General features: G+C 44.4%; 4 protein-coding genes across 4 annotated transcripts in view; 2 read left to right on the top strand and 2 right to left on the bottom strand.

The window, feature by feature from the left end:
* Positions 1–2,997, top strand: part of LOC142463879 (hatching enzyme 1.2-like) — a 6,923-nt gene extending 3,926 nt beyond the window's left edge. The window contains exons 4-7 of the mRNA XM_075566696.1: positions 1,441–1,575; positions 1,659–1,776; positions 2,232–2,410; positions 2,987–2,997. Of these exons, the coding sequence (XP_075422811.1) occupies positions 1,441–1,575; positions 1,659–1,776; positions 2,232–2,410; positions 2,987–2,997 (443 nt within the window). The remainder of the gene's footprint in view (positions 1–1,440; positions 1,576–1,658; positions 1,777–2,231; positions 2,411–2,986) is intronic.
* Positions 2,998–21,478: 18,481 nt separating this feature from the next.
* Positions 21,479–23,874, bottom strand: LOC142463878 (astacin-like metalloendopeptidase). The gene is made up of 6 exons (XM_075566695.1): positions 23,775–23,874; positions 23,185–23,363; positions 22,828–22,909; positions 22,599–22,726; positions 21,990–22,102; positions 21,479–21,490 (listed from the first exon to the last, which is right to left on the bottom strand). Exons 1-6 carry the CDS (start codon positions 23,858–23,860, stop codon positions 21,479–21,481), a joined length of 600 nt encoding a protein of 199 aa, XP_075422810.1. The 5' UTR covers positions 23,861–23,874.
* Positions 23,875–40,107: 16,233 nt separating this feature from the next.
* LOC142463877 (astacin-like metalloendopeptidase) lies at positions 40,108–51,169 on the bottom strand. The gene is made up of 12 exons (XM_075566694.1): positions 51,009–51,169; positions 49,683–49,750; positions 47,918–47,977; positions 46,709–46,768; positions 45,249–45,383; positions 45,048–45,165; positions 44,482–44,660; positions 44,124–44,202; positions 43,895–44,022; positions 43,299–43,411; positions 42,105–42,338; positions 40,108–40,628 (listed from the first exon to the last, which is right to left on the bottom strand). Exons 1-12 carry the CDS (start codon positions 51,167–51,169, stop codon positions 40,626–40,628), a joined length of 1,338 nt encoding a protein of 445 aa, XP_075422809.1. The 3' UTR covers positions 40,108–40,625.
* Positions 51,170–64,441: 13,272 nt separating this feature from the next.
* On the top strand, positions 64,442–98,962 carry LOC142463876 (astacin-like metalloendopeptidase). Its single transcript, XM_075566693.1, has 13 exons — positions 64,442–64,513; positions 65,787–65,814; positions 66,255–66,320; positions 73,924–74,064; positions 74,743–74,860; positions 75,429–75,607; positions 76,312–76,399; positions 78,450–78,577; positions 81,600–81,715; positions 87,220–87,430; positions 90,225–90,343; positions 90,865–91,087; positions 98,839–98,962. Exons 1-13 carry the CDS (start codon positions 64,442–64,444, stop codon positions 98,901–98,903), a joined length of 1,554 nt encoding a protein of 517 aa, XP_075422808.1. The 3' UTR covers positions 98,904–98,962.
* The last annotated feature ends 45,217 nt before the right edge of the window (positions 98,963–144,179 follow it).

Here is a 144,179-nt window from a genome sequence, read left to right as displayed (position 1 = left end):
GTAAGTTCTCAGTGTAATTGGCTTGTTTAGAAAGATTCAACCAGCCTTAAACGTTAAAACCTGTTTTACATGTATCGTTCGCTGGGAACAGGATTATCCACTACATATGTTGATCTGTTTGACTGATCGCACCATAATTACGTTACAAACAATTTGCTTGTGGTTTTGATAACTGACAAACAGTCTTATCACTCAAAGGCATCCCATAAAAACAGTAAAAATAAAACAACCAAACGGCTTATTGAAAAATGATCAGTATATTTAAACTGAGTAGAAAGTACTATGTGGAATTTCATTTTTAACCTGATTGCCTCCGATGTAAAACCCTTGAAACCCTTGTGTAGTTGTCACAGGACTTTATGGTGATGCTCTGGCGCACTGACTCAATGGGTACCCGGAAAATTCCCCATGGCCCAGGAATCAGACTGGCCAGGCTTCTCAAAATACAGTAACTGTGACCCCCGAAAATGTGTGTAACTCAGGAGACTGGCCAAGCCCTTAGCAGTGTGTGTGTGTGTGTGTGTGTGTGTGTGTGTGTGTGTGTGTGTGTGTGTGTGTGTGTGTGTGTCTGCAGGTGAGTCATTCTTATCTGTGTCTATCAGTGTATATACAGTGTGTGCATATGTAGGTATGAACAAATGACTGCATGTATACATGTATAAGTTTATTTTGTATGTATACATGAGTGAATGCATGTATGAGTGTATGTACATATTCATGAGTAAGAGTGTATGGGTGTATGAATACATGAGTGACTGCATATATCAGCATAGGAATATGTGGGTGTATGAATACATGAGTGAGGGTGTATGGGTGTATAAATATATGAGTGAGAGTGTATGGGTGTATGAATACATGAGTGAGAGTGTATGGGTGTATGAATACATGAGTGAGAGTGTATGGGTGTATGAATACATGAGTGAGAGTGTATGGGTGTATGAATACATGAGTGAGAGTGTATGGGTGTATGGGTGTATGAATACATGAGTGAGGGTGTATGGGTGTATGAATATATGAGTGAGAGTGTATGGGTGTATGAATACATGAGTGAGAGTGTATGGGTGTATGGGTGTATGAATACATGAGTGAGAGTGTATGGGTATATGGGTGTATGAATACATGAGTGAGAGTGTATGGGTGTATGAATACATGAGTGAGAGTGTATGGGTGTATGAATACATGAGTGAGAGTGTATGGGTTTATGAATACATGAGTGAGAGTGTATGGGTGTATGAAGACGAGTGCATGACCTATTGTATTTCTGCAAATTATGATGTTACCGTCGGTCTCTACAATCTATTGATGCCCCATTTTGACACTGATGCTCATTCCTCTGACTGCACGTCACTTTACCCCCAAGAAATTACACCGTGCTGAAAATGGGTAAAGCAAAAAAGTAGTTGTACTGTGTGTGATGTGACTGATTGTCCTTCTTCCCAGGTATCCCCAAGCTTCTGCTGGAAGGTGACATTGCTCTGCAGATTTCCCGTAATGCCCAGAAGTGTGGCGGATGCATATGGCCCAAATCCAGAAGTGGAATAGTTAATGTTCCCTATGTTATCTCCTCTCAGTTCAGTAAGTTCCTCTCATTACTTACCTGTCCCTGTAGATGTTTAATGTAGATACCTGGCACTCAGCTTTGTTCCTTCTGTCCCCAGCTAATAATCAGAGAGCTGTGTTTGCTGCAGCCATGCAGGAGTTTGCAACCATGACCTGTGTGCGCTTTGTGAGCCGCACAAAAGAGAAAGACTACCTCAGCATAGAGCCTAAAGATGGGTAAGTCCTGATTCCTCAGCGGCACATCCAGGGTGACTTGCAGCTTCCAGTGTAACTCTACACTATTGCTCATGGATTCTTTACTTCAACCTGGCAAAGAATTGCAGACCCATCTTACAGTGAATGGTTAACCAACCTTCTTTAGCATAATATTAGGGACATGGGACAAATGAGAATGAAATGAGTCTGGAGGTAAAACATTCCCACCGACTTGTCCTAGCTGTGATCTTACGCTGTCCTACTCCCTACTCCATACGTGTCCGTACGCTGTCCTACTCCCTACTCCATACGTGTCTGTACGCTGTCCTACTCCCTACTCCATACGTGTCCGTACGCTGCACCTGCCCATAGTGAAGAATCTGAATATCACACTGGTGTAAACTCATTTATTTTTACAAAGATTCTATGTTTTATTTGCAGCTGTTTAATACAGTGCTTTGTGTTTCCCCATTTAGGTGCTGGTCTCATGTTGGAAGAACTGGGGGCAAGCAGACTGTGAGTCTATCCAAAGCCGGCTGTATTCACTATGGGGTAGCTCAACATGAATTGACTCACTCTCTGGGCTTCTACCACGAGCACACCAGGAGAGACAGGGATGACTACATTGACATCATGTGGCAGAACATCTCTCCAGGTGAGCAGCATGAACCACTACACACAGATCAAAAACCCAGGTGAGAAGCCTGCTCATCAGAAGCTGAGGCTGCATTGAATTCATGGGACAGTGTAATACACAGTGGGGACATACGGTGCACATACCGCGTCTCCCCACTGTGAATTACACTGCTATCATTCAACTAAGTTGGATGCACGCCCTGGAGCCAAGAACAACAAAATCAGTGAGTAATACTCAATTTTGGGGTGATGTTTTCACGTTACTTGTTGCGATCCTATACTTTTATTGTACTCTAATATCTCCAATAAGTGTGGTGGTGAACAGGTTAAATTGGCTTCACTGGCTATGTTTCTCCTTATTAACCATAAATCCCACTTGGAGTTAAGTGACCTGTGTGGCATCTACTACAATGTGGAGTGGTCATATAATGAATTATGGATTCAAGATGTTATGCAAACTTACAAACTGATTTGAACTCCAATCAACATGTTACATTTTGTGGCTCAATTTTGGGGGACTTCAGATATATATCTATACCCTGTTAAAATACCCTGTCGCACTGATCATAGGACTGTTTCAATCCAATATCTCTAGAATACGTGTGACATTGTAAGCTACCCAAAATCGCATATCGGGGCCATTACTGGATGTTTGTGGTGCATACTTGCTGGTAACAAGAGGGCTGAGTCGTCCGCGGTGACTTTGGGACACAGGATCAGGCTTCTTGGGTCCATACCCCACATAATACTTAGCAGTGCAGCGCCTCCATCTGCCGTAGGCTCCAGGGATATGGAGGCGATCTCCCACGGTAGAACTGTAACTCTCCCCCAGTTAGATCACACACCAGGCAGGAGGTATATTGTAAAACAGGAACGGGTTTATTACTACACTTGTTGCAGTAATACAGGTAACTCAGCAGTCACCTGCCGGATCACAGACTCTTCTTTCAGGTATCACCGGAGATAGTCCCTGAACAGTCACTACGGGCCTAGGGCCCCCGCAGCCATCCTAGCTCTTCCCCACCTCCCTAGTGGAGGAAGAGGTATAGTCACTCTAATCCTCCACGGAGGGAAGAGTACATGGGAAGGCCCCAAACTCAGGCTCCCAGTCATGACTTGCCTTCCTCAGAGGGAAGGACCAACAACTAACTTTAGGGGGGTCCTGCCCTTAAGTACAGCCAGAGGGCGAGCATCCCGTTGGCCCAGCCACAACAGGATGTGCCATCCCCTGCCGTCACTCAAGTGCAGTACCAAAGGATGAAGGGGGAAAATCCCATGATAACTACTGGCAGACCTGTGAATACCAGGGTTTACTGCCAGCCCATTGGGTAGATTTAGTAGCCAGGGGGTACCCTGCTACATATGGGACAGTCTGCAGTGGAGATGATTGATGGACAAAGCCTGAGATCATGGCTACATTGGCCATGCATATCATCAATGATCTGTAAAAGTGGTATAAGAGGAACTCTGCTTGTTGTCAACAAGCTCCATGTGGAGCGAACGTTTAACCGGTAGATGAATTAATGCCATTATTTTGTAAATAAAAAAGTGCACTGTCTCCTTACAGGCGACAAAAGCCGTTTTAACACAGTTGATGGAAATACCATGCACCTTCCGTATGATTACATCTCAGTGATGCATTATGGCAAGTAAGTGGAGGTCTGGTCCATTACAGGAGCATGGACAGTTCTGTCTGCGAGAAGAAATCTTGAAATTGTTTAAATACAACTAACAATGTCTCTTCCTGCAGGTTTGCTTATAGCAATACATCCAGCAGACCTTCAATAGTGCCCAAACCTGACCCCGATATGCCTCTTGGACAGAGATATGGACTCAGTTCTTTGGATGTGAAGAAGATTAATACCTTATATGACTGCAGTAAGAGCTTTCCTGACACTTGTATAGAATGTTCGTCACCCTGCGAAGCCTCTGGCGACCAGGACAATCTGCATAATCTGCCCTGCACTGCTGTGGTTAAAGTGTCTGAATCTTTCCTATTTCACTTGCACTCAAGCAGAATTTGCATCATTTATTATAGCAAATAAAAATACCCCTTGTGAGCACATTCACATGTCTCAGACATGCCTGCAACCCTGCCCTTCCCAATTATCTCCTAGCATATAATGCTTCCACTGCAGCAAGGGATTCTGGAATATGGCATGCAAATGAGCACACAGTGGCACCTTTTGCTAACATTTATTCTGCAACTGACTCTGAATTGAAATGCTGTCTCTGGTTTGTATTTCATTTTATGACAACCTGACGTTTTGCTTTTCTTCCCACTAAACCCTTTACATTACAGTAGGTTGATAAATTTGTTTCACTCAAAAGCCAAGCTCTGCTTACTAACTCTATAGACTTCCATTCCTTCAGATCTGTGTAGAGTGAAACTCCCTGATGCAGCTGGGTCCTTCTCCTCTAATGGGGCTTCCCTGGGCCAGGATGGAGGCAGCTGCCTTTGGTTGATCCAAGTCCCATCGGCTAAGGTGAATAGAAAGCACACACCGGCTCTATAAGGACAGTTGGCTTCACCGCCAGTAACACAATTCTAGAAAGAAAGGATGTGTAAATCCATCCAGGGGAAGGTAACAGTCAAACATTGGATTGTTAGCAGTTATTGATACAGCCTAAATGGGCAGAAACTTGTACTGTACTTTATTTTAAAACTTATAATTCAGATGTGCTACACTGTAACTTGTGTAGGTCATGGCAACCCTAACAATCATAACCTGGCTTGAAACTTGCCTATTCGAATGTATCCCTTGCATTTCTAATCTCATACAGTACCTAGTATAGCACAAACAGGCAAAAAACATATACAGGTGTATTGAGTGAATTTTCCCCAAGATGTTTAATGAAAACCAAAAAAAATGGGCATTTAATCACACTGTGCATTTCCATATCTAGTTAAATGAAAACTGTCTTTTTAAAATCTGGTTCTCGTCAGATCTTTTCATCCAGGCACCAAATTGAGGAATTTATTATCAGATTCAATAAAGGACAAATAAAACCAGATTTAAAAGCTCTGACGAATGGGGTATCACCATGGCCCAGTTACACAGCTACCAGTTACCCATACATGTGGAATTATATATAGATATATAGTCGGATGTGTCCCTGGGGATCACATTAACTTGGTACAACAGCACTTCTCACCTTGTGCTCTTCCACCACCAGGTCAAACTGCAGCTCAGTGCTTTCAATGTTCCCTCTTCTTCTGATGACTGTGATGACAGCTACATTAAAGTATATGATGGAGCCAGTAAAGCAGAAAATGTCCTTCTTGGTAAGACCTGTGGGAATAGAGCGATCCCACCTCTGATTTCATCTGGAAAGACGATGCTGGTGGAGTTTGTGAGCAGTCAGTCAGCTCCTCGGAGCAGTTTTCATGCCTCCTATGTCACGGGTAAGTCTCCCTTCCTCAAACTGGAAATGCACTATGCCATCAATAAACGAGAAGCTACTGTTCTAATAAAACATCAATACAGTACATCAACCTATTGTGCAATAGTGCAGAATACATGAGTACTTCAGTATTAGGTGATACCTTTTTTATTTGGACTAACAATTTATGTCATATGACAACCTTTCAAGAGTTCTCCTCTCTTCAGTGTCAGTACATATGCGGTGGTATCTTATAGCCTGGCTGTGTAAGATACCTTGTTTTGTATGAGTGGGATGGAAGCTGGAGTTGTGGAGGTAACTGCATCTGTCTGTTGGTTTCTTGTTTACAGATGTGTGTAGTTTGCCATTTTTCAGTGTTACTGTTATATATAGAAAGTTTACTAGGTTTGCTGAATAATCCATTTTAAGTTTAATTGGTGGATGGAATGAGTTCAGGGACTCGTGGAATTGTTTTAGGTTTACTACACCCTCCGTCAATGCATCTGTAGTATTTGTAGGGTTAGTGGGGGCATGTAGTTAGGAAATCTTGTAGTTCCAGATTTGCCATGAAAAGATTGGCATATTGCGGTGCCATCTTGGTGCCCATTGCAGTCCTCATTAGTTGTTGGTACATTTCCTTGTTGAAGCTGAAGTATTAGTGTGTGAGGATGACTTCTATCAGTTTGGTAATTACTTCAGCGCTGTATTTCTGATCCAGAGGAGATGTTTAGAATTTGAGAAGAAAAGAAACCCAATTTATAGCACTCAATCTCCCAATCTGAATGATAATTTATATAATTAAAATAACTTTATTAATCAGAAGCAATAAAATATACTGTTCTTGAGTATACTAGCACCCTGCTGTATACAGTGTACTCGGGTTCACCACCGCTCCCAGTTTCTGATGGCTATTGTTATTTGAATCTATATGCATACAGTTAGGTCCGGAAATAATTGGACACTGACACAATTTTCATAATTTTGGCTCTGTACGCCACCACAGTGGATTTGAAATGAAACAACCGAGAAGCAATAGAAGTGCAGACTTTCAGCTTGAACAGAATAACCTCACACGTTTGTGAGTATATATATTGAGAGCAGTGTCATCTGTATTTGAGTTTATCCATTTTCACCTTAACAATATTGCACTATCACCATTGTATTTTATTCTTTTTTACATATATTGCGCTTCCCGGACATTTCATCGCTACTATTCTACATGAGGATTGACTGAGCAAACCTCAACTGGGTCACAGCTGCATCATATATTTGTATAAGTATCACTGTACTATTCATATTATTATTGGTTACATCTGATTATTTAGAGCGCCACATTTTGATAAGTTTCCTTTTGTATGAACAAAAATATCGTATGAAACATTTAGGAATTGCAACCATTTTCATACACAGTCCCCTTATTTCAGGGGCTCAAATGTAATTGGACAAATTAACACAATCATAAATAAAATGTTAATTTTTAATACTTTGTCGAGAATCCTTTGCATGCAATGACTGCTTGAAGTCTGGAACGCATGAACATCACCAAACGCTGGGGTTCCTCCTTTGTGATGCTTTGCCAGGCCTTTACTGCAGCTGTCTGCAGTTGTTGTTTGTTCGTGGGTCTTTCTGTCTTAAGTTTTGTCTTCAGCAAGTGAAATGCATGCTCGATCGGGTTGAGATCAGGTGATTGACTCGGCCATTGCAGAATATTATATTCTTTGCCTTAAAAAAACTCATGGGTTGCTTTCATAGTATGTTTTGGGTCATTGCCCAATCAATTTAGCTGAATTTGGCAGAATCTGAGCAGACAATATATCCCTATACACTTCAGAATTCATCTGGCTGCTTCTGTCTTCTGTCATATCATCAATAAACACTAGTGACCCAGTGCCATTGGAAGCCATGCATGCCCATGCCATCACACTGCCTCCACCGTGTTTTACAGATGATATGGTATGCTTCGGATCATGAGCCGTTCCAAGCCTTCTCCATACTATTTTCTTCCCATCATTCTGGTACAGGTTGATCTTAGTTTCATCTGTCCAAAGAATGCTGTTCCAGAACAGCTGGCTTTTTTTAGATATTGTTTGGCAAAGTCTAATCTGGCCTTTCTATTCTTGAGGCTTATGAATGGTTTGCAACTTTTGGTGAACCCTCTGTATTTTCTCTCGTGAAGTCTTTTCTTTATGGTAGACTTGGATAATGATATGCCTACCTCATGGAGAGTGTTCTTCACTTGGCTGGATGTTGTGAAGGGGTTTTTCTTTACCATGGAAAGGATCCTATGATCATCCACCACTGTTGTCTTCCGTGGACGTCCAGGCCTTTTTGTGTTGCAGAGCTCACCAGTGCGTTCTTTTTTTCTCAGAATGTAGCAAACGGTTGATTTGGCCGCTCCTAATATTCCTGCTACTGTATCTCTCTGATGGATTTTCTTTTTTTTGCAGCCTAAGGATGCCCTGTTTCACTTGCATTGAGAGCTCTTTTGACCGCATGTTGTGGGTTCACAGCAACAGCTTCCAAATGTGAATGCCACAACTGGAATCAACTCCAGACCTTTCATCTGCTTAATTGATGATGAAATAACGAAGGAATAGCTCACACCTGTCCATGAAACAGCTGTTGAGTCAATTGTCCAATTACATTTGATCCCTTGAAAAAGAGAGGGCTACATATTAAAGAGATGTAATTCCTAAACCCTTCCCTCAATTTGGATGTGAATACCCTCAAATTAAAGCACTTACGCCTATATTCATTATTTAACTGTAACTTGAATTTATTTTGGTAAACAGCTGAAATAACAAAACTTGTATCAGTGTCCAATTATTTCCGGACCTATCTGTATATTATGTACTGTCTACTTTTAGTGCCTGCTAATTACCACTGAGTTTGTAGCATCTACCTTACACCATTTAGACACAGTGTGTCTTTCTACAGCTAGAGTGTTTACATTTTTTTTATCACACAGTTGTGGTCTTTTCCCCTGGATAATATATCCCTGATTAATTAGTTACATCATCAGTCTGTAAATCAAATTGAACCAGACTGAGTTCAGTGTACTCACCTCTGACTTGAATTACAATTAATCACAGTGACTAATACCTGGAGATCCACCTCTGGTAAAATGGTTACATATTAACTAGGTGGTCACCACCATATTACCCTCTACACGCACCGTTTTCAGTATATGGAGCCCTTATATTGAGGGATCCATTTTAGGGACTATTGCAATATACTATTACTGCTATCCCTATCAATAGAGGGTCCGGGATGTTTACTTTGAAACTCATCATTGGATCATTTGTGCGTCTACATGTCATTTTAAGGCCCTCTAATTTATTGCTTGTGGTTCATAAAGTTATTTTCATTATATAAATTATCATTCTGATTGGGAGATTGAGTGCAATAAATTGGGTTACTTTTCTGCTCAAGTTCTAACCATTACCCCTACCCATGAGCACCGCTCCCTACCTACTGTCAAGCTGATGCGGGGGGTACCCTATTTAGTCTCCAGGGTAGATGTTGTAAGGACTATCGTAACGTAGCTGGACATGTACAAGTGCATGGGAGATGTCAAGCTCAGAAACTGAACGTGTTGCATTGGGATGTATTAGCAGCCGTAGTAACAAATAACCTTTTTATTCCCAGTGAACTATGGTGGCACTTTCACCACAGATAATGGGATTGTGACCTCTCCGAGGTACCCTAATAGGTATCTCAATGACATGGACACTGTCTGGACCATCATAGCTCCACAAAGATATAAGGTGAGACATCTCACAAAGTACAAAATCCATCAGATCCCATGATGCTTCAAAATGTCGCTGCTCTGCTGTCTGATCCTCTCTCTTTGGTTCCAGAGAGGACTGCAAGGTGGGCAACACCAATGTTTTGCTGGTAGGGGGTTTGACTGGGTCTTAGTTGTCACTGGTATTTAGTGTCATGAGATGACTTATAAAGGCAGCAAAAAATAAAGGGATGGAACAAAAGGTGCTGATCACATGAGAATCCACAATATAAGAAACCAGACACAAACTGACTATTACATATAATATAAACTATGAATCAGTTCACAGAATGTTAATGCACCAAAGCTTTACTTATGCCTTTGTGTGCTTCAATAAAATAGCAGAATTAGGCCTATAAATATTGAGCCCTAACTCAGATATGTCTTTCCCTTCTAGATATCTCTGATTTTTGCCTCGTTTGACTTGGATTATTCCCCAACATGTTCCAAAGATTTCCTTATTGTAACTGATGGGAGCAGTAAAAGTGCCCCCGTCCTGGGCAAATACTGCAGTGATGAGACTATTCCTACATTGCTGTCTTCTGGGAATGTGATGCTGCTCCAGTTTCATAGCGACCACTTTGTGACAAACCCGGGCTTCAAGGCATCCTATCACTTTGGTAAGTGGCTGCATAGAACTGTCCCAGCAGCATCTGGATTCAGCCAGTAACATTGTTCTAAGTCACATAACCAGCGTAGCGAGCACATGATCTGGGCTCTTAGAGCAGTTACAGCCAAGAAAGTCTTCTTCTGTTTATGGCTTTATACGCATTGTGAGACCCAGGAAGCGTGCGTTGTTACTCTGCCCCTGCAATGTGTTCATCCCTTGCTACCTGCATCGCAGGTGCCACTGGCAACAATTGGATTAATATTAAGTCCCATATCCAGTCTTGAATGTCTCTTTCTTATTCTTGCCCACCCGCTTTATCAGTGATTCCATATACTGAAGAGATTAATATGCTTGTTTAATAAATGCTTCTCATTGAATTTTTGCAGTGACCTCTCGCTGATCTGGAAGATGAAGAAAGAGGATTAACGAGAGAACTGTTTGTAAATATTCTTTCGGAGGAAGCGTCACTTTTCTTTATAATAACGTGTTTCGTGTTATAACGAATGGGCCATGACCTGGAAATAATTCGATGTGATGTTCCCTGCAAAATGGGGCCAAGATAGCATGTGTCCGTCTCTGGATTATTGCTAATCTGGATGACTGTTATATTTTGGGCCCATGTTGCAGTGAAGTACCGTTTTTAAAGCTGTAAATATGGAGTGACTTTAATGACCCCGTGACGGGGGGTCAGTGTAAGGAAGGTCACGCGCGCAGCTTCCTTACGCTGCATTGATTGCACACCCTGGGAGGATGTTACCGTGCGGGAGATGCGTTGTGGGATAGTTTGTGGCCTGGGACTCTGTATAAATTGCCCCCAAATCTCAAACTGATGCGTGCTGTCACTCTGAGTTGTGACTTCGGGATTTGTTGTCCTTGACAAGTCTTAAAGTGACACAAACTTGCCATGTTAATGAGGTGCACAATATGTAACAAGACAATGCGATTTCTTTGTACGATTGGGAATGTTTTAACTTGGTGCTAAGTGCCAGTGATGGCTAATTGTAATAATGTAAGCTTTACTATGTTCTGTTGTAATACTAAAACCATGTACAGAGGGATTTATTGGTGCAATAAAACCAGACTTTTACATCAGACACTTGTCCTTCCTCCTTCTGCTGATATTCACTGACTAAACCTGCTCACAATAAAGCCAAATCAAGATTAGTTAGTGTGCAGTATGGCAACCAAAGGGTTAAAATCTGCTTGTTAAATGCCTTTTCAGTTCTGCTTTGCATGAGGGTCTGTGCCCTCAAATTACACTTTTCTAGCTTAATTGATAATCAAACAATTGACAATTAAGGAGGAACGATGTCTTCTCACGACATCAGTTTTACAGCCAACGTTCTCTGGTTTATACAATTCCCTGTAGGGTGGAGCATCGTATTGCAGGTTACGGAGACTAAGGCTCTGTGAGCTTCCAAGGGCACATATATTCCTTAAAACCATAACCCTAAGGCTGCGGTTAGTGCGCTCGACAGCGATGCGACGGATGATGTGACCCATCGCCGTTGCCACCCGCGAAAGTTGTATTTTGCTTTGCAGCGACGTCACAAGCGACCTGGCCATTGATTGGTTCAGAGGCTGTCACGTGACGACAGCCTCTGAAAAATCAAATTTGATCGGCTTCCAAATTTCGCCCGTCAGCCTCGCTCCCGTCGTGTCGCGCTTACTATAAGCGCACGCGACGGCGGCAATACATTTGTTTTGCCGCGACATTGCGTCGCCGGCACTATAAGCGCAGCCTAAGGGTTATAGTATATTTATATTTGCAGCCTAACTAGGATTAAAATAATTAATGTTCTGCATAACTTGGTGAAATCCTATATGATTATGTGTAACATGCACTAATCTGTCATTGGAAAGTAGAAATGTGCAGAATTCTGCAATGACGAGTAGCAAGTAATTAATGTTACTCTAAAGGTTAGAAAGGGACCTATTTCATTTAATATGGATACGATTGGGAGATCTTCACAAATATATTGGCATTATTATAATTTGGTGATTACTGGGAGAGGTATTTTGAATTAATAATCCCCCACGCCTCATTCCAGATATTTAGTCATAAGTGTCTCTGGTCATGGGTAAGTGACAAACAGCTGATAGGTCTCACCCTTACAGCCCTGTCTCGCGCAGGTCAAATAATTATATAAGAACTGATGTTTGAGTCACACACAAATGAGGTTTCTCTTGTACAAATCTCATATTTCCTGCCCATTATCACCAGAGGAAAATCAGACTACAAGACAGCAGCGGTGTCTGTTCACAAGAGCTCAGTTAGTAAGGTACGGGTCTGTTTTATTCCTGTTCTATGTCTCACTCCATGTGCTGTATGTTTCTAAAACAAATTACCCCCCCAAGCGCTAAAGCTTTTGTTATATTAAATCTAAAAGGTAAGTGCTGTTTTTGCTCTCTAATTGATCTGTTTACCTTTGAAGGGATTACCCTCCTTTTCATACACATTTTGCTACATCAGGTTTTTGTTCCTTTGGATGTTCTTCTGGTGCACCGGGTACTGACATGGTGTAAAACCTTAAATTAATTCTTGTGGCGGTAGTGTAATTGGGGTGTAGTCTGATGGTTTTGGGGTATTTCAGGGCTCATTTATAGCGATCTATGGTGTGTAGCTGGTGCAAATTGACCAAATTGACCAAATTGATGCTGGTGCTGCGCCTCAGCTCAAGTCTTCGCCGGGACTACGGACTGCCGGAGACCTTACCAGAGGCCACCTCGTTGCTGAATATCTCCCCACTGAACGGATCTCCCTGCCAGCCACCATCTCTCAGGCATAACGGGCCCTTGCGTTCGGTATAATGGATGTTAGTGCTAATAATCTGCCTAACAGGTGTTCACAGTGACAGCGCAGATCCTCAGAGCCCTAAAATATGGACGTTAGAAGAGTAAGCATATACTTTTTACTGTAAGGTGCATGAAGATATAACAGACCTGTTCCCACTAATAGCACAACTAGCCAACGCGTCACGCAGGACGCAACCCACCACCGTGTCCCCACACCGTGACCTTAATACATACAGTATATGTCCCTTAGTCACTCCACCCACCGAGTGTCCCCAAGTGTGACTCTCCCACCCTGACGTGATCAGCGCCGTAAGTATAAGGTGTTGTGCACTTTTTTAAGATACCTGCCGGGCGCTCCTGCACCCGGGCCCGCAGACAACTTCGCAAAGGATCCGACGATCAGCAAACCCTTCTGTGACGTCCTTCTGGGGCGATCCCGCCCGGATAATGGCTCTTTCTCTGGTGAGGCCTGATCCTAGACCTCTCCTCAGGGAGTGCAGCATCCGCTGTGCCCCTAAACTATCTAGGCAGCTCTAATGAGGCAGGTTCCCTATCGTAGGGCCTGTCCCTACAGCAGCCACAAACTGAAGGGTGACTCAGGGTCCTAACTGGGCCTAGGAGTTCTGGCCTAGTGCAGACGGTCACTGACCTCTGCACACTCACCCAGGGCCGCCAACAGAAATCACGGGGCCCGGGACAAACATTTTAAGCAGGCCCCCTCCCCGTGTCAGCGGTATTGCCCGCCGCCGCCCCCCGTTTCACACCTCACGAGCCCCCATCCCATTTATTTCTCTCCTTTCCGTCTCACCCTCCCGCCACGCATGTATTTCTCTCCCCTGCTTCTCACTCTTACTCCCTCTTTTCCTCACTCACCCCCTCTCCTCTCCCTCCGTCAATTACCCCACGCTCACTCATTCCGTACCCCCCCACAAGATATATACCAAAATACTTCCCATCCCAAAATATATACAACCCCCCCCCCAAATGCATACAAAACCCACACCTACCCAAAACATACATATACATACATATATATAAATACACACACCTTACTGGGAATGTGTGTGTGTGTGTGTGTGTGTGTAGACCCATCAAGGTTGAAACAGCTGTCTGTGGGTGGTTTTCTGGGTATGCACCTTAACCCTGGCTGTGCTCAAAGCTGTGACCATGCAGCAAGCTTAAGCCTATAGGGAACCATGTTAAAAATGGTTATTGAGGCAAAAAGTGACACTGTGTGCTCATTTGCATGTCATTTCCCAGAATCCCTTGCTGCAGTGGAAGTGCTGTATGCTGGGTGATAATGGGGAAAGGCGGGGTTGCAGACCTGCCTAAGACATGCAGATGAGCATACAGCTATATTTGCATATTTGCTTTCCTGTGGAGGGTTTTTGTCACTTTTTTTACTCACCATAACTTAACTCAGTATTATGGTTTGGCCTATCCCATAAGCCTCTCTTGCATCCCAGTAAAATCAACCCCACACTGATGAGACCCATCAAGGTTGAAACAGCTGTCTGTGGGTGGTTTTCTGGGTATGCACCTTAACCCTGGCTGTGCTCAAAGCTGTGACCATGCAGCAAGCTTAAGCCTATAGGGAACCATGTTAAAAATGGTTATTGAGGCAAAAAGTGACACTGTGTGCTCATTTGCATGTCATTTCCCAGAATCCCTTGCTGCAGTGGAAGTGCTGTATGCTGGGTGATAATGGGGAAAGGCGGGGTTGCAGACCTGCCTAAGACATGCAGATGAGCATACAGCTATATTTGTATATATATATATATATATCCAATCCATATAAAAAATATCCCAACACCCCCAATACATATATATAAAAATCAAATTTACGTTGGGAATGATCTCAGCCGGTCAGGCCGGTGGCTGCAGTGGGGGGGGGGGGGGGAGGGGGCGGCATGCTGGTGGTGGTGGCAGTGCTGTTGGGGGAGGTGGGGGGCAATGCTGTGGGGGGGGGTACGGGGGTTTCTGGCGGCTGCGAGGGGTAGCTGGAACGCCCGATCCTGTGGGGAGGGGGGACGGGGGACGGGAGTGGCAATGCTGCGAGGGGCCCGGCGGATGGTAACAGTAGTTGCCGCCGGCCCCGTTGCAGGCACCCCTCGTTGCTGCTCCCGGTGTGCTGCGTGGCTGATGCTGCGGGGGGAGAGGGCGGCGGAACGTTCTGGTGGCAGCAGGGGGGGGCCGTGCCCCGATGCTGCGGCTGGGGCTGGCGGTTTTGGCCTGGTGGCTGTGGGGGGGGGATTAAGTGGCAGGGGTTGTGGGGGAGGTGGCAGGGGCTGTGGGGGGGGGGGGGGGCGGTGGCAGTTGCTGCCGGCCCCACTGAGACACCTGTCTCCCGATTTCCTGCGCGCGCCGGGCCTCCCTCTCACCGGCGCCATTTTTTTTTAAATAACTGGCGCCCGGCCGCACAGGGGGCCCGGGTGGCTGGGCCCCCCTCACCTACGGGACCCGGGATGCCAGTGCCCTTTGTCCCCGCCTGTTGGCAGCCCTGAACTCACCACTTACCCATAGCCTCTCCTGTTGCCGACTGACCCCAATCTCCTCCCCTGTCAGCTTTTACCTCCTTCCCCAGAGGAATCCTCACCCCCTATTGGCTCCCTGGCATCAGGTGGTGAGTCCTTAAGGCTCATGGGACTTGTAGTCCCTGCCCAGGGCCCTTTCTGATTGGCCAGCCTTTCGCGCGCACGTACTGCGCATGCACAACCTACGAGGGGCCTCCCGCCGCGCATCTGCACTGTGCATGCGCTAGGGAACAAACATGGCGGCGCCCTGTGCTTGTGGGCCGCCGCGGAGCCTCCGGAGCACTGGAGTGCTCCCTTCTCGGCACCCACCTTCCAGAAATGCCAGAGGGTCTGCCGCTTGGCTCCGGCGGCACCCGCGATCACCCCCGCAGCAGAGGTAACGAGGGGGGCCCAGGGGAACCCCATTATAATAAATATGCATATTTTTATTTCAAATAGATTAACTGTTGTTTACGATATGTTTTAAGGAACCCACGTGAGCTCGTCATAGATTAAATTCAAGTGCACAATTGAAGTTGAAATCTGTGAGGTTTGGAAATCTCTGTAGCCTAGAATTTCATCGATGGTATCATGAAGATTCTAACCCCAGCCCTGACATCTGTAACCTCAAACTACTCATGCTGCCCATTTGGACAGAGCCTACATCATATAATGCACATGTCACGTACACGCGTGTGAGTGAGAGGGGTAGACAGCTGGCCATCCAGTTTTCCATCTCACCTCCCAGCAGGATACTATAAATAATCCCTCAAAGCCCCTAAAACCATCAGACTACACCCCAATTACACTTCCACCACCAGAATAAATTTACACCGTGGTGCACCAGAAGAGGATCCAAATGAACAAAAACCCGATGTTGCAAAATGTGTACGAAAATGAAGGAAATCCCTTCAAAAGTAAATAGATCAATTATAGAGAAAAATCAGCACTTCAATTTAATAGAACAAAAACATTAGTGCTTGGTGAAAAATAATAAAAAAGATTAGAAACATACAGCACATGGAGTGAGACATAGAACAGGAATAAAACAGACCCGTACCTTACTAACTGAGCTCTTGTGAGCAGACACTGCTGCTGTCTTGTAGTTTGATTTTCCCCAGGTGATAATGGGCAGGAAATATGAGATTTGTACAAGAGAACGTGTGAATGGGGGGTGATGAATGGGGGATGGTGAATGGGGGATGGTGAATGGGGGGGTGGTGAATGGGGGGGTTGTGAATGAGGGGGTGGTGCTCAAGTACCTGATCCTATTTCAAAATGTATCCATTCATTGAAAGGGAAAGAGCATGCTGGGTAAATAATGATATTTATAGCAATATTATAGCAATCAATGTACTAAACCTATAGAGGGGCTCTAAAACACCTCCCCCCTCCTCATTGGATTGGCCCCAGGTATGAGTACTCACAAGTCCCCAGCAGCTCTCCCCAAAGCGTGCAGCTGTGTCCAGGTCAGGAGAATCCAATGCAGTGTGTGTGCAGCGCACAGCAAAGAGAGAGAGAAGCAGGTCTGGCAAAAAAATAATCTCTTTAATGGGAAGCCATAAAATAGAGGGTTGCAACCCTCCTACGCGTTTCATGCAGGTTATGCACTTTATCAAGAAACCTGCACGAAACGCGTAGGAGGGTTGCAACCCTCTATTTTATGGCTTCCCATTAAAGAGATTATTTTTTTGCCAGACCTGCTTCTCTCTCTCTCTTTGCTGTGCGCTGCACACACACTGCATTGGATTTGTACAAGAGAAACCTCATTTGTGTGACTCAAACATCTGTTCTTTTATAATTATTTGACCTACATAGTTACATAGTTACATAGTTACATAGTTACATAGTTACATAGTTACATAGTTACATAGTAGATGAGGTTGAAAAAAGACGTACGTCCATCAAGTTCAACCTATGCTAAATTTAGACAACAGATACTTTACCCTATAGCTATACTTACTTATTGATCCAGAGGAAGGCAAACAAAAACCCCCAGAGTCATATCATTCAATGATATCTCATAAGGGGAAAAAATAAATTCCTTCCTGACTCCAAGAATTGGCAATCGGATTAATCCCTGGATCAGCATCCTTCCGATGTATACTTATTTGGTATATCCCTGTATACCTTTCCTATCTAAAAAGATGTCCAACTTTTTTTGAACAAATCTATTGTATCTGTCATCACAGTCTCCATGGGTAATGAATTCCACATTTTAACTGCCCTTACTGTGAAGAACCCTTTCCTTTGTTGCTGGTGAAATCTCCTTTCCTCCAGCCTTAAGGGATGGCCCAGAGTTCTTTGTACTGCACGTGGGATAAATAGTTCTTTTGAAAGCCCCTTGTATTGTCCCCGAATACATTTGTATATAGTTATCATGACGCCTCTTTTTTAATGTAAATAAATCTAATTTAGCTAGCCTCTCCTCATAAGTTAGATTGTCCATCCCCTTTATTAATTTGGTGGCGCTTCTCTGCATTCTCTCTAGTTCCATAATGTCTTTTCTTAGGATTGGTGCCCAAAATTGTACTCCATATTCAAGGTGAGGTCTTACTAATGCTTTGTAAAGGGGCATAATAATGTTTACTTCCCTTCCATCCATTGCCCGTTTGATGCAAGATAAGATCTTGTTTGCCTTTGCAGCTACTGCATGACATTGGGCACTATTGCTAAGCCTGCTGTCTACAAGCACTCCTAAATCCTTCTCCATCAAGGATTCCCCCAATATATCTCCATTTAATTTTTAAGTCGCCTGTTTATTCTTGCATCCCAAATGCATAACCTTACATTTATCTGTATTAAACCTCATCTGCCATTTACCTGCCCAAGTTTCCAGTCTCTCCAAGTCCTTCTGAAGAGAAATTACATCCTGCTCTGATTCTATTACTTTACACAATTTAGTATCATCAGCAAAGATGGAGACTTATCTCTCGATGCCAGCCTCAAGGTCATTAATAAACAAGTTAAAAAGCAGGGGTCCCAGTACCGATCCCTGAGGTACTCCAATCACAACTTTAGCCCAACCTGAAAAAGTTCCATTTACAGTATGACAACCCTCTGTTGTCTGTCCCTTAACCAGTTTTCAATCCAGGTGCATATATTATTACTGAGTCCAATTTTCTTTATTTTGTACACCAACCTCTTGTGTGAAACCGTATCAAAAGCCTTTGCAAAATCTAAGTAGACCACATCAACTGCATTACCCTGATCTAAATTCCTACTTACCTCCTCAATGAAACAAATAAGGTTAGTTTGGCATGATCTATCCTTCATAAATCCATGCTGACTATTACTAATAATTTTATTTTCCATTAGGTGTTCCTGAATATTATCCCGTATTAAACCTTCAAGAAATTTCCCCACTATTGAAGTCAGGCTTACAGGACTGCAATTCCCCGGTTGTGATCTAGCTCCCTTTTTAAATATAGGCACCACATCTGCTTTACGCCAGTCTTGTGGTACAGAGCCTTTGGAAATGGAGTCCTTGAATATTAAATATAATGTTTGGCTATTACCGAGCTTAACTCCTTGAGAACTCTTGGATGTATGCCATCGGGGCCAGGTGCCTTATTTACTTTAATTTTTTTAAGTCGCTTATGAACTTCTTTCTCAGTTAACCAATTGTTTATTAATATGGAGGTTGTGGCTTCCTCCTGCGGCACTACTATTGAACTTGATTCAGACAGGCCTGTAAGGGTGAGTCCTGTCAGCTGTTTGTCACTTACCCTTAACCAGAGACACTTATGACTAAATATCTGGAATGAGGGGTGGGGGATTTTTAATTCAAAATACCTCTCCCAGTAATCACCAATTATAATCATACCAACATATTTGTGAGGATCTCCCAATCGTAGCTATATTAAATGAAATAGACCCCTTTCTAACCCTGAGAGTAAAATGAATAACTTGCTACTCGTCATTGCAGAATTCTGCACATTTCTACATTCCAATGACAGACCATGGTTCACTTAACCATATACATAGGATTTCACCAAGTGAAATAGTTTTGTCTCAGTATCCCTGCAATACGATGCTCCACCCTACAGGGAATTGTATAAACCAGAGAACGTTGGCTGTAAAACTGATGTCGTGAGAAGACATCGTTCCTCCTTAATTGTCAATTGTTTGATTATCAATTAAGTTAGAAAAGTGTAATTTGAGGGCACAGACCCTCATGCAAAGCAGAACTGAAAAGGCATTTAACAAGCAGGTTTTAACCCCTTGGTTGCCATACTGCACACTAACTAATCTTGATTTGGCTTTATTGTGAGCAGGTTTAGTCAGTGAATATCAGCAGAAGGAGGAAGGACAAGTGTCTGATGTACAAGTCTGGTTTTATTGCACCAATAAATCCCTCTGTACATGGTTTTAGTATTACAACAGAACATAGTAACGCTTACATTATTACAATTAGCCATCACTGGCACTTAGCACCAAGTTAAAACATTCCCAATCTTACAAAGAAATCGCATTGTCTTCTTACATATTGTGCACCTCATTAACATGGCAAGTTTGTGTCACTTTAAGACTTGTCAAAGACAACAAATCGCAAAGTCACAACTCAGAGTGACAGCACGCATCAGTTTGAGATTTGGGGGCAATTTATACAGAGTCCCAGGCCACAAACTATCCCACAACGCATCTCCCGAACGGTAACACCCCCCAGGGTGTGCAATCAATGCAGCGTAAGGAAGCTGCGCGCGTGACCTTCCTTACACTGACCCCCCGTCACGGGGCCATTAAAGTCACTCCATATTTACAGCTTTAAAAATGGTACTTCACTGCAACATGGGCTCAAAATATAACAGTCATCCAGATTAGCAATAATCCAGAGACGGACACATGCTATCTTGGCCCCATTTTGCAGGGAACATCACATCGAATTATTTCCAGGTCATGGCCCATTCGTTATAACACGAAACACGTTATTAAAAAGAAAAGTGAAGCTTCCTCCGAAAGAATATTTACAAACAGTTCTCTCGTTAATCTTCTTTCTTCATCTTCCAGATCAGCGAGAGGTCACTGCAAAAATTCAATGAGAAGCATTTATTAAACAATCATATTAATCTCTTCAGTATTTGGAATCACTGATAAAGCAGGTGGGCAAGAATAAGAGAGAGACATTCAAGACTGGATATGGGACTTAATATTAACCCAATTGTTGCCAGGGGAGCCTGCGATGCAGGTAGCAAGAGATGAGCACATTGCAGGGGCAGAGTAACAACGCACGCTTCCTGGGTCTCACAATGCTTAGAAAGCCATAAACAGAAGAAGACTTTCTTGGCTGTAACTGCTCTAAGAGCCCAGATCATGTGCAATCTACGCTGGTTATGGGAACTAGGCAATAAATCATTAAAATGGACACAAGTCAGACACTAAGCAGGAAATTTTGTTTTTTACAGATTAGACTACAAGAAGTTGCCTTGCTGTTGATACTTAGCTTCCCGCATTTACTAAAAGAATAACCCAACTCCTCCAGTGATCCAAGTACACTTTAACCATGCTAGGGAGTCCCTACAAGCAGAGCTGAAGCAGCTGAATTCCAGTAAGAGAAAGGGAGACCTACCCATATTGTAATGTAGGAGGCACGAAATGGGCTCCGATGAGCTGGCTCACTGCTCACAAACTCCACCAGCATCTTCGTTCCAGATGAAATCAGAGGTGGGATTGCTTGGTTCCCACAGGTCTTACCCAGAAGGACTTTTGCTGCTTTACTGGCTCCATCATATACTTTAATGTAGCTGTCATCACAGTCATCAGAAGAAGAGGGAACATTGAAAGCACTGAGCTGCAGTTTGACCTGGGGGTGGAAGAGCACAAGGTGAGAAGAGCTGTTAATGTGATCTCGTGGGACACATCCGACTATAGATCTATATATACTTCCACATGTACGGGTAACACAATGCTGTGTAACTGGGCCATGGTGCTACCCCATTCTTCAGAGCTTTTAAATCTGGTTTTATTTGTCCTTTACTTGATCTGATAATAGATTCCTCAATTTGGTGTCTGTATGAAAAAATATAACGAGAACCAGATTTAAAAAGACAACTTCCGTTTAACTAGATATGGAAATGCACTGTGTGATTAAATGCCCATTTTGGTTTTCATTAAACATCTTGGGGAATTTGACTCAATATATTTTTTTGCCTGTTTGTGGTATACTAGGTACTGTATGAGATTAAAAATACAAGGGATACATTCGAATAGGCAAGTTTCAAGCCAGGTTATGATTGTTAGGGCTGCCATGACATACACAAGTTACAGTGTAGCACATCTGAATTATACGTTTTAAAATAAAGTACAGTACAAGTTTCTGCCCATTTAGGATGTATCAATAACTGCTAACAATAAATGTTTGACTGTTACCTTCCCCTGGATGGAATTACACATCCTTTCTTTCTAGAAGTGTGTTACTGGCGGTGAAGCCAGAGAGCCGGTAGCTTATAGAGCTATAAGCTCAAGCTCAAGCTCAAGCTTATAGAGCCGGTGTGTGCTTTCTATTCACCTTAGACGCAAGGACTTGGATCAACCAAAGGCAGCTGCCTCCATCCTCGTCCAGGGAAGCCACATTAGCAGAGAAGGTCCCTTCTGAATCAAGGAATTTCGCTCTACACAGATCTGAAGGAATGGAAGTCTATAGAGTTAGTAAGCAGAGCTTGGCTTTTGAGTGAAACAAATTTATCAACCTACTGTAATGTAAAGGGTTTAGTGGGAAGAAAAGCAAAAAGTCAGGTTGTCATAAAATGAAATGCAAACCAGAGACAGCATTTCAATTCAGAATCAGCTGCATAATAAATGTTAGCAAAAGGTGCCACGGTGTGCTCATTTGCATGCCATTTCCCAGAATCCCTTGCTGCAGTTGAAGCATTATATGCTAGGAGATAATGTGGAATAGCAAAGGTTGTAGGCCTGTCTGAGACATGTGAATGTTCCCACAAGGAGTATTTTAATTTGCTATAATAAATGATGCAAATTCTGCTTGAGTGCAAGTGAAATAGGAAAGATTCAGACACTTTAACCACAGCAGTGCAGGGCAGATTATGCAGATTGTCCTGGTCGCCAGAGGCTTCGCAGGGAGATGAACATTCTATACAAGTGTCAGGAAAGCTCTTACTGCAGTCATATAAGGTATTAATCTTCTTCACATCCAAAGAACTGAGTCCATATCTCTGTCCAATACGCACATCGGGGTCAGGTATGGGCACTATTGAAGGTCTGCCGGATGTATTGCTATAAGAAGACCTGCAGGAAGAGACATTGTTAGTTGTACTTGAACAATTTCAAGATTTCTTCTCGCAGACAGAACTGTCCATGCTCCTGTAATGGGCCAGACCTCCACTTACTTGCCATAATGCATCACGGAGTTGTAATCATAGGGAAGGTTCATGGTATTTCCTTCATCTATTTTAAAATAGCCGTTGTCTTCTGTAATGAGACAGTGCACTGATTTTAATTAGAAAATAATGGCATCAATTAATGTTCACTCCACATGGAGCTTGTTGACCACAAGCAGTGTTCCTGTTATACCAATTTTACAGATCAATGATGAGAAGTGCGGGCAACGCAGCCAAGATCTTAGGCTTTGCCCATCAATCATTTCCACTGCAGACAGTCCCATGAATTCAATGCAGCCTCAGCTTCTGATGAGCAGGCAGCCCCCCTGGGTTTATGATCTGTGTGTAGTGGTTCATGCTGCTCACCTGGAGAGATGTACTGCCACATGATGTCAATGTAGTCGTCCCTGTCTCTCCTGGTGTGCTCGTGGTAGAAGCCCAGAGAGTGAGTCAATTCATGTTGAGCTACCCCATAGTTAGCACAGCCGGCTTTGGATAGACTCACAGTCTGCTTGCCCCCAGTTCTTCCAACATCAGACCAGCAGCTAAATGGGGAAACACAAAATATGGTATTAAACAGCTGCAAATGAAACATAGGATCGTTGTAAAAATAAATGAGTTTACATCAGTGTGATATTCAGATTCTTCACTATGCGCAGGTGCAGCAGACGGACACGTATGGAGTAGGGAGTAGGACAGCGTAAGATCACAGCTGGCACAAGTCGGTGGGAATGTTTTACCTCCAGACTCATTTAATTGTCATTTGTCCGATGTCCCTAATATAATGCTAAAGAAGGTTTGTTAACCATTCACTGTATTGTGGGTCTGCAATTCTTTGCCAGGTTTAAGTAAAGAATCCATGAGCAATAGTGGAGTTCTCTCTAGACTCTAGAGCTTCTGCTCTATGAATAAGTTACAGGTCAACCTGGAGGTGCTGCTGAGGAGTTAGGACTTACCCATCTCCAGACAGTATATTGACGTAGTCTTTCTCTTCTGTGCGGCTCACAAAGTGCACACAGGTCATGGTTGCAAACTCCTGCATGGCTGCAGCAAACACAGCTCTCTGATTATTAGCTGGGGACAGAAGGAACAAAGCTGAGTGCCAGGTATCTACATTAAACATCTACAGGGACACGTAAGTAATGAGAGGAACTTACTGTACTGAGAGGAGATAACATAGGGAACATTAACTATTCCAGTTCTGGATTTGGGCCATCTGCATCCGCCACACTTCTGGGCATTACGGGAAATCTGCACAGCAATGTCACCTTCCAGCAGAAGCTTGGGGATACCTGGGAAGAAGGACAATCAGTCACATCACACACAGTACAACTACTTTTTTGCTTTATCCGTTTTAAGCACGGTGTAATTTCTTTGGGGTACAGTGACGTGCAGTCAGAGGAATGAGCATCAGTGTCAAAATGGGGCGTCAATAGATTGTAGAGACCCACGGTAACATCATAATGGGCAGAAATACAATAGGTCATGCACTCATCTTCATTCACTCTCACTCATATATTCATACACCTATACAGGCTCACACATGTATTCATACACCCATACACTCTCACTCATGTATTCATACACCCATACACTCTCACTCATGTATTCATACACCCATACACTCTCACTCATGTATTCATACACTCTCACTCGTGTATATGTACATACACTCATACATGCATTCACTCATACATGCATACCAACAGTCAAAAGCATATATACTTACATATTCCTACACTCATACATGCAGTCACCCATACATATGTACATACACTCATACATATATACACTCATACAGAGTACATATAGTCACTCATGCATACATAAATACATTCATACATGCAGTCATTTGTTCATACCTACATATGCACACCCTCTACATACACTGATAGACACAGAGCAGAATGACTCACCTGCAGACACACACACACACACACATACACACACACACACACTGCTGTGGGCTTGGCCAGTCTCCTGAGTAAGGCTAAGGCCCCGCTCCCTCAGTCAGCGCGCCCGCACAGCAGACAGGCGGGGCGCTGACAGACACAGACCACGAAATGCGGTCTGTAGGGAGCCGGAGCGAGGGGGGCGGGAGTGGGAGGGAGTGGGAGGGAGGGGGGTGGTATCTGATCGAGGTGCCATCCACCCCCACACACACATACACATACATACACACACACATATACATATACACATACATACACACACATACATACACATACACTCACACACTTTAACCTGCAGCTCCTTCCCTGCTCCCCGCCCAAGGTGCCTCCCATCTAGCTCCTTCCCTCCCCATTGGCTGACTCGCGTACCATGTGACGCGTCGCCGCACGGAAACACAATTCTCTGGTATCCCCTGCTGGCTGACGCGTCACAGTACGTAGTCAGTTGGCAGTGAGGAGGGACTGGGACCGGATCGTGAGGCTAAACAGCAATAGTGAGTTGCGCTCACGCGGCCGCCCGCGCCACCGGGCGCAGCGGGTCCCAGCCCTTACACACATTTTCGGGGGTCAGTTATTTTGAGAAGCTTGGCCAGTCTGCACTTTGAGTGTCCGTCTGATTCCTGGGCCATGGGGAATTTTCCCGGTGCCCATTGAGTCAGTGCAGCCGGGCAGCACCATAAAGCCTTGTGACAACTACACACAGTTTTACAGGTTTTACATCGGCATCCAATAGGTTAAAAAGGAAATTCCACATAGTACTTTCTACTCAGTTTAAATATACTGATCATTTTTTTCAATAAGCTGTTCGGTTGTTTTTTATTTTACTGTTTTTATTAGATGCGTAGGGTGATAAGACTGTTTGTCAGTTATCAAAGCCACAAGCAAATTGTTTGCAAAGTAATTATGGTGTGATCATTAGTCACACAGATTAACAGAAGTAGTGGATAATCCGGTTCCCAGTGAACGATACACGTAAGGCTTGTTATATAGTAGGGGCTAGGGTGCGTGTGGGCGTGCGCCCGGCGTTGCACGTGCACGTGGCGTACGCGTTTAGTTGGTAGGCTACAAGCAGTGACACTCGTGGTTAGGGGGCGTGACTCTGTCACAGCATTAGGCCGCGCTGTGATCGGTTTGTGGCGCGGTAGCAACGCGAAAATACAATGTTATTGTAATTTCCCTGGTCTGCCGCGCCACCGCTCCTGGCCGTGAGCGTGCATTACTAGTATAGAAACGTCTGGCTAACACAGTCAATTCTAATTGACGCGCGTGCACCGTAGCGCACGCACTATATTACAGGCCTGAAACAGGTTTTAACGTTTAAAGCTGGTTGAATTTTTCTAAACAAGCCAATTACACCGAGAACTTATTTAAAAAAAAAATAGTTTGATCCGCTATATTAGACTGTCCCTTCAAAGAAATGTGGTTTATTTTTACCACTTGTGAGCACATTCACGTCTCAGACAGGTCTGCAAACATGTTCTTCCCCATGATCTCCTAGCTTACCATGCGTCCACAGCACCTAGGGATTCTGGGAAATGACATGCAAATGTGCAGTGTCATCTTTTACTTAATGTCCATTGTAACATGGACCCCTATAAGCTTATGCCTGCCGCATTACACAGCTTTTCAGCACAGCGTGGGTTAAAGAAGTGCAGAGCCAATAAAACCTACCCACAGACAGCTATTTCAACATTTTGGGTCTCAGCAGTGGGCGGGTTATATTGGCTTTGCAATGTGAATCTGGAACAGGTTTCAACCTATCATTAAATAAGTTATGGTGGGTAAAATAAAGTGCCAAGACGCCTTCACCGCGCCGCGTACAGTTATATAGCAAAACCGCCATCATTCTTTTCTAAATATATCGAAATAAAATCATTTCCGGGGCTCAGGGTGTTTTGATCTCAGACACGACACCACTAGGTGTTTCTATAAGCTCCTGCGGTCAGTGCAAATCCGTTCACAATCACTTACCTCTATTAATCTTTTCTATCACTTCAAAAATGGTCCGGTTGTCTTCGGAAGATGTGTTGTCTGTGAAGAAAAAAAGGCGGAATATTGGAGGGTCTGAGACACTTTTTTGACAGGAACGCACATGAACGTGTCTGTGTCGTGTTCCCCCGCGTGTGCGTGTTCTTGCGTTGTGGGGAGGGGGTTTGCGTGGGAGTAGGTGGAGTTCCATAATGTTACTTAACACAGGTTTGCAAATAATAAGGACGATGCATAAAGAATAATTTGTGTCTACTTGCATTTGTCTTTTACACCAAGAAAAAGTTGGCGGACAATTTTGACGCATTTGTGTCGCATTTCTGTTATTTATTGTTACATATCGTTTGCATGTGTGCTCCACCGACAACCACCAAACTCCGCCCCTAGCGTAATTTTTCCGTAGTGAAAAAAAGTTGGCGCACACACTGCAGAACACATCAAATTCCGTTTCCTACGTTGGCGCACACAAAATGATGCTTTATAATGCCAATAACGCGCTGTGACGATGAAGCATTCTGCTAACCACAAATGAGACCTGAACAAGTAAAAACAGAGATATTGTTACATTCGTGCAGTGATTCCCAGCAAGGGGATCGGGAACCCCCAGGGGTTCGGGAGGTGTCTCTAAGGGGTTCGCCCAAAACAAATCTGTAATGGCGGATCCCAGGCCGTATAATGGGTTCCTGAGCCCGTGTGGGGACTGCGCACTTAGTAAGACCCCAAACTGCACCTTAGCATGAGGGGCATGACTGTCACTTAAAGCAGGGGCTTCCAAAGTCGCTCCCCACAATGCAATCCACTACAGCAAGGCATTGTGGGGCGTTACTTTGGAAGCTCCCGCAGTGAGTAACAGCTATACCTGTAACTGTTTCATACGCCCATAATATATATTATCTTTAACTGTGCATGCAATGTCTTGTATATAATGTATACCCTGTTCATTTATGTAACTGTATTTGTAACAATGTATTATTTGTTTTACTCTGTGCCCAGGACATACTTGAAAACGAGAGGTAACTCTCACTGTATTACTTCCTGGTAAAATATTTTATAAATAAATAATACTCCCCCCATGCTGCCTGCACACACTGAGGGGCAGTTTGGGGGATTATTAAGCGTGTGTTCCCCCCACAACCTCAGGACACTATACTGCCTGGGATCGGTCACACGGGTTGGTTACCAATAGTCCGAGCAGCAATAATATTTCTTAATTAGGTGGTTGAGGAACAAATATTTTCTAGCAGGGGGGAGCACAATGTAAAAAAAAAAAAAAAAAAACAGTCTGGGAATCACAGCATGAAACCCCTTAGTGATTACACAACAGGAGGGACCATTAATTAATTCCCCCAAATTAAAATGGCAATAATGTTATGCTCCCCCCTCCTCCCCAAAAACTAAATAAAAAAAGGCAGATATTTGTGGAAGACAGAAAATAATGTAAAAGTATATAGTAGTGTATAGGGTAGTGTCTAGGGTATAGCTACACATAATGTGGTTTTTAGATAAAGTATTATTTAAGTTCCCCCGCTGAGATTAAAAAAACCACAGGTATATACTCTTTGTAAATACTGTAACACAATATGAGATATGAGCAGTGGGTATGTTTATAGAACAGGAGGGCACATGTATTAACACAAAAGGGGTGCAGTTTGGGGGCAAACATTGTGTACAGTATGTATCAAAGGAAATGTCTAATTAGAATCAATTAGAATTTGTCTTTGATACGTTTGGGGCAGTTGCTTTTGTCCCACTTTTGCCTTGATTCTTCTAACCAATTGTCCTATAAATACAGCAAACCCCTCGCAAACACCCCCAAACATGCTCACCCCCAAATCTTAATGGGATCAGCTGTGCAGCCTGACCATACTCCACCCTGATGTATACTCCATCCCACAACGAGCAGCCACTTTACCTTTTGTTCCAGCATTGCCCCTTTTCTGCGTTAATATCGATAGCGTTAAATATAAAGCTCTCGCGTATTCACTGGGAGTGATTTGTTTATAAATGGGATGTGATAAGGAACGATGCGTTAGCCGCGCGGTAGTTAATTCAACAGATAAAATAAGTATAAAGCCATAAAATGCGTTTCTCCACGCTAGCGCTATGGGAGGAGATATCACAGGGTTAGGAAACAGGATTGGTTACAAAACTCTATGGGGTTTATTCTGTAAGCTCCGTTAGCGCTGATCAGTGCGATCTGCACAGAAATCCCCCTGAAAGCCAACGCGAAGCGCTAACGGAGCTTACAGAATCAGCCCCTCTGATTAACCCCTTTGATTCCCGAGGCAACCAATGCATTGCAAATAAATGGGGCGTTAACATATAATAGACACCATACAATATATCCTCTATAAATGATATTGGGATATGGGTATGTTACTAACAAACCCTTGGGAGACCAAGTGACCCGTTAGTCATGAGCACTAAGCCCCAGATCCATAAAATGGTGATTTCCCAAACCTCGCAGGGCTTCTCTTTAGGAGTATACTGTAGGACACACCTGGGAGATTTTGTAAGCTCTGTACTGTACACTATCATTTTACCTATAAAGAACTTACAACTAATCAACTCTTTTCATAGTAAATATGCCTACAAGAACCAGATACGATCAATATGTTGTGAAGACATCTTCCCTTGAGCTGGAGGAGGATTTGCTCCCATTTTTTGATTTGGAGCTGAGCTCTTCTCCAGCAAAGGGAAGCTGCTCTACTGATAATGTGTGATTACAGGATGTCTAAATAGTACTTACCCGGGCTGGTATCCTCTTGGGTCACCTAGAAAGAAAACAATAAAATGCATTAATATGAAGTCAGCACAAATCAGCCTTCCTCCATAAGCAGATACAGGAGAAAGATGGGCAGTATCTGAGTGGGAAGAATCTTGCAGCCATAGACGTACCAGTATTGGCAGAGCCAGGCCAAGGGACCAGGCTGCAGCGGACATCCCAATCAGAGTGCTGAGCAGCATTGTTAGCTTGTGTTAAACTACAGCTGGGAAATGAATATATATACCCCTAGTAAGGGAATGGTAGCCAATCACCAAACAGCATTGAGATATTGCCTCTCCGCCCCCCCCCACCCCCCTCATGTGAGGAGTGGGCAGGACGACACCGCTTAGCAGGGGGCACATGTACACACACACATGAAATTATATATATACACCCTGGTAAGATTCTTTATATAGATAACCAGACATTAACAAAGTTATGTTTTTTTTAATGGGAAAAGTTTATTGATACTATGTCACGACAAGATAGGAATTCAATAATACAGATATTTGAGCGTACCTCTTGGTTTCTCCTTAGACTGATTGCGATGGGACACAGATAATTTTACCCTTGAGGACATATGACAGTATACTGTTGATGGGGGAGATAGTGAATGGGGAATGGCTTTGATGTTAATCTTTGAAAACGCTATTATCTGTTTTTTCTTTATTATTATTATTTGTGTTAATGTGTTGAATTTTGAAATTATAAGTATGTTGAGCAATACCAAAAATGTTTTTGTGTAAAAGTATGTTTTTCTGTGTTTCTTTTTGGGGTTTTTTGCATTGTAATGTAATGTTGTTATTTAATGCTGGTAAACCCAATAAAAAAACATTTAAAAAAAAGTTATGTTGGATAAATACTGTATATAGATAGTTATTTATACACATACACTGTATTGTCCCATTGCACTCCCCCCCTTCCGTCTTCTCTCTGTCTGAGCTGCCTTTGCATTTCAATAGAGAAAAGCCTTTTGTGTCTCTACTGGTCATTTTCACACCAGGCGACCTGTTTCCACTTTATCTTATTGTATTGTATGTCTTTATTTATATAGCGCCATTAATGTACATAGCGCGTCACAGTAGTAATATACGTGGTAATCAAATAAATAACAGATAATATAAATAACAGATCATGGGAATACAGTAAGTGCTTTAGACATAAAAGTAACATTAAGGAAGAGGAGTCCCTGCCGCGAGGAGCTTACAGTCTAATTGGTAGGTAGGGAGAACGTACAGAGACAGTAGGAGGGAGCTCTGGTAAGTGCGTCTGCAGGGGGCCAAGCTTTATGTATCATGTGTTCAGAATATTCACAGTGCTATTCGTATGCTTCTTTAAGCAAGTGTGTCTTAAGTTGGGTCTTAAAGGTGGATAGAGAGGGTGGGAAGGGCATTCCAGAGGTGCGGGGCAGTCAGTGAGAAAGGTTTAAGGCGGGAGAGGACTTTAGATACAAAGGGGGTCGAAAGAAGACATCCTTGAGAAGAACGCAAGAGTCTGGATGGTGCATAACGAGAAAATATTTCCCACAGTCTCTCCCCATCCATTGCAACCAGATATCCCTCTTACATACACTGCATATAATATTTTATTTCTTCCATACCTGATGAAGGACCCTGAGAGGTTAGAAAGCTAATGTTGCCTTAGTAATTTAAGAATACATTGTAGCTGCTGAGTTACACTGAGTGGAGGATTTATAGACACTGAAAGGCAGCCACTTAGTGATCCCTGGGAAGCAGGATCTTCTCTGATTGATCACAGGACTATGAATCGATCGGCAGCTTAGGTAATTAGTTTTCAATAAAGGTAATTAAAGGCTGTGTATATTAAAACAACATTTTTTGTCATTAAAGTGCCGCTTGGATTGCCTTTTTTAAACAGAAGAATATATAATCTAGCTGCTACACTGTACACTATATCCTATTAATGTTTAATATCTTGTATATGCTGTGTAATAAGTGAGACAATAATTTCCCTGTGCCAAACATTGCATTCCGTGGGTGAAGATTCTATCACAAGCAGCGATACTGCACCACGTCAAGAAATCCTAACCCTGTGGGATCAAAGCTCTATCAATCTCATTTTAGAAAGGTTTATACAAGGTTTATACTCTAAACACAGTAAGAAAGGGGGGCTCAACTCCAGTCCTCAAGACCCCCTGACAGGTCAGGTTTTCAGGATATCCCTGCTTCAGCACAGGTGGCTCACTCAGTGGCTCAGTCAAAGACACGGTACAAATTAAAAAGGAAGTGATACTCTTGGTTTGTAAATTTAAAAAAAAGTAGGGGTACTCCTCATTTGTTAAACAAAGGGGTGTTATTCAATACCCTTTAGGTGCCATCTATTGTTAATGAAGGGAGGAACCCCCTTAATGACATTACTGAAAACCAAGTTTTCCGTGAAGTGATTGTCATTGCGCCATTAAAGTCACAATGTTTTTTTTCCCTTTAGAAATTAGTTTTATTTTGTCATTTCAATCTCAATATTCCTTGTCAAGTCTTCACCTCCAGTTCTTCCTAAAAGCCGGGCGACATTGCTGTGAAGTCCTTCCTGCGTGGCCCTTCAGCAGGGGAGACGCTGGGACACGTTTAGGAAAGAGTAGAGTGATTCTGGCAGCAGCGTAACCTCCGACACTGATGGTGATAACCTGACATTATGACCTTGGATTTACCGCGGTGCTGAGCATCTGCGACGGCGTTTCCTCAATTCCTCTTTGCTTTTATGTGTCTGTCGAACCTTCAAAAAAAAGTTCTATAATTTCCAAAACACTTTGGTAGAACGTTTTTTAGCCCAAAATGTTCAGTTGAACATCAATTGTCAATAATCCTGTACTTTGGGTTTGCTTCTCTCGCATGTTTGGGAGAAAGGTTCACACATCTCTAGGTAGCCTTTTCCCCCCTTTACCTCTGCTCCGAGGAGGGGGGCGGCTACGGAGCTGCCCGAGTGCCGCCGAGACTGCGGGCGGACTGGGCTGGGTGAGGGGGTGGTGAGCACATCACCGGAGCTCCGCGGTGTTACCGCTTGCAGAGCGCCGCCTTCTTAGATGATCATGCATGCGCGATAGAAACCGGCGCATAAGCTGAGAGCCCCGACAGTTGCGGTGGCCATTCTGGGTGTCAGTGGGTATGCGCGAGATTCAGCGCATACGCAGAAGGCTAGCAAGTTGTGCTGGCCATCTTGAAATAGACTCTGCAAGGGACTACAATTCCCAGCAGGGCTGCACAACACATGGACCAGCAGAGCCAATAGGGCTGTAGGATTCTCGGGAGCACCAACAGATACATTTGGCACGCTAAGAGCACCACGCCATTTGGGAGCAGTACGCCAAGGAGGCAGGTAGTGTCTCAGGTGCCAGTGGCCCTGAGACTAGGCAAGATCTCCCCCTATTGGCCTCAGCCAGGCCCGGTTCACACTAGGTTACGGCTGCTGCAGGTAATTCTCATAGCTAGGGACCCTTTCCCCGTAGCTGCTGCAGTGAGACACTGCACGGCGGTGACAGACACGACGCGGTGACGGCAGCCTGTGGTCTGGGACCAGGCCCAGGCTTCTACATTGCCAGGGACTATTAAAAGGGACACACTTCCACGGGAGCCCCCTCAGAGGTGGACCGGAAGCCTGCGCGTGGCGTGGGACACGTTGCAGCTCGGCGAACCCTCAGCTAAGACGGCCTGGTCTAGACTAAGACCAGGAAGGTATCGTCACAAAGTGCACCAACGGCCATACACACTGTGGGTAGCGCTGCCACACACTTTGGGGTGGGGTTGCTGTTGTGGACATCGGGTGGTTCGGTGCCCAGGGCACCTCATTGCTTTGGGGGAACCTCACAGGTGGTGGGCTTACACTGTGGGGGTATTGTGTGGGTGCGCCCTTGTATGGCCTTGTTATTACCAACGATATCAGTTATATGCCAGCAAATATAAGTTAGTCATACAGTGTGTGTGTTATTATCTGTTACTGGAGGGTTCATGTGAGAGGTTATCCTAGAGACGCTGCATACCAAAGAACCAAGAGGTTATCCTAGAGACGCTGCATACCAAAGAACATGATCACCCCAGGCTCCCAGGGGGGGGGAGGATCAGGCCTCCTATACACCTGACAGGTAATCAGCACACAGCATCTCTTTAGTCACGGGGAAAGAGGGCTACAGCCAATTAGGTGCATTATACGGGACTGATATTAGAGGGACAATCCCCCCTGGTGGGAATAACATTACAGCAATTTATCAATGCGGTGTCCTTAGAAAGATGAATTCCACCCGTGTGGAAGTTACATTTCATTCATTTGCTGCTTTTGTAAAAATAAGTTGGTTCCTGTTTTCTCCGGATCTACTCACATGAAGCTTCTGTCATTAGTTAAACTCTATACTGTATATGTGAGGGAGACTCTGGCTGGCAGAATCCCACATGTACATCAGATACATTCTAATAAATGATGGGAATTGGATAAATACTCCACAGCATTTGGTTACTATGGCGATATTTAAAATAAGAAACTAAAATATTAAACTTGTCTGATTCGTATAAAAATGGTGTAAGCCTCTAGAGACGGGTGAGTTTTTGGGGCGGATATTGGATCCGCAGCGGATCGAACGGTTCCTATGTTCCGTGGATTTCTGCTGATCAATCTCAAAAAAGGGTCGATCCGTGTTTTGTGGATTTTGTTACTAGTATTACCAATAAACTCCGCGGATTCCGCAACCCTCGGACGGATTTTGTCTGTATCCAATGGCGGTTTTTGATTCATCTGCGGGGATTAAAACTGACCAAATCCGTTTGCGGATGTTGGGGGGGAAATGCGAGAAAATGCAGGAAAAGGATTTGGGTGGATTCGGCCATTTCTACAAGCACCTACATTTAACTCAACTCCAATCCCCCCCCCCCCCAAAAAAAAATGTCAGGTTTTCAGGATTTCCTAGCTTCAGCACAGGTGGCACAATTGAGCCACCTGTGCTGAAGCAGGGACTTATTTAGCCACGTGTGCTGAAGCAGGCACTGATTGAGCCACGTGTGCTGAAGCTGGGATATCCTGAAAACCTGACCTGTTCGGGGGTGGGGTTGAGGACTAGAGTTCAGCCCCCCTGATGTAACCAATGGAACATATTTATTTATTTATAAATTATTTTACCAGGAAGTAATACATTGAGAGTTACCTCTCGTTTTCAAGTATGTCCTGGGCACAGAGTAAAACAAATAATACATGGTTACAAGTACAGTTACATAAATGAACAGGGTATACATTATATACAAGACATTGTGTGCACAGTTAAAGAAAATATATATTATGAGCGTATGAAACAGTTACAGACCAGGTTAAAATGTGAGACAGCCTTAGATTTGAAAGAACTTAAACTGGTGGTGGATGTCAGAGTCTCTGGTAGGTTGTTCCAGTTTTGGGGTGCACGGAAGGAGAAGGAGGAACGTCTGGATACTTTGTTGAGCCTTGGGACCATGAACAGTCTTTTGGAGTCTGATCTCAGGTGATAAGTGCTGCAAGTGGTAGGGGTGAGGAGCTTGTTCAGGTAGCTGGGTAGCTTGCCCATGAAGAATTTAAAGGCAAGACAGGAAAGGTGAACTTTGCGCCTAGACTCTAGTGTTGACAAATCTAGTTCTTTGAGCATTTCGCAGTGATGTGTGTTGTAGTTGCATTGGAGAACAAAACGACAAATTGAATTGTAGAGGGTGTCAAGTTTGCTAAGGTGGGTTTGAGGTGCCGAGCCATATACTATGTCTCCATAGTCAATAATTGGCATTAGCATCTGCTGTGCGATACGCTTTCTGACCAGGATTCTTAGGGAGGATTTGTTCCTGTAAAGTACCCCTAGTTTGGCATAGGTCTTGGTTGTTAGGGTATCAATGTACATCCCGAATGTTAAGTGGGAGTCAAACCATAAGCCCAGGTATTTAAAACTAGTGACAGGTGTTAGGGTGGTATTAGCGTTGGCTCTAATCAGGAGCTCAGTCACTGGAAGCTTTACAAATTTAGTCTTGGTCCCAAATACCATTGTTACAGTCTTGTCAGTGTTTAAAAACAGTTTGTTTTGGGAAATCCAGTTTTCGAGTCCCAAAAAGTCAGACTGGAGTATGTGTTGAAGGTCAGAGAGGCTATGGCTGTGTGCATATAGGATTGTGTCATCTGCATACATGTGTATTGAGGCTTCCTTACAAGCTGTGGGAAGATCATTAATGAACACTGAGAAGAGTAGGGGTCCCAGAACAGAGCCTTGCGGGACACCACAGGTGATATCCAGGGGGTTGGAGTTAGAGCCTGAGATGGACACATGTTGGGATCTTCCTGATAGGTAGGACTGAAACCAGTTTAAAGCATGCTTCTCTATTCCAGAGCTCTGGAATTTGTTAAGCAGGATAGCATGATCAACTGTGTCAAAAGCCTTTGCAAAATCTAGGAATACTGCACCAGTGAGTTGTCCCCGTTCCATCCCACACTGGGTCTCATTGCAAACTTTTAGCAGGGTAGTTAGAAATCGCTTAATTGGGAGTGGACACATTTTTCCATGACTTGGATAGAATTGGGAGAAGTGAGATTGGCCTGTAGTTTGAGACAGTGTTTTTGTCCCCACTTTTGAAGATTGGGACAACTCTGGCAGTTTTCCAGGTCTTAGGGATATGGCCTGCAGACAGGATACACTGGCGACACACTTTATTCGAGCTTGGCTAGTCCCACGAATTCGGGTATACCCGGGTGTATTGAGGTTTGTGACTGTTTTCTGCCCGAGTGCATTGAGTTATTTTCCAAGCAGGGATTGAAGCATTTTATTCCCGCTGGCTGCAATACTGCACATTATATATATATATACTGCATTACAATTCATGAATTTATGCCATCTGGTAGACACGCGAAGCATTGCAGCCTATTAAATCCTAATCATTATCATTTAACAGATCAGCCGCCCATCAGCCAGGCATGAACCCAGGCTGGGAAGGCAAATGCAACGGGGCTTGTTAGAGGTGAGGAGTGGCGCATTCCAGGTATCTGCCAGGTACATACTGGGTATTTGCTCGAATAAAGTGTGTCGGTGCAGTAGAGTTGACTATGGACGCAATTGGTTTGGCAATGGCTGGGGCACCAAGTTGTAGGAACCTAGATTGTAGTAAGTCGGGTCCACATTGGCTGCTTAGTTTTAGTTTGAGGAGCGCTTGTATAATCTCCTCTTCAGATACTGGGCCAAATTAAAATTGTGGGCAGTGTTGGGAGGGGGTGGGACTATAGGGGTACTCCCTGGATGAGATTCAGGTTTGTGGTTTGGGCTGCGTTTCGCTAATAAGTTAGTGGCACACCCCACAAAGTAATCATTGAATGCATTTGCAATGTCAGTGGGGTTTGTCAGAGTAATATCCCCCTTAGTGATATTACTTGGTTGTTGATGGTTAGGAGGCTGGAATATATTGTTGATAACCTTCCAGAAGTTAGCTGGGTTTGATGTGTTTTGGTGGAGATTGTCAGAGTAATATTGTGCTTTTGCATGCCTTGTTTGCCTTGTGCACATGTTTCGCAGGCATCTGTAGTGATAGCTCACTTTGATCATGGGAGGGCCTGACCGTTCCTCCATGCGATGGTTTACAGTATGTGATATATAGGGGATCACCTCTATGCGATGGTTTACAGTATGTGATATATAGGGGATCACCTCTATATTTGAGAAAACAAATATTTATCTTTTGTTGCATCATCTTAAATGGCCGTGTCCTTGCTCTTATATATAAGATAAATCAATATATATTTTTAAATATATTTTTGCGTTTCTGAGAAAATAAAAATTTGAGACATATTTAAACACAAAAGATTGCATCCCAATGACAAAGGTCGTCTGAAACATTGTTTTCCGTTAATGTAACAAGATTAACATGAATTTGTTTATGTATTAAAGTATATGCGATGAGCCTGAGAAAAATGTCATGTCCTATTTGATTCATCTAATGTCTCAGTGACTACAAACCAATACAATAAAAATGCAATTATTTTAAAAATAACTAAGGCGCACATTTTCAACCAGTGTAGTATTCTTCATTATTTTGATTTCTAGGATGGTGCCAATTTATGACTTTCCAGACCCGAGGAGGACCACGTTTTCTTAATGATCTACTGGAACAAGGAAATGATCTTCTCTTTTTCTCTTGGAATCAGTATTGAAAAATGAATATAACTGACATATATGTAATAGTTTTTCTGGACCCTCCTTGACCCACCCAATCTCAGATTGGCCCCTGTGGTCTAACCGGTCCCCATTACATGGATGTGTCTGGTGGTGCACCTGTTGGCTACAGGACTCCTGAGTCTCCCGCATGATGTTGTTATGGGGATATCAGCAAGACAGGCGCCGAGGTAGTGTGCTGTGAGTCCTACCTACATACAGTGCAGCGCCTCCACCTCATCAGGATCTCTGCGTCCGCAGGGAGATGGACCTGATGAGGAACTCCTTCTGGGTGTCTTCCTCTGTTGAGTAACTCCACACTCACACATGAGGGTTTTGGTGAATAAGGGCATCTTTATTGTCAGGGTAAGCAACTGCCCCTCACAGTGGTAGTACTCAGCCGCTCATGATTAGTCTGCTCTTCCCTTCAAAAGGTCTCATCCTCCTAATGGAGTGGGGTCACCTCTCCCCTCAGGGAGATCACCACCTGTGCCAGGTCCCTGGACACAGTGTAGACACTCTCTCTGTGCCTGCCAGCCTTACTGCTGCAGACCTTGATCCATCTTACTGCTTACTATAGAACCAAACTCTTCAACTGCTAATTGACAACTCACTTTTGGGCATTGTCTTATATAACTTAGGGAATAGCCACACCTCCTGTGTCACTAACAGTGGACATAGAGTATGTTACCACTCCCCTGGTGTACGTATGACACCTCACCAGGGTGTGAGGGCAAACCTCCATGATTGATGCTGGCAATCCTGTATACTTACCAGGTTTACTGCCAGCATGAGAGAGAACTGTATACCATTTTTAAACATGGCTACATATATATATCTCCATATTTCCCTTTTTATTTCAAATAGATTAATTGTTGTTTACGTTATGTTTTAGGGAACCCACGTGAGCTCGTCATAGATTAAATTAAAGTGTACATTTGAAGTTGAAATCTGTGAGGTTTGGAAATCTCTGTAGCCTAGAATTTCATCGATGGTATCATGAAGATTCTAACCCCAGCCCTGACATCTGTAACCTCAAACTACTCATGCTGCCCATTTGGACAGAGCCTACATCATATAATGCACATGTCACGTACACGCGTGTGAGTGAGAGGGGTAGACAGCTGGCCATCCAGTTTTCCATCTCACCTCCCAGCAGGATACTATAAATAATCCCTCAAAGCCCCTAAAACCATCAGACTACACCCCAATTACACTTCCACCACCAGAATAAATTTACACCGTGGTGCACCAGAAGAGGATCCAAATGAACAAAAATGTGTACGAAAATGAAGGAAATCCCTTCAAAAGTAAATAGATCAATTAGAGAGCAAAACAGCACGTGTTCAGTTATAGATTTAATATAACAAAAACATTAGTGCTTGGGGAAAAATAAAAAAGATTAGAAACATACAGCACATGGAGTGAGACATAGAACAGGAATAAAACAGACCCGTACCTTACTAACTGAGCTCTTGTGAACAGACACTGCTGCTGTCTTGTAGTCTGATTTTCCCCAGGTGATAATGGGCAGGAAATATGAGATTCGTACAAGAGAAACCTCATTTGTGTGTGACTCTAGCATCAGTTCTTATATCATTATTTGACCTGCGAGAAACACGTCTGTAAGGGTGAGACCTATCAGCTGTTTGTCACTTACCCTTGTCCAGAGACACTTATGACTAGATATCTGGAATGAGGGGTGGGGGATTTTTAATTCAAAATACCTCTCCCAATAATCACCAAATTATAATCATACCAACATATTTGTCAGGATCTCCCAATCGTAGCTATATTAAATGAAATAGACCCCTTTCTAACCCTGAGAGTAAAATGAATAACTTGCTACTCGTCATTGCAGAATTCTGCACATTTCTACTTTCCAATGACAGACCATGGTTCACTTAACCATATACGTAGGATTTCACCAAGTGAAATAATGTAGTCTCAGTATCCCTGCAATACGATGCTCCACCCTACAGGGAATTGTATAAACCAGAGAACGTTGGCTGTAAAACTGATGTCGTGAGAAGACATCGTTCCTCCTTAATTGTCAATTGTTTGATTATCAATTAAGCTAAAAAAGTGTAATTTGAGGGCACAGACCCTCATGCAAAGCAGAACTGAAAAGGCATTTAACAAGCAGGTTTTAACCCCTTGGTTGCCATACTGCACACTAACTAATCTTGATTTGGCTTTATTGTGAGCAGGTTTAGTCAGTGAATATCAGCAGAAGGAGGAAGGACAAGTGTCTGATGTACAAGTCTGGTTTTATTGCACCAATAAATCCCTCTGTACATGGTTTTAGTATTACAACAGAACATAGTAACGCTTACATTATTACAATTAGCCATCACTGGCACTTAGCACCAAGTTAAAACAATCCCAATCGTACAAAGAAATCGCATTGTCTTGTTACATATTGTGCACCTCATTAACATGGCAAGTTTGTGTCACTTTAACACTTGTCAAGGACAACAAATCCCGAAGTCACAACTCAGAGTGACAGCACGCATCAGTGTGAGATTTGGGGGCAATTTATACAAAGTCCCAGGCCACAAAGTATCCCACAACGCATCTCCCGCACGGTAACACCCCCCCAGGGTGTGCAATCAATGCAGCGTAAGGAAGCTGCGCGCGTGACCTTCCTTACACTGACCCCCCATCACGGGGTCATTAAAGTCACTCCATATTTACAGCTTTAAAAATGGTACTTCACTGCAACATGGGCCCAAAATATAACAGTCATCCCGATTAGCAATAATCCAGAGACAGACACATGCTATCTTGGCCCCATTTTGCAGGGAACATCACATCGAATTATTTCCAGGTCATGGCCCATTCGTTATAACACAAAACACGTTATTATAAAGAAAAGTGACGCTCCCTCCGAAAGAATATTTACAAACAGTTCTCTCGTTAATCTTCTTTCTTCATCTTCCAGATCAGTGGGAGGTCACTGCAAAAATTCAATGAGAAGCATTTATTAAACAATCATATTAATCTCTTCAGTATTTGGAATCACTGATAAAGCGGGTGGGCAAGAATGAGAATGAGACATTCAAGACTGGATATGGGACTTAATATTAACCCAATTGTTGCCAGTGGAGCCTGCAATGCAGGTAGCAAGGGATGAACACATTGCAGGGGCAGAGTAACAACGCACGCTTCCTGGGTCTCACAATGCGTATAAAGCCATAAACAGAAGAAGACTTTCTTGGCTGTAACTGCTCTAAGAGCCCAGATCATGTGCTAGCTACGCTGGTTATGGGAACTAGGCAATAAATCATTAAAATGGACACAAGTCAGACACTAAGCAGGAAATGGACAAAACAAAAAAGATAACCCCTCCAAAAGCGCTAACCTACACTAAAATAATTGGTGCTAACAGTGCTGTGCTAAAACAATAATGTGCTGAAACAATATAAACTGCTAATGCAACATAAATGAATAACAAAGTGCTGTGAATTAAGCAGCTAGGCGACAATAAAGACAGGTTATTCCAAACCTGATAATAAACAGTGAACAAACAATAATAAAGTCCCCAGCGCTAAAGTCCAAGATACCGTGATCTTGTAAGGCAGTCTCTGGTCTTTAAGATGGTAGTTGGTCTTTGGTATAGATGCTCCAGATGGGATAGTGTCCTTGATGTAGATGGATACACCGTCAAATGCCTGGGAGCTCTGCACACACACGCTTCTCAATGGAAGGAGAAGCAGCAGTCTAATTGCACAAGCAGGTGATTCTTGATTGTAGGAACCTACAATCAAGAATCACCTGCTTGTGCAATTAGACTGCTGCTTCTCCTTCCATTGAGAAGCGTGTGTGTGCAGAGCTCCCAGGCATTTGACGGTGTATCCATCTACATCAAGGACACTATCCCATCTGGAGCATCTATACCAAAGACCAACTACCATCTTAAAGACCAGAGACTGCCTTACAAGATCACGGTGGGGGTGCCGTAACGAGATCATCCCTGACGCCATTGAGGATTGAGGTCGCCTCCAGTAAGCAGTCTCCACGTGGGGTTCGTGTGAGGAGCGGAGGAGAAGGGGAGCCAGTACAGATCCTCTCAACTGAACTTATTGGCGTTTTTTATACGGTGTATCCATCTACATCAAGGACACTATCCCATCTGGAGCATCTATACCAAAGACCAACTACCATCTTAAAGACCAGAGACTGCCTTACAAGATCACGGTATCTTGGACTTTAGCGCTGGGGACTTTATGATTGTTTGTTCACTAAGCAGGAAATTTTGTTTTTTACAGATTAGACTACAAGAAGTTGCCTTACTGTTGATACTTAGCTTCCCGCATTTACTAAAAGAATAACCCAACTCCTCCAGTGATCCAAGTACACTTTAACCATGCTAGGGAGTCCCTACAAGCAGAGCTGAAGCAGCTGAATTCCAGTAAGAGAAAGGGAGACCTACCCATTTTATACTGTAGGAGGCACGAAATGGGCTCCGATGAGCTGGCTCACTGCTCACAAACTCCACCAGCATCTTCGTTCCAGATGAAATCAGAGGTGGGATTGCTTGGTTCCCACAGGTCTTACCCAGAAGGACTTTTGCTGCTTTACTGTCTCCATCATATACTTTAATGTAGCTGTCAGCACAGTCACCAGAAGAAGAGGGAACATTGAAAGCACTGAGCTGCAGGTTGACCTGGTGGTGGAAGAGCACAAGGCGAGGAGAGCTGTTAATGTGATCTCCAGGGACAAATCCGACTATAGATCTATATATACTTCCACATGTACGGGTAACACAATGCTGTGTAACTGGGCCATAGTGATACCCCATTCTTCAGAGCTTTTAAATCTGGTTTTATTTGTCCTTTATTGAATCTGATAATAGATTCCTCAATTTGGTGCCTGGATGAAAAGACGAGAACCAGATTTATTTATTTATAAAATGTGTTACCAGGAAGTAATACACTGAGAGTTACCTCTCGTTTTCAAGTATGTCCTGGGCACAGAGTTAAGACAAATAGTACATGGTTACAAATACAGTTACATAAGTGAGTAGGGTTATACATTATATACAAGACATTGCATGCACAGTTAGAGATAATATATATTATAGGCGTGTGAAACAGTTACAGACCAGATTAAAATGTGAGACAGCCTTAGTATTGAAAGAACTTAAACTGGTGGCGGCTGTGAGAGTCTCTGGTAGGTTGTTCCAGTTTTGGGGTGCACGAGACAGCTTCCGTTTAACTAGATATGGAGATGCACTGTGTGATTAAATGCCCATTTTTAGGTTTTCAATAAGCATCTTGGGGAATTTGACTCAATATATTTTTTTGCCTGTTTGTGCTATACTAGGTACTGTATGAGATTAAAAATACAAGGGATACATTCGAATAGGCAAGTTTCAAGCCAGGTTATCATTGTTAGGGCTGCCATGACATACACAAGTTACAGTGTAGCACATCTGAATTATACGTTTTAAAATAAAGTACAGTACAAGTTTCTGCCCATTTAGGCTGTATCAATAACTGCTAACAATCCAATATTTGACTGTTACCTTCCCCTGGATGGATTTACACATCCTTTCTTTCTAGAATTGTGTTACTGGCGGTGAAGCCAACTGTCCTTATAGAGCCGGTGTGTGCTTTCTATTCACCTTAGACGCAGGGACTTGGACCAACCAAAGGCAGCTGCCTCCATCCTGGCCCAGGGAAGCCACATTAGCAGAGAAGGTCCCTTCTGAATCAAGGAGTTTCACTCTACACAGATCTGAAGGAATGGAAGTCTATAGAGTTAGTAAGCAGAGCTTGGATTTTTAGTGAGACAATTATATTAACCTAATATAAATTATTTATTGGGAAGAAAAGCAAAAAGCCAGGTTCACAGAAAATGAAATACAAATCAGCATTTAAATTTAGTCAGCTGCAGAAAAAAATGTTAGCAAAAGGTGCCACTGTGTGCTCATTTGCATCAATTACCAAGAATCCCTTGCTGCAGTGGAAGCATTATATGCTAGGAGATAATGTGGAATAGCAAAGGTTGTAGGCCTGTCTGAGACATGTGAATGTTCCCACAAGGAGTATTTTTATTTGCTATAATAAATGATGCAAATTCTGCTTGAGTGCAAGTGAAATAGGAAAGATTCAGACACTTTAACCACAGCAGTGCAGGGCAGATTATGCAGATTGTCCTGGTCGCCAGAGGCTTCGCAGGGTGATGAACATTCTATACAAGTGTCAGGAAAGCTCTTACTGCAGTCATATAAGGTATTAATCTTCTTCACATCCAAAGAACTGAGTCCATATCTCTGTCCAATACGCACATCGGGGTCAGGTATGGGCACTATTGAAGGTTTGTCAAATGTTTTGCTATAAGCATGCCTGCAGGAAGAGACATTGTTAGTTGTACTTGAACAATTTCAAGATTTCTTCTCGCAGACAGAACTGTCCATGCTCCTGTAATGGGCCAGACCCCTACTTACCTGCCATAATGCATCACTGAGATGTAATCATACGGAAGGTTCATGGTATTTCCTTCATTTATTTTAAAATAGATTTTGTCTTCTGTAATGAGACAGTGCACTGATTTTAATTACAAAATAATGGCATTAATTAATGTTCACTCCATATTGAGCTTGTTGACCACAAGCAGCGTTCCTGTTATACCAGTTTTACAGATGAATGATGAGAAGTGCGGGCAACGCAGCCAAGATCTTAGGCTTTGCCCATCAATCATCTCCACTGCAGACAGTCCCATGAATTCAATGCACCCTCAGCTTCTGATGAGCAGGCTGCCCCCCTGGGTTTTATGATCTGTGTGTAGTGGTTCATGCTGCTCACCTGGAGAGATGTTCTGCCACATGATGTCAATGTAGTTATCCCTGTCTCTCCTGGTGTGCTCGTGGTAGAAGCCCAGAGAGTGAGTCAATTCATGTTGAGCGAACCCATACTGAACGCAGCCGGGTGGGCCTAGACTCACAGTCTGCTTGCCCCCAGTTCTTCCAACATCAGACCAGCAGCTAAATGGGGAAACACAAAGCACTGTATTAAACAGCTGCAAATGAAACATAGAATCGTTGTAAAAATAAAGGAGTTGACACCAGTGTGATATTCAGATTCTTCACTATGCGCAGGTGCAGCGTACGGACACGTATGGAGTAGGGAGTAGGACAGCGTAAGATCATAGTTGGGACAAGTCGGTGGGAATGTTTTACCTCCAGACTCATTTCATTCTCATTTGTCCCATGTCCCTAATATTATGCTAAAGAAGGTTTGTTAACCATTCACTGTAAGATGGGTCTGCAATTCTTTGCCAGGTTGAAGTAAAGAATCCATGAGCAATAGTATAGAGTTACACTGGAAGCTGCAAGTCACCCTGGATGTGCCGCTGAGGAATCAGGACTTACCCATCTTTAGGCTCTATGCTGAGGTAGTCTTTCTCTTCTGTGCGGCTCACAAAGTGCACACAGGTCATGGTTGCAAACTCCTGCATGGCTGCAGCAAACACAGCTCTCTGATTATTAGCTGGGGACAGAAGGAACAAAGCTGAGTGCCAGGTATCTACATTAAACATCTACAGGGACAGGTAAGTAATGAGAGGAACTTACTGTACTGAGAGGAGATAACATAGGGAACATTAACTATTCCACTTCTGGATTTGGGCCATCTGCATCCGCCACACTTCTGGGCATTACGGGAAATCTGCACAGCAATGTCACCTTCCACCAGAAGCTTGGGGATACCTGGGAAGAAGGACAATCAGTCACATCACACACAGTACAACTACTTTTTTGCTTTACCCGTTTTAAGCACGGTGTAATTTCTCGGGGGTACAGTGACGTGCATTCAGAGGAATGAGCATCAGTGTCAAAATGGGGCATCAATAGATTGTAGAGACCGACGGTAACATCATAATGGGCAGAAATACAATAGGTCATGCACTCGTCTTCATTCACTATCACTCATGTATTCATACACCCATACACTCTCACTCATGTATTCATACACCCATACACTCTCACTCATGTATTCATACACCCATACACTCTCACTCATGTATTCATACACCCATACACTCTCACTCATGTATTCATACACCCATACACTCTCACTCATGTATTCATACACCCATACACCCACACTCTCACTCATGTATTCATACACCCATACACTCTCACTCATGTATTCATACACCCATACACCCACACTCTCACTCATGTATTCATAAACCCATACACTCACTCATACATACTTACATATTCCTATGCTGATATATGCAGTCACTCATGTATACATACACTCATACATGCAGTCACTCATAAATATGAACATACACTCATACATATATACACTCATACAGAGTACATATAGTCACTCATGCATACATAAATACATTCATACATACATGCAGTCATTTGTTCATACCTCATACCTACATATGCACACACTGTATATAAACTGAGACACAGAGTATCGACCTGTCTCCCTCCTGCCTTTTGTCTCTAAACTCCTTGAACGTCTTGTATTCTCTCGCTTGCTCCATTTTCTCAACACCTATTCTCTCCTAGACCCTCTACAATCTGGTTTCCACACTGCTCACTCCACGGAACAGCCCTCACTAAAATATCTGACGACCTCCATGCTGCCAAAGACAGAGGTCATTACACTCTGCTCATATTACTTGACCTCTCTGCAGCATTTGACACCGTGGACCACCCTCTTCTCCTTCATATTCTCCATACTCTTGGTATTCGGAACAAAGCTCTATCCTGGATCTCATCCTACCTCTCCCATCGTACTTTCAGTGTCTCTTCTGCTAACACCTCCTCCTCCTCTATTGATCTCTCTGTGGGGGTATCCCAGGGTGGGACCTCTTATCTTTTCTCTGTACACACTCTCTCTAGGTGACCTAATAAAATCTTTTGGGTTTAAATATCACCTCTATGCTGATGAAAACAAATATACTTTTCAACACCCGACCTTACATCTGTTTTGATCTCAGACACGACACCACTACGTGTTTCTATAAGCTCCTGCGGTCAGTGCAAATCCGTTCACAATCACTCACCTCTATTAATCTTTTCTATCACTTCAAAAATGGTCCGGTTGTCTTCGGAAGATGTGTTGTCTGAGAAGGAAAAAAAGGCGGAATATTGGTGAGTCTGAGAAACTGGCGCTTTTTTATTACAGGAACGCACATGAACGTGTCTGTGTCGTATTCCCCCGCGTGTGCGTGTTCTTGCGTTGTGGGGAGGGGGTTTGCGTGGGAGTAGGTGGAGTTCGATAATGTTACTTAACACAGGTTTGCAAATGATAAGGACGATGCATAAAGAATAACTTGTGTCTATTTGCATTTGTCTTTTACACCAAGAAAAAGTTGGCGGACAATTTTGACGCATTTGTGTCTCATTTCTGTTATTGATTATTACATATCGTTTGCATGTGTGCTCCACCGACAACCAAACTCCGCCCCTGGCGTAATTTTTCTGTAGTGAAAAAACGTTGGCGCGCACACTGCAGAACACATCAAATTCCGTTTCCTATGTTGGCGCACAAAATGATGCTTTATAATGCCAATAACGCGCTGTTACGAGGAAGCATTCTGCTAGCCACAAATGAGACCTGAACAAGTAAAAACAGAGATATTGTTACATTCGTGCAGTGATTCCCAGCAAGGGGATCGGGAACCCCTAGGGGTTTGGGAGGTGTCTCTAAGGGGTTCGCCCAAAACAAATCTGTAATGGCGGATCCCAGGCCTTATAATGGGTTCCTGAGCCCGTGTGGGGTCTGCGCACTTAGTAAGACCCCAAACGACACCTTAGCGTGAGGGGCATGACTGTCACTTAAAGCAGGGGCTTCCAAAGTCGCTCCCCACAATGCTTTGCATCCATTACAGCAAGGCATTGTGGGGCGTTACTTTGGAAACTCCCGCAGTGAGTGACAGCTATACCCCCTCCCCCCCCCCCCCATGCTGCCTACACACACTGAGGGGCAGTTTGGGGGATTATTAAGCGTGTGTTCCCCCCACAACCTCAGGACACTATACTGCTGTTTTTAGATAAAGTATCAATTTAGTTCCACCGCTGAGATTTAAAAAAACAAAAAAAAACAACAGGTATATACTTTTTTTGTAATGATCTGAGCAGTGGGTATATTTATAGAACAGGAGGAAATAAAATCATTTCCGGGGCTCAGACTGTTTTGATCTCAGACACGACACCACTACGTGTTTCTATAAGCTCCTGCGGTCAGTGCAAATCCGTTCACAATCACTCACCTCTATTAATCTTTTCTATCACTTCAAAAATGGTCCGGTTGTCTTCGGAAGATGTGTTGTCTGAGAAGGAAAAAAAGGCGGAATATTGGTGAGTCTGAGAAACTGGCGCTTTTTTATTACAGGCACACACATGTACGTGTCTGTGTCATGTTCCCCCGCGTGTGCGTGTTCTTGCGTTGTGGGGAGGGGGTTTGCGTGAGAGTAGGTGGAGTTCCATAATGTTACTTAACACAGGTTTGCAAATGATAAGGGCGATGCATAAAGAATAACTTGTGTCTATTTGCATTTGTCTTTTACACCAAGAAAAAGTTGGCATTTTTGTCGCATTTCTGTTCATTAATATTACATATCATTTGCATGCGTGCTCCACCGACAACCTCCAAACTCCGCCCCTAGCGTAATTTTTCCGTAGTGAAAAAAAGTTGGCACACACACTGCAGAACACATCAAATTCCGTTTCCTACGTTGGCGCACACAAAATGATGCTTTATAATGCCAATAACGCAGTGTGACGATGAAGCATTCTGCTAACCACAAATGAGACCTGAACAAGTAAAAACAGAGATATTGTTACATTCGTGCAGTGATTCCCAGCAAGGGGATCGGGAACCCCCAGGGGTTTGGGAGGTGTCTCTAAGGGGTTCACCCAAAACAAATCTGTAATGGCAGATCCCAGGCCTTATAATGGGGTCCTGAGCCCGTGTGGGGACTGCGCACTTAGTAAGACCCCAAACTGTGCACCTTAGCGTGAGAGGTATGACTATCACTTAAAGCACGGGCTTGCAAAGTCTCTCCCCACAATGCTTTGCATCTATTACAGCAAGGCATTGTGGTACGTGACTTTGGAAGCTCCCGCAGTGAGTAACAGCTATACTCCCTCATGCTGCCTGCACACACTGAGGGGCAGTTTCGGGGATTATTAAGCGTGTGTTCCCCCCACTACCTCCAGGACACTATACTGCCTGGGATCGGTCACACAGGTTTGTTACCAATAGTCCGAGTAGCAATAATATTTCTTAATTAGGGATTCGGGGAACAAATATTTTCTAGCACGGGGAGAACAATGTAATTTAAAAAAAGGCTGAGAACAACTGCATGAAACCCCTTATTGATTACACAACAGGAGGGACCATTAATTAATTCCCCCATATTAAAATGGCAATCATTTTATGCTCCCCCCTCCTCCCCAAAAAACAAAATAAAAAAAGGAGATATTTGTGGAAGACAGAAAATAATGTAAAAGTATATAGGTGTATAGCTTAGTGTATAGGGTATAGCTACACATAATGTGTTTTTTAGATAAAGTATTATTTAAGTTCTACCACTGAGATTAAAAAAAATACCAGGTAGATACTTTTTGTAAATAGTGTAACAGGATATGAGATATGAGCAGTGGGTATATTTCTAGAACAGGAGGGCATATGTATAAAGACAAAAGGGGTGCAGTTTGTGGGAAAAAATTGTGCACAATATGTATCAAAGAAAACGTTTCATTAGAATCAATTAGAATTTGTCTTTGCTACGTATGGGGCAGTTGGTTTTGTCCCACTTTTGCCTTAATACTTCTACCCAATTGTCCTATAAATACAGCAAACCCCTCGCAAACACCCCCAAACCTTAATGGGATCAGCTGTGCGGCCGGACCATACTCCAGCCTGATGTAGTTAATTCAAGAGATAAAATAAGTATTAAGCCATAAAATGCGTTTCTCCACGCTAGCGCTATGGGAGGAGATATCACAGGGTTAGCAAATAGGACTGGTTACAAAACTCTATGGGGCTTATTCTGTAAGCTCCGTTAGCGCTGATCAGTGCGATCTGCACAGAAATCCCCCTGAAAGCCAACGCGAAGCGCTAACGGAGCTTACAGAATCAGCCCCTCTGCATGATTAACCCCTTTGATGCCCGAGGCTACCAATGCATTGCAAATAAATGGGAGGTGAATATAAAACATAGACACCATACAATATATCATCTATAAAACATACATATGTTATTAACAAACCGCTAGTCATGGGCACTAAGCCCCAGATCCATAAAGGGTGATTTCCCAAACCTCGCAGGGCGTCTCTTTAGGAGTATACTGTAGGACACACCTGGGAGATTTTGTAAGCTCTGTACTGTACACTATCATTTTACCTATAAAGAACTTACAACAAATCAACTCTTTTCATAGTAAATATGCCTACAAGAACCAGATACGATCAATATGTTGTGAAGACATCTTCCCCTGAGCTGGAGAAGGTTTTGCTCCCGTTCATTTGATTTGGAGCTGAGCTTTTCACCAGCAAAGGGAAGCTGCTCTACTGATAATGTGTGATTACAGGATGTCCAAATAGTACTTACCCCGGCTGGTATCCTCTTGTGTCACCTAGAAAGAAAACAATAAAATTCATTAATATAAAGTCAGCACAAATCAGCCTTCCTCCATAAGCAGATACAGGAGAACGATGGGCAGTATCTGAGTGGGAAGAATCTTGCAGCCATAGACGTACCAGTATTGGCAGAGCCAGGCCAAGGGACCAGGCTGCAGCGGACATCCCAATCAGAGTGCTGAGCAGCATTGTTAGCTTGTGTTAAACTACAGCTGGGAAATGAATATATACCCCCAGTAAGAGAATGGTAGCCAATTACCAAACAGCATTGAGATATTGCCTCTCCCCCTCCCCCTCCCCTCATGTGAGGAGTGGGCAGGATGATACCGCTTAGCAGGGGGCACATGTACATACACACATGAAATTCTCTCTCTCTATGAGAAAAAGAGAGGCGCGTGCCACATAGCATAATTCTGTTGATCATTTATTCTCAAGGGTAATAATCTTTAAAAAGCACACACACAAGTGAAGCTGGAACAATCAGTATTTAGAGTTAATGCATCTCGTGATTGATTATACTCAGATAGAAGTTATGCCTCCGCCAGGAATCTTTATTGCACGTGTCACGTGTAGTGACGAAACGCGTAGGGACGGCACGCTGAGACGTATGACGTCATCCCGTCACCACGAGAATTCCGTGTATCGAGACACTGCCTCACTTCAACCATTGCAGTGGTAAAACGGGACTACCGATTGCCAAGTGTTGCAAGTATTTACCTTTGTGCATCCTGGAGGTTCTCCTGGAGGTTCTCCTGGAGGTTCTCCTGGAGGTTCTCCTGGAGGTTCTCCTGGAGGTTCTCCTGGAGGAGTTCTACATTAAGAACTTTTGCTTCCTGCACTAATCTGCGGAGTGCAATAAGGATTCTTGGCGGAGGCATAACTTCTATCTGAGTATCATCTCTCACAAGATGCATTAACTCTAAATGCTGATTGTTCCAGCTACACTTGTGTGTGTGCTTTTTTAAGATTATTACCCTTGAGAATAAATGATCAACAGAATTATGCTAAGTGGCACGCACCTCTCTTTTTCTCCTTTCTCTAGATCCTAATTGGATGTGGTCATCCTGTGAGAGACTGCGGAGAAGTCACGGCATCAGAAGGTTCTCTCGATTCATTTGCAAGGTTACTGGGAATAGACAATCCTTTGGCCAATTCCTTGCCCTCTACGTTATATTCTCATGGTTTCTTTTTATGGGATTTATTGTTGTTTGACTCATATCATCTAACGTTTTTAAATTATCACTACAGTCCCTGTCTGCACCTTCAGTTTCTACATTCAGCCTACACCTTGCACTGGGTATAGATTATAGATTGATCATTGTAGACTTATTAACAATTGATCATATAGAGTGAGCGCTTACGTTCTCCTTTTTTGTTTATATATATATATACACACACAGATATATTATATATATATATATATATATATATATATATATATATATATCCACACTGTAGGTCTATATGTGGGTGAGTGTGTGTGCATGTTTATATGCACTATTCCCTGATAACAGACATTTAAAAAGTTATATTTTTTATACGATGTCACAACAAGATAGGAATTCAATTATACAGATATTTGAGCATTCCTCTTGGGGTCTCCTCAGACTGATTGCGATGTGTCACTGATAATTTTACCCTTGAGGAAATATGACAGTATACTGTTGATGGGGGAGATAGTGAATGGGGAGTCTTATGCCAGATTCTGTTAGGAGGCTGTGTGGTGAGAGCTTTGATGTTAATGTATGTATGTATGTATGCATGTATGTATGTATGTATAAAAAAGAGAAAAGAAAAAAGGCGCACACCTAGTGCATTAACGTAATAACAATGGTTTATAGAACTTAAAATCAGAGCAAATGCCCACTCACAAAGGTGCTGTAAACATAAGCAGGTATGAGATAGGCTCTCATAAGCCAGCAACGCTGTCCGGTACGATGTAATGGCTCCCTTCCGTGTCTCTCTTCCGTGTACCGGATGGCCGGAAATGACGTCCTTCCGATTCTGTGTTCAATGTATGCAGCAGTTCAAGAATCTTTGTGCCGGCAACAAACCCAAGGAGGACCAGGAACCAGCGTCGCACTTCCAAATGCACCAAAGTTCATGGACAAATGACAGCTTCAATCAGACCACGCCCTACGCGTTTCGTCATCTATGATGACTTCATCAGGGGACCCTGTGTATGTATGTATGTATATATGTATGTATGTCTTTATTTATATAGCGAACCCAAGTGATTTAGAACGGCGCTTTAAAAACAAATTACAAGTGATAGATATGTGAAAGTGATCAAGGATATATAAATTAGGTGTAAGGTGAATTCAAACAAAAAATCTCAACCTCCAGAGGGAATGGTACAGATTCCCTGTAACATGCAGATGCGTCCAAGGATAGGAGGGAGAATAGGCCCGGAACACCCCAAAACATAAAAGAGAAGTATCTAGTGCAATAAAGCCATAACAATTTAGAATAAACGGATAGATCTTGGCTCTTACGGAGAACCTACTTACAAGAAGTAGGATATAAATACAGTAATTGCAGAAGACCGTCTGATAGCTAATTCCAGCAGGTAAGTGGGTCGTAGTAAATATGGTGTACATTCAATAAAGGCTCATCAAATTATGCGGTGAGCTGAAAGATGAACTGACGCTATAGAGGGTAAGTGGTATCACATTTGTTCCGTGCTTCGCCCGCTGGTGCCCCAACGGTGGATGGCGTTCTGCGTCACATCCGCCGGTGTCCCAGCTGCTTCCAGATACTAGGAGAAAGGGGCGGGTATGCAGCAATGGGTCCTCTCGGCTCAGGAATCAGCAGCTCTCACTTGCAGGCTTAGCTCTACGCGTTTCGCTGATCTCTGTCAGCTTCGTCAGGAGAATTTATATAGCGCCATTAATGTACATAGCGCTTCACAGCAGTGATACATGTGACAATCATATAAATAACAAATAATACAAATAACAGATCATGGGAATAAGTGTTTTAGACATAAATGTAGCATTGTGGAAGAGGAGTCTCTGCTCCGAGGAGCTTACAATCTAATTGGTAGGAATAACCTATAGAGACAGTAGGAGGGCGTTCTGGTAAGTGCCTCTGTAGAGGACCAAGCTTTATGTATTGTGTATAGTATTATCCACGGTGCTACACATATACTTCTTTAAGCAAGTAAGTTAATCTTTGAAAACGCTATAATCTGTTTTTTCTTTATTATTATTTGTGTTAATGTGTTGAATTTTGAAATTATAAGTAATTTGAGCAATACCAAAAATAGTTTTGTGTAAAAGTATGTTTTTCTGTGTTTCTTATTGTTTGTTTTTCCTGTATTGTAATGTTGTTATTTAATGCTTGTAAACCCAATTAAAAAAACACTAAAAAAAGAAAAAAGTTATGTTGGATAAATACTGTATATAGATAGTTATTTATACACATACACTGTATTGTCCCATTGCACTTCCCCCTCCCGTCTTCTCTCTGTCTGAGCTGCCTTTGCATTTCAATAGAGAAAAGCCTTTTGTGTCTCTACTGGTCATTTTCACACCAGGCGACCTGTTTCCACCTTATCTTATTTCCCACAGTCTCTCCCCATCCATTGCAACCAGATATCCATCTTACATACACTGCATATAATATTTTATTTCTGTATTTCTGCCTACCTGATGAAGGACCCTGAGAGGTTAGAAACCTAATATTGCCTTAGTAATTTAAGAATACATTGTAGCTGCTGAGTTACACTGAGTGGAGGATTAATAGACACTGAAGGGCAGACACTTAGTGATCCCTGGGAAGCAGGATCTTCTCTGATTGATCACAGGACAATGAATCGATCGGCAGCTTAGGTAATTAGTTTTCAATAAAGGTAATCAAAGGCTGTGTATATTAAAACAACATTTTTTGTCATTAAAGTGCCGCTTGGATTGCCTTTTTTAAACAGAAGAATATATAATCTAGCTGCTACACTGTACACTATATCCTATTAATGTTTAATATCTTGTATATGCTGTGTAATAAGTGAGACAATAATTTCCCTGTGCCAAACATTGCATTCCGTGGGTGAAGATTCTATCACAAGCAGCGATACTGCACCACGTCAAGAAATCCTGACCCTGTGGGATCAAAGCTCTATCAATCTCATTTTAGAAAGGTTTTTACAAGGTTTATACTCTAAACACAGTAAGAAAGGGGGGCTCAACTCCAGTCCTCAAGACCCCCCGACAGGTCAGGTCTCCAACTGAGCCACTGATTCAGCCACCTGTGCTGAAACAGGGATATCCTTAAAACCTAAACTGTTGGGGGGTCTTGAGGACTGGAGTTGAGCCCCCCTTTCTCGCTTATCCCAGACTTATGCATCTTTGAAATCCCTGTGCTACTGTGACATGATTTAGCTTTGATTCTAGGTCTATGTTCTGTGGAGAGGCCGGTGTGTGTGTGTGTGTGTGTGTGTGTGTGTGTGTGTGTGTGTGTGTGTGTGTGTGTGTGTGTGTGTGTGTGTGTGTGTGTGTGTGTGTGTGTGTGTGTGTGTGTGTGTGTGTGTGTGTGTGTGTGTGTGTGTTTGTGTGTCAGGTTTAAGACCTACATTTGCAGCACTTTTAAACATTTGTTAAACTATGAAACCACTATTAACAATGTTATCCCCCAGTTACAGTATGCTGCCCGAGTATCATCCAGGGACCCAACAAAGACACTTATTTACATTGCGCATCCTTTGTGTGAAAGACACAGTCATATTAAAGTGACAGTGCTTCAAAGATAGAAACTCCTGTTCTCAAATAATTAGCGAGACAAAAGCTCTTAATGATCCATTGAATTCTTCCTGTGCCTCTCACAAGGTTTCCCATCACAGAGATAACATATCATGGGAGGGTTACTGGATTAGATTCTCACATTAATTAGTCATTAGGCATTTTTAGTTTCTCACTTCTGAAGAAGTTCCAAAGCCCTCTCCCGCCTTAAACCTCTCACTGACTGCCCCACACCTCTGGAATGCCCTTCCCCTCAGTACCCGACTAGCACCCTCTCTATCCACCTTTAATACCCACCTTAAGACACAGTTGCTTAACAAAGCATATACGTAGCTCTGTGGCTGATACTATACACCTGATACATAAACCTTAGCCCCTTGCAGACGCACTTACCAGAATTCCCTCCTACTGTATCTGTACGTTCTTCCTACCTACTAATTAGATTGTAAGCTCTTCTGGGCAGGGACTCCTTTTCCTAAATGTTACTTTTATGCCTGAAGCACTTATTCCCATGATCTGTTATTTGTAGTATGTGTTATTTATATGATTGTCACGTGTTTTACTGCTGTGAAGCGCTATGTACATTAATGGCGCTATATAAATAAAGACATACATACATACAATTAAAAATAAGGCTAAAACAGCAACTTGTATGATGTGTCACTTGGATTTTTTGTTTGCTTTCCTCTGGATCAAAATACTGTAAATACAAATATAGTATAAGTATCTGTCATCTAAATTTAGCATAGGTTGAACTTGATGGATGCGTGTCTTTTTTCAGACTCATCTACTATGTATTTGTCTAACTAACTGTGTAACTGTTTAACTATGTAACTGTGTAACTTTCTACTAATTGTAACTGTGTGACTACGTAACAGTGTAACTAACTTACAAACTGTGTAACTGTGTAACTGTGTAACTGTGTAACTGTGTAACTATGTAACTGTCTACTAACTGTGTAACTGTGTAATTGTGTATCTGTGTGACTATGTAACGGTGTAACAGTGTAACTATGTAACTGTGTAACTGTAACTGTGTAACTGTCTAGTAACTGTGTAACTGTGTGACTATGTAACTATGTAACTGTCTACTAACTGTGTAACTGTGTGACTATGTAACTGTCTACTAACTGTGTAACTATGTGACTATGTAACTGTCTACTAACTGTTTAACTGTGTGACTATGCAACGGTGTAACTGTCTACTAACTGTGTAACTGTGTGACTATGTATCTGTGTAACTGTCTACTAACTGTGTGACTGTGTGACTGTGTGACTATGTAACTGTCTAATAACTGTGTAACTATGTGACTATGTGACTATGTAACTGTCTACTAACTGTAACTGTGTGACTGTAACGGTGTAACTGTCTACTAACTGTGTAACTGTGTAACTGTGTGACTATGTAACTGTGTAACTGTGTGACTATGTAACTGTGTAACTGTGTGACTATGTGACTATGTGACTATGTAACTGTCTACTAACTGTAACTGTGTGACTGTAACGGTGTAACTGTCTACTAACTGTGTAACTGTGTAACTGTGTGACTGTGTGACTATGTAACTGTGTAACTGTGTAACTGTGTGACTATGTAACTGTGTAACTGTGTGACTATGTGACTATGTGACTATGTAACTGTCTACTAACTGTAACTGTGTGACTATGTAACTGTGTAACTGTGTGACTATGTAACTGTGTAACTGTGTGACTATGTAACTGTGTGACTATGTAACTGTGTGACCATGTAACTGTGTGACTATGTAACGGTGTAACTGTCTACTAACTGTGTAACTGTGTGACTATGTAACTGTCTACTAACTGTGTAAATGTGTGACTATGTAACGGTGTAACTGTCTACTAACTGTGTAACTGTGTGGCTATGTAACTGTGTAACTGTGTGACTATGTAACTGTGTAACTGTGTGACTATGTAACTGTGTAACTGTGTGACCATGTAACTGTGTGACTATGTAACGGTGTAACTGTGTAACTGTGTAACTGTGTGACTATGTAACTGTCTACTAACTGTGTAACTATGTGACTATGTAACTGTCTACTAACTGTGTAACTGTGTGACTATGTAACTGTCTACTAACTGTGTAACTATGTGACTATGTAACTGTGTAACTGTCTACTAACTGTGTAACTGTGTGACTATATAACTGTCTACTAACTGTGTAACTGTGTAACTGTGTGACTATGTAACGGTGTAACTGTGTAACTATGTAACTATGTAACTATGTAACTATGTAACTATGTAACTGTGTAACTGTCTACTAACTGTGTAACTGTGTGACTATGTAACTGTCTACTAACTGTGTAACTGTGTAACTGTGTGACTATGTAATGGTGTAACAGTGTGACTGTGTAACTGTGTGACTATGTAACAGTCTAGGTAACTGTGTAACTATCTAACTGTCTTACTAACTGTGTAACGAGGTTACTGTGTAACTCTGTCACTGTGTACCTCTGTAGCTGTGTAACTAACTGTGTGACTATGTAACTATGTAACTGTCTAACTAACTGTGTAGCGAGGTAACTGTGTAGCTGTGTAACTAACTGTGTGACTATGTAACTATCTAACTAACTGTGTAACGAGGTAACTGTGTAACGGTCTTACCAGCTGTGTATCGAGGTAACTGTGTAACTGTCTAACTAGTTGTGTAACGAGGTAACAGTGTAACTGTGTAACTAACTGTGTGACTATGTAACTATCTAACTAACTGTGTAGCGAGGTAACTGTGTAGCTGTGTAACTAACTGTGTGACTATGTAACTATGTAACTAACTGTGTAACGAGGTAACTGTGTAACTGTGTAACTAACTGTGTGACTATGTAACTATCTAACTAACTGTGTAACGAGGTAACTGTGTAACGGTCTTACCAGCTGTGTATCGAGGTAACTGTGTAACTGTCTAACTAGTTGTGTAACGAGGTAACAGTGTAACTGTGTAACTAACTGTGTGACTATGTAACTATCTAACTAACTGTGTAACGAGGTAACTGTGTAAATGTGTAACTAACTGTGTGACTATGTAACTGTGTAACTAAGTGTGTAACGAGGTAACTGTAACTGCATAACTAACTGTGTGACTGTTTAACTGTCTAACTAACTGTGTAACAAGGTAACTGTGTAACTGTCTAACTAGCTGTGTAACTGTGTAACTAATTGTGTGACTATGTAACTATGTATCTGTCTAACTAACTGTGTGACGAGGTAACTGTGTAACTGTAACTAACTGTGTGACTATGTAACTGTCTAACTGTCTAACTAACTGTGTAACAAGGTAACTGTGTAACTGTCTAACTAGCTGTGTAACTGTGTAACTGTGTAACTGTGTAACTCTGTAACTGTGTAACTCTGTAACTGTGTAACTGTGTGACTGTGTAACTGTGTAACTGTGTAACTGTGTAACTGTGTGACTGTGTAACTGTGTAACTGTGTAACTGTGTAACTGTGTAATGAGGTAACTGTGTAACTGTGTAACTGTGTAACTGTGTAATGAGGTAACTGTGTAACTGTGTAACTGTGTAACTGTGTGACTATGTAACTGTCTAGGTAACTGTGTAACTGGTTTAAAAAAATAGAAAGAAAAATCTTTTTCTTGGCAGATTTTGTACAGACAAAGAGGTATAACGGGAGGCTAACAATAATCAGCTACTGTAGGAATTTTACACAAACTGTTAAGAATACAGGATGTAAAATAAAAAGTAAATTGCCACATTAAGAGTTATTGATTATTTCTAAAGAAGCCAAATACATGGATACATTATTTAAAAAGTACTTTTTTCCTGGTACGTGTATCAGATACACATACACAAAATCTGTACAAAGATGATCTTTATTTCAGTTTGAAAGGAATTCAATAGCGTTCTCTAATTCTTATCATGGTGTCATTGTCTGTCTTTTATATCTCTGGGGACCTGGGGGGGGAGGAGGGGGGGTGCAGGGATCTGGCCTTAATCACTGTGCAGATTTATGGGTTTTCTTTCTGCTACTGAGGAATTACACCCAATCCCACCCTCTACTGTCTTCCACTGCCCGAGGCCAAGCTGCTGTCCTATTTATTACAGAAGATGTACATATATATATATATATATATATATATATATATATATATATACATATATATATATATATATATATATATATATATACAGTATAACGAACTGTAAACGCTCGTTCAATATATCCAATTAAAATAATATTGTAATATTAATTCAAACCCAATGAAAGGGTATATGATAAGGACAATATAGTGCTAGAACAACTGAAGATATTAGACAAAATATACTGATATAAACAAATAAGATAGTGCCCGATTTAATTAAAAAATAGTCAAATATTAAATCAATAACAAATATATAAATATTGAGAAGTTAATCACAATCAAATGAAAAGTCCACATAAATGTCCGTGAAAAAATAAAGTTAAAATACATCCAATGCCGTGACTTCTCCGCAGCCTCTCTGAGGATGAGGTTTGATGAGGAGAGATGGAGCACTACAGGAAAAAACTGCTAGAGAGTTGTGTTCCCAATAAAAAGGTTTAATGGATTAGAGCATAGTACACAAAAAATGAGCCCTGGGGCCCCCACCAACGCGTTTCGAGCTTGCGCTCTTTCTCAAGGTGCACCTTGAGAAAGAGCGCAAGCTCGAAACGCGTTGGTGGGGGCCCCAGGGCTCATTTTTTGTGTACTATGCTCTAATCCATTAAACCTTTTTATTGGGAACACAACTCTCTAGCAGTTTTTTCCTGTAGTGCTCCATCTCTCCTCATCAAACCTCTGAATATCCTGGAGAACAGGCAGCACACGTCCATGGAAGAAAAGACCCACAAAAGACCCATCTAACAGTGAGTGATTTGCTCCTTTTACACCACAGATATCCTATTCAATGTATGAGACTGGACACAAGCAAGTGTGAGTATTCATCAAGCAAGGGATGTTGCTCTTCCAGCTTATTGATGCAATGGAAGTGGTGTGATACTTTAAAGGGTTATTAATCGTGGGACACTTCAAGGATTTGGAATTATGTTTTCATACACATTATCCAGCAAATGGTCAGGTCTGTGTTAGAGCACTACACAGCGTTGTTTACTCTCTGAGGATGAGCACACCTTTTTTTCTGCTATATATATATATATATATATATATATATATATATATATATACATGTAGAGGTATCAGTACCGTGTTAACATCACCGGAAGAAGAGATCAGTGTATCTCGAAAGCTCGTACAAATAAAAGCATTTCGTTAGCCACAGAACGGTATCATCTATTTATTTTTTGATAATATATATATATATATATATAATTATATTACCTTGTAAACCAATGAAGGCGGCACATCTGGCACAAAGCCGTTGACGGTATATAAATATATTTCATGGTTTTTGTATCACACTATTATACATACACAATTACATACACAGCACAATAATTAAATAAATCAACAGAAATACAAGAGACACAGGGACCTATGTACGGTATGAATGTCTCCTACAATTGGGAGGAGACTGATGCAAACATACAGTAACTGCCTTACATTTATTTAAGCCCCAAAATTCTATGAGAATCTTTTCTTGGATAGATTTGGTGCTCTTTTTTTGTTATACATTTGCAGCCTGTGAGATTTTGGATTCACTATCCCTCTCACACCCTTTGGTTTCCTGGACTGCAGGTGTGGGGGGGGGGGGGGGGGTATAGAGGGGGTCACTATCCCTCTCACACCCTTTGGTTTCCTGGACTGCAGGTGTGGGGGGGGGGTATAGAGGGGGTCACTATCCCTCTCACACCCTTTGGTTTCCTGGACTGCAGGTGTGGGGGGGGGGGGTATAGAGGGGGTCACTATCCCTCTCACACCCTTTGGTTTCCTGGACTGCAGGTGGGGGGGGGGTATAGAGGGGGTCACTATCCCTCTCACACCCTTTGGTTTCCTGGACTGCAGGTGTGGGGGGGGTATAGAGGGGGTCACTATCCCTCTCACACCCTTTGGTTTCCTGGACTGCAGGTGTGGGGGGGGGTATAGAGGGGGTCACTATCCCTCTCACACCCTTTGGTTTCCTGGACTGCAGGTGGGGGGGGGGGGGGTATAGAGGGGGTCACTGTTAGTCAGTCTCCAGTAGGTCTCTGTAATGAGTTTCTGTCTGGCAGGCCTGAGATTGTAGACCAGAGGTGGGGCAAGTTTCAGGATATCCCTGCTTCAGCACAGGTGGCTCAATCAGTGGCTCAGTCGAAGACCTCTGGTCTACAATCTCAGGTTTGTCAGACAGAAACTCACTACAGGGACTTACTGGAGACTGACCATCAGTGACCCCCTTTCTCCCCCCCTCCCCACCTGCAGTTCAGGAAATAAAAGGGTGTGAAGGGTATAGAGAATATCTATCACAGACTCCCAGCTGCAAATGTATAACAAAAAAAGTGTACCAAATCTATCACTTACAGCAGGAAGTAAATCATCTCCGTGTAATGTCCTTGAATTTCCTCTCCTGATACCATTAGCTACTGTATGTCTCTGTGAGTCTCCCATAAAGTGTTAAAAACATCCACTTCGATTGTAAGCTCTTTGGGGCAGAGTCTCCCTTTGCCGTATCTTGTCAGTTACCTGTTGCACGTATCCCCATTGTTTGTGATGTATTTACCTTTCATTGTAATTCGTGTACATCCTGCATACAGCGCTGCTGCTATATCAGTTAAACGATACATACATAGGCAACAGAAATGAATGGAAGCGCTGAGCCCTGGCGCACTCTTCTCACCGGGTAATAGTGTCTCTCCTCACCCTGCTCAGGCGGGGAACTCTCAGGCACGCAGGCCAGTGAGAAACAAAGTGTTGAGTATCACCAAGCCGCTGTTGGCAATGAGCGTGAAGATGATCTTCCTAAGGCTGCGTTTATAGTAGACGCACATGCCTCTCGCCCGAGTGATGGGTGAACTGAGCTGGAAGCAAATGGGGTGCCGATGGGGAGCCGTGGCAGATGCGTCACCAGGCTGGTTCACCCTCATTGGCTGAACCGTTCATGTGACGCGGCCATCATGAGGGAAAAAACGAATTAATTTGACGCTTGAAAATTCTGCCACGTGGTCGCTCTGCATCCCGCCTGCGCTCACGTGCACTATGGCCGCCATCATTGACATCCACAGATTTATTCTCATGGCATGTCGTCGCAGTTACTATAATCGCGATCTTAAGGTGAGGTACAGAGTCCTAGCGTCCGTAACCACACAGTGCATCTAAAACCTTATTGCATAATATGTAACCCGGCTGTAACCATGAACAACTATTAAAAAGTATCAACACCTGAAATAGGATCTTTATTTGGTGGATATATACGGTGTGTGGCCAGGGCCGCTGTGATTTGCGCAGGGCTAGGTGCAGGGGCTTTTGCGGGGCCTGTTACCTTGTCCGGCTTGGCATCTCCTCCTCAGACAACTCAGCATCATGACATCGCAGAGATTCACCACTCAATAAGTCACTTGATGTCACAGCGCCATGTTGTCATGGCAATGCAACATCACATTGTTGTGGCAAACATGGTGCCATGCGCCATTCTGTCATGTTGTCGTGGCAATGCGACGCCATTTTACATCATGGCGCCATGATAACGGGACACTGTAGGAGAAGATGCCGCCGGACAAGGTGAAAGACTCATACAGAGGCCCCCACATTCTACCCCTGCAATCAGTTTCATTGTTGTGGGGAAGAGCGCGGGGTCTCTGTAACCGCGGGGCCTCTGTAACCGCGGGGCCTCTGTAACCGCGGGGCCTCTGTAACCGCGGGGCCTCTGTAACCGCGGGGCCTCTGTAACCGCGGGACCTCTGTAACCGCGGGGCCTCTGTAACCGCGGGGTCTCTGTAACCGCGGGACCTCTGTAACCGCGGGACCTCTGTAACCGCGGGGCCTCTGTAACCGCGGGGCCTCTGTAACCGCGGGGTCTCTGTAACCGCGGGGCCTCTGTAACCGCGGGGTCTCTGTAACCGCGGGGCCTCTGTAACCGCGGGGCCTCTGTAACCGCGGGACCTCTGTAACCGCGGGGCCTCTGTAACCGCGGGACCTCTGTAACCGCGGGGCCTCTGTAACCGCGGGGCCTCTGTAACCGCGGGGCCTCTGTAACCGCGGGGCCTCTGTAACCGCGGGACCTCTGTAACCGCGGGGCCTCTGTAACCGCGGGGCCTCTGTAACCGCGGGACCTCTGTAACCGCGGGACCTCTGTAACCGCGGGGCCTCTGTAACCGCGGGGCCTCTGTAACCGCGGGGCCTCTGTAACCGCGGGGTCTCTGTAACCGCGGGGCCTCTGTAACCGCGGGGCCTCTGTAACCGCGGGGCCTCTGTAACCGCGGGGCCTCTGTAACCGCGGGGCCTCTGTAACCGCGGGGCCTCTGTAACCGCGGGGCCTCTGTAACCGCGGGGCCTCTGTAACCGCGGGGCCTCTGTAACCGCGGGGCCTCTGTAACCGCGGGGCCTCTGTAACCGCGGGGCCTCTGTAACCGCGGGGTCTCTGTAACCGCGGGACCTCTGTAACCGCGGGGCCTCTGTAACCGCGGGGTCTCTGTAACCGCGGGGCCTCTGTAACCGCGGGGCCTCTGTAACCGCGGGGCCTCTGTAACCGCGGGACCTCTGTAACCGCGGGACCTCTGTAACCGCGGGACCTCTGTAACCGCGGGACCTCTGTAACCGCGGGGCCTCTGTAACCGCGGGGTCTCTGTAACCGCGGGGCCTCTGTAACCGCGGGGCCTCTGTAACCGCGGGGCCTCTGTAACCGCGGGGCCTCTGTAACCGCGGGGCCTCTGTAACCGCGGGGCCTCTGTAACCGCGGGGCCTCTGTAACCGCGGGACCTCTGTAACCGCGGGGCCTCTGTAACCGCGGGGCCTCTGTAACCACGCTGCTCGTTGCACTCACACCGATAGAACCGCCATCAAGCCGACCCTGGTGTGGCGCCCCAAGCAGGATAAGAGCGCAATGCAGAGTGCGGAAAGCACACTTATTTGTACAGGACCTCTTGGCAAGGAAAGGGTTATTTCTGTAGGCCCCCTCTTTCTATGGCGGGCATGGTGGGACCGATTTATTCATTAAACTGCAATATTTCAGATTGAAGTAAGTTGGAGTTGCCGTGTCCTGATCGGCACTATCGCAGTTGAATGAATAACCCTCCATGGGTGAACCTGAATTACCTGCCCATATCCCCTGAGATGTGTTTTACCCTGCGGTTGAAACATGAAAATAATATGATACTGTGCTGGTAAGAGGATTCCACTTCCTTGTGTGCCTGTCCAAGCTCGTCAACACTCTCATCCTGCCAGCTGATTGGTTGGTATTATCTTCAATCCTTGGATAAGAGGGTCATATCATATCATGGTGATCATACGGAGATGCAGAGAAAGAGGGGGGCAGGATCCTTACCTACACAGCATCATGGTGGATGTTGGAATATACATCCCTTTCCTATCCTGTCTGCTAGGAGCGGCCAGCGGTTTACCTTTGCAGGTGAGATGCTAAAAGGAATATGTATCAAGGATGTTTTCTTTGATACATGCGGTGCAGTTTGTTTTGCCCCATTTATGTCTTTATACGCAACCCCCTAAATTTGTATGTCACTGATGTGTAATATGAGGACCGGATCCACACAAACACAATACAGGCAGTCCTCGGTTATCCGACACAATGTGTTACTCGAAATGGCGTTGGATAGCGAAACGTTGTAAAGCGAAACACGTTTTCCCATAGGAACGCTGTTTAAATGAAAGGTTCCGTTCCTGAAGGCATTTTTAACACTAAAATACACCAAATATTTTATGCAAGCTATAAGATATGCAGCACACACATAAATTATATAGTGTATATACTGTATTATATATATATAAATAATATAACATAAAATATAATATATTATATAGTATAAAATAATATTATATAGTATAATATTATATATACACGCTCTTACGGTGCTTTGCAACGTTGTTTATGTGAAATGTGTATGTATATATACACATACAAAAGGTTGCAAAGCGTCGTAAGAGCGTTGGATAAGCCGTTTTGGCGTTGTAAAAATGAACATAGGTATGCATTGCACAGCGTTGGATAAGCCATTCGTTGTAAAGCGAAGCGTTGTAAAACGAGGACTGCCTGTAGCCCATTATTGACATAATGCAGATTATGTCCTGGTGCTCGGGTTGGAAAACCCCAGTTTTGATGGCCAATGGAAACACCATGTACGTGATTACTTTGCAAGGTGCTGCGTGTACATTGCGTGTATGTTGCGTGTAGTAGAGTGGCACAGCTCATTTTGCAGCATGGCTCATTTTTGCCTGCAACCGGGAAATGGTCTTGAATTCCCGATAACATTATGGGGTCTATGAATTGAAGCAGAGGTGGTGAAATTATAGGGCAAGACAATTACACCATCTGGTGCAGTGTTTTTACGGCTGAATTATATCGACTTTATACATGGACCACAAAATCTGTGGTCACTCACTGTATCTCCAGTGGACTCCCACCATTTAGAAAACAATGGATTATTGATAGATTGCTGTGTACTACAATTGTAACTTTGATCAAACCTTTCTGGGATGACTTCAGTGGTTTGCAGACTCCTTGTTGTGAAAACTCGAGTTCTCTCCTTTAGTGGTACATTTTACTCACTGTATCTCCAGCGGACCCCATCTTCTCCCCACCCAAAAACCCAGCCACGTAGTGTCAACGTTGAAGGTGATTTGATGGAAATAAAGTGGTCATCACAATGACTATTTTGCTTTTGCAGATTTCCATTGCCGTCGATAACCAGAAGGGTGAGTGTTACTTCCAAACGGAGTCATGGAGAACTACCTGGTGGTAACCCTACTCCTACCATGCCTTATTGCCATTGAATCCACATTAGATATCCCAAACCCTTTACAAGTCCATGTTTAACACACTCAACCCTCCCAATAACAGTGACACCTGGATAGAGCCTCATTATCCCTTTTCAGTATTATGAATGCCCCTAAATCCAGAGAGATCGACAGAGCATAGCTCTATTAACCCTCTCTCTGATAGATAAGCATCTTGCCATACCACCCTTTCATTATCAGACAGACTCGCAGGGAATCCCTCCACTGTAAGAGCATTAAACTCTTCAGGGCCAGGCACACTAGCAATGGAGTGTGTTCCGCTTGCAGTGAACTGGTTACAGGCCAAAGAGCAGGACAAGGTGACCATTCAGGTGATTCGTGTGCTTGTCTCTCCGCAGAAGGCAATGGGAGACTTGAACAAGATGGAGAGGACGTGTGCAGTATTATCACTAAAAGCAACCAAGGTACAAGATGTGTGCATGTGAATGCATGTGCATGCATGTGTCCATGTCATGCCAGGCCAGCATGGACTGACTCAAAGGTTCTGATGGGTAAATTTATAAGGAAGAGGAGATGTATGGGGTGTAGGGGGGTGGGGTTCTATGTCTCAACATATAGAAAAGTGGTGTTTAAACAGGCTGCTCTGTTTTTTAGAGCAGAGCTTTTTTTAGACAAATATAAGGGGAAAAGAGTGGTGCAGAGAGACGCAGAATGTGATACCTCTCATTATAATCTGTGCCCCATGTAACTCCCCCCCCAACTCCTCCTACTGACTCTCCCCAAGGTGCAAGCTGGGGCAGATGGGGCATAATTGGTGCAAATGCTTTGATACATAGGTGAAAGATGAAAAGACCCCAGTTTTGCCCCCGAATTGGCTTGATACGTAGACCCCATGGAGCAAAATCTCACGTAGACTCTGTGCTAGAGTCCTAAAAAAAAAAAGGTTCAGGAACTCTCAGCAGATCCAAGGTATTATGGGCAGGGCCGTCGTCATAACAGCATTATAGGGCCCCGGGCAGAGCAGTGCACAGAGCCCTGCAAAATTTCTCTCGCGAATGCAGACACGCCCCTCTCCGCTACTCTCGTTATTTTTCTCCTTCTACCGTGTTAGCGGGGGATTTGAATGTTGAGGCGGGTGATCGGAAAATTAGTGTTAAATTCTGGTCTGTGCATAGATTAGCGTGGGGCCCCTATGCTCGCGGGCCCCGGGCAACTGCCCAACGTGCCCATGCGTTAAGACGGCACTGATTGTGGGGCCCAGATTTGAAAAGCACTATGTTGACTGAGAACTATACCACGTACGTTGTATTGTATCTACGAGCTGGGCAGTTTAGAGTATTTGTAAATGCTTTGTCCCCCACCAGGCCCAGGAACCCGCATCTGGGTTAGGCTGCAATAAAAAACGTTAAAACAAGCATAATTCCTATCGTCCCTAACCTTAACCTTTATCCTAAAACCCCCTACCCTAAACCGTTACCCTAAAACTCCCTACCCTAACCCCTTAGCTTAACCACTAAAATCCTAAAAGATAACCCCCTAGCGTAACCACGAAAACCTCTAAAACTAACCCCATACCATAACCATTAAAACACCTAAAACTAACCCCATACCCAGCCACTATAACTTACCTTCTCCTAGAAGCGGTCGGCGGTCGAGGTTCCAGCGGTGGATCAGCTCCGGCGGAGGGTCCCTCTGTGGCCGAATGCTGGCGGTCATTTGGACGCGGCGAAGCAGCCACATCCAAATGTCCCATTCCGCTTACATACACCTACACCCATTAACATATATTTATTTATTTATTTATAAAAATCTTTTACCAGGAAGTATAGAGAAAAAAAGGCAAAAAAGCTTTTTTTTGCCTTTTTTTCTCTATGCTTACCTCTACAGCGCTACGCCCTCTAGGGATGGCACCCATCAAGTGAAGATTCCTCAACAATAGAGTGGACTCACACTAAACGAGAAGGATTCCTCATCTCTATGTGAGTACTTGTTTATCCTGTTATATGGATGAAGTCTTGGCAATAGGAGGTTTCCACTGGATGTTGGATTTCTCATTTTGCTACATTGCATTTATCTGACTGGGATTCTTTACACCTCCACCAGACTCCTATATCTGCTTATGGAGTCATATTAAGACTTGCTTAGGGTGCCCCCTGCTGTATTATCAACATTGTTCAGGTTAAGGAACTGCAGGATTTGCCTGTAATCCGTTTTGTTCCTTTCTCAGTGCACCCCACATGCTTTGAGTCCCATTCCTTCCCTCCTTGGGAGACCTCACTTTCTACCAGGAAGTAATACATTGAGAGTTACCTCTCGTTTTCAAGTATGTCCTGGGCACAGAGTTATAAAAAATACATGGTTACATTAAAAGAACAGGGTGATACAGTGAATTCACAGGAATTTCATGGACAGATAGAGTTGGAAAATTGGGTACAGGGGATAAAGGGCTTATGAGTTTCAGATAGAAATAGAGCAGCTTTAACATCACTTTAACATCAGCGAACGGCTGACACCCTTTGGCTGCCCTTCGGCTGCACCAAAGGCTGTGCACCTTTGGGGCAACGCAGATGTACACTGGGGTGGGTGAGATTGAATCTGATGCATCTGTGAACAAAAAATATATGCAAACATGCACCCTCATTGTTACAATGCACAGAAGCATCACACCTGAGGGTATTGCACTTTAGTGAATATACCCCATACATTGAAACAAAAAACTCACAGGTCAGAGAATGAACAGCTAGCACTGTATGTATACAGTATATAATAGTGCACACCAAAACAGTCACTAAAACTGGAGGGGCGATATATACTGTCTGCCCCCTGAGTTATCTCCATAAGTGACCCTCCTGATGCCAATTAGAACTGCATTAGGCAGTGAGGCATTTAAAGTGAGGTTTTTAAGTGATACAGTTAGACTACAGTTTGACTAGAGGTGACTGGGGACTGCTTTTCTCTGCAAACTCTTTAACTCAAGACAACAAATGGTAAGCTATTCAGATCACACTATGATCCCATGCTTGTTAGCCTGCATAGTTTAACCCCCCACCCCTTTACAACTTCTTTCACTGCAGCCTCTCCCAAAACTGACTGCACAAAACACTGAAACCCTGACTTGACCCTAGCATTGCAATGCAGCAAAACACATGACAAGGTACAGGTTCACCCCTGCTGTTTAGTCTGCACACACTCACTCTGCTCATAACAGCTCCATGCAACACTGCCTACCTCTGGCATCATGAACCTGCTATGTCTTCTAACTTTTTTCTTTCTCCTGGCCTCATGGAGATGTTACTCCCTCTATCCACTACAAACTCCTCCATCCTGGCCCGCACCCAACATCACCATACACCCTGGACTACTCAAAAGCCTTTCATTATCTATGGAATGTTGGTGTAGAACTCTAAAAACCAGCACACCAACCACTGCTCACTCTAATGGAAAACACCACAAATTTACAACTTGTAAACAACTACCCAAATTTCTTCTCATACTATTACTCTCTCTAGCAGGTGATATTGAAACTAACCCAGGTCCTCCCATTTCAGCTCTGCCCCATGCCCCTGAGAATTCCACCTTTAAATTCCAAAAAGGGCTATCTGTCGCCCATATAAACATCCGGAGCCTGCTGCCCAAACTAGACGAACTAAGGGCATGGTGCCTTATGCATAAACCCAAAGCCATCGTTCTTACAGAAACATGGCTATCCTCTAAAACCCCTGATGCAAATATCGCCATTCAGGGATACTCCATTTTTAGGAGAGATAGGTCAAAGAGAGGAGGAGGGGTGTTATTTTATATTGCAGACACCTTACAATTTACACTGCTACATTGCCCACCAAGTCCACCCTCTTTTGAAACTCTAGTTGGCAAAATCTGCCTCCCCTTTTCTAAGCCCATCTTGCTTGCTGGCATCTACCGCCCCCCTAAAGCCCCTCTACAATCCTTGACTGATATCACCCAATTTCTTGCCTCCATTTCCTCTCTGAATGAGAAGAGTGAGCTGCTAGTTCTTGGGGATTTCAACTTCAATTGGCTTGACCCTAAAAACCACAAAATCCAGATACAACTCAAGTCACTTAACCTATCGCAACTCATTTCCCAACCGACACGAATAAACCTGAAGTCGCATAATCATTCCTTGCTAGACTGGATTCTCTCCTCAAACCCCAGCAGAATCCAATCCTCTGGCATCCTTCCTGACATTTTCAGTGACCATGCAATAGTGTAATGTGTAAGGAAAATTAAACCGCCCCATTCAAGCCCCAAAGTTCTCCTCACTAGAACATTTAAAAACTTTAACCCACAACAGTTTCTGGATGACCTTACCAACTGCCCATGGCACAGAATCGATTTAATCCCCGACCCTGACTCAGCGCTCGACTATTTCCAATCCGAGTTCTTAAAACTCTGCGATACCCATGCTCCACTACGCAAAATAAGGGTACGGGGGGCCCACCTTCCATGGGTTACACCTGACCTTATAGCACTCTACCAGTTCAGGGATGCCTTGTGGAAAAGCTACAAAGTAACTGGCACTACCAAGGATCTCAATCACTACAGATGCCTGCGGAACGTGTGCACAAGGCAAACAAGGCATGCAAAAGCACAATATTACTCTGACAATCTCCTCCAGAATACATCAAACCCAGCTAATTTCTGGAAGGTTATCAACAATATATTCCAGCCTCCTAACCATCAACAACCAAGTAATATCACTAAGGGGGATATTACTCTGACAAACCCCACTGACATTGCAAATGCATTCAATGATTACTTTGTGGGGTGTGCCACTAACTTATTAGCGAAACGCAGCACAAACCCCAAACCTGAATCTCATCCTGGGAGTACCCCTATAGTCCCACCCCCTCCCAACACTGCCCACAATTTTCAATTTAGCCCAGTATCTGAAGAGGAGATTACACAAGCGCTCCTCAAACTAAAACTAAGCAGCCAATGTGGACCCGACTTACTACAATCTAGGTTCCTACGACTTGGTGCCCCAGCCATTGCCAAACCAATTGCGTCCATAGTCAACTCTATCCTGTCTGCAGGCCATATCCCTAAGACCTGGAAAACTGCCAGAGTTGTCCCAATCTTCAAAAGTGGGGACAAAAACACTGTCTCAAACTACAGGCCAATCTCACTTCTCCCAATTCTATCCAAAGTTATGGGAAAATGTGTCCACTCCCAATTAAGCGATTTCTACACCAAGACAAATTTCCCTAGCCAATTCCAGTCTGGGTTTCGTCCCAAACACTCCACCGTAACTACCCTGCTAAAAGTTTGCAATGAAATCCAGTGTGGAATGGAACGGGGACAACTCACTGGTGCAGTATTCCTAGATTTTGCAAAGGCTTTTGACACAGTTGATCATGCTATCCTGCTTAACAAACTCCAGAGCTCTGGAATAGGGAAACATGCTTTAAACTGGTTTCAGTCCTACCTATCAGGAAGATCCCAACATGTGTCCATCTCAGGCTCTAACTCCAACCCCCTGGATATCACTTGTGGTGTCCCGCAAGGCTCTGTTCTGGGGCCCCTACTCTTCTCAGTGTTCATTAATGATCTTCCCACAGCTTGTAAGGAAGCCTCAATACACATGTATGCAGATGACACAATCCTGTATGCACACAGCCATAGCCTCTCTGACCTTCAACACATACTTCAGTCTGACTTTTTGAGACTCGAAAACTGGATTTCCCAAAACAAACTGTTTTTAAACACTGACAAGACTGTAACAATGGTATTTGGGACCAAGACTAAATTTGTAAAGCTTCCAGTGACTGAGCTCCTGATTAGAACCAACGCTAAAACCACCCTAACACCTGTCACTTGTTTTAAATACCTGGGCTTATGGTTTGACTCCCACTTAACATTCGGGATGCACATTGATACCCTGACAACCAAGACCTATGCCAAACTAGGGGTACTTTACAGGAACAAATCCTCCCTAAGTCTCCTGGTCAGAAAGCATATTGCACAGCAGATGCTAATGCCAATTATTGACTATGGAGACATAGTATATGGCTCGGCTCCTCAAACCCACCTTAGCAAACTTGACACCCTCTACAATTCAATTTGTCGTTTTGTTCTCCAATGCAACTACAACACACATCACTGCGAAATGCTCAAAGAACTAGATTGGTCATCACTAGAGTCTAGGCGCAAAGTTCACCTTTCCTGTCTCACCCTCAAATACTTTCTGGGCAAGCTACCCAGCTACCTGAACAAGCTCCTCACCCCTACCACATGCAGTACCTATCACCTGAGATCAGACTCCAAAAGACTATTCATGGTCCCAAGACTCAACAAAGTATCCGGACGTTCCTCCTTCTCCTTCCGTGCACCCCAAAACTGGAACAACCTACCAGAGACTCTCATATCCACCACCAGCTTAAGTTCTTTCAAATCTAAGGCTGTCTCACACTTTAACCTGGTCTGTAACTGTTTCATACGCTCATAATATATATTTTCTTTAACTGTGCATGCAATGTCTTGTATATAATGTATACCCTGTTCATTTATGTAACTGTATTTGTAACCATGTATTATTTGTTTTACTCTGTGCCCAGGACATACTTGAAAACGAGAGGTAACTCTCAATGTATTACTTCCTGGTAAAATATTTTATAAATAAATAAATAAATAAATAATATGGAACTGCCGGTACCCCATTCCCACGGCTAATATAACTCTGTTCCTGCCCATTCCTTCTCCACTATGGCCCTGTGTAGACAGTAAATTGCCACGCATTGGGGAGGGATTTAGGGGTACCAGGTGTCCAGTATTGGACTGGACTGTCTTGTATTTGGACACTCTGTCCCGTAAAATGCAGAGGTGATACTTGACATGTATGTGTATACCAGTATTACGTCTCTGGACATAGTGACCTGACCGGCTTGGGGAACCGCAGAATTTCCCTGAGCAGGGAGAGAGCAGGGCTGCTGCTAGGAGGCTGGGCAGCTTACTCCACCCTGGTTGGCTGCTGCTGGGTAATGCAGCCAATCAGAACAAGGTGGCAGGAGCCTGGGGGTGAGGCCAAGGAGAGGAGGAAACATCATGGAGCGGAGAGACGTGAGATGGGTGTGTGTGGCCCGAGCACATCGCAACTTTCACCATTGTGTCCAGTATTTTTGGAGAAGCTACCTGGCAACCCTAGAGGAATTGCAGAACCCTGTGGCAGTGCGGGGTTGAAGTGAAACATACTACAAAGTATCTAGCAACGTTTGATTCACAGGGTAACATAGACAGGAGATAAGGCAAAAAGGGGCTATGTATCACATCTGATGGTGCCCTGAACATCAAAAGATGCTTTTTGGACATGTTTCACAGAGTATCAGGTTAGTTTAACCATCTGCATACACCTGGCAATAGCTTAAAGTGTTAGATAAATACTAGAGGAAGAGAGCTATAACAAGGCGTGCGGCACCTAGGTTTTCATGTCAGTGCGTCGTTTTGTTTTCTGTTTTACATGTAGAAAAAACCCTTCCAGGAATTAAGTAAACTTTCCAGCCACAAAGTGACATTGACCTGGATGGAATAGATCTGTGAAGTCAGACCCTCTCGGCATGGGCAGAAGGAAGGGATTGCTCACTGTGCAGACTAACACTGTGACGCAAACAGAACAGACCCATGGAGTCTGTCCCGATCATCACACAGTGGCACACAGTGGCACACAGTGACACACAGTGGCACACAGTGACACAGTGGCACACAGTGACACACAGTGACACACAGTAACACAGTGGCACACAGTGACACACAGTGACACACAGTGACACACAGTGACACACAGTAACACACAGTGACACACAGTGACACACAGTGACACACAGTAACACACAGTGGCACACAGTGACACACAGTGACACACAGTGACACACAGTGTCACATAGTGACACACAGTAACACACAGTGACACACAGTGACACACAGTGACACACAGTAACACACAGTGGCACACAGTGACACAGACACTGACAATGATTTCTGCACTTCCCATGCGCGGCTGTGGAGAATATTTATGGCCTGGTCTGTATTAAAGAAAACTTTTTCACCTCGCAGGGAGTAAGAAGCTGATTCATCAGGGGGATATCGCTATACGGCTCAGTCGCAGTGCTCTGGGCTGCCCGGGGAGAGGCTGCTTCTGGCCTAAGTCCAGTGCGGGAACTGTCCATGTGCCATACACCCTTTCACCTGACTACAGTAAGTGAATAAATAAACTGCTTTAAAACCTCCGCCCGTATTTTTATTTTTCAGTATATATCACAGCCAATGAATGTATATAACAATCATAGTATTATTATATATAGTGCCACACCCATTCTTGGGGGTAGATTTTTTTTATATAATCCTCATCAGATCCCTGGTGAACAGCACCAGATCTAATCTACACAAGCTGGATCAATGTGCCCATTGCACAATGGTGTGTCCCCTTTCTCTAGTTTTGTGTTATTGAGTCAGCTCTCAACGGATGGTGGAAAAGAAGCAATGCTGTATTATTTACATTATTGTCATAGCAACAGAAGAATATGACTGATGTTTTCATACTGTATTTGGACCCTTTTGTGTCTCTGAAGCCTCCTAATGTCCCTATAAGATTGTGAGACCTTTTAACTAACCAACATGGGAGTTCTTCATAGTTTTAGTCATACATCTGACTGTCTGTTCGCCAGCTGTATTGTAGGTTACAAAGTAACTGAAGAAGGAAGAACTTACTGTAGGAGTTCTTAAAAACCTGGGCACATCTAGACCGTGGGAGAACTCTGTCTTGTTGGTCCATTCGCAGGTATCACAATCCTAAAGTTAACAACCCTATCCGTCACAGAGAACTAAATAATAGGGATAGTGTGATCCTGAACCTCTTCTGTTGGTTCTCTCCAGCGGCTGCTGACTCTGCAATCATCTATTCGGCCATCCAGGAGTACATCACCCTGACCTGCATTCGCTTTGTGGGACGGAACACAGAGACAGACTACATCCAGATCCGCTCCATTGACGGGTAGGTACCAACTGCCTGGCAAAGGGACACCACCTCCCCCCCCCCCGAAACATTGTGTGCACTTTTCTCTGCACTCTACAAATATAGATAAAGATGGCGGACATGGCCTGGTTGACTATACCCTGTGTGCAGTGATTCTTTGAACCGTCTTAGGGGGGTTCAGGGGCCCCAAACAGGTTACCAGTGTCCATATGCTTAGCTTCGCTGAAGCAATAGATAGTGTAGGGCTTATTAAGAATACTGATTCAAGCCTTACTGCGGAAGGAAACAGAGATCATCACATCTGGGCTACAGAGTTCATGGAAAGGTATAAGGAAAGAGAGGCATGCACCGCAAGGTGTGTACTGTATGTCTCATGCTATACACAGATACAGTCACAGTTACCATTATAATTAGACAGCTGAGGAAGTGACATTCCCAGGGGGTTAAGTGCATTGTTGCAAACGATATAAATCTCCAAATTTGGGAGGTGTTTAAGGATCTCTGCACAGTCACAGCACCAAGCAGTGCTGGGCTACAAAACAAGTGAACACAAATAATGCTGAGACACCCACCCACCTCCCCCTAGGTGCTGGTCCTATCTGGGCAGGATTGGAGGGGCTCAGGATCTGTCACTGCTGAGTACCGGCTGCATATCCAAAGGCATCGTGCAGCACGAGCTGAATCACGTGCTGGGCTTCATCCATGAGCACACGAGGAGTGACCGTGACAGCTACGTGGACATCAAGTGGACGCACATCCCAGATGGTAAACCGCACACGTACGAGGGCCGCAGATCGTCCGCAGACTCAACCTTAGATTAAAACCTACCTGTGTAGAGCAGAGTTACAGTAGCCACATTGGGGAAATGCAGATTCATTTTCAGGTTGTGATACCTGTCAACGGACCAATATTTTGAGTGAACAAACCTAGGCATTTAAAGATCAATATATACAGTGCCTATATCAAATGCAAACAACATACAGGCATACCCCGCATTAACGTACGCAATGGGACCGGAGCATGTATGTAAAGCGAAATGTGAAGCACTACCTTTTCCCCACTTATCGATGCATGTACTGTACTGCAATCGTCATATACGTGCATAACTGATGTAAATAACGCATGTGTAACAGGCGCTATAGTCTCCCCGCTTGCGCACAGCTTCGGTACAGGTAGGGAGACGGTATTACTGTTCAGGACGTGCTGACAGGCGCATGCGTGAGCTGCCGTTTGCCTATTGGGTGATATGTCCTTACTCGCGAGTGTACTTAAAGTGAGTGTCCTTAAACCGGGGTATGCCTGTATACATATAGCATATACAAATGAGTATGATACGTCTTTACCATATGCTGATTTGAATAAACTGGATCAGTCTGAAGTATATCTGTATGAAAAGCAAATTCATACTATACTTATATACCAGGCTGTGCAGAATGATGTCACTATATGTATTGTAATTATGTTTACAGCCTTTGTGAGCAACTTTGAGAAGTCTGCGCCTGAGACCAATAACCTGGCCTTGCAGTATGACTACACGTCTGTCATGCACTACGGCCGGTGAGTGGTTACTGAACATGTGTGTGCGACGCGTGGGAAGAGGTCCTCTCGCCGCGGTGCACACGCAGCGTCACACAGCGGACTCCTGGTAACATCACCGGCTTGGTGGGGATTCTTGACCCAGGGAGAGGAGGGTAAAGTTGAGGGGGCGGTCTGTGTTAGGCAGGGGTGGCCAACTCCAGTCCTCAAAGGCCACCAGTAGGTCAGGCTTTCGGGATATCCCTGCTTCAGCACAGGTGGCTCAATCAATGGCTCAGATGAAAACTGAGCCACTGATTGAGTAGGGTGTCCAGATTTACAAAAGTAAAAACCGGGACACATTAAAAAAATATTTATAAAACAAATGACATCATCAACTGCGCTTTATGTCTCCTTTATGTCTCTCCGCCCGTCTCACACACACAGCTTATTCTTTCTCCCCATCCCTCCATTCTCGTTCCCATCCCCGTTCCCCCCATCCCCGTTCCACCCCATCCCCGTTCCCCCACCCATTCCTCCATTCTCGTACCACCCTTCCCATTCTGTCTCTCTCCCCATTCTGTGTCTCTCTCTCTCCCCCATTCTCTGTGTGTGTCTCTCCCCCATTCTCTGTGTCTCTCTCTCTTCCCAATTCTCTGTGTCTCTCTCTCTCCCCATTCTCTGTTTGTCTCTCTCTCTCTCCCTCATTCTCTGTGTGTCTCTCTCTCTCCATTCTCTGTGTCTCTCTCTCTCCCCCATTCTCTGTGTGTCTCTCCCCCATTCTCCGTCTCTCTCTCTCTCCCCCATTATCTGTGTGTGTCTCTCTCCCCATTCTCTGTGTCTCTCTCTCTCCCCCATTCTCTGTGTGTCTCTCTCTCTCTCCCTCATTCTCTGTGTGTCTCTCTCTCCCCATTCTCTGTCTCTCTCTCTCTCCCCCATTCTCTGTGTGTCTCTCTCTCCCCCCCCATTCTCTGTGTCTCTCTCTCCCCATTCTCTGTGTCTCTCTCTCCCCCATTCTCTGTGTGTCTCTCTTTCTCCCCCATTCTCTGTGTGTCTCTCCCCCATTCTCTGTATGTCTCTCCCTCCCCATTATCTGTGTCTCTCTCCCCATTCTCTGTGTCTCTCTCTCTCCCCATTCTCTGTGTGTCTCTCTCTCTCCCTCATTCTCTGTGTCTCTCTCTCCCATTCTCCGTGTCTCTCTCTCCCCCATTCTCTGTATGTCTCTCTCTCCCCCATTCTCTGTGTGTGTCTCTCCCTCCCCCATTATCTGTGTGTCTCTCCCCCATTCTCTGAGTATGTCTCGCTCTCCCATTCTCTGTGTTTCTCTCTCCCCTCCATTCCGTTTCTCTCTCCCCCATTCTCTGTGTCTCTCTCTCCCCATGCCATGTGTGTCTCTTTCTATAGTGAGTGAATGTGTGTGTGTCTCTCTTTCCCCATGCTGTGTGTGTGTGTCACTTTGGAACGTGCGGGGGGAGGGGGTCAGAGGGGGAGTCATCTTGAGTCCTGGCAGCAGACACCGAAAGCTCTCACTGCTGGGGCTCCGCTGGCACTAACCCCGCCCCACCCTCTGCAGGTAACCCCGCCCCCACCCTCTGCAGCTAATCCCATCCCAACCCTCTGCAGCTAACCTCGCCCCCACCCTCTGCAGCTGCAGTCAGACCCAGCCTCCTGCTCTCTTCCCTGCCAGCATTCTTGCTCTCTACTGCCCCCCCTGCTCTGATGGTCAAAATCGGGACAGCCACAAAAAAACGGGACATTTTAAAGAATGTCGGGCAGCCGGGACAGACATTAAAAAAACGCGACTTTCCCGGCTAAACCAGGACATCTGGTCACCATATGATTGAGCCACCTGTGATGAATCAGGGATATCCTGCAAACCTGACTTGTTGGTGGCTTGTGCAGACTGGAGTTGAGCAGTCCTGTTGTAAGGCTTCAGTACCAAAAAAAATCCAAGAGGGGTTTAGTAGGTACTGAAAGATAGCTCTGCAATGTGCTGCAGGATCTTAAACATTACTCTGCAACACGTTGCAGGACCAGACAGACCATTCCACTTTTCCCTCATTCATTGTTCCTTGTGCCTCTATTTCTCTAGATACGCCTTCACCAATGTCCCTGGACAGGTCACCATCGTCCCCAAGCCTGACAGCACTGTCACCATTGGGCAGAGGTACGGACTGAGCAGCCTGGACGTTGTGAAGATAAACCGGCTCTATCAGTGTGGTGAGGGACAGCTTAAGCTGGGAGTTTTGCAGTTGTCGCTGTAATTTACAGCTACAAAAAGAATTGTCGTTGTCGGGGGAGCATTGGACGGATAAAGACAGCTCTGTTTTGTGATTTGCTTCCATCTCTGAGATTTCCAGGCCTGTATTTCCTATCGAGAGTAGAGGGTAAAAACACAGGACCTATAACCGAGAGCTACTATACAAATGTATAGGCAATAAGGCAATACACAAGTTGAGTAACAGTATGGTAGTGTCCACCACTGGATGACTGTTTAGTAACAACAGTAAAGTAATCTGTGATAGACTTTTAACCACAAGAGGCCTGAAAACTAGTATGATATGTAACACCCTTTCCCTATGGGAAATAGTGGTTATTAAGGGTAACGGGTGCTACCTGTTAGATTTACAGAAGGCCTGAGCCTCCGCTCCTGGGGAGCCTGGGGTGATGGTGTGTTCTCTCTCTCTCTCTCTGGTGCAGCGCCTCCACCTATGTAGATCCTGCGTAGCAGGATGGCTCCTCATAAGAACTTGTTTACCTTTAGGGAATACCCCAATAACACACTCACAACCGGGTATATAATAACTCCTTTACTGTGGTCCCACAGTAGGCCCAAATATTACCCACTGACACAATACACAATAATAACAATAATAACAATAGGATCGGTCCTGGGGTAGCTAGCCCCAATAATATCTAGGGTGCTTGGGCACCTATACCCCAGTGTCTGGCAAACAACCCTTCACAATGTGTGTATGAGGGCAGAGCTACCTTCCCCCTTGTGGTGGTGCACAGATACCTTCCTGGTTAAAGGCCTAACAAGGGAATATTCCAGGTGAAGAAGAGTCAATGGCAGGGTCCCACGTCGTGAGGTCTCCAACAGCAGCCCCTCACGCCTCACCTCCGGATGCTGTATGGCGACACGGCCCGCTGTGGGAACATCCCCCTGCACTCTGATCCTGCTCCGCTGCACTCACTAACTACAGGGATCTCCTTAACTATATGGCCAGCCCTGCACACTTTGCTAAGGTGAAGGAACTACCTGTGGCCTAGAGGTGGATGCCTCAGGCCTAGTCCGGGAGCTTGACGGGCTCCACGGACACTACCTCACTCGTTCCAGGCTCTGGATCAACTGGCAAAGTCACCTTGGTCCCGCGGAGGAAATCCTGTTTCTCAGGACCTCTCCTTCCAGCGGTGCCAAAAACAAGATGGCCGCCACAACACGAATTGTAATAGTCTGTGGCCGACGCAACTTTGCTGCTTCTCCTGAGCAATGGAGCTGATCTCCCCCCTGGAGGTAAGAAGAGTGATCCCTGCTACAGATATAACATTTCCAACAATATATATCGTCCCCTTCTTCTCCTACCATTCACTTGAAATGATATAACTGAACTTACATCTCACCATTCCCTATGTATCATGGCCACATTATTTTCATCCTCCAAGCCAAGATCAAGTACTCGCTGGAGCAATACAGCAGCTGGTAGGGAACCTAAGCCAGTCGTCCCCGGTGCACCACCGTACGTTGAATGCTTTCTCCAGAGAGTTGCCAACACCTGCAGGGGAAGAGCCGTTCGAGGAGTGGAAGGACCATACCCTACAAGTATTAGAAGAGTGGTCCTGCTCTGAAGCTGAAAAGCGGCAGCAGATAATGGAATGTTTAAAACCCACGGCGTCCACAACAGTGTGAAGGCACCAGGAGCAGACTGCGGACATCACGGCGCAGATGCTAGTCGACTTTTTAGCTCCTTTACACCCACCAGTCTATCACTAAGGTTACTTATCCATAATAATACAGCTCTACGGAATATATTGTCGTGGTATAAATAACAATAAGAAATAAAGGGGGCGGGGGAAGGGGGGATTAATGATCGAATTGCTGCACTAATTCACCAGGGTAATGGATAAGAAATCCTACTGATAGACTGGACCACACAAGACCCGGGACCCTAAGGTGTGAGGGGCTTGTGTTGGAGACCCTGCAACGTGGGACACAGTTGCTGTTCTTGCTCCTGCTGGAAGTGTGGCCTGGATGGACCTTAAGCCAGGAAGGTATTGTGAACTAACGCAAAGGGAGAGAGTAGTGATGCCCTCACACACATTTGGAGGGATTTGCTCGCAGGACACTGAGTCTCAGGTGGCCGAGTATCCTAGGTACTATTTGGGGCTAGCTACCCCTGGACTATTGTTGTTACTATTGTATTACAGTGCATTGTGTTGTAAGTGTCATGTTATGCTTTCTGTGGGACCACAGTAACGGAGTTATATTTTATTGATTGTGAGTGTGTTATTGGAGTATACCCTAGGTATACGAGTCCTATGAAGAGTCAATCCTGTAACCCCAGGATCCTCATAGGTGGAGGCGCTGCGCCATATAGAGATATACAGAACACATAGTCACCCCAGGATCCCTATGAGCGGAGGCTCAGGCCTTCTGTACATCCAACAGGTAGCACCAGTACCGTAGCAGCTGCTGATTCCCGTGGGGTGGGGGAATACCTGTTACTCATGTATCACTTTATTGTAAGCATAAACAGTAATGAAAAAGTAACATAGTGGGACAGGGTGGCCAGGGAGCTGACATACATCTCAAAAGGCTCAGAATAAGTGCGTGAATCCCATTAATGAGTCAAGCGAGATTATAATGCTCAATACCAATGACACTGTGTTTGAAGCAGGGAAACCTGGTTCAATTCCCGGTGTCGGCTCCTTGTGATCTTGGACAAGTCACTTTATCTCCCTGTACCTCAAACACTAAAATCATAGATTGTAAGCTCACCTAAGCAGGGGCTGTGTCTGCAATAATCATTTGTGCTGATACCACGCGCTGAACTGTAATAGTGAAGCACTTTGAGTCCCATTGGGAGAAAAGTACAATATGAAATAAAGTTATTATTATTATTATTTTCTCCCATGGGTTTTACAGTCCAGCACCTGGGAACGTGCTTACTTATTAGTATATCTTGATGGTGTACAGACCCCCTGTGACCTTATTCTGCGGCGGTCCTCTTTTCCGTTCCAGATGTGTGCAGCGCTCTGCTTTCTGATCCTTCGGGAACGCTGAGCTCTGAGTATAAAAATCCTGTTCCATTGAAAAAATCGAACTGCGTCTGGCTGATTCGGGTCCCTGCTAACAAGGTGAGACGTCTCCATGCTCTGGCCCTCAACCCACACAAACAGAAGAGTTATGGGGAAGTCTCCATGCTCTGGCCCTCAACCCACACAAACAGAAGAGTTATGGGGAAGTCTCCACGCTCTGGCCCTCACCCCACACATACAGAAGAGTTATGGGGAAGTCTCCACGCTCTGGCCCTCACCCCACACAAACAGAAGAGTTATGGGGAAGTCTCCATGCTCTGGCCCTCACCACACACAAACAGAAGAGTTATGGAGAAGTCTCCACGCTCTGACCCTCACCCCACACAAACAGAAGAGTTATGGGGAAGTCTCCACGCTCTGGCCCACACCCCACACAAACAGAAGAGTTATGGGGAAGTCTCCACGCTCTGGCCCTCACCCCACACATACAGAAGAGTTATGGGGAAGTCTCCATGCTCTGGCCCTCACCACACACAAACAGAAGAGTTATGGAGAAGTCTCCACGCTCTGACCCTCACCCCACACAAACAGAAGAGTTATGGGGCAGTCTCCACGCTCTGGCCCACACCCCACACAAACAGAAGAGTTATGGGGAAGTCTCCACGCTCTGACCCTCACCGCACACAAACAGAAGAGTTATGGGGAAGTCTCCACGCTCTGGCCCTCACCCCACACATACAGAAGAGTTATGGGGAAGTCTCCATGCTCTGGCCCTCACCCCACACATACAGAAGAGTTATGGGGAAGTCTCCACGCTCTGGCCCTCACCCCACACAAACAGAAAAGTTATGGGGAAGTCTCCACGCTCTGGCCCTCACCCCACACATACAGAAGAGTTATGGGGAAGTCTCCACGCTCTGGCCCTCACCTCACACAAACAGAAGAGTTATGGGGAAGTCTCCACGCTCTGGCCCTCACCCCACACAAACAGAAGAGTTATGGGGAAGTCTCCACGCTCTGGCCCTCACCCCACAAATACAGAAGAGTTATGGGGAAGTCTCCACACTCTGGCCCTCACCTCACACATACAGAAGAGTTATGGGGAAGTCTCCACGCTCTGGCCCTCACCCCACACAAACAGAAGAGTTATGGGGAAGTCTCCACCCTCTGACCCTCACCCCACACAAACAGAAGAGTTATGGGGAAGTCTCCACGCTCTGGCCCTCACCCCACACAAACAGAAGAGTTATGGGGAAGTCTCCACGCTCTGGCCCTCACCCCACACAAACTGAAGAGTTATGGGGAAGTCTCCACGCTCTGACCCTCACCCCACACAAACAGAAGAGTTATGGGGAAGTCTCCCCACTCTGGCCCTCACCCCACACAAACAGAAGAGTTATGGGGAAGTCTCCACGCTCTGTCCCTCACCCCACACATACAGAAGAGTTATGGGGAAGTCTCCACGCTCTGGCCCTCACCCCACACATACAGAAGAGTTATGGGGAAGTCTCCATGCTCTGGCCCTCACCCCACACAAACAGAAGAGTTATGGGAAAGTCTCCACACTCTGGCCCTCACCCCACACAAACAGAAGAGTTATGGGGGAGTCTCCACGCTCTGACCCTCATCCCACACATACAGAAGAGTTATGGGGAAGTCTCCACGCTTTGGCCCTCACCCCACACATACAGAAAGTTATGGGGAAGTTTCCACGCTCTGGCCCTAACCCCACACAAACAGAAGAGTTATGGGGAAGTGTCCACGCTCTGGACCTCACCCCACACAAACAGAAGAGTTATGGGGAAGTCTCCACGCTTTGGCCCTCACCCCACACAAACAGAAGAGTTATGGGGAAGTCTCCACGCTCTGACCCTCACCCCACATATACAGAAGAGTTATGGGGAAGTCTCCACACTCTGGCCCTCACCCCACACAAACAGAAGAGTTATGGGGATGTCTCAACGCTCTGGCCCACACCCAACACAAACAGAAGAGTTATGGGGAAGTTTCCACGCTCTTACCCACACCCCACACCAACAGAAGAGTTATAGGGAAGTCTCCACGCTCTGGCCCTCACCCCACACAAATAGAAGAGTTATGGGGAAGTCTCCACGCTCTGGCCCTCACCCCACACAAACAGAAGAGTTATGGGGAAGTCTCCACGCTCTGGCCCTCACCCCACACAAATAGAAGAGTTATGGGGAAGTCTCCATGCTCTGCCCTCACCCCCACAAACAGAAGAGTTATGGGGAAGTCTCCATGCTCTGGCCATCACCCCACACAAACAGAAGAGTTATGGGGAAGTCTCCACGCTCTGACCCTCACCCCACACATACAGAAGAGTTATGGGGAAGTCTCCACACTCTGGCCCTCACCCCACAGAAGAGTTATGGGGAAGTCTCCACGCTCTGGCCCACACCCCACACATACAGAAGAGTTATGGGGAAGTCTCCACGCTCTGGCCCACACCCCACACAAACAGAAGAGTTATGGGGAAGTCTCCACGCTCTGGACCTCACCCCACAGAAGAGTTATGGGAAAGTCTCCACGCTCTGGCCCTCACCCCCACAAACAGAAGAGTTATGGGGAAGTCTCCACGCTCTGGCCCTCACCCCACACAAACAGAAGAGTTATGGGGAAGTCTCCACGCTCTGGCCCTCACCCCACACAAACAGAAGAGTTATGGGGAAGTCTCCATGCCCTGGCCCACACCCCACACAAACAGAAGGGTTATGGGGGAGTCTCCACGCTCTGGCCCTCACCCCCACAAACAGAAGAGTTATGGGGAAGTCTCAACGCTCTGCCCTAACCCCACACATACAGAAGAGTTATGGGGAAGTCTCCACGCTCTGGCCCTCACCCCACACATACAGAAGAGTTATGGGGAAGTCTCCACGCTCTGGCCCTCACCCCACACAAACAGAAGAGTTATGGGGAAGTCTCCACGCTCTGGCCCACACCCCACACAAACAGAAGGGTTATGGGGAAGTCTCCACGCTCTGGCCCTCACCCCACACATACAGAAGAGTTATGGGGAAGTCTCCACGCTCTGGCCCTCACCCCCACAAACAGAAGAGTTATGGGGAAGTCTCAACGCTCTGCCCTAACCCCACACATACAGAAGAGTTATGGGGAAGTCTCCACGCTCTGGCCCTCACCCCACACATACAGAAGAGTTATGGGGAAGTCTCCATGCTCTGGCCCACACCCCACACAAACAGAAGAGTTATGGGGAAGTCTCCACGCTCTGGCCCTCACCCCACACATACAGAAGAGTTATGGGGAAGTCTCCACGCTCTGACCCTCACCCCCACACAAACAGAAGAGTTATGGGGAAGTCTCCACGCTCTGGCCCTCACCCCACACAAACAGAAGAGTTATGGGGGAGTCTCCACGCTCTGACCCTCACCCCACACAAACAGAAGAGTTATGGGAAAGTCTCCACGCTCTGGCCCTCACCCCACACAAACAGAAGAGTTATGGGGAAGTCTCCACGATCTGGCCCTCACCCCACACATACAGAAGAGTTATGGGGAAGTCTCAACGCTCTGACCCTCACCCCACACAAACAGAAGAGTTATGGGGAAGTCTCCACATTTGTATATTGCTGAAATACAATCACATGTATCATTTACAACAGATTCTGTGCAGCGGTGTAACTAGGTGTTTTAGCGTTCGGGGCAGGTGAGCACTGTACTGTTTCCTAATTACCCTGATCACTGCAGCTCTTGCGGGATGCTCAGATACTCAGTACTCAGATACGAGACGTGTACATTATTTATTATAATGCTGTTTGCTCTTTAAACTTTGGGGCCTAATTTGCATCTTGTCTAAACACATTTTAAATGTGTAACCCAGGGGTCCTCAACTCAGTCCTCAAAACCCCCAAACAGGTCAGGTTTTCAGGATATCCCTGCCTCAGCACAGGTGGCTCAATCAGTCCCTGTCTCAGCACAGGTGGCTCAATCAGAGGTTCGGTCTTCGACTGAGCCTCTGATTGAGCCACCTGTGCTGAAGCAGGGATATCCTGAAAATCTGACTTGTTTGGGGGGGTTGTGGAGCACCCTTGGTGTAACCCCTTAATAGCCAGAGGGACCTGCAATGCATTGCAGAACAGTCGCCTGTGACCCCAAAGGGGGTTTAAGCAAAGAGTAAAAGTACTAGACTTAGTCCCAGGCCCACAGAGGTTTGTTATTGACTTAACGAGGCGTTACCCTGAGATAACCCAAGTGCTAAAGCGTATCTTCAAAGCTCATTATCGCAGCTCTAGGTGCTGTTTTCGGACAGAAAGCGCATTGCATTAAAGCAGCAGGACAGGTTTTATTTATTTACATTTTTTTTCTTTACAAAATAAGGCGGTGCCTATAGTGCCGTCGATGGTGACTGCGACACGAGGGGTGACGTCACCCGTCGGCATCGCCATTGGCGACAGTTATATTTCGACGGGCGTCGTCGTCGCGGGTTTCCGGCCATTTGATTGGTTCAAGAGCCATCACGTGAGGCGACAGCCCTGGAAAAATCTAATTTTGCCGGCTACCAGTTTTCGCGACGTCGCTCTGTCGCACGCACTATAAGCACACGCGGCGGCGGCAATGCATTTGTTTTCGGGCGATGTCGCGTCGCCGTTGTTGACACTATAAGTGCAGCCTAAAGCAGGGGGTCTCAGAGCTGATCCGCGCTAATCTGGGCTCCAGGGACCCCCTGCTTCTCCCGATACTTACCTCCGTACAGGGGTGCTGGTATCTCTGTGCAGTTTAAAGCCCCCAGCCATGTGGGCCAATAAGAAGCCACACCGGATGACATCACGGCTTCCTATTGGCCTGTGTGACGCGGGACATTTAAACACTGCCATTATGTTAGGCACACTATTTCCCTGCCTGCAGAGATCCCGGCACCCCTACGGAGGTAAATATCTCTGGAAGCAGGGGGTCCCGGAGCTGAAATTAACACAGTTCACACCGGAGACCTCCAGCTTCAATTGTGTAATAAAAAGAATGAAAGAAATCAAACCTGTATTGCTGAATTAACAATAACAGCTGTCACTGCCTCTCTCTCTCTCCTCTCTTTTTCTCCCTCTCTGACCCCCTCTTTCTCTACCTCTCTTCCCCCTCTCTCTCTCCCTCAACCCCCTCTCTCTCTCTCCCTCCCCCTCTCTCTCCCTCCCCCTCTCTCTCCCTCCCTCTATCTCTCTCTCACCCTCCCTCCCTCTCTCTCTCCCTCCCTCCCTCTCTCTCTCCCTCCCCCCCTCTCTCTCTCTCCTTCCCCCCTCTCTCCCCCTCTCCCCTCTCTCCCCCTCCCTCTCTCTCCCTCCCCCCTCTATCTCTCTCTCCCCTCTCTCCCCCTCCCCCCTCCCTCTCTCTCTCCCCCTCTCTCCACCTCTCCCCGTCTCTTGCCCTCTCCCCCCCCTCCCTCTCTCCCTCCCTCTCCCCTCCCTCTCTCCCTCCCTCTCTCCCCCCTCTCTCCCCCCTCTCTCCCCCTCTCTCTCTACCTCTCCCCCTCTCTCCCCCTCTCACCCCCCTCTCTCTCTCCCTCCCTCTCTCCCCCACTCTTACCCTCTCTCCCTTGCTGGTTTTGCATGTTTAACTGGAACCTTTCTCTGACAGGTGTTCCTGCAGTTTGATGCTTTTGGTGCCTCCGCAGGCTGCACCTCTGACTATATTAAAGTTTATGATGGAGCTAGCAGGACGTCCCCTCTGTTACTGGACAGGACGTGTGGGAAAGGGCAGCCCCCTCCACTGGTGGCCTCTGGAAGCCTGATGTTGGTTGAGTTTGTGAGCGATGGCGTTTCCGGCTTCGCAGCTTCTTACCGCACAGGTAGATTATTAGCGTTTGTTATTGTTGGCTTTACCACCAACATATTCCGGGGGGTACAGAGAATTGATCATCACATAAAAAGAATAACAAATACGTAGAGATGGGCGAATAGTTTTATGCGACTTCAGAACCAGAGCGGATCGGCCGGTTACTTTCAGGGTTGCCACCTCTCCGGGTTTGACCCGGAGACTCCGGGTTTCGGGCACTTACATCAGGTTGCCGTTGTCAATCTCCGGGAGGCGCGGGGTGCGGTGTGGCGCAGCAGCGTCTCCGGCATTCTCCGTGATTTTCCTGCAATTCCCCCTTCAACTGCAGTTAACATGGCGGCGCGGGACACCATGATGCTACGCGGTGGCACGTTGCCATGGCAATGCGGCGTCATTTGACGCCGCACAGCCATGTTCAGTGCAGTTGGAGGGGGAATTACAGCAGGATGCCGGGAGGCGCCGCCGCCGCAGCACGCCGCCAAGCAAGGCTTCTCTTTCCCCTCCGGGTTGGCCTTCAGTAGAAGGCGGCAACGCTGGTTCCTTTAGGCAGCGGGTATCAGCGGATCAATGGCACAAAGGGCGATTTGAGTTTTGAGGATTCTTTATTATTAGTATTACTAATATACTCCGCGGATTCTGCAACCTGCGGAAGAATGTGTAGCGTCCAAGCCACGGATTCTGCTGAGTCCACACGTGAATCACCACGGAATGAAACCGCCCAAATCTGTGTGCGGATTGTACACTGCGAAGCGGAGTTTGGGGGATAACATCAGCAAAAATCGTGGAAACGGATTTGGGCAAATTCGTCCGTCAATACAAATGCGGACAAAGAGGGAAATGAGAGCCCTGCTCCTGGGAGCTGACAATCTAGAGCAGTATTGGTCAACTCCAGTCCTCAAGGGCCACCAACAAGTAAGGGTTTAAGGATACCCCTGCTTCAGCATACATGGCTCAATCAGTGGCTCAATCGTTGACTGAGCCACCTGTGCTGAAGCAGTGATATCTTTAAATCCTAACGTATCGGTGGCCCTCGAGGACTAGTGTTGGCCACTCCGGCTCTAGAGGGATCTGCTGAAGCATCTCGGCCAATTATCTGAGGGATGTTAGAGACGGGCAAACTCATCGAAATTCTGTTTGGAACAAAAAGTTCAAAAATAGTTCAGTTGTGCCAGAGAATCTATTTTTGAGGGGGGTAAAGGGGATTTACCCTTTTTTTTTCTCAAAAATTTCAAGGGTTGTTGTTATTTTCAGAACTTTTTTGTAGAACTTGTGTTATCGAAAGATTTTTTTCTTTTTTGGAACTTTTGATATTTTTAGACCATTTGTAACTTTCTAAGAAATTACACAAAATATATATATATTTTTTTTTTTTTGCAAATGTTTTGAAAATGTGGAGAAAAATTTTTTTGGGAGCAAATTCGAACTTTGGTTAGCCGTGTGGGGGGCTTTACCTGTGGCCAAAGACTTTGGCCCCCCGCCGCAGCTTGCTTCCCCAATGCAGAGGGAGAAATGTAGCTTCTCATGCTCCCTCAGCTGCTTAATGACCACGCGCTGATACCTACTGCCCTGCTCCCCTCCCGTGCCCAGTGTAAGGGGCAGGATGGGATAGTATTCACCAGCACGGCAGCATTAGGAAGCTGGCTAGGTCAGGGAAAGCTCCTACCCGAGGCTACAATGTCCCTTCTGCCTGTGCACGTATATAAGTAACTTATATTGAGGGTTTAAGGGCTGTACATGCGGACCTTGTAGTACATGCGGACCTTGTAGTACATCATGTTGCCGAACACTGCTCTACAGCCAGGGATGCTCAACTCCTGTCCTCAAGACCCCCCAACAGGTCAGGTTTTAAGGATATCCCAGCTTCAGCAAAGGTGGCTTAATCAGTGGCTCAGTCAAAGACTGCTCCACCTGTGCTGAAGCAGAGTCTGATTGGTTCAATCAGTCCCTGCACAGCACAGGTGGCTCAATCAGTCCCTGCACAGCACAGGTGGCTCAATCAGTCCCTGCTTCAGCACATGTAGCTCAATCAGTGGCTCAGTCTTTGACTGTGCCACCTATGCTGAAGCAGGAGTATCCATCAAGCGGCCGTTTAAAATATATACTTTTTTTTCCCCATTCAATACGTGCATCAATACAAGCTGCGCACTGACAAGTGATTGGCTAAGCTGCAGATCGATCCGTTCTCCTGTAATCGACTGTAATCCATCGCTTGCTCGGGGCTATTTAGTTCCGTTCTTGCACAGAATTTTGGGAAATGTAGTTCCTAGAATATGATTGACGGGGCAGTTACTAGATACAATTGGTGCACTGCTAGAGAGAGGGCGGGGCTCGAGAGACAGAGCCTATCAGAAGGGGAAGAGGGCTGTCACTTTGGAAATGCTTCCTACATTAGAAACATTAAAAATGCCTTTAAAACATTCTTTTTTTTTTTTTTTTTTAAAGTGCTACAAGTATTTTCTCATAGTATTTATTAAAAAAAACACACACATGTAGGTAGGATATTGTTTGAACTGCTCCTTTAATACCTGACCTGTTGGGGGAGTCTTGGGGACTGGCATGGAGCACCCCTGCCCTAAAGCATACACATGATGCATACATGAAATTGTGACATATCCCTTTTTTACATTGTATTCATCAATGTTGTTACCTATTCCAACAGGTAAAAAGAGTCCATATTAACATTACCTGCTTGAGTCCAATGTATCGTGCACTGGTTAAAACGGGCTCAGGAATGCTATGAGGGATTATTACACTTGGCTTATTACAAAGCCACAATACTCTCTACTTCTTCATTTTTGCCTTTCAAGTAAAATGTGGGGGAACGTTAACCGCCCTGAACAGAACCCTGACATCTCCCGGATATTCCATGGGGTACCCACCCTCCATTGACTGCACGTGGACCATTGTTGCTTCTCCTGCGTACAGAGTAAGTGGAAGCTGTATGGCTAGGACCCTGTCTGTGGTGTACACTGGGGCTCAAAGTTGGAACTTTGTAGTGCATTTCCAGCCCTTCCCGTGCTAGAATGGTAATTGCACGGCAGTTGTACAAACATTTGGGGGGGGGGGGGATTTCGGTTATAAAATGACGTGTCTCTGTGTATATTTTTTCTCTCACATAAGTCACAATTATTCCAGTAAAATGACATTCAGCCCCATATTTGCTATGGTAGTGCTACTCTAAGACACCTCCCAGCGCGTCTTGGTAAATCTAGCCCATTCAAGGGCATGATCTGTAAGATGTCTTCAGGCCTGAATGGTGTCTCCTGTAGTAACACCGTTTAGTAAACATTGCCCATTCAAGTAAATAAGCTGTAATGTGCCTTCCAGCACGGGTACATCATGGTGTCGTCATTAGATCCATGCGTGCTCTATCTCACTGAGTTGGGCCCTTGGTCTCCACATCTGGAAATCTCCATACCTTCTTCCTACGATGTTGCTCTCTTGCAGGTGTTGCTGAATATGACCTCTTTCGCTCTGGAGACCTCCCGTAACTGCATTTATGATTACGTGTCCCTCCTGGATGGATCTCGGCCTGGCCCCTCGAACCCACAGAAGTTCTGTGGTACCAGGACAGTCCCAGTGCTGATCTCCTCGGTGAGCTGGCTCCTGCTGCAGTTCCACACTGATAGGTCTGTGCAGAATATCGGCTTCCGAGGGAAGTTCACCTGGGGTGAGTAAAGGGGGCCGGGGAATAAAGCATCGGAACCAAGGCTCCTATCTAAAATGCCGTGAGGATGCAGTGCTGGGGAGATGTTCTTTGGCACGGGGAAGCAGCCTTCCGGCATATTGTGTTATAAGGACATAAGAGAGGAGAGTTATGCAGGGCATATTTTTTTTTATAACTCGCGTTTCTTATTGTGTATTTGGTGATGCGGTAGTCACCCCTCAATCATGCGAGGACTGCCATTACCAAGCTAACCATTAATGATGCTGAGGGTCAACAAAATGCCAAATAATTATTGATCCCTTGTTGCAGTGGTTAAGGTGGCAGCGGTTGGGGTGGCAGCAGTTGGGGTGGCAGTGATTGAGTTGGCAGTGGTGGTAATGGTTGAGGTGACAGTGGTTGAGGTGGCAGTGGTTGGGGTGGCAGTGGTTGAGGTGGCAGTGGTTGAGGTGGCAGTGGTTGAGGTGGGAGTGGTTGAAGTGGCAGTGGTTGAGGTGGCAGCATTTGGGTGGCAGTGGTTGAGGTGGCAGTGGTTGAGGGGCAGTGGTTGAGGTGGCAGTGGTTGAGGTGGCAGTGGTTGGGGTGGCAGCAGTTGGGGTGGCAGTGGTTGAGTTGGCAGTGGTGGTAATGGTTGAGATGACAGTGGTTGAGGTGGTAGTGGTTGGGGTGGCAGTGGTTGGGGTGGCAGTGGTGGCAGTGGTTGGGGTGGCAGTGGTGGCAAGGGTTGAGATGGCAGTGGTTGAGGTGGCGGTGGTTGAGGTGGCTGTGGTTGAGGTGGCAGCATTTGGGGTGGCAGTGGTTGAGGTGGCAGTGGTTGGGGTGGCAGCAGTTGGGGTGGCAGTGGTTGAGTTGGCAGTGGTGGTAATGGTTGAGATGACAGTGGTTGAGGTGGTAGTGGTTGGGGTGGCAGTGGTTGGGGTGGCAGTGGTGGCAGTGGTTGGGGTGGCAGTGGTGGCAAGGGTTGAGATGGCAGTGGTTGAGGTGGCGGTGGTTGAGGTGGCTGTGGTTGAGGTGGGAGTGGTTGATGTGGCAGCATTTGGGGTGGCAGTGGTTGAGGTGGCAGTGGTTGAGGGGGCAGTAGTTGAGATGGCAGTGGTGGCAATGGTTGAGATGGCAGTGGTTGAGGGGGCAGTGGTGGCAATGGTTGAGATGGCAGTGGTTGAGGGGGCAGTGGTGGCAATGGTTGAGGTGGCAGTAGTTGAGGGGGCAGCGGTGGCAATGGTTGAAGTGGCAGTGGTTGGGGTGGCAGTGGTGGCAATGGTTGAGATGGCAGTGGTTGAGGTGGCAGTGGTTCAATTTTTTTAAATGTTACACAGTAGCACACCCCGCAAAGTAATCATTGAATGCATTTGCAATGTCAGTGGGATTTGTCAGAGTAATATCCCCCTTAGTGATATTACTTGGTTGTTGATGGTTAGAAGGCTGGAATATGTTGTTGATAACCTTCCAGAAGTTAGCTGGGTTTGATGTGTTCTGGAGGAGATGGTCAGAGTAATATTGTACTTTTGCGTGCCTTGTTTGCCTTGTGCACATGTTCCGCAGGCATCTGTAGTGATTGAGATCCTTGGTAGTGCCAGTTACTTTGTAGCTTTTCCACAAGTAACCCCTAAAGTGGTAGAGAGCTATAAGGTCAGTTGTAACCCACAGAAGGTGCGTCCCCCGTACTCTTATTCTGCGTAGTGGTGCATGGGTATCACAGAGTTTTAAGAACTCGGATTGGAAATAGTTGAGCGCAGAATCGGGGGTCAGGAATTAAGTTGATTCTGCACCAAGTGCAGCTGGTGAGGTCAGCCAGAAACTGTTGTGGGTTAAAGTTTCTAGATATTCTAGTGAGGAGAACTTTAGGGCTTGATTGGGGTGGTCTGATTTTCCTTACACAGAACAGTATTGCATGGTCACTGAAAATGCCAGGAAGGATGCCAGAGGATTGGATTCTGCTCCATTTCAAGATCCAATCATTTCAATTTAGTATTATCTATTTCCATGTTTTTGTTTTTTTTTAATTCTTGAAGATAAACAAATTATTTTACCTCTAATTACCGCTTTAAGGCGCCCCACACATTAGAAGTAGAAGTGTCTTCCGGCCTATTTAAATCAAAGTATGAAATTATATCCTTTCTAATCTCCTCTTTAATATTTTTGTCTAGAAGTAAATTAAAACCCAATTTCCAGTCAAATGTCTCTGGTGAAACCGGAAAATGTTTCAACAAAACCGATAAGGGAGCCTGGTCTGAGACTGAGATACAATCTATATTCGCATGTCTTATATGTGACGCTTGACTGGATATATGATCGCTCCTGGAGTAGGTATCATGAAAAGAAGATTAAAATGTATAATCTCTACCTGTAGGATTTAACATACGCCATGAAACAATTATACCCAATTGTTTTAATTCTCTCTCTGATTGTCCAGCTTCTGAGTTCTCTTGTGGCACTCGACAGAGATCTTTCCATCAATGCATCGAAAGCTAAATTAAAGTCCTCGCAACAGATAGCGATCCCTTCCATAATGGGAGGACGGTCATGAAAAAAATTATACTGATTAGTGTTGGGAGCGTAAATATTAATTATAGTAATAATTTCCCCAAAACACATGCCCCTTAATCATTAAATATCTACCCTCCTTATCCTTTTTCTTCTTTTTGAAGTTGGATGGGAATATTTTTTTTTAAGCTAAATGGCGACTTCTCTTCTTTTAGACGATGCAGAGGAGAAATATTGAGTGGGATATTTCCTATTATTAAGAAAATATTCTCCTTTAGCGGTAAAATGAGTTTCCTGTAAGCATACTATAACCGATTTTCAATCCAAAAATAACCTCATAAATCTCCTTTTTCTGGGACTACTGAGGCTTTTAATGTTAAAGGATGTTATTTTAGACATAAATCAAAATACATTACATTTTTAAAGCAGTCTGAAAAAGATAAAAGATGCCTATACCGCTAACAGTTCACAAAGTTCTCACATTTGAAACATATATATCGTGATAGAAGCGCATCAAAAAAAATAATTCTTGTCAACAACAAAACCCAATAACAATAATTAAAAATAGCTACATAAACCCCCAGCAGCAGCTATCTCTATCCTCAAAGGAGAAGATAAGAGAAAATGGAACAAACTCTGACCCATGCCTGAAGAGGCAAGTAGAGAATCTCTCTCTAAGGGCTGGGACCCGCTGCGCCCGGTGGCGCGGGCGGCCGCGTTAGCGCTACTCGCCATTGCCTTGTAGCCTCGCGATCCGGTCCCAGTCCCTCCTCACTGCCAGCTGACTACGTACTGTGACGCGTCAGCCAGCAGGGGATACCAGAGAATTGTGTTCCCGTGCGGCGACGCGTCACATGGTACGCGAGTCAGCCAATGGGGAGGAGGGGAGGGAAGGAGCTAGATGGGAGGCGCCTTGGGCTGGGAGCAGGGAAGGAGCTGCAGGTTAAAGTGTGTGTGTGTATATGTATGTATGTGTGTGTATGTATGTGTATACTGTATATATATGTGTGTGTGTGTATGTATGTGTATATGTATATGTGTGTGTGTGTATGTATGTGTGTGTGTGTATGTATGTGTGTGGGGGGGTGGACGGCACCTCGATCAGATCCCGCCCCCCTCCCTCCCAGTCCCGCCCCCCTCCCTCCAACTCCGGCTCCCGGCTCCTTACAGACCGCATATCGCGGTCTGTGCCTGTCAGCGCAGAGGGAGCGGGGCCTTAGCCTAAAACACAAGTGTGAGAGTGTAACAAAGGGGTGCGCAATCTTTTCTCCCTGCTCGGCTCCGGTGCCCCCCCCCCCTGCTCGGCTCCGGTGTCAAATGACCATTGACCATTACCATAACGAGGCGTCGCTGGAAGCTAAGGTAAGTCAGTTACAGAGGCCTCGCGCGGTCCCCCGACATTTAATTTAAACACCTTAGGGGAGCACACGGGACCTCTGTAACCGCCGCGCCCCCCCCCCCTAAGAAAACCTCACGCACCCCTGCTCCCCCTCCCCCCCCACTTATAGACCTATACTTATATACTTCAAGATGTTGTTATTCATATCTGTAAATGCTTATGTAACGGGTATTCCCCCACCCAAAAGCATATGGTATGTGTATGTGGGGAACCTAATGTTACCAGGTGTGGTGCTTTACCTGTTAGGCTCACAGGGGGCCTAAGCCTCCGCCACGGGGAGCCTGGGGCACGTATAATAATAGGAGTAACCTCGTACTCGGTGCAGCGCCTCCACCTGCGATGGCTCCCACCAGGGGGGAGTGATCCTTGCAGGACAATTAATATATATCACACACACAGCATGTAAAACAACCAATAACTTTACTGTGGCAAACGTACTTAATCATATATATATCAACAGGTGCCCCTCTCTAGAGGAGACACTACTACTGCGTCTCAAAGGACGCTACCCCCTTTCACCGGGTGATCCCACCCCGTGTCCAGTAACCCCACACAATATGTCCTCTACCCTCAAGTGAGATAATATATGTGTGACTGCGCAGCCACTATGTCTTGTATGAACAAATGGTATAGTTGGTGCACTTGAAGATTACCTGCCGAGCACTCCGGTGCCCGGGCCTGCCAAGGAGCTTCACAAAGGATCCGAAGGCTGACGAGTGAATACAGGAACTACCATCCGGGGCGATCCCACCCGGATGGCTGCTGCAGCCGCAGCGGAGGTCTGAGCCCAAACCTCTGGATGGACGCGCCGCGTCTGCTGTGTCCCTAACTGACTCTGGATAATAATAATGGGGCAGGGTCCCTAACCTGGGGCCTGTCCCTGAACAACACAACACTACTGGTGACTCAGGGCTATCTGGGGCCTAGGGGGCTGCTGGCCTAGTGCAGGGAATCACTGACTCCTGCACCCTACCTGCTTCCCCTAGCTGCTCCTGACGCAGACTAACATGGGCTCAGCGCGCGAAAAGTATCCAATCTCCCCTGCAGGGAGATCCTACAACACTATTTGCTACCTGGCATCACCTGACTCTGCCGCTGTGCACCCTGGGGGCTGACTCTTCTTGGGAGCTATTCTCCCTTGTGGGGGCCTCGCGCGCACTTCCTTTGCGCATGCGCCAACCTCTGTAGTGGCAGCTGGCTACCACGACCCATTGCGCATGCGCAACTACATTGAAGATGGCGGCGCCCCTCGCGGGAGCCGCCGGGGGCCTCCAGAGCTCCCTGCTCGGCCCCCACCCTCCAGGAACGCCGGCGGGGCTGCCGCTTGGCTCCGGCAGCCCCCCCCCCCCATCAGCGGAGGTAACGGGGGTCGCGGAGCAACTGGGGGGACCTTGCTACACTTATATATATTTACCTATTTGCAATCATTTCCTAAGTCATCTATCCTTCTATATTATAAAAGATGATCTATATTGCTTTAAAAAATGAATCCCTGTAAAATTAGATACAGAGGAGGATATACCCCGCTCCAACCGCTGTGAATACATGTTTTAGTATCGTAGATGTTTGTGCTACCAGGGTAGTGAAATATATCCGAAAAGGAATGAGTTGTGTTTGGAAAAACACTTCCCATGTAGAAAAGACCCTATTAATGGTGCACAGCAGGCCTATCTAGTTATATTATATGTAGGTCTGGGGATGCACAAATGGATTGCTGTTAAAATTGTAAAACTTTATTGATGTATCAAATAATAGAAATAAACTTAAAAGGTAGATCTGTAAACCATGTATTGTTATAGGTCCAATGATAATAATAATAATAATAGCATGTTCTTGTATAGCGCTGCTAATTGTATGCAGCGCTTTACAGAGACATAGTTGCAGGCACAGGTCCCTGCCCCGTGGAGCTTACAATCTATGTTTTTTTGGTGCCTGAGGCACAGGGGGATAAAGTGACTTGCCCAAGGTCACAAGGAGCCGACACCGGGCTCCCCTGCAGCAATCTCAGTGTCTTTTACTCACTGAGCCACTCCTTATCCTTTATGATGTGATTGCGAGCCAGTGCTGACAGTGTTTAGTCTTACTGGTACTGCACCATTCCACTCTGATAGGCAATACTGTGCTGCCTCTATTCAGGTGGAGAGAGCTCCTAGATATGGAGTACATGAAACAGGAGCAATAATGTTAATGCTGCCTGGCAGAAATCAGCGCGTGAATCGCAATTAACTAGTCTTAGCTCTCCCTTTTTCAGAACGCTTTGGCGCCATCTAGTGGCCAAGTAAAATTAAACGGCATTTTAATTTTTTACCCATTTTGACTTTAAAGAGTTAATTTCTTCAAGGATCTCCACACATATCAATATATCAATAACATCTATATTGTGTATTCTGTCTAAACTAAAATAACATATTACAATCAAAAGTTATAATAAATAATAAATGGAATATATATATATAAATAATAATGGAATATATATATTATGTAGGAGTTATGTGCTGTATTTAATACATTTATTTTCATTCACCTGAGTGCTGTCTCCCTTTTTGCTGCTATGCGGTAATGTATACTTTTATATATATATATATATATATATATATAATATTGAGTTAAGTTATGGTGAGTAAAAAAAGTGACAAAAACCCTCCATAGCACCCAGCGCTACAAAAAACAATTACCAAATACTAAAAAACACTCTAATACATATGACATGTGATATATATAATCAATGAAAGGAGGTGTTAAACAGTGACTTTCCCTAAATAAATGCAGCCAATTAGGTCCTCGACCCCACACGAGCCAAGAGGAAATGTAGAGTGAAGATGATCTAGGTGCAAATAAAAAGCCAAAAAGGAGGGGGGGGGAGAGAGAACATAGAGCAGTGTGTCTGGACTTAGCCTCTAGAGGAGGGGGGGGGGGAGAGAGAACATAGAGCAGTGTGTCTGGACTTAGCCTCTAGAGGAGGGTGATGAATGCACTTACAATTAAGTAGAGAATACACACTTTTCTCCAGCGTCTGAAACAGGGATGGTATCAGTGTGGGACGGAGCCAAAGATGCTTTATCCAAGATGTCGTCTTATTGCAGGATCCCTACTATTTTAGGGATACTTGGTACTTGGTCTCAATGAAGCATCATAGGGAGAGAAATCCATGAAGAGCAAACGTAGTGAAATACTGTTTAATAAAATGCATAAAAACCCTATAGCATATAGGTTATTAACTCACACTTTGATAAAAGAGTGCAGGCAATGAGAGAATTGGGGCGGCGGAGAATCCCATGTTCGCGCGAGAAGGGAGGTGACGACGTCGCGGCACATGACACGGAAGCGGAGAGCCTCTTTGGAAAGGGAGACGCGGACGCAGGAGCGGGTCGGCACTGCTCGCTCCAGGCATAGCTGTGGGACACAGAGCTTGGAACTGTAGAGGAGAGGACCGAGCTCCTGGGACACAGGACATCGATCTGTCACGTATTAAATGGACATAGTTCTGGCAGATTACCATATCTGGGTGTGAGAGACACAGTCCGCCCCAATTCTCTCCCTGCCTGCACTCTTTTATCAAAGTGTGAGTTGATAACCTATATGCTATAGGGTTTTTATGCATTTTATATAACAACTAATTCATACTACCCTAAAATCCTATAAAGTGAACTCCTAACGTCTGCAAAAATCATGAACTATTTAGAGATGGGATCTATATAAATGACAGCAAGAAATCATCATTCAGTAGGAATCTTTCTTTCTTTAATACAGTAGGAGATCTGGAAATGCTGCGGGATCTCCGTTCCAATTCTCCTCTTTAGTTTATTTTCCGAGACAAGGATTGTGAATGAAGTTTAAAAGGAAGAAGTCTAGTCTCTCTGTCTTTATTTTCCAGATGTGGTTCTCGATGTGGAAGACCAGCATTCTGTTGATCCGAAGGAGGTTCCGTCGTATCCATGAATGTAACACTTTGTGAGGAAATATATGCCGCTAACTCTGAAGGATCATGACATTCCAAAAACGGATCTACAGGACCAAACCTGGCTTGCAATTTATGAAACACCGGCTGAAGAGCAAGGAATTGTTTCCTGAGATTAGCATTTTCTCTAGAAAAGTCAGTTGAGAAAGAAATTCGATGGCCATTATATTGAAAGGTTTTCATCTTTTTAGCAATAAGAAGAATTTCCGTAACTTGCTGATATCTTAAACAATATGCAATCATCAGCCTTGGACCTTTTTTCACATTTTCCTTGCTAGATCTGATGCAATGTGCCCTTTGAATGTCAAGAGGAGGATCAAATGTTGTTTTGAGGAGTTTAGGAAGTCATTGATCCAAAAACTTTTCAGGTGACTTTTTCTCAATTTCTTATGGTACACCATAAATGTTACATAGTTACATAGTTACATAGTAGATGAGGTTGAAAAAAGACGTACGTTCATCAAGTTCAACCTATGCTAAATTTAGACAACAGATACTTTATCCTATATCTATACTTACTTATTGATCCAAATGTGTATGTTGTTCCTTCTCTGGCGATCCTTCAGTTCAGTTTTTTGCACTTATAGATCATCTATTTGATGTCTCATTTGATCTATTAATGCAATTGAATCCTCCATTATACCAACTCCATTTTCTACTTCAGTAATTCTGGTTACCGCCCCCAGTATTTGTTTTTGAGAAGTGAGTACATCCTTTTGAATTAAAGTTGTTCGTTCATTTATAGCGATAATCATCGACTTCATCTTTGCCAGTTCTTTAAACAAAGCTTCCACACAAAACTGATCATGTGACTTTGTTGAAGGGATAGGATAAGCTTTATTCTTTTTATTGCCTGTAACTGCCATCTGAAAAATATATATATTTTTTTTTATCTTGCTAGTTGAAGATATAAAGAACCAAAATTATTTTGGATAGATAACTAAAATATACGACAAGCTTGTGTAGAAAATTGATGTTAAAGAGGCTGAGTTCAGTTGGTATCTTTGTTTGGAAATGCTTTATGCTTTTGTCTTTTCCTTATAGATTGTCACTTAGTCCCTCTCTCAGCAACTGACAAACTTGTATTCCTGTAACTGAAAACTGTTTTCTGCCCGCCGGTCCTGTGTCTCTCTGTGTTCCAAGCACTTCTTCCGCTTTGCTCCACTCCTCCAAACCGGTTGCTTGAAAACGTGACACGTCACTCGGGACCCCCCGATGGTACTCGCGCAGTGCAGGAGGACGGACAGGAAGTACACAGAGCTGAAGGACACTGTGGGACCAAAAATTGCTGGCACCAATCCAACGCATTTCACTCAGTGACTGAGCTTCCTCGGGGATTATGGGATGCCATGTTGTGCTTCTTTATATACCCATTAATTTATGATGTCCCAAGTCCGTCTCCAATGTTGTGAATTAATATAACAGCTTAATACAATCTACACTGACATGCAAAACATAATGAAAACCTTTAATACATGTAAAATAATTAAGATATTCTGACAGAATATTTAAAATAATTAAAAATCACACACCAAAATTATTAGAAGTTTGTGAATTATATGTACACTTGATAAATTAGTCAAAGTGCCACAAGATGGTGGAAGAGAGCAATAGTAACTCATTAAAGAACACCAATATAAATATCAATCCATATAATACCAATGCATATATTGTATACATCAGCACATATATCAATGTATATATTAATGAGAGAAGAAAAGAGAGAAAAAATTAATTAACAAAAGAATTCACATCAATGTCTATATTTAATCCCTTTGGATGCAAGGTGTTTAGATTGAATATCCAAAAGTGTTCCCAGCGTGAGAGATCAGTAGTTCTTTTACTGGGTACCCCTCTCAATTTAGGGACACCTACCCTATCCCGATGTATGTAAGGCCTGTTGGATCCGATTTATGAAATTTTTTGAAATGCAAAGAAACATTGTGAGTTTCCAATCCCATAATTATATTACACGTATGTTCCAATATTCTTACCCTTAATGGTCGTGCGGTTCTGCCCACATATTGTAGACCACAGGGACATAGAAGTAGATCAACTACATGATCGGATTTACAAATTGTTTCACTTTAAATTATTTTGTGCTTCTTTTTTTTTAGGTTGCCCATTTATTGACATTGTGGCAATCCATGTCCATATTGCCCCTCTACCCCCAATAAAATGGGCACTGGTATTTAACCCCTTCATTACCTTAGCAGTTAGCCGCTAAGGTAATCTAAAGCCGAGTGTTAATGTATTTTTATGTAGCCAGGACTGGTTTCTGGCTACCAGTCTGCACTTCTCCTGGCAGTAAGCCCTGGTCAGAGCAGGCCTGCCAGGACTAATCCTGGGCTTTCCCCACCCCCAGCAGCTTCTGTGAGTCACAGGGGAGGTGGTGCAACTAGGCCTGAGTGTCCAATCAGGGACTCAGACCTGGTTCCTGCTTTTCTTGTACTTGGGGGACTGCACTACCAAAGTTAGTCAGTTGTCTCTACCCTTGAGAGAGACAGGTTCTCACCCAGAAGTGCGGATGGCTTTGCACTTACTGCCGTCTCCCCTTGGGGAGTTAGGAGTGAGACCATACCCCTGGCTCTAATAGGTAGTCAGGGAAGAGCAAGGACTGCTGTGGGGGCCCTGTACCAATAGTGGAGGTCCAGGGAACTTCCTGAGGGTGAAGCCCCAAGAACTGCTGTAACCACTGTGTGAGCGGTGTATGCTGACCATCTGCAGTGTGTATGAATAAAGAGTGTTCCTGTTCCAATATACCCTCCTGCCTGAGACTGCAATCTATCAGGGGGAGAGAAAGAAGTTCTCCTGTAGGGATTGTCCCCACATCCCTGATGCCTGCAAGAGATGGAGGCGCTGTCACTGTGAGTACGAATCAGTTACTACCCCAGAAGCCTGTTCTATTCTCCAACACAACACCGCAGGAAACGTATCTATGCATGTGAAAGCGGCTCTGGCCGCAGGTTGGTTCTGCCCGCTTCTGCACATGTGCAAGCAGCTCTGGCGGCTTATGCACATCTTCAGTTGGCGCTGGCCGCTTCTGTGCATGCGCAGCTGGCGCTGGCCGTTTCTGCGCATGCGGTGTTGTCCATTTCTGCGCATGCGCAAGCGATACCGGCCACTGCTATGCATGAGTATGGTGAAGGCCGCTGCTGCACATGTGCGGCGACGGCCACTTCGATGCATGCGCGCGGTGATGGCTGCTTCTGTGCATGCGCACGGTGACGGATGCTTCTGTGAATGTGCACGGCGACGGCCCCTTCTGCGCATGCGCGGCAAGCACCATAGAATTACTTCACTTCCATTACACATTTTCGTAAAAAGGGCAGCAGCCAGAGGAATATTTTCTTCGGCAGCAGCAGGAAGCAATGCGCTGTGGTCAGCAGGAAAATGCAGAATTTTTTTTAAGGGAGTGCACATTCAGTACCACTAATGATAAAGAGAAAGCATGTGTGCCGAGTACTACTGAATCTACCAAAGTACAGAAAAAGAATAAGTATGCAGAGATGCCTGTGTGAGCTAGGAACTCTGCAGGCAAAGTCTGCTCACCTGTAGGACTGCCACACAAAACAACAGGACTGGCACTTATAACAGTGTGCTGAGATTTAACCACAATAAGATGAGTGGAGGATATAAAAGAATAAGTGAATAGTGACCCCCAGTGGTGAATGGTGAAAATACACTCTAGCCACAAAACAAGTGAAAGAAGTCCTTAACTAGCGAGACTCTATAAGTGATACAGAGAAAATAAAGATAATGAATAAAGCAAAAACGTCCCCACTCGACCTTCAAATAGGAAAGAGTCTTCTGTTTTTCTTAGAGATAAGGTTGAAACGGAATGAGGGAGCGGGATACGTCATATACAAAAAATAGTAAGAAACAAATATAGCGAGTAGTATTGCCGATACAAGTAACAGATACAGCGCTGTTAACCTTCAAACATTATACTCACAAAGATATGAGTCAATAAAGCGTGTCACACTCCACACTCTGGTGAGCAGGCAAGGATTCAATATGATGTAAGATGACCTCTTAGGTATAACGCCGTGTGGGTATACTGGGGTACAAGACAGGAGAGCACCACAGCGCAGACTATACGAACACAACTTAATAAAGTAACATTTAAAATAAACCTTCAAAAACACGCACTTACAATAAGTGCAGCAAAAAAAGGGTACAGAGTATATCACGGAGCAACGGCGATCTCACCGCCCCTCTCGTACTGATTGGATGTACGCCATTGAACGCCGATGTCGGGATGGTGATGCTTCCTATTGCGGCCGCCTGGAATCAGCAGCTGCACTCCACGGGGCTCTCTCTCTCACTCCGTGTCACTCCTTCCACTCTCCTCCTGGATTCCACGCGTTTCGCTGGGTATAGCAAGCTACCTACACAGCTAGCAGCAATGATAAAGTAATGAGAAGTTCCTCATTTCTCCGGAGCGGTAACGGTAACACCTGTCTATATGATACTTAATAATCAAGCATCAGTAGTATCAGCCCATGCTCGATGCTACAAAAAGACTAAATATCCGCTCCAGTACTCAAATGACGAACCCTACATAACCTCTGGCATCATGAACCTGCTATGTATTTTAACTGTTTTCTTTCTCCTGGCCTCATGGAGATGTTACTCCCTCTATCCACTACAAACTCCTCCATCCTGGCCCACACCCAACATCACCATACACCCTGGACTACTCAGAAGCCTTTCTACTGAATGTTGGTGGAGAACTCTAAAAACCAGCACACCAACCACTGCTCACTCAAATGGCAAACATCACAAATCTAGAACTTGCAAATAACTACCCAAATGTCTACTCATACTATTACTCTCTTTAGCAGGTGATATTGAACCTAACCCAGGTCCTCCCATTTCAGCTCTGTCCCATGCCCCTGAGAATTCCACCTTTAAATTCCAAAAAGGGCTATCTGTCGCCCAAATAAACATCCGGAGCCGGCTGCCCAAACTGGACGAACTAAGGGCATGGTGCCTTATGCATAAACCAAAAGCCATCGTTCTTACGGAAACATGGCTATCCCCTAAAACCCCTGATGCAAATATTGCCATTCAGGGATACTCCATTTTTAGGAGTGATAGGTCAAAGAGAGGAGGAGGGGTGTTATTTTATATTGCAGACACATTACAATTTACACTGTTAAATTGCCCACCAAGCCCACCCTCTTTTGAAATTCTAGTTGGCAAAATCTGCCTCCCCTTTTCTAAGCCCATCTTGCTTGCTGGCATCTACCGTCCCCCTAAAGCCCCTCTACAATCCCTGACTGATATCACCCAATTTCTTGGCTCCATTTCCTCTCTGAATGAGAAGAGTGAGCTGCTAGTTCTTGGGGATTTCAACTTCAATTGGCTTGACCCTAAAAACCACAAAATCCAGATACAACTCAAGTCACTTAACCTATCGCAACTCATTTCCCAACCTACACGGATAAACCTGAAACCGCACAACCATTCCTTGCTAGACTGGATTCTCTCCTCAAACCCCAGCAGAATCCAATCCTCTGGCATCCTTCCTGATATTTTCAGTGACCGTGCAATAGTGTACTGTGTAAGGAAAATTAAACCGCCCCATTCAAGCCCTAAAGTTCTCCTCACTAGAACATTTAAAAACTTTAACCCACAACAGTTTCTGGATGACCTTACCAACTGCCCATGGCACAGAATCGATTTAATTCCCGACCCTGATTCTGCGCTCGACTATTTCCAATCTGAGTTCTTAAAACTCTGCAATACCCATGCTCCACTACGCAAAATAACGGTACGGGGGCCCATCTTCCATGGGTTACAACTGACCTTATAGCACTCTACCAGCTCAGGGATGCCTTGTGGAAAAGCTACAAAGTAACTGGCACTACCAAGGATCTCAATCACTACAGATGCATGCGGAACATGTGCACAAGGCAAACAAGGCACGCAAAAGCACAATACTGTATTACTCTGACAATCTCCACCAGAATACATCAAACCCAGCTAACTTCTGGAAGGTTATCAACAATATATTCCAGCCTCCTAACCATCAACAACCAAGTAATATCACTAAGGGGGATATTACTCTGACAAACCCCACTGACATTGCAAATGCATTCAATGATTACTTTGTGGGGTGTGCCACTAAATTATTAGCGAAACGCAGCCCAAACCCCAAACATGAATCTCATCCTGGGTGTATCCCTACAGTCCCACACCCTCCCAACACAGCCCACAATTTTCAATTTGGCCCAGTATCTGAAGAGGAGATTATACAAGCGCTCCTCAAACTAAAACTAAGAAGCCAATGTGGACCCGACTTACTAAAATCTAGGTTCCTACGACTTGGTGCCCCAGCCATTGCCAAACCAATTGCATCCATAGTCAACTCTATCCTGTCTGCAGGCCATATCCCTAAGACCTGGAAAACTGCCAGAGTTGTCCCAATCTTCAAAAGTGGGGACAAAAACACTGTCTCAGACTACAGGCCAATCTCACTTCTCCCAATTCTATCCGAAGTCATGGAAAAATGTGTCCTCTCCCAATTAACCGATTTCTATACCAAGACAAATTTCCCTAGCCAATTCCAGTCTGGGTTTCGTCCCAAACACTCCACCATAACTACCCTGCTAAAAGTTTGCAATGAAATCCAGTGTGGAATGGAACGGGGACAACTCACTGGTGCAGTATTCCTAGATTTTGCAAAGGCTTTTGACACAGTTGATCATGCTATCCTGCTTAACAAACTCCAGAGCTCTGGAATAGGGAAGCATGCTTTAAACTGGTTTCAGTCCTACCTATCAGGAAGATCCCAACATGTGTCCATCTCAGGCTCTAACTCCAACCCCCTTGATATCACCTGTGGTGTCCCGCAAGGCTCTGTTCTGGGGCCCCTACTCTTCTCAGTGTTCATTAATGATCTTCCCACAGCTTGTAAGGAAGCCTCTATACACATGTATGCAGATGACACAATCCTATATGCACACAGCCATAGCCTCTCTGACCTTCAACACATACTTCAGTCTGACTTTTTGAGACTCGAAAACTGGATTTCCCAAAACAAGCTGTTTTTAAACACTGACAAGACTATAACAATGGTATTTGGGACCAAGACTAAATTTGTAAAGCTTCCAGTGACTGAGCTCCTGATTAGAACCAACGCTAACACCAACCTAACACCTGTCACTAGTTTTAAATACCTGGGCTTATGGTTTGACTCCCACTTATCATTCGGGATGCACATTGATACCCTGACAACCAAGACCTATGCCAAACTAGGGGTACTTTACAGGAACAAATCCTCCCTAAGTCTCCTAGTCAGAAAGCGTATCGCACAGCAGATGCTAATGCCAATTATTGACTATGGAGACATAGGGCCTCATGCAGAGAGCATCGTTATTTCAAAACTCGCCATTTTTTGTTCAATTTCGCGCAGAAAACGGCAGAAAATGGCGAGTTACGAAAAACGCGCCAATTTTTTTTTCCTATGTCTAAAACTCGCCTCGCGGCTGGCGAGAACCTCCATCTCGCCATTTTTAAAACTCTCCGAATGCAGAGAGGTGCGAACGGCATGTAGCGGCTGTTCGCGCCAAAAAATGGCGCGATTCTCGCATTTTTGCCGCGCCAGGAAAAGATGGCGCTCGCCGCCTAAAGTAAAGGGGAAAAAAAAGGCGCGAATTTGTTTTTACACGTTTCTGAAGCGCGCATCTCGCCAATTTAAACTCGCCACACGCATCCATGTTAAACATAGCAGAATTCGCACTTTTCTGCATATGGAGAATAAAACTCTCCAAAAAAGCTACTTTTTATGAAATTCGCCAATTTTAAAATTCTATGCTCTCTGCATGAGGCCCATAGTATATGGCTCGGCTCCTCAAACCCACCTTAGCAAACTTGACACCCTCTACAATTCATTTTGTCGTTTTGTTCTCCAATGCAACTACAACACACATCACTGCGAAATGCTCAAAGAACTAGATTGGTCATCACTCGAGTCTAGGCGCAAAGTTCACCTTTCCTGTCTTGCCTTTAAATTCTTCATGGGCAAGCTACCCAGCTACCTGAACAAGCTCCTCACCCCTACCACATGCAGCACTTATCACCTGAGATCAGACTCCAAAAGACTATTCATGGTCCCCAGGCTCAACAAAGTATCTGGACGTTCCTCCTTCTCCTTCCGTGCACCCCAAAACTGGAACAACCTACCAGAAACTCTCACATCCACCACCAGTTTAAGTTCTTTCAAATCTAAGGCTGTCTCACATTTTAACCTGGTCTGTAACTGTTTCATACGCTCATAATATATATTTTCTTTAACTGTGCACGCAATGTCTTGTATATAATGTATATGTTCATTTATGTAACTGTACTTGAAACCATGTATTATTTGTTTTACTCTGTGCCCAGGACATACTTGAAAACGAGAGGTAACTCTCAATGTATCACTTCCTGGTAAAATATTCTATAAATAAAATAAACAAATAAATTGAGTATTACATACATATCAATTTACAAATATGTTCATGAAAAAACCTAGAATTAGTACAGCATACTTATTGCTATTGCTTGCAACAACATCATAATAAGCATAAAACAAACTTAAACTAACTACAATAATTATCACCAAATGGTTTAAAATAATAGCAGCAAAGGTACAAAGGAAATGGGAAAATATAGCATTTATACAGGAACAATACATAGTACATTAAAAACTCGTATACTTAAAACTATTCAAAAGTGTCTGATCAACTAGTCTATCATTTTTATTTTCTGTTTTCTTGCGGAAAAGCTCATTGTTGTTCCAGCATGAATGAACAGACGAATGACACGAAAGATACAAGATATCAAGCATAGGAGATACCGGCATACCATAACGGGGCCTGTATCTTGGGAAGCAGGGGGTCCCCTGACCAGAAATCAATGCGGTTCTGCTCCAGAGACCCCCTGTTCCAGCAAGATTTTCACAGGGAGAGGTCTCTCTCTCTCTCTCTCTCTTTTAGGTATGCGCGTAGCACAAAGAATGTAAGCAGTATTCTAAACATTTTGCCCCTTGGGGATCTTTCAGGTGCTCCTAGCATTGTCTGGTCAATACCTGTCCCGATAGTGTTTCCACAGCAAAGAATTAGAAGCTATTTTCACCATTGGCATTGAGCATGAGATAAAATGAGCATAACTCCACCAGTCAGAAGTTTTACTTGCAGAACATACACCCACCGTCACCCTATAAGAGCAACTATGAGCAGAACTCAGCAAGGATTTACATTCAGGTGCAAATGGAATTCACATCTTTGCTGTGAGCAAAAACCTTTGTTCGCATGACTTAGACTTAGACTTGTAATATAGTGCGGGCGCACGCGTTTAGTTTCTATAGGGCAAGAGGTGGCTCGCACGGCTAGGGGGGTGGATCTGACGTCACAGTGTTAGGCCACACTGTGATTGGCTCTCAGCCTCATGTGGTGCGGCAACAGCGCGAAAATATAAATTTCTTGTATTTCCTCTGATCTGACGCGCCACCGCTCACGGCCCTGCGTGCCCGTCTCAACTATAGCAACGTCAGCCTCACACAGGCAATTATCATTGACACGCGCATGCGTGCACACTATATTACAGGCCTTAGTGATCACAATAGTGTTTTCTGAGGAAAATCGATTTCCAGAAAGAAAAACTTGTTTTCCCTTCTAAGCATTGAAAGTGCTTTCAAAGTGTACAAAACAGTGACAGTTGCAGCAATTCCAATGATACAGAAATGGGGTTATAAGCAACTGAGGATCTTTGAGACAGGAGTTTGGTCCATGAAAGTTGGAGGGAAAACACAGTGAGGGAGAATTTTCCAACTTTATATCTGTCCTTTTTTAGCACCCATTTTTCTTACAGGTTCCTGAGATACTTACCGGTGAAGTTAACGGGTATATGTCACGGTGGGATTATGGCAGGCAGATTATGGCAGGCTGTATAAGGTCACATAAATATATATAACAGATGATATATATTTATCACTGGGTCTGAACTGAAACTAGTCTTAGATATAATAAAGTGAGTTTATTCCTTAGAATAAAGGTGAACACATGAATAGTACAGTAACAGACAAGAAGAACACTTACTTAGGGGTTGGGGAATGAGAAGTTAGATGTAGCATTTCTCTTCAGCAATCAGGTAATCATTCAGTTGATATCAGGTAACCATACCAGCAAAGGAAGATTAACCAAGGAATATGGGGAACAGCAGTTTATATATCTTTTGTCCCTCTATTCTTAACCTGAAGTACCTGTGATTGGTTTTCAATTATCTCCAGCCAATCTTTGATGGGGAACACATTTTGGGACAGGCCCCCCTGCTAGCTGGCACATGCGCAGTAGAACTCTGGGGTCTCATTTCTGTAACCCCCCATAGGCAAATGGAATGCCAGCCAGTCTACCCATCTGGATCTCTAGCAAGATAACCTTTGTTGGAAGGTGATAACTGGGACACTTGGAGACTGCTCTGGTTTGAGCCTCCTCCGCCCTTAAATCATCAGGGAGGGTGACAAGACCCTTTGAACAACACTTAAATCCTAGACATTAGGGCGCCTCTTGGGCCATCTGCTATCCTGGTGGACAAAGGAATTTCCTCTGAGTCTTTGTCCATACCTTGGGACACAGTATCAAACATAAAACATAAACGTATTAAAATATCCGGTTCCATTGGGTCTAGCAGAACCAAACTTCCCAGTTCTCATGGCCGGAACTGGGACACCATATGGTCCAAAAAGCGACTTGCTACGACCTATGAAACCGGAGTTACACAAATGCACATTAAATAATTTTTCATTTTAATACAAAAATCTCCGCTAACAAAGAAATCTCAGCTTTTCACTAAAAACCCATTGAAAACAACGGGCTTCTCCGCCATAGACTTTCAATGGCAAATTGCCGCCATTGAGGTCAATGGGGTTTCTCCGCCATTGAAGTCTATGGGAAAAGTCCCGAACCTTCAAGGGGGTCCACACCCCGTCGGGTTGGTCCAGGCGGGTCAAGGATGGTTCTGCAGTGATGCCGGAGCAGTGACTACAGACACCCCAAACCTCGATCCGCTGGGCCCTCCGGAACCGGAGATATGGAGTACCAAAATACAGCATTTCACACTTAGTCATTTTTCTTAGCTGTTTCTGCCGCCGCCGGCAAAGCCTATGGCGCGACCCGTTCTTCTGGGTGCGACCCTTATTGGGGGTCCAGGATGTGGGGACCCGGTTGTGGTCGAGTGGGGGGACGCCTAGGGACTAGGGGCAAAAAGAATTTTATTCCTAGGGCCCTAGAGCTGTTTATTCCCACGCCACTTGACGTTGACCTTGACTTGTAAGTGATCAAAGCTCTCCTATTGAAAATGTATCCGCTTTGCGGTTTGCGGTCTGGACGGCAGCCAACTTGTTCTTCGAAAGTTACCTCGAGGAACCTCCATTGAAGTCGATGAGCCCATTGACTTTCAATGGGAAACCGCCGCTCTCCCTCTCGGACGCCACCTGCTGGTCTTTACAGGAAACAGGACTAAAACAACAAGATTCTCCATTAGAATGCATGGAGCCCTAATGGCGGCCAATGGGGACCTGCAAAATGGTGCCTGAAAAGGCGGGAAAACTTCACAAAGAGCTATAATCATTAAAGGACTATTAACCCTTGTGCTCCCGGATAGATTCTAGTGTGTGTGTGTGATGCAGACACTGAGTAAACCAGACATTACGATGGAACAGGGGAACAGGGGAATACACATGTACATGTCATTCCAGGGGTTAAATCACTGTTCTGGGTCTTAGCCCAGTTAACCCTTTGACTCCCGGGTGAGGTCAGGGGATGGCCAAATGGAGTGTAACCCCTTTAATCCCGGGCCACCCCCTTTCTCCCCCTACAGTATAAATATCCCTCAATGGAAACAAAATGGCTGCCAAATCTTGGGCCAATGGGAAGTTGCAAAATCATCGGCTGGGGCTTCCTTTTTAATGACTAATTACATTCCCTTTAAAAAACAAAAAGAAATAGAAAATAGTACAGTTCAGCTCTGGAAGACTCTCCAGTTCCATCCCTGTAAGGAAAATAAAATGAAGGTTAGTGAGGATGGAATGCTCTTTTAATCCCTGGTTTCCTGATGATCCTGCAGGTCACTGAAGTAGCCATTGGGTTAATTTGAGATGTATATGTGTTGTGGTACACAATTAGCAATTCTGTGCTGGAATTTTATCAAGTAGCTTCTTTGTGCTTTGACAAAATAAATGAATCGGTCAAGATGTACAAATTCAAACAACTTGCATAACGGCTTCTTCTTGAAGGAGGCTTGACATTATCCACAGTGCAGATATAATAGAAGTATTAAAACTCTCCATTAATCCTTTAGATCGGAAATGGGATGCAGATTAAATTAATTATGTTGTCTTTCAAACAAGCAGACTATATTTAACCCCATTGCGTCAGAAAGGGGTTTTGTATCCCCATACAAGGCATGTCCAGCAGTGATGCAGTTAACAGTATGACCTATGATATTTCCTTGTAATCTCATTTTAAGGAAATGTTTGAGTATTAAGCATTTTCCCACAGTGCCGAGACAATATGCTTTCCCTTTGCCAAAATGGCATTCACACAGATCTCTCACTTCTAGTAGCTTTAAGGTATGCTTTTGAAAAAAGTCCAACATGCCTTTGCCAGTTTGCTTCTATTGATCATTATCAAGCCTTGAATAAGTGAAGCCGCTGAAGACCTGGAGCACTATGCACAATAGCTTCAGCGCTGCAGTAGTTTTGGCATCGGAAGTGAAACATGCAGTAAAAATGTTAACAGGAGCAATCCAAGATTATTAAATACCTAGCAAGTTTGTTACTTACATATTCAATCCAATATCAGTCTTTTGGTGTCATTTTGGGTTCGTCATCTGGTGTTCAGCGCTTCAAGCTTCATTAAGCTCTAGGAGTTCGTAGAGGCAGTCCCATCTGAAGCCCATATCCTACACCCAGGCCCACTGACTCAAATCCAGGCAGGTGTAAAAAGTAAAATATACTGGACACCTAACAAGCTCCTATTGAACCCCCAAAATAACCACAACATATATATAAGCATATGAGTGTCACAGAGGAGTGCTACTGAGCATGGCAATATATATTTAAAACCAGAGACAGAACATAAAACACAGACAAGGCTCAGTTTTAGCACATCCAGTGAAACTCATACACGGTACAGTGCCTAAATATATATGTATGAATATCTATTAAGTAAAATGGTCTTTTAGTTTGACATTTTTGGCCAAAATTGTTGTAAGCCCCTGAGCCACTTAATAGATATTTATACATATATATTTAGGCACTGTACCATGTATGAGTTTCACTGGATGTGCTAAAACTGAGCCTTGTCTGTGTTTTATGTTCTGTCTCTGGTTTTAAAGGTGTAAAAAGTAACCAGGGATTCTTTATTGATCATTCACTGTAGATCTCTCGCAGCGTGCATAAGGCTCAGAGGATTCCAGGCCTATGGATGGTGCTTGCTCTCTGAGTCTGGAGCATTCAGATCTTGTATGACCAGTCAGCCATGAGGTCTGGCTGGTCTCTCTCACTCCCAGCGGGGAGGAGAAGCTCTCACTCCCACTCCTTAGGAAGGAGGGGAACAGACTAACTAAATTTGGCACTGTCCCTGTGAGGAACCAGAAGGGGAGGGCTCAAGGTCTGTACCTATATCTGATAGGCTATACACAGGCCATGAGTCACCACCACACTTCAGTCACTCAGAGAGCGTGCTCGACTGCTAAAACTCTGACTCAGGCCCTCATTCTCTCATGTCTCGATTACTGCAACCTCCTGCTGTCCGGCCTTCCTGCCTCTCACCTGTCTCCCCTACAATCTATCCTAAACGCTGCTGCCAGAATCACTCTACACGTTCCTAAATCTGTCTCAGCGTCTCCCCTGCTGAAATCCCTTTCCTGGCTTCCTATCAGATCTCACACTCAATTCTCCTCCTCACTTTTAAAGCATTATCATTTTCTGCCCCTCCTTACATCTCAGCCCTAATTTCTCGCTATACACCATCCCGACTCTTACGTTCTGCTCAAGGATGCCTTCTCTCTACCCCCTTTGTATCTAAAGTCCACTCCACTTATTCCCATGATCTGTTATTTGTATTATTTGTTATTTATATGATTACCATGTGTATTACTACTGTAAAGCGCTATGTACATTAATGGCGCTATATAAATAAAGACATACATACATTCATGTTTTGCCTGGATAAAGGAACAGGCTCAATAAAGCCAAGATATACTGTACAGATGCAGCGGCAGTTATTCGAACAAATCACGGCGCCGTTTTCGTGTGCGCTGCTGTATTCCACGCGGCATTAACGCGGCCAATCGCCCCAGGCGCACGTGTTTATCGCGGTTGCTTTGTTTGAATTTCATGGATTCTGTTTCTTTGGGTGCAATGAAATTAATGAATTGCAATGTGTACAGCACTGTGCTACTGTGTCACTGTGTCACTGTGTTACTGTGTTACTGTGTCACTGTGTCACTGTGTTACTGTGCTACTGTGTCAATTTCAGGTGTTTAAAAACCAGAACACTAAAATGCCATTTTCTGCACTCGCCGCACTCGCATCTTAAGGCGAGAAGGGGTGGTACGGTTGGAAGAAATCACGCACCACGGCATGGGTATTCCGAGGTATACACTGCGTGAAGTGTTCGAACAACAGCCACTGCATCTGTAATTGTACCCAAATAGGACTCCACGTGCATACCTCTGTACACATCTCTTACCAACCCCAATACTATTTTAAGTTGGAAGTACAGCCCTGCAAAGTAACAGGTTGTGGGTGTTTTAACTAATCTAAGACCAGCTGCCACGAAGAGACTTCCTAAAAATTCTTCATTCAGAGACACATAGAGCACAAGACTGCAAAATGTCCCACATCTGCCCTGACGTGTTTAATAAGCTCTACCTTTTTGGTGACATCTTATTCACTGCTACTTTAAAACATGTCTGAGTGCAATTTTCAAATATAGTTTCATGTGTCACGCAAATTTTCTTTATAATTAAATATGTATCTGTTTTATATATTGTGATATAGTTACAGTGTTACATATTAGATGAGGTTGAAAAAAGACATGCGTCCATCAAGTGCCCCCTATGCTAAATTTAGACGACAGACACTTTATCCTACTGCTGCGGCCGAGTTTATTCGAGCATTTGCCCGTTCTCGGCCGCAGCAGTTACCTGGCGCGCGCCGGAGGGTGCCGGGCTCGCGCCGAAGCAGCGGAGGAGCGCCCTCCGATCGGGGCTTTCTTCCTCCCGCTGCCGGGTCCGCCGGGTCCCCCGGAACCCCCTGCCGCCGTCCCCCACATCGCGGGACACCAGGGCTCCCTCGGGGAGCCCTGGACGCGCGTGCAGGGGGCGCAGGCACCCGATGACGCGTGACCGCGCATCGGTGACGCGCGGCACGCCGAGGGGATGCCACTAGCAAGCCGGGAAATCTCCCGGCTTGCGGAACTGGCCGCACTTTAATAAAGTGTGCCGCCAGTGTATATCTGTACTTACAGTATATTGGATCCAAACAGGAAGGCAAACACAAAATCCCAGTGTCATATCATACTTTGATATCTCATAAGGGGAAATAAATGAATTCCGGACTCCAAGAATTGGCAATCAGATTACTCCCTGGGTCAACATCCTTCTCATGTTTACTTATTAGGTATATCCCTGTATAATTTTGTTTCTAAAAAGATGTCCAACCTTTTTTTGAACAAATCTATTGTATCTGCCATCACAGTCTCCATGGGTAATGAATCCCACATTGTAACTGCCCTTACTGTAAAGATCCCTTTCCTTTGTTGCTGGTGAAATCTCCTTTCCTCCAACCTTAAGGTATGGCCCGAGTCCTTTGTACTTCCCCTGGGATGAATAGTTATTTTGAAACCTCCTTGTACTGTCCTCGAATATATTTGTATATAGTTATCATATCCCCTCTAAGACGCCTCTTTTCTTAGGTAAATGAATCTAATTTAGCTAGCCTCTCCTCATAAATCAGATTATCCATCCCCTTTATTAATTTGGTGGCTCTTCTCTGCACTCTCTCTAGTTCCATCATGTCTTTTCTAAGAAGTGGTTACCAAAATTGTACTCCATATTCAAGGTGTGATCTTACTAATGCTTTATAAAGGGGCATAATTATGTTTACTTCCCTTCCATCCATTGCCATTTAATGCAAGATCTTGTTTGCCTTTGCAGCTACTACATGACATTGGACACTATTGCATACAAGCACTCCTAAATCCTTCTCCAATTCCCCCAATTTATCCCCATTTAATTTGTAAGTCGCCTGTTTATTCTTGTTTCCCAAATTCATAAACTTACATTTATCTGTATTAAACCTCATCTGCCATTTACCTGCCCAAGTTTCCAGTCTCTCCAAGTCCTTCTGGAGGGAAATTACATCCTGCTCTGATTCTACTATTTTACACAATTTAGTGTCATTAGCGAAGTTGGAGACTTTGCTCTCTATACCAACCTCAAGGTCATTAATAAACCAGTTAAAAAGCAGGGGTCCCAGTACCAATCCCCGAGGTATTTCACTCACAACTTTAACCCAATCTGAAAAAGTTCCAATTACGACAACCCTCTGTTGTCTGTCCTTCAACCAGTTTTCCATCCAGGTGGAAATACTTTTACGGAGTCCAATTTGCTTTATTTTGTACACTAACCTCTTGTGTGGAACCGTATAAAAAGCCTTTGCAAAATCTAAGTAGACCACATCAACCTGGTCTAAATTCCTAATTACCTCCTCAAAAAATAAATAAAGTTAGTTTGGCAAGATCTATCCTTCATAAATCCATGCTGACTATTACTAATAATTTTGTTTTCCATTAGGTATTCCTGAATATTATCCCGTACTAAACCTTCAAGAAGTTTCCCCACTATTGAAGTCAGGCTTACAGGTCTGTAATTCCCCGGTTGTGATCTAGCTTCCTTTTTAAATATAGGCACCACATCTGCTTTACGCCAATCTTGTAGTACTGAGCCTGTGGAAATGGAGTCCTTGGGATTTATTCACCAAACATACTTAGAGCACTATAAATGCAATTATAGTGTTATATCGCCTGTGTTGCTATTCACAAAGGTCTGATAACCGGGCAATATCTCACTAAAACGGCTTTTTATAGTACTATAACAATTTGGCTATAACAAGCCATGCGATAAGCCAAAAAATGCCCAAAATTGAAAAAACTTCCAGAAACTGCTATTCACTAAACTCCGATATGCATATAGTACTATATAAAACGTGCAATCTTTTCTCGCCAGCTAGAGACTGGTGCTAAAGGAATTGCAATATGCATAAAAGGAGTTTCTTTTAGTTTTACTGCACAGGCTTGATACTGGGGGTTCCCGCGGGGTCTCCCCGGTATCAATTCTATGCAGTAAAAATAAAACTGCAGCCAGTTTCATTACCTTAGTGGCTAACCGCTAAGGTAATGAAAGGATTAAATAGCAGGCACTGATTTGTTGATGGTACAGGGTGTAGATAAAGCTTTTAGTAGCCCCAGGGTTTGTGTTTAGGCCTTGCGGGAGGGTGGCAGTAGAAGTTAACCCTTTCATTACCTTAGCGGTTACAACGGTGGTGGCTGACCTCTATTTGTCCTTTCAATCCCTGTATTGTGTGTGAGAGAGAGTGTGTGTGGGAGAGTGTGTGTGGGAGTGTGGGAAAGTGTATGTGTGAGTGTGGGAGAGAGTATGTGTGAGTGTGGGAGTGTGTATGTGTGAGTGTGGGAGAGAGTATGTGTGAGTGTGGGAGAGTGTGTGTGAGTGTGGGAGAGTGTATGTGTGAGTGTGGGAGAGAGTATGTGGGAGTGTGGGAGAGTGTGTAAGTATGGGAGAGTGTGTGAGTGTGAGTGTGGGAGAGTGTATATGTGTGTGTGTGACACCAGAAGTACCCACCCAATCAGTCACCAGTCAGTCACTCACCTAGTCAGTCAGTCAGTCACCCACCCAGTCAGTCACTCACCCAGTCAGTCACTCACTCACCCACCCAGTCAGTCAGTCACCTTCCCAGTCAGTCAGTCAGTCACTCTGTCACTCTGTTTCTTGCACTATGTATCTCTCTGTCTCTCGCACTCTGTCTCTCTCTGTCTCTCCCACTCTGTCTCTCTCTGTCTCTCACACTCTGTCTCACACTATGGATCTGGATATCTTATTTACCCTATAAATCTTAACTGCCCTATACTACACCGAAATAACCTATACTGCTTTCTTCCAGATCTGACTCTCAAGCTTCACACGGGAGACATCGGAATCCCCCCTAACCCAGAAGACAGGTAGGGAACACCTCCCCTCCAACATATAAGGCTACGTCTATAGTATTGCAGACGGAGCGGAACGGAGGGGAGGCGCACACACGCTGCAATACTCTTGCTGAAGCCTGAGCTTTTTTATGGCTTTGCAGAGTATGCAGCGGGTGCGATTTGGGGGCGTGGCAATGAATATTTGGAGGCGTGGCAATGATGTTCCAGAGAGGCGGTCACTTCCCTACCTCACATCCCGATCCACCGCCATTTTTTCAGATGCAGCATCTGAAGCACTGTGCAGCCTTACTGCTGCAGATCTTGATTACTTTCTATAGAACCACTCTCTAGAACTCTTAGGTAACACACTTGACCTTGAACACTAACTTTGGGCAGTGCTGGGTCTTATATACCTTAGGAAATAGCCACACCTCTTATGTCACTAACAGTGGACTCAGAGTCTGTTACCACTCCCCTTGAATACATATGACACCTCACCAGGGTGTGAGGGCAAACCTCCATGATTGATGCTGGCAATCCTGCATATTTACCAGGCTTACTGCCAGCATGAGAGAGAACTGTATACCATTTTTAAACATGGCTACACATACATTGCTTTGACACCCCAGGGCTCGATGATGCTCACAGGCCAGCGCTCTGACCTCGTTGTACAGGACCCGTGCATCTGTGAATGGTGCAGGAATGCAACAGGAAGAGGGTTGAGTTAAGGTGTGTATGCATTGAAATCATTTTTTTTATCATTAACATGAAACCCATCCTTGAGAAAGGCTGCATCACACAGCTGAAAGGTTTGATTTATAATGGCTCAATGAATTATCTATTTAACAAAATCTGATGTGCCCAACTCTCATGTTTCTTCCCGTAAAAAATGTCAAGTAAAAAAAAAAAAAAACCTCATCAGTTATTATGGTCACGTCAGGAAATCCAATAGAATTCAATACTATTGATGTTACCTTATTTCACCCGTGTGCTTGTTCTCTTTCTTCACATTTTTGTTGGGGTAGGCTGCGGCCAGGCAGGGAGCGAGCGCGCTGGCACTCATGAGCGGCAATGTCACGCTCCCTGCTCGGCTGGGAGATTTGTGGATGGCTAGGTGCGCGCGCAAGGGGGGGGGGGGGAGAGGGGCGATTCGGGGTGGTGCGGCCATGACTTCCCAGAGCTGTTTCACCCTCATTGGGCGAACCGCTCACGTGACGCGCGAGCCAGAGATAGATTCAAATTTGCTTGCTTCGGTTAAGCGCCGCGCAAGCTCAGGCGCTTGCTCACGCTGGCAACACATTGCCGCAATATGTTTCATTGTGCCCAGCGGGAGCGTGAGCGCCCACTCAGTGCCACCCTGGCCCAGGCCTTAGTGTGTACTACCTGTTACATGAAATAATAGTCACGCAATTAGTTTCTGAAAGTCAGAATGCATCAGCTTTTTTTACTTATCTTGGTTCCAGGGTCCTAAACTTAGGCCCTATCAACGTATTGCAATCCCACTGGCGCCCAAACATTGCTTCTTCCATTTTTATTTCTAGGGAAAAAAGATATCTCCTGTTCCAGTTATTAAGAGTCCATTAAAGAAAAATGAACAGAGGTACAGCAAATAGCATTTGGGATATAAGGAATCTCCCCACATGTAAGGATTTGAGGCAGTCAAAACAAAGACAAACCTTTCTCCATAGTCACCTCACCGCTTTGTACAAAAATAGAACATTTTGCCAGATTGCCGAGGGGCAAATCTAACTGTTGCTTAGGACACTTTTAAATAATTTTATCTGAAGTATGTTTTTCATTTTCTCAATATTATTGATGGTGATGCCGCCTGTTTGCTGCGTGGAGAATTGCTCTTAGGTCTTAGTTTTGAAATCTTCTTCAAAGGAATACTTTTCTTCCCCGTGTAGCATCCAAACACCCACGACAGGTACCGAGAACAGAGGCATCTTTCAGGCAGGGTTCAGTCTCTCTTTGTATTCGCATTCAATCAACATGTTGCACAGAATGTTGAAACAGAATGAAATCACACAGAATGAATTCCTTTATGGTTCCTAAGGCATTCTTCTAAATATAGTACTGTTTGGAATGGAAACTGTATACACTGACACGTGGAACATAATGCAAAAATTAACACAATTCAAGCAGGAACAAGTTAAATGTTAAATGTTCTCATTAAGTGCAAGAGCAGCCAGTAACAGAAACAGCATGTAAGGTTATCTACTTGTAACCCTGCTTCCCCCAACCAATCTCATATAGGGTAATTCCCGGGGAAAGCTGCTCTGGTTACTCATGGTAGTGTGGTGCACACCTGCTGGTAACAGGGGGCCCTGAGTCTCCCGCCTGGTGTTATGGGGAAGGCCAGGACAAACTTTCTGGGGTCTTGGCCCAATCGTACTCACGGTGACAGCGCCTCCATCTCTTGCAGCCCCCAGAGATGTGAGGAGAAATCTCTGCAGGATAACTATCTCTTCTCCTTCGTGATAGATTTCAGTCTCAGGCAAGAAGAACGTGGGAACAGATGAAAATCCCTCTCCTGGCTTCCGATCAAATCCCGCATCTCACACTCAATTCTTCTCCTCACTTTTAAAGTTTTACACTCTTCTGCCCCTCCTTACATCTCAGCCCTAATTTCTCGTTATGCACCATCCAGACTCTTGCTTGCTTCTCAAGGATGTCTTCTTTCTACCCCCTTTGTATCTAGAGCCCTCTCCCGCCTTAAACCTTTCTCACTTTCTGCCTCACACCTCTGGAATGCCCTTCCCCTCAATACCCGACTAGCACCCTCTCTATCCACCTTTAAGACCCACCTTAAGACACACTTGCTTAAAGAAGCATATGAATAGCACTGTGGATATTCTGAACACATGATACATAAAGCTTGGCCCCCTGCAGTCGCACTTACCAGAATTCCCTCCTACTGTCTCTATACCTTCCCCTACCTACCAATTAGATTGTAAGCTCCTCGGAGCAGGGACTCCTCTTCCTTAATGTTACTTGTATGTCTGAAGCACTTATTCCCATGATCTGTTATTGATATTATTTGTTATTTATATGATTACAACATGTATCACTACTGTGACGCGTATGTAATTTATGGTGCTATATAAATAAAGACATACAATACAACTACCTGAATGGGCCCCTATGTCTCTGGACAACAATGATATTTCAGTAAAGCATTGCACGATAACAGCAAATACAAAGATATAACAAGATTTAGTAAATGAAAAATCAATCCAGACATTTGGATATGGTCATATGTTACCCCCAGTGTAGAGAGCATAACCCAAAGATAGTACCCAAAGAGGACTTCCATGAAGCCACAGCTGTGGAAAACAGACCCTCACTTGACTAGAGGGTGAGAGCTCCTGGAGTTAGACTAACAATACTCTTGTCACAAATTTGAAGAGTCGAGTGAAATATCATGAAAGTTTTTACACACGACCTCGTTGATCCATGTGTCTCCGAAGTTGGCGTGCACCCGGTTTGCAGAGACGAAATACTGGAAATTATCCCGTTGGGAAACAGTGCATTTTTTGTCAATTTGAATTTTTATTCTATTCTAATGTGTTTTATTTTTTGGAAAAAATGTAAAAAAAAAAAAAAGGTGGTGCACATCAAAAGAGTTCCAAACGCAACTAAATAGAAAAGGCTTGTTTTAATGAAGAACCGGACAAAAACTTTACATCACCAAGCGCACTTTGGCGTGTTTTATCCCGTTCGGCACATTGTCAAAGAGTAAATGGTAAAGCGTCTGTTTAATCCCCTATGTAGCACTGCCTATTCTATAATTGGATCGCCAAAAACTTCATCATTGGTGTGCAATGGAATACACACATGATCACTAATGAATGAAAAAAGGTTACCAATAGGAAAAGGCAGTACTAGTACTAGAAGGGCCGAACACAGGCCGAACACAGACACAGCTGATACATAATAACACATAACACTAAGTTAATATATAACCAGTATATTGACACACAATAAATGAATGAAATCAAGAAACTTAATGTGTAAGAAAGCAATAATAAAGAATACAATGAAATCTATATATTAAAAAATAATGAATAAGTTAATTAATAATATAGCTCAACCCCATTATAGCACGATCCGCTACAACGTGGCTCCCGTTTTTTTTTCAAACCAAATATATATTTATATATATATGAGCCACACACCCCCGCCACCCCCTCGCCACCCCTCTCTGCTCTCTGGAAGCTGACAAAGCAGAGAGAGAGCTGCAAATGCCGGATAAGTTCTAGCGGCCATTTATTTTCTTTTTTTCCCCCGTGATCCCGGTTATAACGCGGTCTCATTCTGTGGACCCTGAGAACCACATTACAATGGGGTTCAGCTGTATATATATATATATCAAACACCCCATTTCTATACCATCTGTATGGCCTACTCTATCCAACTCTCAAAATCATCTTCACTAGCTGGTGCTGGGTATACACCATAAAACATACATAACTTCAATAGTGATGATCCCTTAGCTGTCCCATGGCAATGATAAGAGCCCGGGGGAAGTAGGAATAGATTCTGTGGTGGAGTTAGGGGCTTCGGGGAACATTTCACTACAGACTTCATCTATAGTGGCCCTCTCTTTGGCTAATAACTCTTTGATCTTGTCTCCGATAGTGGTCCCTATAACATTGCTCGGGCCAGGGGCAGGTTTAGACATGATTGACAATATCCCACACATCACGGTCCCTCCCCGCAATACCGTCAGGCACTTTCACATGATCAATATTATTATCACATGTGCACAATACATAGGCAATTTGTTTCTGGTAACACATCATCTTCCCCTGTATCTCAGTGGGGCAACCCATATCACTTCCCTAATACTAGCATCATCAATGGTATCGGGGATAGTTAATAGTAGGGCTTTATTAGGGTCTTGGTCTTCCCGCGCGCACCACTCCCTTTAAATACCCGCCACCACAATAGAAATTGTAAAATGGCGTCTTGTCCTCACTATAACTGGGGAACGTGGCCAGTGTATCACACCAATAAATTCCGCGAAACTCAGCAGTGCCTCCAATGTAGCCCCTCTTTTTCTCAGACTAGAGTACCAGTCGCTGAGGTGGGGGCCTGAGTCCTATGGACCTATGTATATGTATTACAGTTTGGGATACACGTGGCATGGGGCCAGAGCAACTGGACATACACAAAAATGAATACCGCATCTACAACCAAAAGATAAATGCAATGTCTAAACCTTATAATTAACAGAAAAATAACTGAAAAAAATAACAGAAAGAATCTCTGCTAGGCGGTGCTAGAGGAATAAATAAGATATAAAGACACAAAAAAGAAAACCTCTAAAAAGCACTCAGACAAATTATGCAAAATAATAATAGTAATGTATTGAATCAAAATAAGATGAAAAAACAAAAAAAAACTGCTAGTTGAAACCCTGCCTGGCTGGACAAAATAAGTATAAATAGGTCAACCTCAAAAAAAGAGAGGAAAAAGGAAACCCTTAAACTGCCATAAAAAAACACATAATATGATCAAAACCTCAGAACATATAACCACCATGGGGACAAAGTACCCATAGTGATCCACAACCGGCCGGTCGTATAAAGGAGATATTGAACCAAAAAGAGGGGGGGGGTTTATCTCAAAGAATTGAGCTGTTTCTTGACCTATTGTTTCGCAAGTTTCGGGTATTTTAAGTATAGATTCATTGAGTTTCCAGTTTGCGCCTGGTCGATTGGCCTGAATGTTGTTGCATCTGAGCTCAATTGGTGCGTAGTCAGACCATGAAATATCATGGATCATTGTATGAGTGACCTTAGGAACCAAGTGGCACGAAACAAAGAGATAATCAATTCTGCTGTATGAGGTATGTGGATGGGAATAGAAAGTGTAGTCCCTTGTCGTAGGGTGGAGCTCCCTCCATATATCTACTAGTTGATTGTCTTTTAGGGTACTGTGCAGGGTGTTTTGAGCTTTTTTATTATCAGAGTCACTTCCCCCTGATCTGTATAGTGAAGATTGCATTGTGATATTGAAATCTCCTGCTATTATAATATATCCCTTAGCTACTGAGTTCAATAAGCGGAAGAATCTGTCAAAAAAAGACGCATCCTGTGTACAGGGAGCGTAGAGGGAGGCTAATGTGATGGGCTGCTCGTGTATTGTACCTGTTAGAATGATAAAACGACCTTCAGCATCTTTTTTGATTGTCTGGGACACAAATGAAATTGTGTTGCTAAATAATATGGCCACTCCTCTTTTTTTAACTGATGCTGATGCCGTGTAAAATTGGGAGAAGCACTTGTCAAGGAACTTAGGAGGGTTATTATTACTAAAGTGCGTCTCTTGTAGAAACAACACATCTGCATGTTTTCTTTTGTAATCCGTAAAAGCAAGCTTTCTTTTGATTATGACTATTAAAGCCCTTTACATTGTGAGAGCGTTAACGCCATATTATATGGTACAAGAGATAATGCGTGTAATAATCTGTATACTCACTCATGATGTTATTCCTGAGGTTTCTTACTGTCGTTCGTGTGGTTGCTGTGCCAGCTGGTTGTGCTAGTTGGGCTAGATGGGTTCCATGCATCCTAGGGAGGGGTGCAGGGGGTAGAGAATGGGGAAAGGAAGACAAAACAGGGAAAGTGACAAGAGGACTAAAACGGGATTGGGGAAATACTAAAATAAAGGAAAAAAATGTAAAAAGGGATGAACAAAAAACAAGAGCACATCTCGGGGGCCCCCGGGAGTAGCTCCTGTGCCCAGAGGGTAGGCCTTCTGGCCCCGTCTTAATGATGGGCCAATCTCCTATACTGGAGACAGACCACCCTGGGTCTTGGAATCGGTCCCTCCTATCTGGGGACCGAAATAGGGAACTCATGCGCGAAGGGGAGTAACTCCCCCGACACTCTTTCTTGAGTTGCATATCTTGTTAACCGTGACACATTAGATAACTATATACTCTTAACTAGGGCAAACATTCTTAAAAGGAGACTTAGAGAGCATTTTTCGTAGAACTAAAGATCCTAAAGTTAACATTAACAATACTAGCGATCAGTGTTATTGATCTATAATAGTAACTATAAGAATAAAAACAATGCTAATAATAACAGGGCTAGTGGTGGTATTAACTGAGTTGATGTACCAGAGACGATGAACCGTATTGTCCCTGTTTTTGTGGTCTCGTCTAGTTTGAACAACATCAAATATCATTTATTAGACTGTCCTGTCAGACTTCTAAAATCTATAGGGAGCATATGGCAAATATAACCTGTACAAGTGTTTCGGTAACATGGGTATTGTCACCTAACTATTATAGCTAAACATTAAATTAATTATATTAACCTCTTTAATAACTGTAATGACATGGCTCTTATTCCATACGAACGACATTTAAAACACGTCAGTATAAATAATATATAACATGTAAATATCTTCTATATATCCTAGATAACCTACATAACACGTTTAACTAGTGCGTCGTCTAATATGCTTCTGTGACAGACATCCCTTGCTTATATTTCCTACGTAACACCCGTGTAACACTTCTTTAACCTGTATATAACAGTTCTGGAATAATTAGAAAACACGTAACATACAGTACCGACACACTTTATTCTCGCTCGGCTAGTCCCGCGAATTCGGGTATACCCGGGTGTATTCAGGTTTCTGATCGTTTTCTGCCAGAGTGCATTGCGTTATTTTCCCGGCAGGCATTTAAGCATTTTATTCCGGCTGGTTGCAATACTGCAATGCCGTGTAAATACACATGGTGGCGCTTGCGAGCTGTTCTCTTTGAAGCCGTCCCCTATAATGAATTGTAATGCAGTATATATATAGGCTATATATACAGGCCGCGATCACGTGATCGGAACCTTTAAACCAAGCAGAGGGATACCGGCACCTCATAAAGGGGGCTGTATCTCGGGGAGCAGGGGGTCCCCAGACCTGAAACCAACGCGGTTCAGCTCCGGAGACCCCCTGCACATCTACACTATCAATAAAAATGTATTTAAAATAATTTTTAATGTGCCGATGTTTGCGCAGAGAGAGAGCAGCGGATCTCTCTCTGCTGCAAACACATCTCGCCCCCGCCGCCCATACAGTAGTATAATTTATGTATGTGCTGTATGTGTACAGTACTGTATGTTAGGGCTTATAGGGGTTGTTGTTATACAGTATATATATATATATATATATATATATATATATATATATATATATATATACTGTGTATATACAGTACTGTATATATATATACTGCATTACAATTCATGAATTTATGCCATCTGGTGGACACGCGAAGCATTGCAGCCTATTAAATCCTGATCATTATCATTTAACAGATCAGGCCCCCGTCAGCCAGGCATGAACCGTGGCTGGGAAGGCAAACGCAACGGGGCTTGTCAGAGGTGAGGAGCGGCGCATTCCAGGTATCTGCCAGGTACATACTGGGCATTTGCTCGAATAAAGTGTGTCGATGCTGTACAACACCTAACTAAATAACATCTGTAACCTGACAGTAAAATATAGTGATTATAACGATTACCTGAGGGCCATACAGCTTAAACCATATAGCCTTAATATAGCTCTTCTACCCTTAAAGTATATATATGCCCCATAGTGGAATTCCCCATTCTGTGTAACACCTATGTAATCCCTGTGTCTGTGTAGGAACCTCTATGCTTCCCATCTATTATGACTGTATAATCAAACCTCCAATAATGGTTAGATTATGTATGTTACATATATATGTTCGTTTCAAATCTGTAAATACTTAGTCAACGCATTGATAGTATAAACCTCTCAACTATATGAACTACTGAATATAATTATGTATATTTTTGTTAATATTTACACTAGGTGAGTCACTTCGTCCCTAGATAGGAGAGCGCAAGGGAACAACCAGCGATATTTAATGTTGTTATCCCTTAATACCTTAGTGATGTGAGCTAAGGTTTTGCTCTTTGCCAGGGTGGCAGGCGCTAGGTCTTGGTATATTTGAAGTTTAACTCCTTCGAACTCCAAGGAGTTATCTTCCGTAGCAATCCTGCAGACCTCCTCCTTCGTTCGGAAGTGGTGAAAGCGGGCCACGATATCCCTAGGGGGGTCTCCTTTTTGAGGTTTGCCTCGTAAGGCTCTGTGGCACCGTTCCAGCCTAATCTCAGACCTCTGGCTTATCCGGGAAGATGTGCTCGAGCCAGTTGTTAGTAAAATCCTCTGGGTCTAGGACGCTTTCAGGGACACCCCTCAGCCATATATTACACCTCCTGTCTCTGTTCTCTGCGTCCTCCACTTTATCCTCGAGAAATCTGATCCTGTCGTTCATTGAGGAGACTTGATCCTGAGTTTGTGTAATGGCGGCAGTTGTTTCATCTGATTTTTTCTCGAGGGTGTCCGTCCGCTCTCCTAGTGCATCCACCTCCTTCCTCAAAGCCCATAATTCGGTCTTAAAGAATCTTTTCATCTGAGCGCAAAATTCTTTTAAATCTTTGCGCCGGACCGTCTCCTCATCTCTATCGTCCTCCAACGGGGGATCGCTGTCGGGGTCCATGATGGATGGCTGCGCGGGAAGCCCAGTTTTCTCCATTGGGGTCACCCCTTTCCTCTTGAAGTAAGTTGTGACCGGCTGACTTTTGGTTCGTGACCCTCTGCTTGCGGCCATCCTCGGGTGTTTATGTGTGTTATGCTGTGTAATACAACACTGAGTTTTCGTTTCTGTCGCTTTTAATTGAGTTTTAAGTGCCGGTGGGAGCGGAGCTCATAAATCAAGGCTCCATTGCCATCACCGTCGCGCATGCGTCCCCCTGCCCCCTCTTAACAACCTCCCTCTCTCCTAGTCCCTGCTCCTTCCCCAGCCTTCCAACTGGCTTACCCCAGTCAATGTCCTATAGTGAGAAACCTGCTAGGGGGCAGTGTCCTGTGTTGCTTTCAGACACAGGGGGGTTACACATCTAAATCCAAAACTTATGGAGGAGGTTCGCTGCACTAATCTTAGTGCCTCCAGTCAGAGGTTACAGGCCTGTGGGGGTTAGCAGGGAATCCTTGGAGCAGGGTGTAAGGCACCAATGATGGTGGGCTGACGCGAGGTCCAAGTTCTCATTTTAGAACATAGCGGTCGTGGCTAGAATCTTTGGCCGGAAAGAGGACCAGAAAGCCCAGGTGTATATCCCGGTCAGGGTAAGCCTTCTGAAGCAGATACCCTGCACCTATTTGAGCCTAGATTTCTCCCCCAGTAAGTGTGTATTTCATCTGTATTTTGTGTATACGTTGTTTTGTACGCGGGTTTACCCGAATAAACTTCATTTTGTTCTACTACCTTGTTTTGCCTAGTGAATGATCCTGGTAAAATATTGTAAAAAGTCCTGGTCTCCCATGACAGGCTCAATGAGAGAGTGGATCCCAATAGCAGGCAGAGCTGGACAAAACCTGGAGCGTTGCTATAGAGACAGACTGAGCATCACAGAGTTGGTGAAGGGTAAGTGCCTTGCAGGATCGACAGGCCAATGCAGTGCAATGGACAGGAGCGAAGGTCATGCAGGCTGAGGTCAGGGCAGGCAGGGTAAAGGTTTAAACAGGCTGGGGCTATGGCAGGCAGAAAACCACAGTGTAGTCTAGCAGTCTGGCGTCAGGGCGGGCAGATAACCAAGCAGCAAGAAGATCAGACAGATTGGAAATGCTTTGCAAGTAAGGCTGGATGCAAAGAGCAAAACCACATTGATCTGGCAACCAGGAAGTGGAAGTGGCCTGCTTTTAAAGGAAGCCAGGGGAATGCCCACAAGACTACTATAAGTAGCGACAGGTGTGAGTACAGTAGCTGGCAGGAGAGCTCAAAAGTATTCTGCAACAGTGAAGCTATCCAGCAGCTGAATTAGCTCACTGCTAGAACTGCTGTCCTGAATTGCAGAAGTCATGGTGAATTATTTGGTGCAAATGAAATGAAAAATAGGGAGTAAGAAAGGCACAAACATGAGACATCTCACAATCTGTGCCCCAGGTAACTTGTACATGCATTCCCCAAATTGCAAACAGGTGTACATGGGAGAAGTACTGTACAGATGCAGCCACGAGTATCCAAACACTTGTCTTGGAAAATCAGGGGCTATCTCACAGTAATGCTGCAACATTTCTGTGACATTTCTGCAGACAGACTAATGGCCCATCGGATTAACACAGCGGGGGTCCCCGGCACTCCCATTTAGTTTGAATGCTTTTATTTATTTTAATTTCTATATATATACATAAGTATAAAGAGACCACTATCTATATCTATATAATTGAAAATCTTGTTTGTGAGTCTCTGCAGACCATTTGAGTGGTTGGTCCGCCCGCCCTCCCACGCTCTCATTGGCCGGTGTCTCGCCCCCCCCCCCATGGCCCGCCCCCCCACGGCTCTCATTGGCCGGTCTACTCGAAACCACTGTTCCACTCACACCGCTTCAGACTCTCACCCGTGTGGACTGCTCACACCCCAGAGCTTCCTCATACTGTGTGAGCCCTGAGATCTGTGAGCCTACCCTGTGGATTACATCCATAACACACACACACACACCCGCTTGCTCAACCCTAGAGACGCTGACGAGACGCTCACCAGGACACCAAAAGTAAGTACAACACTCCCCCCCACCCCCCACTCTCACCCATGTGCTTACAAATAATTTTTGGACAACAACTACATCATATCATTTCACGCATTTACATCCTGGGCAACGCCGGGTATATCAGCTAGTAATATATATTTTCTTTAAGTGTGCATGCAATGTCTTGTATATAATGTATACCCTGCTCATTTATATAACTGTATTTGTAACCATGTATTATTTGTCTTAACTCTGTGCCCAGGACATACTTGAAAACGAGGGGTAACTCTCAATGTATTACTTCCTGGTAAAATATTTTATAAATAAATAAATCTCTCTCTTCTCCTTGCCAAATCCCTATTTTAATGGACCATTGTGGATTGGTGTTAGAGGGAACACCGCTTTTGAATATAATTAGCACTAACACTTGTTATACTTAAGGCAATGCCATTTCTGGCCAAAAATATGACTTAACCTAACGCTATTGCGCTTTGAAGTATCATATTAATGAACAAAGTGACGTTAACTTAGCGTAATGTCATATTAACTCAGTTACCGGAGCTCTAAGGCCCTAGGCCTTGGAAGGTTTCTCCTGCTCCATCAGGCATGGGTTGCCCAGTTAGGAGACTGCTTCCCAGGTGTGGCCCTCATAGGGATTAATCCAGCCCCTGTGACTCAAAGAAGGCAGGAAAGGAATAAACAGGAATAATGAATGAGCAAAGGACAGAGAAAAGGAAGACAGAAAGACAGACAGAAAGGAAGAGAGCACAAGAAGGATGTCGGAATATTGCGGTTAACTCGCCTCACTTGTCCAGATTTCATGTTCATTGAGGGAACTTGTTCATTCATATACACAGGCTATATACACATGGGCTGTTATTTGGAAATTCATTTGAAATCAGCAAATTCCAGTATAAGTATACGATTAGTACAGGGGTCTTCAGTGGCCAAACTGAGAAAGACGCACCAGACATAAAATGAAACACTCTAAAGGCAGCGTCCAGGTGGGCTTACAACTGAATTACTTAACTATCTGCCCATGATCTTTCCTGAATGATATAGTAGCAATGTTAGTTTTACTTGTAAAATAAAAGAAAACACAACGATATTAGTACTGTATAATCACCGAGATGTCCTGTACATTTTTTTTTAAGTCAAGCAAGATCCATAGTGTTTCAAGGCTGAGAAGTTTTCCTAAATATGGTTAAATGGTTAATATATTTTATGGGTCACACTCAGCAATCTTTAGTAACTGCATTTTATCAGTGTCAGTCACTAAAGTCAATATAATAAATATGTTTATTTTTATACATAAAGCAGTTGCTTTAGCAACAAAGAAAATAAAGACAGAAAACACAGAACAAAGCTGCAGTTTATGACTTCCGACCTTAAACAATGCAAGCGCTACACCTCACTTTCTCTGTCGTTTCATAATTTCTTCTTTTAGAGAAACTCCCTTCAAAGCAATTGAGCAAGTTAGTAAATTCTCTGCTTGTGTAGTTTTAAAATAAAACAAAAAAAACTCTCATGCTTGAAATGTTTACTCTTTGGCTTTGAGATGAGTTTGATGCTAAGGAAATTGCTATTGTTTCTTTGCCTTCCCATGGGAAAACTACATAACTTTGGATATCTTTCAACAAATGCAAGGTAGGCAAAGAACAGTGTAGAGACTGTTTATGCAATTGGCAAACCTATTGCTTGACTCATTCAGCGCCAGGGGAACCTGAAAACAAATGGGGAGCATAGAAGGCCAACCACAACTGAATGAATACATAAACGATTGAAGAGATACAAAGTAAGGGGAAATTCTGTATATAATCTGAAACCTCCTTTGAATTAAATGTGGCCTCTTTGGAGCATCTAAAACTACCCCCTATGTGTTTGAAGGGATAGCGTTTTTTATGGTTGTATTTATGATTGTATTAATGATTTGTATTTTTCTTTTATATTTCTTTCTTTTACTGTAAAGTGCATGAACCCTAAAATATTCAAAGGGTTTACTGATAACTAAACTACAGTAAATGCTCCCTTCTAATTTAAATACAGCCAAATAAAACAACCTCAAGAAATGGCCATTATCTTTGTCTTTTTTCCCCATTGTTTCTGCAATACAACAGCAGATTAAAAACGAAACCAGATTTCAGAAATACTATTTATAAGAGTTAATAGTAATCTTTTTAAGTGATACATTACAAATAAATATGTATTTCCTATAACATAGTTTACACAAAATTATACCAAAATGCTTTGTAATGATGACATAAAACAAACAAAACATTAAAAAATAATAATAAGTAAAACTAATCAGTGAGCAGAATCAGAATGTGCCACTTTTGTCAATCGCTTTGCAATCCACTCATCAAAAAAAATACTAAAACTAAATCTACAACGGATACTTTAGGAGAAGTAGCAACTAAGACCCATTTCTCACACTTTTCCAATACCATCCATTCTGTCAGCCCCCAGATCGGAAGGCAGAAACTAATACACAGTAGATGATTGTCAGAACAACAACGGGTTGAGAAATGTGAAGAAGGATGTTGTATGGGTCAAAAACAACAAGAACAGATCCCTGCAGACCAACAGCACAGGGGTGGGAAGGGAGATGGTGAATCCCCACAGACCAACAGCACAGGGGTGGGAAGGGAGATGGTGAATCCCCACAGAGCAACAGCACAGGGGTGGGAAGGGAGATGGTGAATCCCCACAGACCAATATATGGTGCCACTTATCTGGCATTGAGTTGACTCTTTCTGTACTTAAGGGCACTGCCTTTTCTTTGCTGCTGTGACCCATTAAAGTAGCATTTAGATGTTATATTGAGCACCTGCTGGTTACTAGTAGAGATGGACACATTTTGTTTGCGAATATGGATCTGCCATCTGGCTAGGCAAAGTATGTTTAAATGAGTTCCCGTCCCACACTTTCTAAAAGATTTTCCATACCGACTATATAGAGTTAAAAATAAGCCTGAGGCACCAACCGAAAGACTGGAATGATGATCGACACAACAAGACTAGAACCCACAACCACTGATTTCCTAGGCCACAGAATCAATAGAATCTCTCTTTCAATATGAAGGGAATCCTTTAGAGGAGGTATACACAATCAAGGAGACGTTAACGTGATACAATGTATCCGTGATACATTAGCCTAACTGAGTTAAAAAGCTATACATTTATTAAAAAACAGAATTAATTTAGGGGCAGCCCGTGGCTATCCCTCCACTGCCACATACCAGTGGCTCTCCTGGGGCAACTATATCGCCTCAGGAGCATCCATCTGTGGAGGGAGATGCCATGGGATTAACCCCCATTCAGGAAACTGGGGGTGGTGCTGAAGAGGAGGATGAAGCAGGTAGTGAGGTGGATATGGAGGAGGGGGATCAAGTGGACCCTTCTATTAATACATTTGTGGGTCCCACTGTAGTGATCCCTCCCCAGGAAACCCCTGAGCCCTGCGACATCCAGGCTGCACCGGCAGCAGTGGAGGAGGCTATTAATATAGAGGATGCCCCACCCACTGCTGCTCTGCCTCCAGCCACTCCCCAATGTGCCCTCAATATGACACAGTCAGTGCCACCCTCAGGCCCTACCATAGAGGGTGAAATGGACCCTCCTTCTCAGACACCAAGAGGAGGGTCCATTAAGATCAAGCTGAGGAGGCTAGTCCCCACAGAGGAGGACAGGGAATATAACCTCCTCGGCCAGTAGGAGCCCGGGGATCAACCAGTCATCCCTGCTAGGGAACTCACACGTTTCATAGAGAACACCCTCTATGGTTATAAAGACAGGAAGTTGCAGTTGGCCCTCGAGAAGTGGGAAGATCTGTCCTTTATCTTTCACTCTCTCCAGGTGTACATAAGGGCCAACAACAGGGCCAAAAATTGTGGGAGTTTGGACAATCTCCGAGCCTGGTAATTCATAAACCAGCTGCGACCGTATCAGGCCTCACGAGGAATTGCCTCTGTGGCTGGTACAAGCAGTACTCCTGACAAAAAAATATAATGGCTTTGCACATCCACACGCTCAATGTTAACGGCTGTAAGCAGGGTGTAAGGATTCTGCACGATCCGTGCCGGGTTTTGCTGCCAGTTCGGGTTTTCCAGGCTGCATGCCCTTTCTACTCTATTTGGCCATTTTGGTTACTGGCAGCCTGCTGTATAAGGCTGCACTTCCTGGTGGGAGTCGCCGAGCAAAGTTCTGTGTTTCTGCTGCTCCTGTCGGTCTTTGCTGTAGCCCTTTCCGTTACCTGTTTGGATTCCTTGTTGCTGACCCTGGACCATGACTCTGATTTCGCTGCCTTCTGCCTGCCCTGACCCATTGCCTGATGCATGGACTTTGCACCACTGCCACCTGCTCTGACCTTTTGCCTGTCCCCTGGACTCCGCACCATTGTCGCCAGCCCTAACCCTTGCTTCCATACCGACTATGAATACTCTTACAGGACTCTGTCCCAGGGCTCTGGTTGCTTTATTTACATCCCTACCTCAGCCCTGCGGCTCCGCTTCATGATTGGAGATGAGCACCGTCACAGTTTGCTCGGCCAAACATGGACCCCGCTGAGGTGGCACGAGCCATATATCTCCAAGGGGAACTACTTGGAGATCATGAGACATGTCTCGCCCAGGAAAACCAAGAGCTGTCACTCATTTCTAGCCAGCTTCAGGACATTATCACCCGGCTGAATACATTCCAGGTGGGTTCTACCCCTGCACCGCCATTGCTGGCAGCTTCTCCAGCACCAGCTCTTTCATCCTCGCTGCCCAGGGAACCACGGATCCCAACACTTCTTCATTATGGAGGGGACCCTGTGACGTGTAGAGGATTTTTGAATCAGTGTTCGATCCATTTCGAACTCCAGTCCTCCATGTTCTGCACCCATCGTTCCAGGGTAGCATACGTCATATCCCCACTGACAGATGAGGCTTTGGCCTGGGCCTCCCATCTCTGGGAAAAGGAATCCCCACTGATTAATGATGTCGCTGCCTTTCTCCAGGCATTCAAAAGAGTTTTTGATGCTCCCGGTCACGGGTCCTCTGCTTCTGTTACGCTGCTACAAATCCAGCAAGGAACCGCACTGTGGGCCAGTATGTCATTGAATTCCGTGCTCTTGCTGCGGAGATGGGCTGGAACAAAGAAGCTCTGCTGGCAGAATTTTGGCAAGGGCTCTCTGAACATTTAAAGGACGAACTGAAATGCCGGGACACCCCTAAAGATCTGGAGGAATGGATTGCTCTCTGTATCAAAATAGATCTCCGGATGCAATAACGGCTGACCGAGCGAGACCGTCCTTTAAAAACTCCAATAATTCGGCCTGTTCCCCACTTTAATACTCCTCTTCCAGCACCTCTCCAAGATGAGGAACCTATGCAATTAGGTGATACCAAAGTACCGGAGCAGGAGAAAACTAGGAGACATGAAAGGGGGCTGTGCCTTTATTGTGGGCTCAAAAGTCATATTGCCCATAATTGTCCTAAATCAGGGGAACCCCAGTGCCCAGTCAAGAGAGAGGAATATTCTCTGGGCATTTCTTCTATTACTTCTCCACCCCAACCTGCATGGCTCCTCCTGCCGGTTTCGCTCTCGTCGGGACCAGCCTCCATCTTCACGCAGACTTTTGTGGACTCAGGAGTCGCAGGGAATTTCATTGATCACACATTTGCGGAACTCCACTCCATTCCCCTCCATACTAGGGAGACCCCGGTAGTGGTAGTGGCCATTGATGGAAGACCTCTGATACCTGGGACCATCAACCTCAAAACTAAGCCTTTCCTAGTGTCGCTGGGGGTGACATATACATATATATAAATACCCCCAAGCCCCCCAATACATATACAAATACCCCAAAGCACCCCAATACATATAAAAAAATTCCCCAAGACCCCCAATAAATATAAAAATTCCCTCAATCTCCACAATACATATAACAATACCTCCAGGCCCCTCAAAACATATAAAAATATCCCCAAGCCCCTCAATACATATAAAAATACAGAATTACCTTGGGTCAAGCCAGGCCCGGTGTCTGCAGGTGTCCGCTGGCTGGGGGGGCCCGGCCAGCGCTGCAAATTTTCTCAGACCTCTGCAAGGCCCCTCTGCTGGTCGCGGCCGGGCCCCGGCTCTCAGCTGCCTGCAGGACCCTTCCTCTCTCTGTCCCATGTATATGTATTTTATATATGTATTTTATATATGTATTTTATATATGTATTTTATATATGTATTTCTACATCCACCGCTGCAGCGGCCGTTATTCTAAAACTTCACAGCGCCGATTTCGTGTGCGCTGTTGTACTCCACGCCGCATGAACGTGGCCAATCGCCCCAGGCACCCGCGCTTATCGCGTACGCTTTGTTGAATTTCATGGATTCTGTTTGAAATGAAATGAATGAATTGCAATGTGCACCGCACTGTGTTACTGTGTTACTGTGTTACTGTGTTACTGTGTTACTGTGTTACTGTGTTACTGTGTTACTGTGTTACTGTGTTACTGTGCTACTGTGTTACTGTGATACTGTGATAATGTGTTACTGTGTTACTGTGTTACTGTGTCACTGTGTCACTGTGTTACTGTGTTACTGTGCTACTGTGTTACTGTGATAATGTGTTACTGTGTTACTGTGTTACTGTGTTACTGTGCTACTGTGTTACTGTGATACTGTGTTACTGTGCTACTGTGTTACTGTGATACTGTGTTACTGTGTTACTGTGCTACTGTGTTACTGTGTTACTGTGTTACTGTGTTACTGTGCTACTGTGTTACTGTGATACTGTGTTACTGTGCTACTGTGTTACTGTGATACTGTGTTACTGTGTTACTGTGCTACTGTGTTACTGTGATACTGTGATACTGTGTTACTGTGCTACTGTGCTACTGTGTTACTGTGTTACTGTGTTACTGTGTTACTGTGTTACTGTGCTACTGTGCTACTGTGTTACTGTGTTACTGTGTTACTGTGCTACTGTGTTACTGTGCTACTGTGTTACTGTGTTACTGTGTTACTGTGTTACTGTGTTACTGTGCTACTGTGCTACTGTGTTACTGTGTTACTGTGCTACTGTGCTACTGTGTTACTGTGTTACTGTGTTACTGTGTTACTGTGTTACTGTGCTACTGTGTTACTGTGTTACTGTGTTACTGTGTTACTGTGTTACTGTTACCTCCAGGCCCCTCAAAACATATAAAAATATCCCCAAGCCCCTCAATACATATAAAAATACAGAATTACCTTGGGTCAAGCCAGGCCCGGTGTCTGCAGGTGTCCGCTGGCTGGGGGGGCCCGGCCAGCGCTGCAAATTTTCTCAGACCTCTGCAAGGCCCCTCTGCTGGTCGCGGCCGGGCCCCGGCTCTCAGCTGCCTGCAGGACCCTTCCTCTCTCTGTCCCATGTATATGTATTTTATATATGTATTTTATATATGTATTTTATATATGTATTTTATATATGTATTTCTACATCCACCGCTGCAGCGGCCGTTATTCTAAAACTTCACAGCGCCGATTTCGTGTGCGCTGTTGTACTCCACGCCGCATGAACGTGGCCAATCGCCCCAGGCACCCGCGCTTATCGCGTACGCTTTGTTGAATTTCATGGATTCTGTTTGAAATGAAATGAATGAATTGCAATGTGCACCGCACTGTGTTACTGTGTTACTGTGTTACTGTGTTACTGTGTTACTGTGTTACTGTGTTACTGTGTTACTGTGTTACTGTGTTACTGTGCTACTGTGTTACTGTGATACTGTGATAATGTGTTACTGTGTTACTGTGTTACTGTGTCACTGTGTCACTGTGTTACTGTGTTACTGTGCTACTTTGTTACTGTGATAATGTGTAACTGTGTTACTGTGTTACTGTGCTACTGTGTTACTGTGATACTGTGTTACTGTGCTACTGTGTTACTGTGATACTGTGTTACTGTGTTACTGTGCTACTGTGTTACTGTGTTACTGTGTTACTGTGTTACTGTGCTACTGTGTTACTGTGATACTGTGTTACTGTGCTACTGTGTTACTGTGATACTGTGTTACTGTGTTACTGTGCTACTGTGTTACTGTGATACTGTGATACTGTGTTACTGTGCTACTGTGCTACTGTGTTACTTTGTTACTGTGTTACTGTGTTACTGTGTTACTGTGCTACTGTGCTACTGTGTTACTGTGTTACTGTGTTACTGTGCTACTGTGCTACTGTGTTACTGTGTTACTGTGTTACTGTGTTACTGTGTTACTGTGCTACTGTGCTACTGTGTTACTGTGTTACTGTGCTACTGTGCTACTGTGTTACTGTGTTACTGTGTTACTGTGTTACTGTGTTACTGTGCTACTGTGTTACTGTGTTACTGTGTTACTGTGTTACTGTGCTACTGTGTTACTGTGCTACTGTGTCAGTTTCAGGTGTTTAAAAACCAGAACTCTTAAATGCCATTTTCTGCACTCGCCGCACTCGGGTCTTAAGGCGGAACGGTTGGAAAACATCACCCGCCATGACATAGGTATTCCGAGCGGTACACCGGGCGAAGTTTTAGAATAACGGCCGCTGCAGCTGTATATTATCATGACTAGTAGTAACAGATAGTAATACACTGATGCATTAGATTAAAATCTATTTCTCAATTATAATCCATATTATTTATATATATGGATTTACTTTCTATGGCTCACATATTAGCCATAATGGTTAAAATAAAATGTTTTCTTTCTTTTCTTTTTTTCTTTTTGTCCCAGTTGATGTGATTTTTAACCTATTAATTGAACAAGTGTTTAAATACTGTTATGCCACAATCAGCTGTGTCTGATGTTTTCTTAATTATTCAGCACATACTGTATAAAGGTGCTTGCTACTCCTCGAAAAAGCGCAACGTTTGCGTGAAACGCGTGGGAGGACACACTCTGTTCTGAGTACCACTTCCAAATGTTCTAAATAAAGCCTCTACATTTTGTTCACTACTCGGGTTCCCGTTTTTTTGTTCTTTTTCGGCAATTTGTTAGTGCCCTGAAACTCCGTCACAGACTTCCCACTGGGAGAAAAGCACTATATAAATAAAGTTGTTATTATTATTATTATTATAATTATTACAGATCCCACAAGCAGAGAATCAGTGAATCTTCACTTGCACGGTCACTTTCATTTATAATAGGTCCTGTGGCTTTTATGTATGTATACCTTTATTTTTATAGTGCCACCAGGGTTTGCTTCGCTTTACCACATTGCGATACAAGGAAAATAAATGACACACAATGTGGATAAGAGTAACAAGTGAATGATAATATAAACAAAAGGGTTACCCAGTCCCAATCAGCTTACAGTCCCATAACATGAATGCACATTGCCCTTTGACAAAGAACAGTGGGAACATAAATATCACTACATAACCGTAGAGACAGATTTATGCAGGAAATCAAAACATTACCTGGACAAAAAAAGTGTTTTCCTAGTGGACCCCTGTTCTCATAGGTGTAAGAACCCGCTTTAGAACAGGGAGTTCATTGTGTGGACGCAGTCAGCACATTCAGAGCGGTCACGGTGAGCTGCCTTTGTTTTATGACTGCACACATGTTACTGATTTTCTAAACATACTAATAGATCAATGAGGATTTACCCAAGTTCTATTCCAGTTCTTAGAGTGGGGCAAACATACAGTACCAGCAGAGGTACAATACCAATGGATATCTGATGCTATTTTCTGTTTAAAGCAAAGTGTTTATTGGGCTTAACAAAGGCTCTTGTTCTATTCACTCAACGGAACGTGTTGGGAAAAACACCCCACACTTTAAAAGCCCATTCTTTATTATTATTTGCATTTTAAAACGTATTTTTCACTTACATAGTTACATACAGTAGTAGACGAGGTTGAAAAAAGACATGCATTAATCAAGTTCAACCTATGCTAAATTTAGAAGACAGATACTTTATCCTATATCCGTACTTACATTATATTGATCCAGAGGGGGGATATAAAAACCACAGTAAAATATCATCTACTGATATCTCCGTAAGGGGGGAAATAAATTCCTTCCTGACTCCAATAATTGACAATCAGATTACTCCCTGGATCAACATCCTTCCCATGTATACTTATTTGGTATATCCATGTATACCTTTCCTATCTAAAAAGATGTCCAACCTTGTTTTTGAACAAATCTATTGTATCTGCCATCACAGTCTCCATGGGTAATGAATTCCACATTGTAACTGCCCTTACTATAAAGCAGTGGTTCCCAACTCCAGTCCTCAAGGACCACTAACAGTGCAGGTTTTAAGGCAATCCTCTCGTTAGCACAGGTGGCCCAATCATTGTGACTGAACCACCTGTGCTCAAGCCGGGGTATCCTTAAAACCTGCACTGTTACTGGTCCTTGAGGACTGGGGTTGAGGACCACTGCTATAAAGAACTCTTTCCTTGGTTGCTGGTGAAATCTCCTTTCCGCTGACCTTAAGGGATGACCCTGAGTCCTTTGTACTGTCCTGGGGATGAATAGTTTTTTTGAAAGCTCCTTGTACTGTCCCCAAATATATTTGTATATAGTTATCATATCCCCTCCTAGACCTGTTCCATCCATTGCCCGTTTAATGCAAGATAAATCTTGTTTGCCTTTGCAGTTACTGCATGACTTTGGGCACTATTGCTAAGCCTGCTGTTTACAAGCACTCCTAAATCTTTCTCCATCAAGGATTCCCCCAATTTATCCCCATTTAATTTGTAAGTCGCCTGTTTATTCTTGTTTCCAAAATGCATAACCTTACATTTATCTGCATTAAACCTTATCTGCCATTTACCTGCCCAAGTTTCCAGTCTCTCCAAGTCCTTCTGGAGAGAAATTACATCCTGCTCTGATTCTACTAACTTACACAATTTAGTGTCATCCGCAAAGATGGAGACCTTGCTCTCGATGCCAACCTCAAGGTCATAAATAAACAAGTTAAAAAGCAGGGGTCCCAGTACCGATCCTTGAGGTACTCCACTCACGACTTGAACCTGAAAAGTTCCATTTATGACAACCCTCTGTTGTCTGTCCTTTAACCAGTTTTCAATCCAGGTGTATATATTATTAGAGTCCAATCTGCTTTATTTTGTACACCAATCTCTTGTGTGAAACCGTATCAAAAGCCTTTGCAAAATCTAAGTAGACCACATCAACTGCATTACCCTGGTCTAAATTCCTACTTACCTCCTCAAAGAAACAAATAAGGTTAGTTTGGCATGATCTATCCTTCATAAATCCATGCTGACTATTACTAATAATTTTGTTTTCATTACGTATTCCTGAATATTATCCCCTATTAAACCTTCAAGTAGCTTCCCCACTATCGATGTCAGGCTTACAGGTCTGTAATTCCCTGGGTGTGATCTAGCTCCCTTTTTAAATATAGGCACCACATCTGCTTTACACCAATCTTGTGGTACTGAGCCTGTGGAAATGGCGTCCTTGAATATTAAATATAATGGTTTGGCTATTACTGAGCTTAACTCCTTGAGAACTCTTGGCTGTATGCCATCGGGGCCAGGTGCCTTATTTACTTAATGTTATCAAGCCGCTTATGAACTTCTTCCCCAGTTAACCAATTGTTCATTAATATGGAGGTTCTGGCTTCCTCCTGCGGTGCTACTATTGAACTTGATTCTTCCCTGGTAAACACAGAGGCAAAGAATTTGTTTAATAACTTTTTTCTTATCTCTAATCATCTGCCTACCCATCTCACACTGAAAGGGTCCTATATTTTCTTTCAATTTTTTTTGTTATTTAGGTACTTAAAGAACTTATTAGGGTTGACCTTACTTTCTAATGCAATCCTTTTTTCATGATCCATTTTTGCTAATTTGATTGCCCTTTTTCCATTTTTGTTACATTTCTTACAATTCTGATATGATGCCTCCGTCCCTTCTGCCTTCAAGAATCTAAACACCTTCCTCTTCTTGTCCATTTCTTCCCCTACCTATTTATTTAGCCACATTGGTTTTTACTTATTTCTTTTATACTGATGTAGCCAGGTCCCCCTTGCCGGCCCCCCTTTGCTGTATTAACCCCCTTCTGCTGGTGCGCGAGTCGCGCGTTACTAAGGGTTACGGTCGGATGCCAGGGATGCGATTGGGCCGTCGTTAAGGCCGCGATCACGTTGCTGCGGTTCCGTTGGTTCACGGAGCAGGGCGCCGCCATTGTTAGGGGCGTTGCGCATGCGCAAGGGCTAGGAGCACCGAGAGGACTGCAGGGAGCTCGCGCCTGCGCAGGGAAGGTCCAGGAAGCCCGTGAAGCACTAGCCTATGGGAGGAGGGCTCTGTAAGAGGACTTCAAGTCCCATGAGCCTTTGGAACGGCCCCATGACGCCAGGGAGCCAATAGGGCTGGAGGAGTTCTGTTGGCAACATAAGAGATACATTTGGCGCGCAGGGACCACGTTAGCAGTTGGTGACTGAAGAGCTAGGGGAAAGAGGTAGGGTGCTGGAGTCAGTGACTCCCGGCACTAGGCCAGTACTCCCCTAGGCCCCAGATAGCCCTGAGTCACCCTAGCGGAGTGCGACAAGGACAAGCCCTAGGTTAGGGACCCTGCCCTTTATCTATACGCTAGTTAGGAATCCAGCGGACGCTGTGCTTTCCGCCGAGAGGCTTGGGCCTAAGCTTGGCCTCTAAGAGACTACTAGACTATAATTGCGGAGGCCCAGTACGGATTGACTGCGGCCTGTGGATATTAGCCCGGTTCTCGTCAAGGTACAGACGGCGGGGAGAAGCGGTGATATTATCCATGCCGGAATTCATCCCAACATTTGGAGGACACCCCAGTGATTCCCCCGTGGTATAGCAGTACCCGCAGCTGGAGCCCGGGCAGGTAATTCACCCACACAAGTGCACCAACAAGGCCTATCCTCAGACATAGTGGCTGCGCAGTCACACACATATACACACATTCTGGTCTATGAACTGGGAGTGCGAGACTTTGGGTGGGACTCACTGGACTTGAGGGTGGGATCATTGTGCTGGGACAGTAGCGTCCGCCGTGACGCATAAAGTGTGGACACCCGCCGTGGTGTCCGTTAGCGTTAACCTCAAGGAGACGTTGAGTCATGTTACCTTTAGAAAGGGACACCTGTAGTTACCTGTTGACCTTGTATGTTTCTAGTCACAGCAGTAAAAAGATATTCGTTCTTATCCAATCAGTTGTATGTGGTTATTGGGTATTGTCCTGCGAGGAACCACTCCCCCTCTGGTGGGAGCCATCGCAGGTGGAGGCGCTGCATCATTGTAATTGTATATGCTAGTATATTGCCCCAGGTTCCCCGTGGCGGAAGCTCAGCCCTCCTGTGAGCCAACAGGTAATGCACAACACCGAGTAACACCATATGTTTCCTGCACCGCCACAATATATCTGCGATTGGGGGGGGGGGAAACCCGTTACACTTATTACCTAAGGGTATACACTGATAAGTGTGCTTTTCCAACAATGTTTTAAAGACTGACCATTTATTGTCTACATTTATCCAGGAAAAAACATTATCCCAATGTATGACTTGTAGATTAGACCTCAGTTTATTAAAATCTGCCTTTCTAAAGTTTAAGGTCTTTGTTGAACCCAAGTAATCTGTTTTTGATAATTTATTTCCTGGACTTGAATATTTGTTATTACTTCTACATAGTTTGATATTACCAAATCCAGTACTGCCCCTCTCCTGGTTGGTTCCTCAATAGTTTGGGTCATATAATTGTCTTTAAGCACTCCCCCAAAAACCTGTTTCCCTTTGTTTTAATGCCAATCTTATTGCCCCAGTCTATGTCTGGATAATTAAAATCCCCCATTATGCAAACATGTTTTGATGCCTTCTCCATTTGCAAAAGTATTTTGGCTTTCTCAATCTCACAGACATTTGGGGGTTTGTAGCATATTCCCACAAACATTTTCTTTACACATTTACCTCGACTCCTAATTTCTATCCACAAGGTCTCTACATTTTCCTCATTCCCTTCATAAACATCTTCCCTTATAATAGGTTTTAGATCCAGCTTAACATAAAAATATACTCCAGCTCCGTGTTGCTGACCTCTGAAGTGGGGATCCCAATTTACAACCCAGTGTAAGCTCCATGAGACATTGAACTGACTTCTCTGCCTTCCTATTTGTCTGGTCTTACAAATGAGATTTTAACAAGCTCCCTGGGCATAATTTAACTCTGCACAGTGTAGCAGACAGTAAAAGCACAAAGTACGTAAACACTGTTCCTGATAGTGCCATGATTGCTTATGTGAAACCCTTCATTACATTGTGCTGTGCACATGGCCTATCAGAAGAGCAAAAAGATTGGGTTTATACAGAGGAATATTGTATTAGCTGAGCAGAAGCTGCTCTGTGTTAAAGTGCTGGATCAGACACGTCATCCTTCAACTGTAATCTTTGTCCTGAATTATGACTGTAACATTGCCATGTTAAACATTTTGTTGAATAGTGACTGGTCTACATTTGTATTGAGAATTACGTTTATTTTTTTAGAGACTAATGTACAATGTGTTACATCTCTTGTGTATTGTCATTGGAACACCGCACGATGACCAGTGATATAGACTGCTGGTGTGCGTGTCAACGTTCAAATGGAAGACTCCGGCTTTATTGTTGAGAAATCCCGGTGTGGTTGCACATTAATATGTTGAAAGGCTCTCACGCACTGAAAGGGTTAATTGCTGCGCAACACGTGGGCGGGTCAATAATTCTCTCCCCAACGATTCTGTGGAATAAATGAAATAAAAAATAATACCGTGATAGAAAACCGCCAAATCTGGCCATTGGAAAGCTTTTACAAACCATGAAAGTGTTAAGTAAAAATGTACTCACGTGATCATTAAGAGACAAGAGCTGTCCAATGCCAAGGAAAATAATAATTCATTTTTTGATGTTTTTTTTTTTAATTTATTTTGGTTACTTTGCTATTGGGTCAGTAAGTCAGAGGTCTTCACTGATATTGCTGCAGAGTTATATCAAAATAATGTTTGAAGTTTCCGTTGTCTTCCATTTTCTGCGGCCACCACTTTGTATGTATCTGGGGCAGGTGCTAATAAAGTGATAGCTCTGCCCATGTGGGACTCGTGCCTCCTTCAGCAAACAAGAGCTTAATATGGGTGGGACAGAAAGGGGCCTTCCGTATGTACTGTAATGGAAATGTAAATGTGGGGCTTGAAATTGATGCACGGGCATAAATTATATTGTGCTTGTGTGCATTTATGTGCTAAGGTTTTCTCCTTATTGTGCGCCTTAAGCGTCAAAAATAGCTTTAGTGAGGTATATTGGCACAAACAAATGGGATGCAAATGATGCACAGATGTAATGGTACTTAGGAAAATTAATTGTATCTGTGCGCTTGCACTTTCATCAAAATCATCCGCCACATTGAACCCTAAAATGTATGTGTAATCCAGGTTCCTCTCCCCCCCCTCCCTTCTGGGAGAAGGA

This window comes from Ascaphus truei, chromosome 12, assembly GCF_040206685.1.
Source record: "Ascaphus truei isolate aAscTru1 chromosome 12, aAscTru1.hap1, whole genome shotgun sequence".
Classification (NCBI taxonomy): domain Eukaryota; kingdom Metazoa; phylum Chordata; class Amphibia; order Anura; family Ascaphidae; genus Ascaphus; species Ascaphus truei.
This window is presented reverse-complemented; position numbering and strand designations above follow the sequence as displayed.

Excerpts from the sequence above, each read along its gene's own strand:
- LOC142463878 (XM_075566695.1), bottom strand. The coding sequence starts at position 23,860 with ATGCAGGAGTTTGCAACCATGACCTGTGTGCACTTTGTGAGCCGCACA. Across the intron at positions 22,910-23,184 it reads GTGGCAGTACATCTCTCCAG|AAGACAACGGCTATTTTAAA; the intron begins GTGAGCAGCATG and ends GTCTCATTACAG. Across the intron at positions 22,103-22,598 it reads TAATACCTTATATGACTGCA|ATCTGTGTAGAGCGAAATTC; the intron begins GTAAGAGCTTTC and ends CCATTCCTTCAG.
- LOC142463877 (XM_075566694.1), bottom strand. The coding sequence starts at position 51,169 with ATGCCTCCGCCAAGAATCCTTATTGCACTCCGCAGATTAGTGCAGGAA. Across the intron at positions 46,769-47,917 it reads GATAGAAAAGATTAATAGAG|ACAACACATCTTCCGAAGAC; the intron begins GTGAGTGATTGT and ends TTTCCTTCTCAG. Across the intron at positions 44,661-45,047 it reads AGCATAGAGCCTAAAGATGG|CTGCTGGTCTGATGTTGGAA; the intron begins GTAAGTCCTGAT and ends TTCCCCATTTAG.
- LOC142463876 (XM_075566693.1), top strand. The coding sequence starts at position 64,442 with ATGGTGGATGTTGGAATATACATCCCTTTCCTATCCTGTCTGCTAGGA. Across the intron at positions 65,815-66,254 it reads TGCCGTCGATAACCAGAAGG|AAGGCAATGGGAGACTTGAA; the intron begins GTGAGTGTTACT and ends GTCTCTCCGCAG. Across the intron at positions 75,608-76,311 it reads GTGGACGCACATCCCAGATG|CCTTTGTGAGCAACTTTGAG; the intron begins GTAAACCGCACA and ends TTATGTTTACAG.